At 46.6% G+C, this 144,179-nt stretch overlaps 1 protein-coding gene across 5 annotated transcripts; it reads left to right on the top strand.

Annotated features, from left to right (window-relative positions):
* The first annotated feature begins 71,752 nt into the window (after positions 1 to 71,752).
* LOC129187506 (poly(rC)-binding protein 3) lies at positions 71,753 to 131,886 on the top strand. Of its 5 annotated transcripts, none has more exons than XM_054786930.1 (14): positions 71,753 to 72,027; positions 100,606 to 100,755; positions 104,940 to 105,097; positions 109,073 to 109,096; positions 109,178 to 109,210; positions 109,761 to 109,877; positions 111,147 to 111,278; positions 112,690 to 112,818; positions 114,717 to 114,791; positions 116,909 to 116,950; positions 120,730 to 120,805; positions 123,694 to 123,746; positions 124,846 to 125,015; positions 129,040 to 131,886. In XM_054786930.1, the coding sequence occupies exons 3-14, from the start codon at positions 105,023 to 105,025 to the stop codon at positions 129,074 to 129,076; spliced, it is 963 nt and encodes a 320-aa protein (XP_054642905.1). In that variant the 5' UTR covers positions 71,753 to 72,027; positions 100,606 to 100,755; positions 104,940 to 105,022; the 3' UTR covers positions 129,077 to 131,886. The 5 variants fall into 5 exon arrangements, with proteins under 5 accessions (XP_054642905.1, XP_054642904.1, XP_054642903.1 ...); XM_054786929.1 differs by having other exon boundaries at positions 120,727 to 120,805; XM_054786928.1 differs by lacking the exon at positions 129,040 to 131,886 and adding an exon at positions 125,750 to 126,598.
* The last annotated feature ends 12,293 nt before the right edge of the window (positions 131,887 to 144,179 follow it).

Raw genomic sequence — 144,179 nt, 5'->3', positions numbered from 1 at the left:
AGGTGGGCCAAACCCCCCAAACATTCATCGGGGGTCCCGGCAGGACCCAAAGATGGCAAAAAACCCAACTTTTCCGAGGGGTCGATTTTCACCCATTTCGACTGTCGCCAAATCGCATTTTTTCAAGTTGCTGAAACGACACTTTTCCACCCCGGGAGGTGGGCCAAACCCCCCAAACATTCATCGGGGGTCCCGGCAGGACCCAAAGATGGCAAAAAACCCAACTTTTCCGAGGGGTCGATTTTCACCCGTTTCGACAGTGCCGGCACTGTCGCCAAATCGCATTTTTTCAAGTTGCTGAAACGACACTTTTCCGCCCCGGGAGGTGGGCCAAACCCCCCAAACATTCATCGGGGGTCCCGGCAGGACCCAAAGATGGCAAAAAACCCAACTTTTCCGAGGGGTCGATTTTCACCCGTTTCGACAGTGCCGGCACTGTCGCCAAATCGCATTTTTTCAAGTTGCTGAAACGACACTTTTCCGCCCCGGGAGGTGGGCCAAACCCCCCAAACATTCATCGGAGGTCCCGGAAGGACCCAAAGATGGCAAAAAACCCAACTTTTCCGAGGGGTCGATTTTCACCCGTTTCGACAGTGCCGGCACTGTCGCCAAATCACATTTTTTCAAGTTGCTGAAACGACACTTTTCCGCCCCGGGAGGTGGGCCAAACCCCCCAAACATTCATCGGGGGTCCCGGAAGGACCCAAAGATGGCAAAAAACCCAACTTTTCCGAGGGGTCGATTTTCACCCGTTTCGACAGTGCCGGCACTGTCGCCAAATCGCATTTTTTCAAGTTGCTGAAACGACACTTTTCCGCCCCGGGAGGTGGGCCAAACCCCCCAAACATTCATCGGGGGTCCCGGCAGGACCCAAAGATGGCAAAAAACCCAACTTTTCCGAGGGGTCGATTTTCACCTGTTTCGACAGTGCCGGCACTGTCGCCAAATCGCATTTTTTCAAGTTGCTGAAACGACACTTTTCCGCCCCGGGAGGTGGGCCAAACCCCCCAAACATTCATCGGGGGTCCCGGCAGGACCCAAAGATGGCAAAAAACCCAACTTTTCCGAGGGGTCGATTTTCACCCGTTTCGACAGTGCCGGCACTGTCGCCAAATCGCATTTTTTCAAGTTGCTGAAACGACACTTTTCCGCCCCGGGAGGTGGGCCAAACCCCCCAAACATTCATCGGAGGTCCCGGAAGGACCCAAAGATGGCAAAAAACCCAACTTTTCCGAGGGGTCGATTTTCACCCGTTTCGACAGTGCCGGCACTGTCGCCAAATCGCATTTTTTCAAGTTGCTGAAACGACACTTTTCCGCCCCGGGAGGTGGGCCAACCCCCCAAACATTCATCGGGGGTCCCGGCAGGACCTAAAGATGGCAAAAAACCCAACTTTTCCGTTGGGTCGATTTTCACCCGTTTCGACAGTGCCGGCACTGTCGCCAAATCGCATTTTTTCAAGTTGCTGAAACGACACTTTTCCGCCCCGGGAGGTGGGCCAAACCCCCCAAACATTCATCGGGGGTCCCGGCAGGACCCAAAGATGGCAAAAAACCCAACTTTTCCGAGGGGTCGATTTTCACCCATTTCGACTGTCGCCAAATCGCATTTTTTCAAGTTGCTGAAACGACACTTTTCCACCCCGGGAGGTGGGCCAAACCCCCCAAACATTCATCGGGGGTCCCGGCAGGACCCAAAGATGGCAAAAAACCCAACTTTTCCGAGGGGTCGATTTTCACCCGTTTCGACAGTGCCGGCACTGTCGCCAAATCGCATTTTTTCAAGTTGCTGAAACGACACTTTTCCGCCCCGGGAGGTGGGCCAAACCCCCCAAACATTCATCGGGAGTCCCGGCAGGACCCAAAGATGGCAAAAAACCCAACTTTTCCGAGGGGTCGATTTTCACCCGTTTCGACAGTGCCGGCACTGTCGCCAAATCGCATTTTTTCAAGTTGCTGAAACGACACTTTTCCGCCCCGGGAGGTGGGCCAAACCCCCCAAACATTCATCGGAGGTCCCGGAAGGACCCAAAGATGGCAAAAAACCCAACTTTTCCGAGGGGTCGATTTTCACCCGTTTCGACAGTGCCGGCACTGTCGCCAAATCACATTTTTTTCAAGTTGCTGAAACGACACTTTTCCGCCCCGGGAGGTGGGCCAAACCCCCCAAACATTCATCGGGGGTCCCGGAAGGACCCAAAGATGGCAAAAAACCCAACTTTTCCGAGGGGTCGATTTTCACCCGTTTCGACAGTGCCGGCACTGTCGCCAAATCGCATTTTTTCAAGTTGCTGAAACGACACTTTTCCGCCCCGGGAGGTGGGCCAAACCCCCCAAACATTCATCGGAGGTCCCGGAAGGACCCAAAGATGGCAAAAAACCCAACTTTTCCGAGGGGTCGATTTTCACCCGTTTCGACAGTGCCGGCACTGTCGCCAAATCGCATTTTTTCAAGTTGCTGAAACGACACTTTTCCGCCCCGGGAGGTGGGCCAACCCCCCAAACATTCATCGGGGGTCCCGGCAGGACCCAAAGATGGCAAAAAACCCAACTTTTCCGAGGGGTCGATTTTCACCCATTTCGACTGTCGCCAAATCGCATTTTTTCAAGTTGCTGAAACGACACTTTTCCGCCCCGGGAGGTGGGCCAAACCCCCCAAACATTCATCGGGGGTCCCGGCAGGACCCAAAGATGGCAAAAAACCCAACTTTTCCGAGGGGTCGATTTTCACCCGTTTCGACAGTGCCGGCACTGTCGCCAAATCGCATTTTTTCAAGTTGCTGAAACGACACTTTTCCGCCCCGGGAGGTGGGCCAAACCCCCCAAACATTCATCGGGGGTCCCGGCAGGACCCAAAGATGGCAAAAAACCCAACTTTTCCGAGGGGTCGATTTTCACCCATTTCGACTGTCGCCAAATCGCATTTTTTCAAGTTGCTGAAACGACACTTTTCCACCCCGGGAGGTGGGCCAAACCCCCCAAACATTCATCGGGGGTCCCGGCAGGACCCAAAGATGGCAAAAAACCCAACTTTTCCGAGGGGTCGATTTTCACCCGTTTCGACAGTGCCGGCACTGTCGCCAAATCGCATTTTTTCAAGTTGCTGAAACGACACTTTTCCGCCCCGGGAGGTGGGCCAAACCCCCCAAACATTCATCGGGGGTCCCGGCAGGACCCAAAGATGGCAAAAAACCCAACTTTTCCGAGGGGTCGATTTTCACCCGTTTCGACAGTGCCGGCACTGTCGCCAAATCGCATTTTTTCAAGTTGCTGAAACGACACTTTTCCGCCCCGGGAGGTGGGCCAAACCCCCCAAACATTCATCGGAGGTCCCGGAAGGACCCAAAGATGGCAAAAAACCCAACTTTTCCGAGGGGTCGATTTTCACCCGTTTCGACAGTGCCGGCACTGTCGCCAAATCGCATTTTTTCAAGTTGCTGAAACGACACTTTTCCGCCCCGGGAGGTGGGCCAACCCCCCAAACATTCATCGGGGGTCCCGGCAGGACCCAAAGATGGCAAAAAACCCAACTTTTCCGAGGGGTCGATTTTCACCCGTTTCGACAGTGCCGGCACTGTCGCCAAATCGCATTTTTTCAAGTTGCTGAAACGACACTTTTCCGCCCCGGGAGGTGGGCCAAACCCCCCAAACATTCATCGGGGGTCCCGGCAGGACCCAAAGATGGCAAAAAACCCAACTTTTCCGAGGGGTCGATTTTCACCTGTTTCGACAGTGCCGGCACTGTCGCCAAATCGCATTTTTTCAAGTTGCTGAAACGACACTTTTCCGCCCCGGGAGGTGGGCCAAACCCCCCAAACATTCATCGGGGGTCCCGGCAGGACCCAAAGATGGCAAAAAACCCAACTTTTCCGAGGGGTCGATTTTCACCCGTTTCGACAGTGCCGGCACTGTCGCCAAATCGCATTTTTTCAAGTTGCTGAAACGACACTTTTCCGCCCTGTGAGGTGGGCCAAACCCCCCAAACATTCATCGGGAGTCCCGGCAGGACCCAAAGCTGGCAAAAAACCCAACTTTTCCGAGGGGTCGATTTTCACCCGTTTCGACAGTGCCGGCACTGTCGCCAAATCGCATTTTTTCAAGTTGCTGAAACGACACTTTTCCGCCCCGGGAGGTGGGCCAAACACCCCAAACATTCATCGGAGGTCCCGGAAGGACCCAAAGATGGCAAAAAACCCAACTTTTCCGAGGGGTCGATTTTCACCCGTTTCGACAGTGCCGGCACTGTCGCCAAATCGCATTTTTTCAAGTTGCTGAAACGACACTTTTCCGCCCCGGGAGGTGGGCCAACCCCCCAAACATTCATCGGGGGTCCCGGCAGGACCCAAAGATGGCAAAAAACCCAACTTTTCCGAGGGGTCGATTTTCACCCGTTTCGACAGTGCCGGCACTGTCGCCAAATCGCATTTTTTCAAGTTGCTGAAACGACACTTTTCCGCCCCGAGAGGTGGGCCAACCCCCCAAACATTCATCGGGGGTCCCGGCAGGACCCAAAGATGGCAAAAAACCCAACTTTTCCGAGGGGTCGATTTTCACCCGTTTCGACAGTGCCGGCACTGTCGCCAAATCGCATTTTTTCAAGTTGCTGAAACGACACTTTTCCGCCCCGGGAGGTGGGCCAAACCCCCCAAACATTCATCGGGGGTCCCGGCAGGACCCAAAGATGGCAAAAAACCCAACTTTTCCGAGGGGTCGATTTTCACCCGTTTCGACAGTGCCGGCACTGTCGCCAAATCGCATTTTTTCAAGTTGCTGAAACGACACTTTTCCGCCCCGGGAGGTGGGCCAAACCCCCCAAACATTCATCGGGGGTCCCGGCAGGACCCAAAGATGGCAAAAAACCCAACTTTTCCGAGGGGTCGATTTTCACCCGTTTCGACAGTGCCGGCACTGTCGCCAAATCGCATTTTTTCAAGTTGCTGAAACGACACTTTTCCGCCCCGGGAGGTGTGCCAAACCCCCCAAACATTCATCGGAGGTCCCGGAAGGACCCAAAGATGGCAAAAAACCCAACTTTTCCGAGGGGTCGATTTTCACCCGTTTCGACAGTGCCGGCACTGTCGCCAAATCGCATTTTTTCAAGTTGCTGAAACGACACTTTTCCGCCCCGGGAGGTGGGCCAAACCCCCCAAACATTCATCGGAGGTCCCGGAAGGACCCAAAGATGGCAAAAAACCCAACTTTTCCGAGGGGTCGATTTTCACCCGTTTCGACAGTGCCGGCACTGTCGCCAAATCGCATTTTTTCAAGTTGCTGAAACGACACTTTTCCGCCCCGGGAGGTGGGCCAAACCCCCCAAACATTCATCGGGGGTCCCGGCAGGACCCAAAGATGGCAAAAAACCCAACTTTTCCGAGGGGTCGATTTTCACCCGTTTCGACAGTGCCGGCACTGTCGCCAAATCGCATTTTTTCAAGTTGCTGAAACGACACTTTTCCGCCCCGGGAGGTGGGCCAAACCCCCCAAACATTCATCGGAGGTCCCGGAAGGACCCAAAGATGGCAAAAAACCCAACTTTTCCGAGGGGTCGATTTTCACCCGTTTCGACAGTGCCGGCACTGTCGCCAAATCGCATTTTTTCAAGTTGCTGAAACGACACTTTTCCGCCCCGGGAGGTGGGCCAACCCCCCAAACATTCATCGGGGGTCCCGGCAGGACCCAAAGATGGCAAAAAACCCAACTTTTCCGAGGGGTCGATTTTCACCCGTTTCGACAGTGCCGGCACTGTCGCCAAATCGCATTTTTTCAAGTTGCTGAAACGACACTTTTCCGCCCCGGGAGGTGGGCCAAACCCCCCAAACATTCATCGGGGGTCCCGGCAGGACCCAAAGATGGCAAAAAACCCAACTTTTCCGAGGGGTCGATTTTCACCCGTTTCGACAGTGCCGGCACTGTCGCCAAATCGCATTTTTTCAAGTTGCTGAAACGACACTTTTCCGCCCCGGGAGGTGGGCCAAACCCCCCAAACATTCATCGGGGGTCCCGGCAGGACCCAAAGATGGCAAAAAACCCAACTTTTCCGAGGGGTCGATTTTCACCCATTTCGACTGTCGCCAAATCGCATTTTTTCAAGTTGCTGAAACGACACTTTTCCACCCCGGGAGGTGGGCCAAACCCCCCAAACATTCATCGGGGGTCCCGGCAGGACCCAAAGATGGCAAAAAACCCAACTTTTCCGAGGGGTCGATTTTCACCCGTTTCGACAGTGCCGGCACTGTCGCCAAATCGCATTTTTTCAAGTTGCTGAAACGACACTTTTCCGCCCCGGGAGGTGGGCCAAACCCCCCAAACATTCATCGGGAGTCCCGGCAGGACCCAAAGATGGCAAAAAACCCAACTTTTCCGAGGGGTCGATTTTCACCCGTTTCGACAGTGCCGGCACTGTCGCCAAATCGCATTTTTTCAAGTTGCTGAAACGACACTTTTCCGCCCCGGGAGGTGGGCCAAACCCCCCAAACATTCATCGGGGGTCCCGGCAGGACCCAAAGATGGCAAAAAACCCAACTTTTCCGAGGGGTCGATTTTCACCCGTTTCGACAGTGCCGGCACTGTCGCCAAATCGCATTTTTTCAAGTTGCTGAAACGACACTTTTCCGCCCCGGGAGGTGGGCCAAACCCCCCAAACATTCATCGGAGGTCCCGGAAGGACCCAAAGATGGCAAAAAACCCAACTTTTCCGAGGGGTCGATTTTCACCCGTTTCGACAGTGCCGGCACTGTCGCCAAATCACATTTTTTCAAGTTGCTGAAACGACACTTTTCCGCCCCGGGAGGTGGGCCAAACCCCCCAAACATTCATCGGAGGTCCCGGAAGGACCCAAAGATGGCAAAAAACCCAACTTTTCCGAGGGGTCGATTTTCACCCGTTTCGACAGTGCCGGCACTGTCGCCAAATCACATTTTTTCAAGTTGCTGAAACGACACTTTTCCGCCCCGGGAGGTGGGCCAAACCCCCCAAACATTCATCGGGGGTTCCGGCAGGACCCAAAGATGGCAAAAAACCCAACTTTTCCGAGGGGTCGATTTTCACCCGTTTCGACAGTGCCGGCACTGTCGCCAAATCGCATTTTTTCAAGTTGCTGAAACGACACTTTTCCGCCCCGGGAGGTGGGCCAAACCCCCCAAACATTCATCGGAGGTCCCGGAAGGACCCAAAGATGGCAAAAAACCCAACTTTTCCGAGGGGTCGATTTTCACCCGTTTCGACAGTGCCGGCACTGTCGCCAAATCGCATTTTTTCAAGTTGCTGAAACGACACTTTTCCGCCCCGGGAGGTGGGCCAAACCCCCCAAACATTCATCGGGGGTCCCGGCAGGACCCAAAGATGGCAAAAAACCCAACTTTTCCGAGGGGTCGATTTTCACCCATTTCGACTGTCGCCAAATCGCATTTTTTCAAGTTGCTGAAACGACACTTTTCCACCCCGGGAGGTGGGCCAAACCCCCCAAACATTCATCGGGGGTCCCGGCAGGACCCAAAGATGGCAAAAAACCCAACTTTTCCGAGGGGTCGATTTTCACCCGTTTCGACAGTGCCGGCACTGTCGCCAAATCGCATTTTTTCAAGTTGCTGAAACGACACTTTTCCGCCCCGGGAGGTGGGCCAAACCCCCCAAACATTCATCGGGGGTCCCGGCAGGACCCAAAGATGGCAAAAAACCCAACTTTTCCGAGGGGTCGATTTTCACCCGTTTCGACAGTGCCGGCACTGTCGCCAAATCGCATTTTTTCAAGTTGCTGAAACGACACTTTTCCGCCCCGGGAGGTGGGCCAAACCCCCCAAACATTCATCGGAGGTCCCGGAAGGACCCAAAGATGGCAAAAAACCCAACTTTTCCGAGGGGTCGATTTTCACCCGTTTCGACAGTGCCGGCACTGTCGCCAAATCACATTTTTTCAAGTTGCTGAAACGACACTTTTCCGCCCCGGGAGGTGGGCCAAACCCCCCAAACATTCATCGGGGGTCCCGGAAGGACCCAAAGATGGCAAAAAACCCAACTTTTCCGAGGGGTCGATTTTCACCCGTTTCGACAGTGCCGGCACTGTCGCCAAATCGCATTTTTTCAAGTTGCTGAAACGACACTTTTCCGCCCCGGGAGGTGGGCCAAACCCCCCAAACATTCATCGGAGGTCCCGGAAGGACCCAAAGATGGCAAAAAACCCAACTTTTCCGAGGGGTCGATTTTCACCCGTTTCGACAGTGCCGGCACTGTCGCCAAATCGCATTTTTTCAAGTTGCTGAAACGACACTTTTCCGCCCCGGGAGGTGGGCCAACCCCCCAAACATTCATCGGGGGTCCCGGCAGGACCCAAAGATGGCAAAAAACCCAACTTTTCCGAGGGGTCGATTTTCACCCGTTTCGACAGTGCCGGCACTGTCGCCAAATCGCATTTTTTCAAGTTGCTGAAACGACACTTTTCCGCCCCGGGAGGTGGGCCAAACCCCCCAAACATTCATCGGGGGTCCCGGCAGGACCCAAAGATGGCAAAAAACCCAACTTTTCCGAGGGGTCGATTTTCACCTGTTTCGACAGTGCCGGCACTGTCGCCAAATCGCATTTTTTCAAGTTGCTGAAACGACACTTTTCCGCCCCGGGAGGTGGGCCAAACCCCCCAAACATTCATCGGGGGTCCCGGCAGGACCCAAAGATGGCAAAAAACCCAACTTTTCCGAGGGGTCGATTTTCACCCGTTTCGACAGTGCCGGCACTGTCGCCAAATCGCATTTTTTCAAGTTGCTGAAACGACACTTTTCCGCCCCGGGAGGTGGGCCAAACCCCCCAAACATTCATCGGAGGTCCCGGAAGGACCCAAAGATGGCAAAAAACCCAACTTTTCCGAGGGGTCGATTTTCACCCGTTTCGACAGTGCCGGCACTGTCGCCAAATCGCATTTTTTCAAGTTGCTGAAACGACACTTTTCCGCCCCGGGAGGTGGGCCAACCCCCCAAACATTCATCGGGGGTCCCGGCAGGACCTAAAGATGGCAAAAAACCCAACTTTTCCGTTGGGTCGATTTTCACCCGTTTCGACAGTGCCGGCACTGTCGCCAAATCGCATTTTTTCAAGTTGCTGAAACGACACTTTTCCGCCCCGGGAGGTGGGCCAAACCCCCCAAACATTCATCGGGGGTCCCGGCAGGACCCAAAGATGGCAAAAAACCCAACTTTTCCGAGGGGTCGATTTTCACCCATTTCGACTGTCGCCAAATCGCATTTTTTCAAGTTGCTGAAACGACACTTTTCCACCCCGGGAGGTGGGCCAAACCCCCCAAACATTCATCGGGGGTCCCGGCAGGACCCAAAGATGGCAAAAAACCCAACTTTTCCGAGGGGTCGATTTTCACCCGTTTCGACAGTGCCGGCACTGTCGCCAAATCGCATTTTTTCAAGTTGCTGAAACGACACTTTTCCGCCCCGGGAGGTGGGCCAAACCCCCCAAACATTCATCGGGAGTCCCGGCAGGACCCAAAGATGGCAAAAAACCCAACTTTTCCGAGGGGTCGATTTTCACCCGTTTCGACAGTGCCGGCACTGTCGCCAAATCGCATTTTTTCAAGTTGCTGAAACGACACTTTTCCGCCCCGGGAGGTGGGCCAAACCCCCCAAACATTCATCGGAGGTCCCGGAAGGACCCAAAGATGGCAAAAAACCCAACTTTTCCGAGGGGTCGATTTTCACCCGTTTCGACAGTGCCGGCACTGTCGCCAAATCACATTTTTTCAAGTTGCTGAAACGACACTTTTCCGCCCCGGGAGGTGGGCCAAACCCCCCAAACATTCATCGGGGGTCCCGGAAGGACCCAAAGATGGCAAAAAACCCAACTTTTCCGAGGGGTCGATTTTCACCCGTTTCGACAGTGCCGGCACTGTCGCCAAATCGCATTTTTTCAAGTTGCTGAAACGACACTTTTCCGCCCCGGGAGGTGGGCCAAACCCCCCAAACATTCATCGGAGGTCCCGGAAGGACCCAAAGATGGCAAAAAACCCAACTTTTCCGAGGGGTCGATTTTCACCCGTTTCGACAGTGCCGGCACTGTCGCCAAATCGCATTTTTTCAAGTTGCTGAAACGACACTTTTCCGCCCCGGGAGGTGGGCCAACCCCCCAAACATTCATCGGGGGTCCCGGCAGGACCCAAAGATGGCAAAAAACCCAACTTTTCCGAGGGGTCGATTTTCACCCATTTCGACTGTCGCCAAATCGCATTTTTTCAAGTTGCTGAAACGACACTTTTCCGCCCCGGGAGGTGGGCCAAACCCCCCAAACATTCATCGGGGGTCCCGGCAGGACCCAAAGATGGCAAAAAACCCAACTTTTCCGAGGGGTCGATTTTCACCCGTTTCGACAGTGCCGGCACTGTCGCCAAATCGCATTTTTTCAAGTTGCTGAAACGACACTTTTCCGCCCCGGGAGGTGGGCCAAACCCCCCAAACATTCATCGGGGGTCCCGGCAGGACCCAAAGATGGCAAAAAACCCAACTTTTCCGAGGGGTCGATTTTCACCCATTTCGACTGTCGCCAAATCGCATTTTTTCAAGTTGCTGAAACGACACTTTTCCACCCCGGGAGGTGGGCCAAACCCCCCAAACATTCATCGGGGGTCCCGGCAGGACCCAAAGATGGCAAAAAACCCAACTTTTCCGAGGGGTCGATTTTCACCCGTTTCGACAGTGCCGGCACTGTCGCCAAATCGCATTTTTTCAAGTTGCTGAAACGACACTTTTCCGCCCCGGGAGGTGGGCCAAACCCCCCAAACATTCATCGGGGGTCCCGGCAGGACCCAAAGATGGCAAAAAACCCAACTTTTCCGAGGGGTCGATTTTCACCCGTTTCGACAGTGCCGGCACTGTCGCCAAATCGCATTTTTTCAAGTTGCTGAAACGACACTTTTCCGCCCCGGGAGGTGGGCCAAACCCCCCAAACATTCATCGGAGGTCCCGGAAGGACCCAAAGATGGCAAAAAACCCAACTTTTCCGAGGGGTCGATTTTCACCCGTTTCGACAGTGCCGGCACTGTCGCCAAATCGCATTTTTTCAAGTTGCTGAAACGACACTTTTCCGCCCCGGGAGGTGGGCCAACCCCCCAAACATTCATCGGGGGTCCCGGCAGGACCCAAAGATGGCAAAAAACCCAACTTTTCCGAGGGGTCGATTTTCACCCGTTTCGACAGTGCCGGCACTGTCGCCAAATCGCATTTTTTCAAGTTGCTGAAACGACACTTTTCCGCCCCGGGAGGTGGGCCAAACCCCCCAAACATTCATCGGGGGTCCCGGCAGGACCCAAAGATGGCAAAAAACCCAACTTTTCCGAGGGGTCGATTTTCACCTGTTTCGACAGTGCCGGCACTGTCGCCAAATCGCATTTTTTCAAGTTGCTGAAACGACACTTTTCCGCCCCGGGAGGTGGGCCAAACCCCCCAAACATTCATCGGGGGTCCCGGCAGGACCCAAAGATGGCAAAAAACCCAACTTTTCCGAGGGGTCGATTTTCACCCGTTTCGACAGTGCCGGCACTGTCGCCAAATCGCATTTTTTCAAGTTGCTGAAACGACACTTTTCCGCCCTGTGAGGTGGGCCAAACCCCCCAAACATTCATCGGGAGTCCCGGCAGGACCCAAAGCTGGCAAAAAACCCAACTTTTCCGAGGGGTCGATTTTCACCCGTTTCGACAGTGCCGGCACTGTCGCCAAATCGCATTTTTTCAAGTTGCTGAAACGACACTTTTCCGCCCCGGGAGGTGGGCCAAACACCCCAAACATTCATCGGAGGTCCCGGAAGGACCCAAAGATGGCAAAAAACCCAACTTTTCCGAGGGGTCGATTTTCACCCGTTTCGACAGTGCCGGCACTGTCGCCAAATCGCATTTTTTCAAGTTGCTGAAACGACACTTTTCCGCCCCGGGAGGTGGGCCAACCCCCCAAACATTCATCGGGGGTCCCGGCAGGACCCAAAGATGGCAAAAAACCCAACTTTTCCGAGGGGTCGATTTTCACCCGTTTCGACAGTGCCGGCACTGTCGCCAAATCGCATTTTTTCAAGTTGCTGAAACGACACTTTTCCGCCCCGAGAGGTGGGCCAACCCCCCAAACATTCATCGGGGGTCCCGGCAGGACCCAAAGATGGCAAAAAACCCAACTTTTCCGAGGGGTCGATTTTCACCCGTTTCGACAGTGCCGGCACTGTCGCCAAATCGCATTTTTTCAAGTTGCTGAAACGACACTTTTCCGCCCCGGGAGGTGGGCCAAACCCCCCAAACATTCATCGGGGGTCCCGGCAGGACCCAAAGATGGCAAAAAACCCAACTTTTCCGAGGGGTCGATTTTCACCCGTTTCGACAGTGCCGGCACTGTCGCCAAATCGCATTTTTTCAAGTTGCTGAAACGACACTTTTCCGCCCCGGGAGGTGGGCCAAACCCCCCAAACATTCATCGGGGGTCCCGGCAGGACCCAAAGATGGTAAAAAACCCAACTTTTCCGAGGGGTCGATTTTCACCCATTTCGACTGTCGCCAAATCGCATTTTTTCAAGTTGCTGAAACGACACTTTTCCACCCCGGGAGGTGGGCCAAACCCCCCAAACATTCATCGGGGGTCCCGGCAGGACCCAAAGATGGCAAAAAACCCAACTTTTCCGAGGGGTCGATTTTCACCCGTTTCGACAGTGCCGGCACTGTCGCCAAATCGCATTTTTTCAAGTTGCTGAAACGACACTTTTCCGCCCCGGGAGGTGGGCCAAACCCCCCAAACATTCATCGGGGGTCCCGGCAGGACCCAAAGATGGCAAAAAACCCAACTTTTCCGAGGGGTCGATTTTCACCCGTTTCGACAGTGCCGGCACTGTCGCCAAATCGCATTTTTTCAAGTTGCTGAAACGACACTTTTCCGCCCCGGGAGGTGGGCCAAACCCCCCAAACATTCATCGGAGGTCCCGGAAGGACCCAAAGATGGCAAAAAACCCAACTTTTCCGAGGGGTCGATTTTCACCCGTTTCGACAGTGCCGGCACTGTCGCCAAATCACATTTTTTCAAGTTGCTGAAACGACACTTTTCCGCCCCGGGAGGTGGGCCAAACCCCCCAAACATTCATCGGGGGTCCCGGAAGGACCCAAAGATGGCAAAAAACCCAACTTTTCCGAGGGGTCGATTTTCACCCGTTTCGACAGTGCCGGCACTGTCGCCAAATCGCATTTTTTCAAGTTGCTGAAACGACACTTTTCCGCCCCGGGAGGTGGGCCAAACCCCCCAAACATTCATCGGAGGTCCCGGAAGGACCCAAAGATGGCAAAAAACCCAACTTTTCCGAGGGGTCGATTTTCACCCGTTTCGACAGTGCCGGCACTGTCGCCAAATCGCATTTTTTCAAGTTGCTGAAACGACACTTTTCCGCCCCGGGAGGTGGGCCAACCCCCCAAACATTCATCGGGGGTCCCGGCAGGACCCAAAGATGGCAAAAAACCCAACTTTTCCGAGGGGTCGATTTTCACCCATTTCGACTGTCGCCAAATCGCATTTTTTCAAGTTGCTGAAACGACACTTTTCCGCCCCGGGAGGTGGGCCAAACCCCCCAAACATTCATCGGGGGTCCCGGCAGGACCCAAAGATGGCAAAAAACCCAACTTTTCCGAGGGGTCGATTTTCACCCGTTTCGACAGTGCCGGCACTGTCGCCAAATCGCATTTTTTCAAGTTGCTGAAACGACACTTTTCCGCCCCGGGAGGTGGGCCAAACCCCCCAAACATTCATCGGGGGTCCCGGCAGGACCCAAAGATGGCAAAAAACCCAACTTTTCCGAGGGGTCGATTTTCACCCATTTCGACTGTCGCCAAATCGCATTTTTTCAAGTTGCTGAAACGACACTTTTCCGCCCCGGGAGGTGGGCCAAACCCCCCAAACATTCATCGGGGGTCCCGGCAGGACCCAAAGATGGCAAAAAACCCAACTTTTCCGAGGGGTCGATTTTCACCTGTTTCGACAGTGCCGGCACTGTCGCCAAATCGCATTTTTTCAAGTTGCTGAAACGACACTTTTCCGCCCCGGGAGGTGGGCCAAACCCCCCAAACATTCATCGGGGGTCCCGGCAGGACCCAAAGATGGCAAAAAACCCAACTTTTCCGAGGGGTCGATTTTCACCCGTTTCGACAGTGCCGGCACTGTCGCCAAATCGCATTTTTTCAAGTTGCTGAAACGACACTTTTCCGCCCTGTGAGGTGGGCCAAACCCCCCAAACATTCATCGGGAGTCCCGGCAGGACCCAAAGCTGGCAAAAAACCCAACTTTTCCGAGGGGTCGATTTTCACCCGTTTCGACAGTGCCGGCACTGTCGCCAAATCGCATTTTTTCAAGTTGCTGAAACGACACTTTTCCGCCCCGGGAGGTGGGCCAAACACCCCAAACATTCATCGGAGGTCCCGGAAGGACCCAAAGATGGCAAAAAACCCAACTTTTCCGAGGGGTCGATTTTCACCCGTTTCGACAGTGCCGGCACTGTCGCCAAATCGCATTTTTTCAAGTTGCTGAAACGACACTTTTCCGCCCCGGGAGGTGGGCCAACCCCCCAAACATTCATCGGGGGTCCCGGCAGGACCCAAAGATGGCAAAAAACCCAACTTTTCCGAGGGGTCGATTTTCACCCGTTTCGACAGTGCCGGCACTGTCGCCAAATCGCATTTTTTCAAGTTGCTGAAACGACACTTTTCCGCCCCGAGAGGTGGGCCAACCCCCCAAACATTCATCGGGGGTCCCGGCAGGACCCAAAGATGGCAAAAAACCCAACTTTTCCGAGGGGTCGATTTTCACCCGTTTCAACAGTGCCGGCACTGTCGCCAAATCGCATTTTTTCAAGTTGCTGAAACGACACTTTTCCGCCCCGGGAGGTGGGCCAAACCCCCCAAACATTCATCGGGGGTCCCGGCAGGACCCAAAGATGGCAAAAAACCCAACTTTTCCGAGGGGTCGATTTTCACCCGTTTCGACAGTGCCGGCACTGTCGCCAAATCGCATTTTTTCAAGTTGCTGAAACGACACTTTTCCGCCCCGGGAGGTGGGCCAAACCCCCCAAACATTCATCGGGGGTCCCGGCAGGACCCAAAGATGGCAAAAAACCCAACTTTTCCGAGGGGTCGATTTTCACCCATTTCGACTGTCGCCAAATCGCATTTTTTCAAGTTGCTGAAACGACACTTTTCCACCCCGGGAGGTGGGCCAAACCCCCCAAACATTCATCGGGGGTCCCGGCAGGACCCAAAGATGGCAAAAAACCCAACTTTTCCGAGGGGTCGATTTTCACCCGTTTCGACAGTGCCGGCACTGTCGCCAAATCGCATTTTTTCAAGTTGCTGAAACGACACTTTTCCGCCCCGGGAGGTGGGCCAAACCCCCCAAACATTCATCGGGGGTCCCGGCAGGACCCAAAGATGGCAAAAAACCCAACTTTTCCGAGGGGTCGATTTTCACCCGTTTCGACAGTGCCGGCACTGTCGCCAAATCGCATTTTTTCAAGTTGCTGAAACGACACTTTTCCGCCCCGGGAGGTGGGCCAAACCCCCCAAACATTCATCGGGGGTCCCGGCAGGACCCAAAGATGGCAAAAAACCCAACCTTTCCGAGGGGTCGATTTTCACCCGTTTCGACAGTGCCGGCACTGTCGCCAAATCGCATTTTTTCAAGTTGCTGAAACGACACTTTTCCGCCCCGGGAGGTGGGCCAAACCCCCCAAACATTCATCGGGGGTCCCGGCAGGACCCAAAGATGGCAAAAAACCCAACTTTTCCGAGGGGTCGATTTTCACCCGTTTCGACAGTGCCGGCACTGTCGCCAAATCGCATTTTTTCAAGTTGCTGAAACGACACTTTTCCGCCTCGGGAGGTGGGCCAAACCCCCCAAACATTCATCGGGGGTCCCGGCAGGACCCAAAGATGGCAAAAAACCCAACTTTTCCGAGGGGTCGATTTTCACCCGTTTCGACAGTGCCGGCACTGTCGCCAAATCGCATTTTTTCAAGTTGCTGAAACGACACTTTTCCGCCCCGGGAGGTGGGCCAAACACCCCAAACATTCATCGGGGGTCCCGGCAGGACCCAAAGACGGCAAAAAACCCAACTTTTCCGAGGGGTCGATTTTCACCCGTTTCGACAGTGGCAGCACTGTCGCCAAATCGCATTTTTTCAAGTTGCTGAAACGACACTTTTCCGCCCCGGGAGGTGGGCCAAACCCCCCAAACATTCATCGGGGGTCCCGGCAGGACCCAAAGATGGCAAAAAACCCAACTTTTCCGAGGGGTCGATTTTCACCCGTTTCGACAGTGCCGGCACTGTCGCCAAATCGCATTTTTTCAAGTTGCTGAAACGACACTTTTCCGCCCCGGGAGGTGGGCCAAACCCCCCAAACATTCATCGGGGGTCCCGGCAGGACCCAAAGATGGCAAAAAACCCAACTTTTCCGAGGGGTCGATTTTCACCCGTTTCGACAGTGCCGGCACTGTCGCCAAATCGCATTTTTTCAAGTTGCTGAAACGACACTTTTCCGCCCCGGGAGGTGGGCCAAACCCCCCAAACATTCATCGGAGGTCCCGGCAGGACCCAAAGATGGCAAAAAACCCAACTTTTCCGAGGGGTCGATTTTCACCCGTTTCGACAGTGCCGGCACTGTCGCCAAATCGCATTTTTTCAAGTTGCTGAAACGACACTTTTCCGCCCCGGGAGGTGGGCCAAACCCCCCAAACATTCATCGGAGGTCCCGGAAGGACCCAAAGATGGCAAAAAACCCAACTTTTCCGAGGGGTCGATTTTCACCCGTTTCGACAGTGCCGGCACTGTCGCCAAATCGCATTTTTTCAAGTTGCTGAAACGACACTTTTCCGCCCCGGGAGGTGGGCCAAACCCCCCAAACATTCATCGGGGGTCCCGGCAGGACCCAAAGATGGCAAAAAACCCAACTTTTCCGAGGGGTCGATTTTCACCCGTTTCGACAGTGCCGGCACTGTCGCCAAATCGCATTTTTTCAAGTTGCTGAAACGACACTTTTCCGCCCCGGGAGGTGGGCCAAACCCCCCAAACATTCATCGGAGGTCCCGGCAGGACCCAAAGATGGCAAAAAACCCAACTTTTCCGAGGGGTCGATTTTCACCCGTTTCGACAGTGCCGGCACTGTCGCCAAATCGCATTTTTTCAAGTTGCTGAAACGACACTTTTCCGCCCCGGGAGGTGGGCCAAACCCCCCAAACATTCATCGGAGGTCCCGGAAGGACCCAAAGATGGCAAAAAACCCAACTTTTCCGAGGGGTCGATTTTCACCCGTTTCGACAGTGCCGGCACTGTCGCCAAATCGCATTTTTTCAAGTTGCTGAAACGACACTTTTCCGCCCCGGGAGGTGGGCCAAACCCCCCAAACATTCATCGGGGGTCCCGGCAGGACCCAAAGATGGCAAAAAACCCAACTTTTCCGAGGGGTCGATTTTCACCCGTTTCGACAGTGCCGGCACTGTCGCCAAATCGCATTTTTTCAAGTTGCTGAAACGACACTTTTCCGCCCCGGGAGGTGGGCCAAACCCCCCAAACATTCATCGGGGGTCCCGGCAGGACCCAAAGATGGCAAAAAACCCAACTTTTCCGAGGGGTCGATTTTCACCCGTTTCGACAGTGCCGGCATTGTCGCCAAATCGCATTTTTTCAAGTTGCTGAAACGACACTTTTCCGCCCCGGGAGGTGGGCCAACCCCCCAAACATTCATCGGGGGTCCCGGCAGGACCCAAAGATGGCAAAAAACCCAACTTTTCCGAGGGGTCGATTTTCACCCGTTTCGACAGTGCCGGCACTGTCGCCAAATCGCATTTTTTCAAGTTGCTGAAACGACACTTTTCCGCCCCGGGAGGTGGGCCAAACCCCCCAAACATTCATCGGGGGTCCCGGCAGGACCCAAAGATGGCAAAAAACCCAACTTTTCCGAGGGGTCGATTTTCACCCGTTTCGACAGTGCCGGCACTGTCGCCAAATCGCATTTTTTCAAGTTGCTGAAACGACACTTTTCCGCCCCGGGAGGTGGGCCAAACCCCCCAAACATTCATCGGGGGTCCCGGCAGGACCCAAAGATGGCAAAAAACCCAACTTTTCCGAGGGGTCGATTTTCACCCATTTCGACTGTCGCCAAATCGCATTTTTTCAAGTTGCTGAAACGACACTTTTCCACCCCGGGAGGTGGGCCAAACCCCCCAAACATTCATCGGGGGTCCCGGCAGGACCCAAAGATGGCAAAAAACCCAACTTTTCCGAGGGGTCGATTTTCACCCGTTTCGACAGTGCCGGCACTGTCGCGAAATCGCATTTTTTCAAGTTGCTGAAACGACACTTTTCCGCCCCGGGAGGTGGGCCAAACCCCCCAAACATTCATCGGGAGTCCCGGCAGGACCCAAAGATGGCAAAAAACCCAACTTTTCCGAGGGGTCGATTTTCACCCGTTTCGACAGTGCCGGCACTGTCGCCAAATCGCATTTTTTCAAGTTGCTGAAACGACACTTTTCCGCCCCGGGAGGTGGGCCAACCCCCCAAACATTCATCGGGGGTCCCGGCAGGACCCAAAGATGGCAAAAAACCCAACTTTTCCGAGGGGTCGATTTTCACCCATTTCGACTGTCGCCAAATCGCATTTTTTCAAGTTGCTGAAACGACACTTTTCCACCCCGGGAGGTGGGCCAAACCCCCCAAACATTCATCGGGGGTCCCGGCAGGACCCAAAGATGGCAAAAAACCCAACTTTTCCGAGGGGTCGATTTTCACCCGTTTCGACAGTGCCGGCACTGTCGCCAAATCGCATTTTTTCAAGTTGCTGAAACGACACTTTTCCGCCCCGGGAGGTGGGCCAAACCCCCCAAACATTCATCGGGGGTCCCGGCAGGACCCAAAGATGGCAAAAAACCCAACTTTTCCGAGGGGTCGATTTTCACCCGTTTCGACAGTGCCGGCACTGTCGCCAAATCGCATTTTTTCAAGTTGCTGAAACGACACTTTTCCGCCCCGGGAGGTGGGCCAAACCCCCCAAACATTCATCGGGGGTCCCGGCAGGACCCAAAGATGGCAAAAAACCCAACCTTTCCGAGGGGTCGATTTTCACCCGTTTCGACAGTGCCGGCACTGTCGCCAAATCGCATTTTTTCAAGTTGCTGAAACGACACTTTTCCGCCCCGGGAGGTGGGCCAAACCCCCCAAACATTCATCGGGGGTCCCGGCAGGACCCAAAGATGGCAAAAAACCCAACTTTTCCGAGGGGTCGATTTTCACCCGTTTCGACAGTGCCGGCACTGTCGCCAAATCGCATTTTTTCAAGTTGCTGAAACGACACTTTTCCGCCTCGGGAGGTGGGCCAAACCCCCCAAACATTCATCGGGGGTCCCGGCAGGACCCAAAGATGGCAAAAAACCCAACTTTTCCGAGGGGTCGATTTTCACCCGTTTCGACAGTGCCGGCACTGTCGCCAAATCGCATTTTTTCAAGTTGCTGAAACGACACTTTTCCGCCCCGGGAGGTGGGCCAAACACCCCAAACATTCATCGGGGGTCCCGGCAGGACCCAAAGACGGCAAAAAACCCAACTTTTCCGAGGGGTCGATTTTCACCCGTTTCGACAGTGGCAGCACTGTCGCCAAATCGCATTTTTTCAAGTTGCTGAAACGACACTTTTCCGCCCCGGGAGGTGGGCCAAACCCCCCAAACATTCATCGGGGGTCCCGGCAGGACCCAAAGATGGCAAAAAACCCAACTTTTCCGAGGGGTCGATTTTCACCCGTTTCGACAGTGCCGGCACTGTCGCCAAATCGCATTTTTTCAAGTTGCTGAAACGACACTTTTCCGCCCCGGGAGGTGGGCCAAACCCCCCAAACATTCATCGGGGGTCCCGGCAGGACCCAAAGATGGCAAAAAACCCAACTTTTCCGAGGGGTCGATTTTCACCCGTTTCGACAGTGCCGGCACTGTCGCCAAATCGCATTTTTTCAAGTTGCTGAAACGACACTTTTCCGCCCCGGGAGGTGGGCCAAACCCCCCAAACATTCATCGGAGGTCCCGGCAGGACCCAAAGATGGCAAAAAACCCAACTTTTCCGAGGGGTCGATTTTCACCCGTTTCGACAGTGCCGGCACTGTCGCCAAATCGCATTTTTTCAAGTTGCTGAAACGACACTTTTCCGCCCCGGGAGGTGGGCCAAACCCCCCAAACATTCATCGGAGGTCCCGGAAGGACCCAAAGATGGCAAAAAACCCAACTTTTCCGAGGGGTCGATTTTCACCCGTTTCGACAGTGCCGGCACTGTCGCCAAATCGCATTTTTTCAAGTTGCTGAAACGACACTTTTCCGCCCCGGGAGGTGGGCCAAACCCCCCAAACATTCATCGGGGGTCCCGGCAGGACCCAAAGATGGCAAAAAACCCAACTTTTCCGAGGGGTCGATTTTCACCCGTTTCGACAGTGCCGGCACTGTCGCCAAATCGCATTTTTTCAAGTTGCTGAAACGACACTTTTCCGCCCCGGGAGGTGGGCCAAACCCCCCAAACATTCATCGGAGGGTCCCGGCAGGACCCAAAGATGGCAAAAAACCCAACTTTTCCGAGGGGTCGATTTTCACCCGTTTCGACAGTGCCGGCACTGTCGCCAAATCGCATTTTTTCAAGTTGCTGAAACGACACTTTTCCGCCCCGGGAGGTGGGCCAAACCCCCCAAACATTCATCGGAGGTCCCGGAAGGACCCAAAGATGGCAAAAAACCCAACTTTTCCGAGGGGTCGATTTTCACCCGTTTCGACAGTGCCGGCACTGTCGCCAAATCGCATTTTTTCAAGTTGCTGAAACGACACTTTTCCGCCCCGGGAGGTGGGCCAAACCCCCCAAACATTCATCGGGGGTCCCGGCAGGACCCAAAGATGGCAAAAAACCCAACTTTTCCGAGGGGTCGATTTTCACCCGTTTCGACAGTGCCGGCACTGTCGCCAAATCGCATTTTTTCAAGTTGCTGAAACGACACTTTTCCGCCCCGGGAGGTGGGCCAAACCCCCCAAACATTCATCGGGGGTCCCGGCAGGACCCAAAGATGGCAAAAAACCCAACTTTTCCGAGGGGTCGATTTTCACCCGTTTCGACAGTGCCGGCATTGTCGCCAAATCGCATTTTTTCAAGTTGCTGAAACGACACTTTTCCGCCCCGGGAGGTGGGCCAACCCCCCAAACATTCATCGGGGGTCCCGGCAGGACCCAAAGATGGCAAAAAACCCAACTTTTCCGAGGGGTCGATTTTCACCCGTTTCGACAGTGCCGGCACTGTCGCCAAATCGCATTTTTTCAAGTTGCTGAAACGACACTTTTCCGCCCCGGGAGGTGGGCCAAACCCCCCAAACATTCATCGGGGGTCCCGGCAGGACCCAAAGATGGCAAAAAACCCAACTTTTCCGAGGGGTCGATTTTCACCCGTTTCGACAGTGCCGGCACTGTCGCCAAATCGCATTTTTTCAAGTTGCTGAAACGACACTTTTCCGCCCCGGGAGGTGGGCCAAACCCCCCAAACATTCATCGGGGGTCCCGGCAGGACCCAAAGATGGCAAAAAACCCAACTTTTCCGAGGGGTCGATTTTCACCCATTTCGACTGTCGCCAAATCGCATTTTTTCAAGTTGCTGAAACGACACTTTTCCACCCCGGGAGGTGGGCCAAACCCCCCAAACATTCATCGGGGGTCCCGGCAGGACCCAAAGATGGCAAAAAACCCAACTTTTCCGAGGGGTCGATTTTCACCCGTTTCGACAGTGCCGGCACTGTCGCGAAATCGCATTTTTTCAAGTTGCTGAAACGACACTTTTCCGCCCCGGGAGGTGGGCCAAACCCCCCAAACATTCATCGGGAGTCCCGGCAGGACCCAAAGATGGCAAAAAACCCAACTTTTCCGAGGGGTCGATTTTCACCCGTTTCGACAGTGCCGGCACTGTCGCCAAATCGCATTTTTTCAAGTTGCTGAAACGACACTTTTCCGCCCCGGGAGGTGGGCCAAACCCCCCCAAACATTCATCGGGGGTCCCGGCAGGACCCAAAGATGGCAAAAAACCCAACTTTTCCGAGGGGTCGATTTTCACCCGTTTCGACAGTGCCGGCACTGTCGCCAAATCGCATTTTTTCAAGTTGCTGAAACGACACTTTTCCGCCCCGGGAGGTGGGCCAAACCCCCCAAACATTCATCGGAGGTCCCGGAAGGACCCAAAGATGGCAAAAAACCCAACTTTTCCGAGGGGTCGATTTTCACCCGTTTCGACAGTGCCGGCACTGTCGCCAAATCGCATTTTTTCAAGTTGCTGAAACGACACTTTTCCGCCCCGGGAGGTGGGCCAAACCCCCCCAAACATTCATCGGGGGTCCCGGCAGGACCCAAAGATGGCAAAAAACCCAACTTTTCCGAGGGGTCGATTTTCACCCGTTTCGACAGTGCCGGCACTGTCGCCAAATCGCATTTTTTCAAGTTGCTGAAACGACACTTTTCCGCCCCGGGAGGTGGGCCAAACCCCCCAAACATTCATCGGAGGTCCCGGAAGGACCCAAAGATGGCAAAAAACCCAACTTTTCCGAGGGGTCGATTTTCACCCGTTTCGACAGTGCCGGCACTGTCGCCAAATCGCATTTTTTCAAGTTGCTGAAACGACACTTTTCCGCCCCGGGAGGTGGGCCAAACCCCCCAAACATTCATCGGAGGTCCCGGAAGGACCCAAAGATGGCAAAAAACCCAACTTTTCCGAGGGGTCGATTTTCACCCGTTTCGACAGTGCCGGCACTGTCGCCAAATCGCATTTTTTCAAGTTGCTGAAACGACACTTTTCCGCCCCGGGAGGTGGGCCAAACCCCCCAAACATTCATCGGGGGTCCCGGCAGGACCCAAAGATGGCAAAAAACCCAACTTTTCCGAGGGGTCGATTTTCACCCGTTTCGACAGTGCCGGCACTGTCGCCAAATCGCATTTTTTCAAGTTGCTGAAACGACACTTTTCCGCCCCGGGAGGTGGGCCAAACCCCCCAAACATTCATCGGAGGTCCCGGAAGGACCCAAAGATGGCAAAAAACCCAACTTTTCCGAGGGGTCGATTTTCACCCGTTTCGACAGTGCCGGCACTGTCGCCAAATCGCATTTTTTCAAGTTGCTGAAACGACACTTTTCCGCCCCGGGAGGTGGGCCAACCCCCAAACATTCATCGGAGGTTCCCGGAAGGACCCAAAGATGGCAAAAAACCCAACTTTTCCGAGGGGTCGATTTTCACCCGTTTCGACAGTGCCGCACTGTCGCCAAATCGCATTTTTTCAAGTTGCTGAAACGACACTTTTCGCCCCGGGAGGTGGGCCAAACCCCCAAACATTCATCGGGGGTCCGGCAGGACCCAAAGATGGCAAAAAACCCAACTTTTCCGAGGGGGTCGATTTTCACCCGTTTCGACAGTGCCGGCACTGTCGCCAAATCGCATTTTTTCAAGTTGCTGAAACGACACTTTTCCGCCCCGGGAGGTGGGCCAAACCCCCCAACATTCATCGGGGGGTCCCGGCAGGACCCAAAGATGGCAAAAAACCCAACTTTTCCGAGGGGGTCGATTTCACCCGTTTCGACAGTGCCGGCACTGTCGCCAAATCGCATTTTTTCAAGTTGCTGAAACGACACTTTTCCGCCCCGGGAGGTGGGCCAAACCCCCAAACATTCATCGGGGGTCCCGGCAGGACCCAAAGATGGCAAAAAACCCAACTTTTCCGAGGGGTCGATTTTCACCCGTTTCGGACAGTGCCGGCACTGTCGCCAAATCGCATTTTTTCAAGTTGCTGAAACGACACTTTTCCGCCCCGGGAGGTGGGCCAACCCCCCAAACATTCATCGGGGGTCCCGGCAGGACCCAAAGATGGCAAAAAACCCAACTTTTCCGAGGGGTCGATTTTCACCCGTTTCGACAGTGCCGGCACTGTCGCCAAATCGCATTTTTTTCAAGTTGCTGAAACGACACTTTTCCGCCCCGGGAGGTGGGCCAAACCCCCCAAACATTCATCGGGGGTCCCGGCAGGACCCAAAGATGGCAAAAAACCCAACTTTTCCGAGGGGTCGATTTTCACCCGTTTCGACAGTGCCGGCACTGTCGCCAAATCGCATTTTTTCAAGTTGCTGAAACGACACTTTTCCGCCCCGGGAGGTGGGCCAAACCCCCCAAACATTCATCGGGGGTCCCGGCAGGACCCAAAGATGGCAAAAAACCCAACTTTTCCGAGGGGTCGATTTTCACCCGTTTCGACAGTGCCGGCATTGTCGCCAAATCGCATTTTTTCAAGTTGCTGAAACGACACTTTTCCGCCCCGGAGGTGGGCCAAACCCCCCAAACATTCATCGGAGGTCCCGGAAGGACCCAAAGATGGCAAAAAACCCAACTTTTCCGAGGGGTCGATTTTCACCCGTTTCGACAGTGCCGGCACTGTCGCCAAATCGCATTTTTTCAAGTTGCTGAAACGACACTTTTCCGCCCCGGGAGGTGGGCCAAACCCCCCAAACATTCATCGGAGGTCCCGGAAGGACCCAAAGATGGCAAAAAACCCAACTTTTCCGAGGGGTCGATTTTCACCCGTTTCGACAGTGCCGGCACTGTCGCCAAATCGCATTTTTTCAAGTTGCTGAAACGACACTTTTCCGCCCCGGGAGGTGGGCCAAACCCCCCAAACATTCATCGGGGGTCCCGGCAGGACCCAAAGATGGCAAAAAACCCAACTTTTCCGAGGGGGTCGATTTTCACCCGTTTCGACAGTGCCGGCACTGTCGCCAAATCGCATTTTTTCAAGTTGCTGAAACGACACTTTTCCGCCCCGGGAGGTGGGCCAAACCCCCCAAACATTCATCGGGAGGTCCCGGCAGGACCCAAAGATGGCAAAAAACCCAACTTTTCCGAGGGGTCGATTTTCACACCGTTTCGACAGTGCCGGCACTGTCGCCAAATCGCATTTTTTCAAGTTGCTGAAACGACACTTTTCCGCCCCGGGAGGTGGGCCAAACCCCCCAAACATTCATCGGGGGTCCCGGCAGGACCCAAAGATGGCAAAAAACCCAACTTTTCCGAGGGGGTCGATTTTCACCCGTTTCGACAGTTGCCGGCACTGTCGCCAAATCGCATTTTTTCAAGTTGCTGAAACGACACTTTTCCGCCCCGGGAGGTGGGCCAACCCCCCAAACATTCATCGGGGGTCCCGGCAGGACCCAAAGATGGCAAAAAACCCAACTTTTCCGAGGGGTCGATTTTCACCCGTTTCGACAGTGCCGGCACTGTCGCCAAATCGCATTTTTTCAAGTTGCTGAAACGACACTTTTCCGCCCCGGGAGGTGGGCCAAACCCCCCAAACATTCATCGGGGGTCCCGGCAGGACCCAAAGATGGCAAAAAACCAACTTTTCCGAGGGGTCGATTTTCACCCGTTTCGACAGTGCCGGCACTGTCGCCAAATCGCATTTTTTCAAGTTGCTGAAACGACACTTTTCCGCCCCGGGAGGTGGGCCAAACCCCCCAAACATTCATCGGGGGTCCCGGCAGGACCCAAAGATGGCAAAAAACCCAACTTTTCCGAGGGGTCGATTTTCACCCGTTTCGACAGTGCCGGCACTGTCGCCAAATCGCATTTTTTCAAGTTGCTGAAACGACACTTTTCCGCCCCGGGAGGTGGGCCAAACCCCCCAAACATTCATCGGAGGTCCCGGAAGGACCCAAAGATGGCAAAAAACCCAACTTTTCCGAGGGGGTCGATTTTCACCCGTTTCGACAGTGCCGGCACTGTCGCCAAATCGCATTTTTTCAAGTTGCTGAAACGACACTTTTCCACCCCGGGAGGTGGGCCAAACCCCCCAAACATTCATCGGGGGTCCCGGCAGGACCCAAAGATGGCAAAAAACCCCAACTTTTCCGACGGGGTCGATTTTCACCCGTTTCGACAGTGCCGGCACTGTCGCGAAATCGCATTTTTTCAAGTTGCTTGAAACGACACTTTTCCGCCCCGGGAGGTGGGCCAAACCCCCAAACATTCATCGGGAGTCCCGGCAGGACCCAAAGATGGCAAAAACCCAACTTTTCCGAGGGGTCGATTTTCACCCGTTTCGACAGTGCCGGCACTGTCGCCAAATCGCATTTTTTCAAGTTGCTGAAACGACACTTTTCCGCCCCGGGAGGTGGGCCAAACCCCCCAAACATTCATCGGGGGTCCCGCGCAGGACCCAAAGATGGCAAAAAACCCAACTTTTCCGAGGGGTCGATTTTCACCCGTTTCGACAGTTGCCGGCACTGTCGCCAAATCGCATTTTTTCAAGTTGCTGAAACGACACTTTTCCGCCCCGGGAGGTGGGCCAAACCCCCCAAACATTCATCGGGGGTCCCGGCAGGACCCAAAGATGGCAAAAAACCCAACTTTTCCGAGGGGTCGATTTTCACCCGTTTCGACAGTGCCGGCACTGTCGCCAAATCGCATTTTTTCAAGTTGCTGAAACGACACTTTTCCGCCCCGGGAGGTGGGCCAAAACCCCCAAACATTCATCGGGGGTCCCGGCAGGACCCAAAGATGGCAAAAAACCCAACTTTTCCGAGGGGTCGATTTTCACCCGTTTCGACAGTGCCGGCACTGTCGCCAAATCGCATTTTTTCAAGTTGCTGAAACGACACTTTTCCGCCCCGGGAGGTGGGCCAACCCCCAAACATTCATCGGGGGTCCCGGCAGGACCCAAAGATGGCAAAAAACCCAACTTTTCCGAGGGGTCGATTTTCACCCGTTTCGACAGTGCCGGCACTGTCGCCAAATCGCATTTTTTCAAGTTGCTGAAACGACACTTTTCCGCCCCGGGAGGTGGGCCAAACCCCCAAACATTCATCGGGGGTCCCGGCAGGACCCAAAGATGGCAAAAAACCCAACTTTTCCGAGGGGTCGATTTTCACCCGTTTCGACAGTGCCGGCACTGTCGCCAAATCGCATTTTTTCAAGTTGCTGAAACGACACTTTTCCGCCCCGGGAGGTGGGCCAAACCCCCCAAACATTCATCGGGGGTCCCGGCAGGACCCAAAGATGGCAAAAAACCCAACTTTTCCGAGGGGTCGATTTTCACCCGTTTCGACAGTGCCGGCACTGTCGCCAAATCGCATTTTTTCAAGTTGCTGAAACGACACTTTTCCGCCCCGGGAGGTGGGCCAAACCCCCCAAACATTCATCGGAGGTCCCGGAAGGACCCAAAGATGGCAAAAAACCCAACTTTTCCGAGGGGTCGATTTTCACCCGTTTCGACAGTGCCGGCACTGTCGCCAAATCGCATTTTTTCAAGTTGCTGAAACGACACTTTTCCGCCCCGGGAGGTGGGCCAAACCCCCCAAACATTCATCGGAGGTCCCGGAAGGACCCAAAGATGGCAAAAAACCCAACTTTTCCGAGGGGTCGATTTTCACCCGTTTCGACAGTGCCGGCACTGTCGCCAAATCGCATTTTTTCAAGTTGCTGAAACGACACTTTTCCGCCCCGGGAGGTGGGCCAAACCCCCCAAACATTCATCAGGGGTCCCGGCAGGACCCAAAGATGGCAAAAAACCCAACTTTTCCGAGGGGTCGATTTTCACCCGTTTCGACAGTGCCGGCACTGTCGCCAAATCGCATTTTTTCAAGTTGCTGAAACGACACTTTTCCGCCCCGGGAGGTGGGCCAAACCCCCCAAACATTCATCGGAGGTCCCGGAAGGACCCAAAGATGGCAAAAAACCCAACTTTTCCGAGGGGTCGATTTTCACCCGTTTCGACAGTGCCGGCACTGTCGCCAAATCGCATTTTTTCAAGTTGCTGAAACGACACTTTTCCGCCCCGGGAGGTGGGCCAAACCCCCCAAACATTCATCGGGGGTCCCGGCAGGACCCAAAGATGGCAAAAAACCCAACTTTTCCGAGGGGTCGATTTTCACCCGTTTCGACAGTGCCGGCACTGTCGCGAAATCGCATTTTTTCAAGTTGCTGAAACGACACTTTTCCGCCCCGGGAGGTGGGCCAAACCCCCCAAACATTCATCGGGAGTCCCGGCAGGACCCAAAGATGGCAAAAAACCCAACTTTTCCGAGGGGTCGATTTTCACCCGTTTCGACAGTGCCGGCACTGTCGCCAAATCGCATTTTTTCACTGTCGCCAAATCGCATTTTTTCAAGTTGCTGAAACGACACTTTTCCACCCCGGGAGGTGGGCCAAACCCCCCAAACATTCATCGGGGGTCCCGGCAGGACCCAAAGATGGCAAAAAACCCAACTTTTCCGAGGGGTCGATTTTCACCCGTTTCGACAGTGCCGGCACTGTCGCGAAATCGCATTTTTTCAAGTTGCTGAAACGACACTTTTCCGCCCCGGGAGGTGGGCCAAACCCCCCAAACATTCATCGGGAGTCCCGGCAGGACCCAAAGATGGCAAAAAACCCAACTTTTCCGAGGGGTCGATTTTCACCCGTTTCGACAGTGCCGGCACTGTCGCCAAATCGCATTTTTTCAAGTTGCTGAAACGACACTTTTCCGCCCCGGGAGGTGGGCCAAACCCCCCAAACATTCATCGGGGGTCCCGGCAGGACCCAAAGATGGCAAAAAACCCAACTTTTCCGAGGGGTCGATTTTCACCCGTTTCGACAGTGCCGGCACTGTCGCCAAATCGCATTTTTTCAAGTTGCTGAAACGACACTTTTCCGCCCCGGGAGGTGGGCCAAACCCCCCAAACATTCATCGGGGGTCCCGGCAGGACCCAAAGATGGCAAAAAACCCAACTTTTCCGAGGGGTCGATTTTCACCCGTTTCGACAGTGCCGGCACTGTCGCCAAATCGCATTTTTTCAAGTTGCTGAAACGACACTTTTCCGCCCCGGGAGGTGGGCCAAACCCCCCAAACATTCATCGGGGGTCCCGGCAGGACCCAAAGATGGCAAAAAACCCAACTTTTCCGAGGGGTCGATTTTCACCCGTTTCGACAGTGCCGGCACTGTCGCCAAATCGCATTTTTTCAAGTTGCTGAAACGACACTTTTCCGCCCCGGGAGGTGGGCCAACCCCCCAAACATTCATCGGGGGTCCCGGCAGGACCCAAAGATGGCAAAAAACCCAACTTTTCCGAGGGGTCGATTTTCACCCGTTTCGACAGTGCCGGCACTGTCGCCAAATCGCATTTTTTCAAGTTGCTGAAACGACACTTTTCCGCCCCGGGAGGTGGGCCAAACCCCCCAAACATTCATCGGGGGTCCCGGCAGGACCCAAAGATGGCAAAAAACCCAACTTTTCCGAGGGGTCGATTTTCACCCGTTTCGACAGTGCCGGCACTGTCGCCAAATCGCATTTTTTCAAGTTGCTGAAACGACACTTTTCCGCCCCGGGAGGTGGGCCAAACCCCCCAAACATTCATCGGGGGTCCCGGCAGGACCCAAAGATGGCAAAAAACCCAACTTTTCCGAGGGGTCGATTTTCACCCGTTTCGACAGTGCCGGCACTGTCGCCAAATCGCATTTTTTCAAGTTGCTGAAACGACACTTTTCCGCCCCGGGAGGTGGGCCAAACCCCCCAAACATTCATCGGAGGTCCCGGAAGGACCCAAAGATGGCAAAAAACCCAACTTTTCCGAGGGGTCGATTTTCACCCGTTTCGACAGTGCCGGCACTGTCGCCAAATCGCATTTTTTCAAGTTGCTGAAACGACACTTTTCCACCCCGGGAGGTGGGCCAAACCCCCCAAACATTCATCGGGGGTCCCGGCAGGACCCAAAGATGGCAAAAAACCCAACTTTTCCGAGGGGTCGATTTTCACCCGTTTCGACAGTGCCGGCACTGTCGCGAAATCGCATTTTTTCAAGTTGCTGAAACGACACTTTTCCGCCCCGGGAGGTGGGCCAAACCCCCCAAACATTCATCGGGAGTCCCGGCAGGACCCAAAGATGGCAAAAAACCCAACTTTTCCGAGGGGTCGATTTTCACCCGTTTCGACAGTGCCGGCACTGTCGCCAAATCGCATTTTTTCAAGTTGCTGAAACGACACTTTTCCGCCCCGGGAGGTGGGCCAAACCCCCCAAACATTCATCGGGGGTCCCGGCAGGACCCAAAGATGGCAAAAAACCCAACTTTTCCGAGGGGTCGATTTTCACCCGTTTCGACAGTGCCGGCACTGTCGCCAAATCGCATTTTTTCAAGTTGCTGAAACGACACTTTTCCGCCCCGGGAGGTGGGCCAAACCCCCCAAACATTCATCGGGGGTCCCGGCAGGACCCAAAGATGGCAAAAAACCCAACTTTTCCGAGGGGTCGATTTTCACCCGTTTCGACAGTGCCGGCACTGTCGCCAAATCGCATTTTTTCAAGTTGCTGAAACGACACTTTTCCGCCCCGGGAGGTGGGCCAAACCCCCCAAACATTCATCGGGGGTCCCGGCAGGACCCAAAGATGGCAAAAAACCCAACTTTTCCGAGGGGTCGATTTTCACCCGTTTCGACAGTGCCGGCACTGTCGCCAAATCGCATTTTTTCAAGTTGCTGAAACGACACTTTTCCGCCCCGGGAGGTGGGCCAACCCCCCAAACATTCATCGGGGGTCCCGGCAGGACCCAAAGATGGCAAAAAACCCAACTTTTCCGAGGGGTCGATTTTCACCCATTTCGACTGTCGCCAAATCGCATTTTTTCAAGTTGCTGAAACGACACTTTTCCGCCCCGGGAGGTGGGCCAAACCCCCCAAACATTCATCGGGAGTCCCGGCAGGACCCAAAGATGGCAAAAAACCCAACTTTTCCGAGGGGTCGATTTTCACCCGTTTCGACAGTGCCGGCACTGTCGCCAAATCGCATTTTTTCAAGTTGCTGAAACGACACTTTTCCGCCCCGGGAGGTGGGCCAAACCCCCCAAACATTCATCGGAGGTCCCGGAAGGACCCAAAGATGGCAAAAAACCCAACTTTTCCGAGGGGTCGATTTTCACCCGTTTCGACAGTGCCGGCACTGTCGCCAAATCGCATTTTTTCAAGTTGCTGAAACGACACTTTTCCGCCCCGGGAGGTGGGCCAAACCCCCCAAACATTCATCGGAGGTCCCGGAAGGACCCAAAGATGGCAAAAAACCCAACTTTTCCGAGGGGTCGATTTTCACCCGTTTCGACAGTGCCGGCACTGTCGCCAAATCGCATTTTTTCAAGTTGCTGAAACGACACTTTTCCGCCCCGGGAGGTGGGCCAAACCCCCCAAACATTCATCGGAGGTCCCGGAAGGACCCAAAGATGGCAAAAAACCCAACTTTTCCGAGGGGTCGATTTTCACCCGTTTCGACAGTGCCGGCACTGTCGCCAAATCGCATTTTTTCAAGTTGCTGAAACGACACTTTTCCGCCCCGGGAGGTGGGCCAAACCCCCCCAAACATTCATCGGGGGTCCCGGCAGGACCCAAAGATGGCAAAAAACCCAACTTTTCCGAGGGGTCGATTTTCACCCGTTTCGACAGTGCCGGCACTGTCGCCAAATCGCATTTTTTCAAGTTGCTGAAACGACACTTTTCCGCCCCGGGAGGTGGGCCAAACCCCCCAAACATTCATCGGAGGTCCCGGAAGGACCCAAAGATGGCAAAAAACCCAACTTTTCCGAGGGGTCGATTTTCACCCGTTTCGACAGTGCCGGCACTGTCGCCAAATCGCATTTTTTCAAGTTGCTGAAACGACACTTTTCCGCCCCGGGAGGTGGGCCAAACCCCCCAAACATTCATCGGAGGTCCCGGAAGGACCCAAAGATGGCAAAAAACCCAACTTTTCCGAGGGGTCGATTTTCACCCGTTTCGACAGTGCCGGCACTGTCGCCAAATCGCATTTTTTCAAGTTGCTGAAACGACACTTTTCCGCCCCGGGAGGTGGGCCAAACCCCCCAAACATTCATCGGAGGTCCCGGAAGGACCCAAAGATGGCAAAAAACCCAACTTTTCCGAGGGGTCGATTTTCACCCGTTTCGACAGTGCCGGCACTGTCGCCAAATCGCATTTTTTCAAGTTGCTGAAACGACACTTTTCCGCCCCGGGAGGTGGGCCAAACCCCCCAAACATTCATCGGGGGTCCCGGCAGGACCCAAAGATGGCAAAAAACCCAACTTTTCCGAGGGGTCGATTTTCACCCGTTTCGACAGTGCCGGCACTGTCGCGAAATCGCATTTTTTCAAGTTGCTGAAACGACACTTTTCCGCCCCGGGAGGTGGGCCAAACCCCCCAAACATTCATCGGGAGTCCCGGCAGGACCCAAAGATGGCAAAAAACCCAACTTTTCCGAGGGGTCGATTTTCACCCGTTTCGACAGTGCCGGCACTGTCGCCAAATCGCATTTTTTCACTGTCGCCAAATCGCATTTTTTCAAGTTGCTGAAACGACACTTTTCCACCCCGGGAGGTGGGCCAAACCCCCCAAACATTCATCGGGGGTCCCGGCAGGACCCAAAGATGGCAAAAAACCCAACTTTTCCGAGGGGTCGATTTTCACCCGTTTCGACAGTGCCGGCACTGTCGCGAAATCGCATTTTTTCAAGTTGCTGAAACGACACTTTTCCGCCCCGGGAGGTGGGCCAAACCCCCCAAACATTCATCGGGAGTCCCGGCAGGACCCAAAGATGGCAAAAAACCCAACTTTTCCGAGGGGTCGATTTTCACCCGTTTCGACAGTGCCGGCACTGTCGCCAAATCGCATTTTTTCAAGTTGCTGAAACGACACTTTTCCGCCCCGGGAGGTGGGCCAAACCCCCCAAACATTCATCGGGGGTCCCGGCAGGACCCAAAGATGGCAAAAAACCCAACTTTTCCGAGGGGTCGATTTTCACCCGTTTCGACAGTGCCGGCACTGTCGCCAAATCGCATTTTTTCAAGTTGCTGAAACGACACTTTTCCGCCCCGGGAGGTGGGCCAAACCCCCCAAACATTCATCGGGGGTCCCGGCAGGACCCAAAGATGGCAAAAAACCCAACTTTTCCGAGGGGTCGATTTTCACCCGTTTCGACAGTGCCGGCACTGTCGCCAAATCGCATTTTTTCAAGTTGCTGAAACGACACTTTTCCGCCCCGGGAGGTGGGCCAAACCCCCCAAACATTCATCGGGGGTCCCGGCAGGACCCAAAGATGGCAAAAAACCCAACTTTTCCGAGGGGTCGATTTTCACCCGTTTCGACAGTGCCGGCACTGTCGCCAAATCGCATTTTTTCAAGTTGCTGAAACGACACTTTTCCGCCCCGGGAGGTGGGCCAACCCCCCAAACATTCATCGGGGGTCCCGGCAGGACCCAAAGATGGCAAAAAACCCAACTTTTCCGAGGGGTCGATTTTCACCCGTTTCGACAGTGCCGGCACTGTCGCCAAATCGCATTTTTTCAAGTTGCTGAAACGACACTTTTCCGCCCCGGGAGGTGGGCCAAACCCCCCAAACATTCATCGGGGGTCCCGGCAGGACCCAAAGATGGCAAAAAACCCAACTTTTCCGAGGGGTCGATTTTCACCCGTTTCGACAGTGCCGGCACTGTCGCCAAATCGCATTTTTTCAAGTTGCTGAAACGACACTTTTCCGCCCCGGGAGGTGGGCCAAACCCCCCAAACATTCATCGGGGGTCCCGGCAGGACCCAAAGATGGCAAAAAACCCAACTTTTCCGAGGGGTCGATTTTCACCCGTTTCGACAGTGCCGGCACTGTCGCCAAATCGCATTTTTTCAAGTTGCTGAAACGACACTTTTCCGCCCCGGGAGGTGGGCCAAACCCCCCAAACATTCATCGGAGGTCCCGGAAGGACCCAAAGATGGCAAAAAACCCAACTTTTCCGAGGGGTCGATTTTCACCCGTTTCGACAGTGCCGGCACTGTCGCCAAATCGCATTTTTTCAAGTTGCTGAAACGACACTTTTCCGCCCCGGGAGGTGGGCCAAACCCCCCAAACATTCATCGGAGGTCCCGGAAGGACCCAAAGATGGCAAAAAACCCAACTTTTCCGAGGGGTCGATTTTCACCCGTTTCGACAGTGCCGGCACTGTCGCCAAATCGCATTTTTTCAAGTTGCTGAAACGACACTTTTCCGCCCCGGGAGGTGGGCCAAACCCCCCAAACATTCATCGGAGGTCCCGGAAGGACCCAAAGATGGCAAAAAACCCAACTTTTCCGAGGGGTCGATTTTCACCCGTTTCGACAGTGCCGGCACTGTCGCCAAATCGCATTTTTTCAAGTTGCTGAAACGACACTTTTCCGCCCCGGGAGGTGGGCCAAACCCCCCAAACATTCATCAGGGGTCCCGGCAGGACCCAAAGATGGCAAAAAACCCAACTTTTCCGAGGGGTCGATTTTCACCCGTTTCGACAGTGCCGGCACTGTCGCCAAATCGCATTTTTTCAAGTTGCTGAAACGACACTTTTCCACCCCGGGAGGTGGGCCAAACCCCCCAAACATTCATCGGGGGTCCCGGCAGGACCCAAAGATGGCAAAAAACCCAACTTTTCCGAGGGGTCGATTTTCACCCGTTTCGACAGTGCCGGCACTGTCGCGAAATCGCATTTTTTCAAGTTGCTGAAACGACACTTTTCCGCCCCGGGAGGTGGGCCAAACCCCCCAAACATTCATCGGGAGTCCCGGCAGGACCCAAAGATGGCAAAAAACCCAACTTTTCCGAGGGGTCGATTTTCACCCGTTTCGACAGTGCCGGCACTGTCGCCAAATCGCATTTTTTCAAGTTGCTGAAACGACACTTTTCCGCCCCGGGAGGTGGGCCAAACCCCCCCAAACATTCATCGGGGGTCCCGGCAGGACCCAAAGATGGCAAAAAACCCAACTTTTCCGAGGGGTCGATTTTCACCCGTTTCGACAGTGCCGGCACTGTCGCCAAATCGCATTTTTTCACTGTCGCCAAATCGCATTTTTTCAAGTTGCTGAAACGACACTTTTCCACCCCGGGAGGTGGGCCAAACCCCCCAAACATTCATCGGGGGTCCCGGCAGGACCCAAAGATGGCAAAAAACCCAACTTTTCCGAGGGGTCGATTTTCACCCGTTTCGACAGTGCCGGCACTGTCGCGAAATCGCATTTTTTCAAGTTGCTGAAACGACACTTTTCCGCCCCGGGAGGTGGGCCAAACCCCCCAAACATTCATCGGGAGTCCCGGCAGGACCCAAAGATGGCAAAAAACCCAACTTTTCCGAGGGGTCGATTTTCACCCGTTTCGACAGTGCCGGCACTGTCGCCAAATCGCATTTTTTCAAGTTGCTGAAACGACACTTTTCCGCCCCGGGAGGTGGGCCAAACCCCCCAAACATTCATCGGGGGTCCCGGCAGGACCCAAAGATGGCAAAAAACCCAACTTTTCCGAGGGGTCGATTTTCACCCGTTTCGACAGTGCCGGCACTGTCGCCAAATCGCATTTTTTCAAGTTGCTGAAACGACACTTTTCCGCCCCGGGAGGTGGGCCAAACCCCCCAAACATTCATCGGGGGTCCCGGCAGGACCCAAAGATGGCAAAAAACCCAACTTTTCCGAGGGGTCGATTTTCACCCATTTCGACTGTCGCCAAATCGCATTTTTTCAAGTTGCTGAAACGACACTTTTCCACCCCGGGAGGTGGGCCAAACCCCCCAAACATTCATCGGGGGTCCCGGCAGGACCCAAAGATGGCAAAAAACCCAACTTTTCCGAGGGGTCGATTTTCACCCGTTTCGACAGTGCCGGCACTGTCGCGAAATCGCATTTTTTCAAGTTGCTGAAACGACACTTTTCCGCCCCGGGAGGTGGGCCAAACCCCCCAAACATTCATCGGGAGTCCCGGCAGGACCCAAAGATGGCAAAAAACCCAACTTTTCCGAGGGGTCGATTTTCACCCGTTTCGACAGTGCCGGCACTGTCGCCAAATCGCATTTTTTCAAGTTGCTGAAACGACACTTTTCCGCCCCGGGAGGTGGGCCAAACCCCCCCAAACATTCATCGGGGGTCCCGGCAGGACCCAAAGATGGCAAAAAACCCAACTTTTCCGAGGGGTCGATTTTCACCCGTTTCGACAGTGCCGGCCCACCTCCCACTGTCGCCAAATCGCATTTTTTCAAGTTGCTGAAACGACACTTTTCCGCCCCGGGAGGTGGGCCAAACCCCCCAAACATTCATCGGAGGTCCCGGAAGGACCCAAAGATGGCAAAAAACCCAACTTTTCCGAGGGGTCGATTTTCACCCGTTTCGACAGTGCCGGCACTGTCGCCAAATCGCATTTTTTCAAGTTGCTGAAACGACACTTTTCCGCCCCGGGAGGTGGGCCAAACCCCCCCAAACATTCATCGGGGGTCCCGGCAGGACCCAAAGATGGCAAAAAACCCAACTTTTCCGAGGGGTCGATTTTCACCCGTTTCGACAGTGCCGGCACTGTCGCCAAATCGCATTTTTTCAAGTTGCTGAAACGACACTTTTCCGCCCCGGGAGGTGGGCCAAACCCCCCAAACATTCATCGGAGGTCCCGGAAGGACCCAAAGATGGCAAAAAACCCAACTTTTCCGAGGGGTCGATTTTCACCCGTTTCGACAGTGCCGGCACTGTCGCCAAATCGCATTTTTTCAAGTTGCTGAAACGACACTTTTCCGCCCCGGGAGGTGGGCCAAACCCCCCAAACATTCATCGGAGGTCCCGGAAGGACCCAAAGATGGCAAAAAACCCAACTTTTCCGAGGGGTCGATTTTCACCCGTTTCGACAGTGCCGGCACTGTCGCCAAATCGCATTTTTTCAAGTTGCTGAAACGACACTTTTCCGCCCCGGGAGGTGGGCCAAACCCCCCAAACATTCATCAGGGGTCCCGGCAGGACCCAAAGATGGCAAAAAACCCAACTTTTCCGAGGGGTCGATTTTCACCCGTTTCGACAGTGCCGGCACTGTCGCCAAATCGCATTTTTTCAAGTTGCTGAAACGACACTTTTCCGCCCCGGGAGGTGGGCCAAACCCCCCCAAACATTCATCGGGGGTCCCGGCAGGACCCAAAGATGGCAAAAAACCCAAATTTTCCGAGGGGTCGATTTTCACCCATTTCGACTGTCGCCAAATCGCATTTTTTCAAGTTGCTGAAACGACACTTTTCCACCCCGGGAGGTGGGCCAAACCCCCCAAACATTCATCGGGGGTCCCGGCAGGACCCAAAGATGGCAAAAAACCCAACTTTTCCGAGGGGTCGATTTTCACCCGTTTCGACAGTGCCGGCACTGTCGCGAAATCGCATTTTTTCAAGTTGCTGAAACGACACTTTTCCGCCCCGGGAGGTGGGCCAAACCCCCCAAACATTCATCGGGAGTCCCGGCAGGACCCAAAGATGGCAAAAAACCCAACTTTTCCGAGGGGTCGATTTTCACCCGTTTCGACAGTGCCGGCACTGTCGCCAAATCGCATTTTTTCAAGTTGCTGAAACGACACTTTTCCGCCCCGGGAGGTGGGCCAAACCCCCCAAACATTCATCGGGGGTCCCGGCAGGACCCAAAGATGGCAAAAAACCCAACTTTTCCGAGGGGTCGATTTTCACCCGTTTCGACAGTGCCGGCACTGTCGCCAAATCGCATTTTTTCAAGTTGCTGAAACGACACTTTTCCGCCCCGGGAGGTGGGCCAACCCCCCAAACATTCATCGGGGGTCCCGGCAGGACCCAAAGATGGCAAAAAACCCAACTTTTCCGAGGGGTCGATTTTCACCCGTTTCGACAGTGCCGGCACTGTCGCCAAATCGCATTTTTTCAAGTTGCTGAAACGACACTTTTCCGCCCCGGGAGGTGGGCCAAACCCCCCAAACATTCATCGGGGGTCCCGGCAGGACCCAAAGATGGCAAAAAACCCAACTTTTCCGAGGGGTCGATTTTCACCCGTTTCGACAGTGCCGGCACTGTCGCCAAATCGCATTTTTTCAAGTTGCTGAAACGACACTTTTCCGCCCCGGGAGGTGGGCCAAACCCCCCAAACATTCATCGGGGGTCCCGGCAGGACCCAAAGATGGCAAAAAACCCAACTTTTCCGAGGGGTCGATTTTCACCCGTTTCGACAGTGCCGGCACTGTCGCCAAATCGCATTTTTTCAAGTTGCTGAAACGACACTTTTCCGCCCCGGGAGGTGGGCCAAACCCCCCAAACATTCATCGGGGGTCCCGGCAGGACCCAAAGATGGCAAAAAACCCAACTTTTCCGAGGGGTCGATTTTCACCCGTTTCGACAGTGCCGGCACTGTCGCGAAATCGCATTTTTTAAGTTGCTGAAACGACACTTTTCCGCCCCGGGAGGTGGGCCAAACCCCCCAAACATTCATCGGGAGTCCCGGCAGGACCCAAAGATGGCAAAAAACCCAACTTTTCCGAGGGGTCGATTTTCACCCGTTTCGACAGTGCCGGCACTGTCGCCAAATCGCATTTTTTCACTGTCGCCAAATCGCATTTTTTCAAGTTGCTGAAACGACACTTTTCCACCCCGGGAGGTGGGCCAAACCCCCCAAACATTCATCGGGGGTCCCGGCAGGACCCAAAGATGGCAAAAAACCCAACTTTTCCGAGGGGTCGATTTTCACCCGTTTCGACAGTGCCGGCACTGTCGCGAAATCGCATTTTTTCAAGTTGCTGAAACGACACTTTTCCGCCCCGGGAGGTGGGCCAAACCCCCCAAAAATTCATCGGGAGTCCCGGCAGGACCCAAAGATGGCAAAAAACCCAACTTTTCCGAGGGGTCGATTTTCACCCGTTTCGACAGTGCCGGCACTGTCGCCAAATCGCATTTTTTCAAGTTGCTGAAACGACACTTTTCCGCCCCGGGAGGTGGGCCAAACCCCCCAAACATTCATCGGGGGTCCCGGCAGGACCCAAAGATGGCAAAAAACCCAACTTTTCCGAGGGGTCGATTTTCACCCGTTTCGACAGTGCCGGCACTGTCGCCAAATCGCATTTTTTCAAGTTGCTGAAACGACACTTTTCCGCCCCGGGAGGTGGGCCAAACCCCCCAAACATTCATCGGGGGTCCCGGCAGGACCCAAAGATGGCAAAAAACCCAACTTTTCCGAGGGGTCGATTTTCACCCGTTTCGACAGTGCCGGCACTGTCGCCAAATCGCATTTTTTCAAGTTGCTGAAACGACACTTTTCTGCCCCGGGAGGTGGGCCAAACCCCCCAAACATTCATCGGGGGTCCCGGCAGGACCCAAAGATGGCAAAAAACCCAACTTTTCCGAGGGGTCGATTTTCACCCGTTTCGACAGTGCCGGCACTGTCGCCAAATCGCATTTTTTCAAGTTGCTGAAACGACACTTTTCCGCCCCGGGAGGTGGGCCAACCCCCCAAACATTCATCGGGGGTCCCGGCAGGACCCAAAGATGGCAAAAAACCCAACTTTTCCGAGGGGTCGATTTTCACCCGTTTCGACAGTGCCGGCACTGTCGCCAAATCGCATTTTTTCAAGTTGCTGAAACGACACTTTTCCGCCCCGGGAGGTGGGCCAAACCCCCCAAACATTCATCGGGGGTCCCGGCAGGACCCAAAGATGGCAAAAAACCCAACTTTTCCGAGGGGTCGATTTTCACCCGTTTCGACAGTGCCGGCACTGTCGCCAAATCGCATTTTTTCAAGTTGCTGAAACGACACTTTTCCGCCCCGGGAGGTGGGCCAAACCCCCCAAACATTCATCGGGGGTCCCGGCAGGACCCAAAGATGGCAAAAAACCCAACTTTTCCGAGGGGTCGATTTTCACCCATTTCGACTGTCGCCAAATCGCATTTTTTCAAGTTGCTGAAACGACACTTTTCCACCCCGGGAGGTGGGCCAAACCCCCCAAACATTCATCGGGGGTCCCGGCAGGACCCAAAGATGGCAAAAAACCCAACTTTTCCGAGGGGTCGATTTTCACCCGTTTCGACAGTGCCGGCACTGTCGCGAAATCGCATTTTTTCAAGTTGCTGAAACGACACTTTTCCGCCCCGGGAGGTGGGCCAAACCCCCCAAACATTCATCGGGAGTCCCGGCAGGACCCAAAGATGGCAAAAAACCCAACTTTTCCGAGGGGTCGATTTTCACCCGTTTCGACAGTGCCGGCACTGTCGCCAAATCGCATTTTTTCAAGTTGCTGAAACGACACTTTTCCGCCCCGGGAGGTGGGCCAAACCCCCCAAACATTCATCGGGAGTCCCGGCAGGACCCAAAGATGGCAAAAAACCCAACTTTTCCGAGGGGTCGATTTTCACCCGTTTCGACAGTGCCGGCACTGTCGCCAAATCGCATTTTTTCAAGTTGCTGAAACGACACTTTTCCGCCCCGGGAGGTGGGCCAAACCCCCCCAAACATTCATCGGGGGTCCCGGCAGGACCCAAAGATGGCAAAAAACCCAACTTTTCCGAGGGGTCGATTTTCACCCGTTTCGACAGTGCCGGCACTGTCGCCAAATCGCATTTTTTCAAGTTGCTGAAACGACACTTTTCCGCCCCGGGAGGTGGGCCAAACCCCCCAAACATTCATCGGAGGTCCCGGAAGGACCCAAAGATGGCAAAAAACCCAACTTTTCCGAGGGGTCGATTTTCACCCGTTTCGACAGTGCCGGCACTGTCGCCAAATCGCATTTTTTCAAGTTGCTGAAACGACACTTTTCCGCCCCGGGAGGTGGGCCAAACCCCCCCAAACATTCATCGGGGGTCCCGGCAGGACCCAAAGATGGCAAAAAACCCAACTTTTCCGAGGGGTCGATTTTCACCCGTTTCGACAGTGCCGGCACTGTCGCCAAATCGCATTTTTTCAAGTTGCTGAAACGACACTTTTCCGCCCCGGGAGGTGGGCCAAACCCCCCAAACATTCATCGGAGGTCCCGGAAGGACCCAAAGATGGCAAAAAACCCAACTTTTCCGAGGGGTCGATTTTCACCCGTTTCGACAGTGCCGGCACTGTCGCCAAATCGCATTTTTTCAAGTTGCTGAAACGACACTTTTCCGCCCCGGGAGGTGGGCCAAACCCCCCAAACATTCATCGGAGGTCCCGGAAGGACCCAAAGATGGCAAAAAACCCAACTTTTCCGAGGGGTCGATTTTCACCCGTTTCGACAGTGCCGGCACTGTCGCCAAATCGCATTTTTTCAAGTTGCTGAAACGACACTTTTCCGCCCCGGGAGGTGGGCCAAACCCCCCAAACATTCATCAGGGGTCCCGGCAGGACCCAAAGATGGCAAAAAACCCAACTTTTCCGAGGGGTCGATTTTCACCCGTTTCGACAGTGCCGGCACTGTCGCCAAATCGCATTTTTTCAAGTTGCTGAAACGACACTTTTCCGCCCCGGGAGGTGGGCCAAACCCCCCCAAACATTCATCGGGGGTCCCGGCAGGACCCAAAGATGGCAAAAAACCCAAATTTTCCGAGGGGTCGATTTTCACCCATTTCGTCTGTCGCCAAATCGCATTTTTTCAAGTTGCTGAAACGACACTTTTCCACCCCGGGAGGTGGGCCAAACCCCCCAAACATTCATCGGGGGTCCCGGCAGGACCCAAAGATGGCAAAAAACCCAACTTTTCCGAGGGGTCGATTTTCACCCGTTTCGACAGTGCCGGCACTGTCGCGAAATCGCATTTTTTCAAGTTGCTGAAACGACACTTTTCCGCCCCGGGAGGTGGGCCAAACCCCCCAAACATTCATCGGGAGTCCCGGCAGGACCCAAAGATGGCAAAAAACCCAACTTTTCCGAGGGGTCGATTTTCACCCGTTTCGACAGTGCCGGCACTGTCGCCAAATCGCATTTTTTCAAGTTGCTGAAACGACACTTTTCCGCCCCGGGAGGTGGGCCAAACCCCCCAAACATTCATCGGGGGTCCCGGCAGGACCCAAAGATGGCAAAAAACCCAACTTTTCCGAGGGGTCGATTTTCACCCGTTTCGACAGTGCCGGCACTGTCGCCAAATCGCATTTTTTCAAGTTGCTGAAACGACACTTTTCCGCCCCGGGAGGTGGGCCAAACCCCCCAAACATTCATCGGGGGTCCCGGCAGGACCCAAAGATGGCAAAAAACCCAACTTTTCCGAGGGGTCGATTTTCACCCGTTTCGACAGTGCCGGCACTGTCGCCAAATCGCATTTTTTCAAGTTGCTGAAACGACACTTTTCCGCCCCGGGAGGTGGGCCAACCCCCCAAACATTCATCGGGGGTCCCGGCAGGACCCAAAGATGGCAAAAAACCCAACTTTTCCGAGGGGTCGATTTTCACCCGTTTCGACAGTGCCGGCACTGTCGCCAAATCGCATTTTTTCAAGTTGCTGAAACGACACTTTTCCGCCCCGGGAGGTGGGCCAAACCCCCCAAACATTCATCGGGGGTCCCGGCAGGACCCAAAGATGGCAAAAAACCCAACTTTTCCGAGGGGTCGATTTTCACCCGTTTCGACAGTGCCGGCACTGTCGCCAAATCGCATTTTTTCAAGTTGCTGAAACGACACTTTTCCGCCCCGGGAGGTGGGCCAAACCCCCCAAACATTCATCGGGGGTCCCGGCAGGACCCAAAGATGGCAAAAAACCCAACTTTTCCGAGGGGTCGATTTTCACCCGTTTCGACAGTGCCGGCACTGTCGCCAAATCGCATTTTTTCAAGTTGCTGAAACGACACTTTTCCGCCCCGGGAGGTGGGCCAAACCCCCCAAACATTCATCGGGGGTCCCGGCAGGACCCAAAGATGGCAAAAAACCCAACTTTTCCGAGGGGTCGATTTTCACCCGTTTCGACAGTGCCGGCACTGTCGCGAAATCGCATTTTTTCAAGTTGCTGAAACGACACTTTTCCGCCCCGGGAGGTGGGCCAAACCCCCCAAACATTCATCGGGAGTCCCGGCAGGACCCAAAGATGGCAAAAAACCCAACTTTTCCGAGGGGTCGATTTTCACCCGTTTCGACAGTGCCGGCACTGTCGCCAAATCGCATTTTTTCACTGTCGCCAAATCGCATTTTTTCAAGTTGCTGAAACGACACTTTTCCACCCCGGGAGGTGGGCCAAACCCCCCAAACATTCATCGGGGGTCCCGGCAGGACCCAAAGATGGCAAAAAACCCAACTTTTCCGAGGGGTCGATTTTCACCCGTTTCGACAGTGCCGGCACTGTCGCCAAATCGCATTTTTTCAAGTTGCTGAAACGACACTTTTCCGCCCCGGGAGGTGGGCCAAACCCCCCAAACATTCATCGGGGGTCCCGGCAGGACCCAAAGATGGCAAAAAACCCAACTTTTCCGAGGGGTCGATTTTCACCCGTTTCGACAGTGCCGGCACTGTCGCCAAATCGCATTTTTTCAAGTTGCTGAAACGACACTTTTCCGCCCCGGGAGGTGGGCCAACCCCCCAAACATTCATCGGGGGTCCCGGCAGGACCCAAAGATGGCAAAAAACCCAACTTTTCCGAGGGGTCGATTTTCACCTGTTTCGACAGTGCCGGCACTGTCGCCAAATCGCATTTTTTCAAGTTGCTGAAACGACACTTTTCCGCCCCGGGAGGTGGGCCAAACCCCCCAAACATTCATCGGGGGTCCCGGCAGGACCCAAAGATGGCAAAAAACCCAACTTTTCCGAGGGGTCGATTTTCACCCGTTTCGACAGTGCCGGCACTGTCGCCAAATCGCATTTTTTCAAGTTGCTGAAACGACACTTTTCCGCCCCGGGAGGTGGGCCAAACCCCCCAAACATTCATCGGGGGTCCCGGCAGGACCCAAAGATGGCAAAAAACCCAACTTTTCCGAGGGGTCGATTTTCACCCATTTCGACTGTCGCCAAATCGCATTTTTTCAAGTTGCTGAAACGACACTTTTCCACCCCGGGAGGTGGGCCAAACCCCCCAAACATTCATCGGGGGTCCCGGCAGGACCCAAAGATGGCAAAAAACCCAACTTTTCCGAGGGGTCGATTTTCACCCGTTTCGACAGTGCCGGCACTGTCGCGAAATCGCATTTTTTCAAGTTGCTGAAACGACACTTTTCCGCCCCGGGAGGTGGGCCAAACCCCCCAAACATTCATCGGGAGTCCCGGCAGGACCCAAAGATGGCAAAAAACCCAACTTTTCCGAGGGGTCGATTTTCACCCGTTTCGACAGTGCCGGCACTGTCGCCAAATCGCATTTTTTCAAGTTGCTGAAACGACACTTTTCCGCCCCGGGAGGTGGGCCAAACCCCCCCAAACATTCATCGGGGGTCCCGGCAGGACCCAAAGATGGCAAAAAACCCAACTTTTCCGAGGGGTCGATTTTCACCCGTTTCGACAGTGCCGGCACTGTCGCCAAATCGCATTTTTTCAAGTTGCTGAAACGACACTTTTCCGCCCCGGGAGGTGGGCCAAACCCCCCAAACATTCATCGGAGGTCCCGGAAGGACCCAAAGATGGCAAAAAACCCAACTTTTCCGAGGGGTCGATTTTCACCCGTTTCGACAGTGCCGGCACTGTCGCCAAATCGCATTTTTTCAAGTTGCTGAAACGACACTTTTCCGCCCCGGGAGGTGGGCCAAACCCCCCCAAACATTCATCGGGGGTCCCGGCAGGACCCAAAGATGGCAAAAAACCCAACTTTTCCGAGGGGTCGATTTTCACCCGTTTCGACAGTGCCGGCACTGTCGCCAAATCGCATTTTTTCAAGTTGCTGAAACGACACTTTTCCGCCCCGGGAGGTGGGCCAAACCCCCCAAACATTCATCGGAGGTCCCGGAAGGACCCAAAGATGGCAAAAAACCCAACTTTTCCGAGGGGTCGATTTTCAGCCGTTTCGACAGTGCCGGCACTGTCGCCAAATCGCATTTTTTCAAGTTGCTGAAACGACACTTTTCCGCCCCGGGAGGTGGGCCAAACCCCCCAAACATTCATCGGAGGTCCCGGAAGGACCCAAAGATGGCAAAAAACCCAACTTTTCCGAGGGGTCGATTTTCACCCGTTTCGACAGTGCCGGCACTGTCGCCAAATCGCATTTTTTCAAGTTGCTGAAACGACACTTTTCCGCCCCGGGAGGTGGGCCAAACCCCCCAAACATTCATCAGGGGTCCCGGCAGGACCCAAAGATGGCAAAAAACCCAACTTTTCCGAGGGGTCGATTTTCACCCGTTTCGACAGTGCCGGCACTGTCGCCAAATCGCATTTTTTCTAGTTGCTGAAACGACACTTTTCCACCCCGGGAGGTGGGCCAAACCCCCCAAACATTCATCGGGGGTCCCGGCAGGACCCAAAGATGGCAAAAAACCCAACTTTTCCGAGGGGTCGATTTTCACCCGTTTCGACAGTGCCGGCACTGTCGCGAAATCGCATTTTTTCAAGTTGCTGAAACGACACTTTTCCGCCCCGGGAGGTGGGCCAAACCCCCCAAACATTCATCGGGAGTCCCGGCAGGACCCAAAGATGGCAAAAAACCCAACTTTTCCGAGGGGTCGATTTTCACCCGTTTCGACAGTGCCGGCACTGACGCCAAATCGCATTTTTTCAAGTTGCTGAAACGACACTTTTCCGCCCCAGGAGGTGGGCCAAACCCCCCAAACATTCATCGGGGGTCCCGGCAGGACCCAAAGATGGCAAAAAACCCAACTTTTCCGAGGGGTCGATTTTCACCCGTTTCGACAGTGCCGGCACTGTCGCCAAATCACATTTTTTCAAGTTGCTGAAACGACACTTTTCCGCCCCGGGAGGTGGGCCAAACCCCCCAAACATTCATCGGAGGTCCCGGAAGGACCCAAAGATGGCAAAAAACCCAACTTTTCCGAGGGGTCGATTTTCACCCGTTTCGACAGTGCCGGCACTGTCGCCAAATCACATTTTTTCAAGTTGCTGAAACGACACTTTTCCGCCCCGGGAGGTGGGCCAAACCCCCCAAACATTCATCGGGGGTCCCGGCAGGACCCAAAGATGGCAAAAAACCCAACTTTTCCGAGGGGTCGATTTTCACCCGTTTCGACAGTGCCGGCACTGTCGCCAAATCGCATTTTTTCAAGTTGCTGAAACGACACTTTTCCGCCCCGGGAGGTGGGCCAAACCCCCCAAACATTCATCGGGAGTCCCGGCAGGACCCAAAGATGGCAAAAAACCCAACTTTTCCGAGGGGTCGATTTTCACCCGTTTCGACAGTGCCGGCACTGTCGCCAAATCGCATTTTTTCAAGTTGCTGAAACGACACTTTTCCGCCCCGGGAGGTGGGCCAAACCCCCCAAACATTCATCGGGGGTCCCGGCAGGACCCAAAGATGGCAAAAAACCCAACTTTTCCGAGGGGTCGATTTTCACCCGTTTCGACAGTGCCGGCACTGTCGCCAAATCGCATTTTTTCAAGTTGCTGAAACGACACTTTTCCGCCCCGGGAGGTGGGCCAAACCCCCCAAACATTCATCGGAGGTCCCGGAAGGACCCAAAGATGGCAAAAAACCCAACTTTTCCGAGGGGTCGATTTTCACCCGTTTCGACAGTGCCGGCACTGTCGCCAAATCGCATTTTTTCAAGTTGCTGAAACGACACTTTTCCGCCCCGGGAGGTGGGCCAAACCCCCCAAACATTCATCGGGGGTCCCGGCAGGACCCAAAGATGGCAAAAAACCCAACTTTTCCGAGGGGTCGATTTTCACCCGTTTCGACAGTGCCGGCACTGTCGCCAAATCGCATTTTTTCAAGTTGCTGAAACGACACTTTTCCGCCCCGGGAGGTGGGCCAAACCCCCCAAACATTCATCGGAGGTCCCGGAAGGACCCAAAGATGGCAAAAAACCATACTTTTCCGAGGGGTCGATTTTCACCCGTTTCGACAGTGTCGCCAAATCACATTTTTTCAAGTTGCTGAAACGACACTTTTCCGCCCCGGGAGGTGGGCCAAACCCCCCAAACATTCATCGGGGGTCCCGGCAGGACCCAAAGATGGCAAAAAACCCAACTTTTCCAAGGCGTCGATTTTCACCCGTTTCGACAGTGCCGGCACTGTCGCCAAATCGCATTTTTTCAAGTTGCTGAAACGACACTTTTCCGCCCCGTGAGGTGGGCCAAACCCCCCAAACATTCATCGGGAGTCCCGGCAGGACCCAAAGCTGGCAAAAAACCCAACTTTTCCGAGGGGTCGATTTTCACCCGTTTCGACAGTGACACTGTCGCCAAATCGCATTTTTTCAAGTTGCTGAAACGACACTTTTCCGCCCCGGGAGGTGGGCCAAACACCCCAAACATTCATCGGGGTTCCCGGCAGGACCCAAAGATGGCAAAAAACCCAACTTTTCCGAGGGGTCGATTTTCACCTGTTTCGACAGTGGCAGCACTGTCGCCAAATCGCATTTTTTCAAGTTGCTGAAACGACACTTTTCCGCCCCGGGAGGTGGGCCAAACCCCCCAAACATTCATCGGGGGTCCCGGCAGGACCCAAAGATGGCAAAAAACCCAACATTTCCGAGGGGTCGATTTTCACCCATTTCGACTGTCGCCAAATCGCATTTTTTCAAGTTGCTGAAACGACACTTTTCCACCCCGGGAGGTGGGCCAAACCCCCCAAACATTCATCGGGGGTCCCGGCAGGACCCAAAGATGGCAAAAAACCCAACTTTTCCGAGGGGTCGATTTTCACCCGTTTCGACAGTGCCGGCACTGTCGCCAAATCGCATTTTTTCAAGTTGCTGAAACGACACTTTTCCGCCCCGGGAGGTGGGCCAAACCCCCCAAACATTCATCGGGAGTCCCGGCAGGACCCAAAGATGGCAAAAAACCCAACTTTTCCGAGGGGTCGATTTTCACCCGTTTCGACAGTGCCGGCACTGTCGCCAAATCGCATTTTTTCAAGTTGCTGAAACGACACTTTTCCGCCCCGGGAGGTGGGCCAAACCCCCCAAACATTCATCGGGGGTCCCGGCAGGACCCAAAGATGGCAAAAAACCCAACTTTTCCGAGGGGTCGATTTTCACCCGTTTCGACAGTGCCGGCACTGTCGCCAAATCGCATTTTTTCAAGTTGCTGAAACGACACTTTTCCGCCCCGGGAGGTGGGCCAAACCCCCCAAACATTCATCGGAGGTCCCGGAAGGACCCAAAGCTGGCAAAAAACCCAACTTTTCCGAGGGGTCGATTTTCACCCGTTTCGACAGTGCCGGCACTGTCGCCAAATCGCATTTTTTCAAGTTGCTGAAACGACACTTTTCCGCCCTGGGAGGTTGGCAAAACACCCCAAACATTCATCGGGGGTCCCGGCAGGACCCAAAGATGGCAAAAAACCCAACTTTTCCGAGGGGTCGATTTTCACCCGTTTCGACAGTGCCGGCACTGTCGCCAAATCGCATTTTTTTCAAGTTGCTGAAACGACACTTTTCCGCCCCGAGAGGTGGGCCAAACCCCCCAAACATTCATCGGGGGTCCCGGCAGGACCCAAAGATGGCAAAAAACCCAACTTTTCCGAGGGGTCGATTTTCACCCGTTTCGACAGTGCCGCTGGCACTGTCGCCAAATCGCATTTTTTCAAGTTGCTGAAACGACACTTTTCCGCCCCGGGAGGTGGGCCAAACCCCCCAAACATTCATCGGGGGTCCCGGCAGGACCCAAAGATGGCAAAAAACCCAACTTTTCCGAGGGGTCGATTTTCACCCCTTTCGACAGTGCCGGCACTGTCGCCAAATCGCATTTTTTCAAGTTGCTGAAACGACACTTTTCCGCCCCGGGAGGTGGGCCAAACCCCCCAAACATTCATCGGGAGTCCCGGCAGGACCCAAAGATGGCAAAAAACCCAACTTTTCCGAGGGGTCGATTTTCACCCGTTTCGACAGTGCCGGCACTGTCGCCAAATCGCATTTTTTCAAGTTGCTGAAACGACACTTTTCCGCCCCGGGAGGTGGGCCAAACCCCCCAAACATTCATCGGGGGTCCCGGCAGGACCCAAAGATGGCAAAAAACCCAACTTTTCCGAGGGGTCGATTTTCACCCGTTTCGACAGTGCCGGCACTGTCGCCAAATCGCATTTTTTCAAGTTGCTGAAACGACACTTTTCCGCCCCGGGAGGTGGGCCAAACCCCCCAAACATTCATCGGGAGTCCCGGCAGGACCCAAAGATGGCAAAAAACCCAACTTTTCCGAGGGGTCGATTTTCACCCGTTTCGACAGTGCCGGCACTGTCGCCAAATCGCATTTTTTCAAGTTGCTGAAACGACACTTTTCCGCCCCGGGAGGTGGGCCAAACCCCCCAAACATTCATCGGGGGTCCCGGCAGGACCCAAAGATGGCAAAAAACCCAACTTTTCCGAGGGGTCGATTTTCACCCGTTTCGACAGTGCCGGCACTGTCGCCAAATCGCATTTTTTCAAGTTGCTGAAACGACACTTTTCCGCCCCGGGAGGTGGGCCAAACCCCCCAAACATTCATCGGGGGTCCCGGCAGGACCCAAAGATGGCAAAAAACCCAACTTTTCCGAGGGGTCGATTTTCACCCGTTTCGACAGTGCCGGCACTGTCGCCAAATCGCATTTTTTCAAGTTGCTGAAACGACACTTTTCCGCCCCGGGAGGTGGGCCAAACCCCCCAAACATTCATCGGAGGTCCCGGAAGGACCCAAAGATGGCAAAAAACCCAACTTTTCCGAGGGGTCGATTTTCACCCGTTTCGACAGTGCCGGCACTGTCGCCAAATCGCATTTTTTCAAGTTGCTGAAACGACACTTTTCCGCCCCGGGAGGTGGGCCAACCCCCCAAACATTCATCGGGGGTCCCGGCAGGACCCAAAGATGGCAAAAAACCCAACTTTTCCGAGGGGTCGATTTTCACCCGTTTCGACAGTGCCGGCACTGTCGCCAAATCGCATTTTTTCAAGTTGCTGAAACGAAACTTTTCCGCCCCGGGAGGTGGGCCAAACCCCCCAAACATTCATCGGGGGTCCCGGCAGGACCCAAAGATGGCAAAAAACCCAACTTTTCCGAGGGGTCGATTTTCACCCGTTTCGACAGTGCCGGCACTGTCGCCAAATCGCATTTTTTCAAGTTGCTGAAACGACACTTTTCCGCCCCGGGAGGTGGGCCAAACCCCCCAAACATTCATCGGGGGTCCCGGCAGGACCCAAAGATGGCAAAAAACCCAACTTTTCCGAGGGGTCGATTTTCACCCATTTCGACTGTCGCCAAATCGCATTTTTTCAAGTTGCTGAAACGACACTTTTCCACCCCGGGAGGTGGGCCAAACCCCCCAAACATTCATCGGGGGTCCCGGCAGGACCCAAAGATGGCAAAAAACCCAACTTTTCCGAGGGGTCGATTTTCACCCGTTTCGACAGTGCCGGCACTGTCGCCAAATCGCATTTTTTCAAGTTGCTGAAACGACACTTTTCCGCCCCGGGAGGTGGGCCAAACCCCCCAAACATTCATCGGAGGTCCCGGAAGGACCCAAAGATGGCAAAAAACCCAACTTTTCCGAGGGGTCGATTTTCACCCGTTTCGACAGTGCCGGCACTGTCGCCAAATCACATTTTTTCAAGTTGCTGAAACGACACTTTTCCGCCCCGGGAGGTGGGCCAAACCCCCCAAACATTCATCGGGGGTCCCGGCAGGACCCAAAGATGGCAAAAAACCCAACTTTTCCGAGGGGTCGATTTTCACCCGTTTCGACAGTGCCGGCACTGTCGCCAAATCGCATTTTTTCAAGTTGCTGAAACGACACTTTTCCGCCCCGTGAGGTGGGCCAAACCCCCCAAACATTCATCGGGAGTCCCGGCAGGACCCAAAGCTGGTAAAAAACCCAACTTTTCCGAGGGGTCGATTTTCACCCGTTTCGACAGTGGCGGCACTGTCGCCAAATCGCATTTTTTCAAGTTGCTGAAACGACACTTTTCCGCCCTGGGAGGTGGGCCAAACCCCCCAAACATTCATCGGGGGTCCCGGCAGGACCCAAAGATGGCAAAAAACCCAACTTTTCCGAGGGGTCGATTTTCACCCGTTTCGACAGTGGCGGCACTGTCGCCAAATCGCATTTTTTCAAGTTGCTGAAACGACACTTTTCCGCCCCGGGAGGTGGGCCAACCCCCCAAACATTCATCGGGGGTCCCGGCAGGACCCAAAGATGGCAAAAAACCCAACTTTTCCGAGGGGTCGATTTTCACCCGTTTCGACAGTGCCGGCACTGTCGCCAAATCGCATTTTTTCAAGTTGCTGAAACGACACTTTTCCGCCCCGGGAGGTGGGCCAAACCCCCCAAACATTCATCGGGGGTCCCGGCAGGACCCAAAGATGGCAAAAAACCCAACTTTTCCGAGGGGTCGATTTTCACCCGTTTCGACAGTGCCGGCACTGTCGCCAAATCGCATTTTTTCAAGTTGCTGAAACGACACTTTTCCGCCCCGGGAGGTGGGCCAAACCCCCCAAACATTCATCGGGGGTCCCGGCAGGACCCAAAGATGGCAAAAAACCCAACTTTTCCGAGGGGTCGATTTTCACCCGTTTCGACAGTGCCGGCACTGTCGCCAAATCGCATTTTTTTCAAGTTGCTGAAACGACACTTTTCCGCCCCGAGAGGTGGGCCAAACCCCCCAAACATTCATCGGGGGTCCCGGCAGGACCCAAAGATGGCAAAAAACCCAACTTTTCCGAGGGGTCGATTTTCACCCGTTTCGACAGTGCCGGCACTGTCGCCAAATCGCATTTTTTCAAGTTGCTGAAACGACACTTTTCCGCCCCGGGAGGTGGGCCAAACCCCCCAAACATTCATCGGGGGTCCCGGCAGGACCCAAAGATGGCAAAAAACCCAACTTTTCCGAGGGGTCGATTTTCACCCGTTTCGACAGTGCCGGCACTGTCGCCAAATCGCATTTTTTCAAGTTGCTGAAACGACACTTTTCCGCCCCGGGAGGTGGGCCAAACCCCCCAAACATTCATCGGGGGTCCCGGCAGGACCCAAAGATGGCAAAAAACCCAACTTTTCCGAGGGGTCGATTTTCACCCGTTTCGACAGTGCCGGCACTGTCGCCAAATCGCATTTTTTCAAGTTGCTGAAACGACACTTTTCCGCCCCGGGAGGTGGGCCAAACCCCCCAAACATTCATCGGGGGTCCCGGCAGGACCCAAAGATGGCAAAAAACCCAACTTTTCCGAGGGGTCGATTTTCACCCGTTTCGACAGTGCCGGCACTGTCGCCAAATCGCATTTTTTCAAGTTGCTGAAACGACACTTTTCCGCCACGGGAGGTGGGCCAAACCCCCCAAACATTCATCGGGGGTCCCGGCAGGACCCAAAGATGGCAAAAAACCCAACTTTTCCGAGGGGTCGATTTTCACCCGTTTCGACAGTGCCGGCACTGTCGCCAAATCGCATTTTTTCAAGTTGCTGAAACGACACTTTTCCGCCCCGGGAGGTGGGCCAAACCCCCCAAACATTCATCGGGGGTCCCGGCAGGACCCAAAGATGGCAAAAAACCCAACTTTTCCGAGGGGTCGATTTTCACCCGTTTCGACAGTGCCGGCACTGTCGCCAAATCGCATTTTTTCAAGTTGCTGAAACGACACTTTTCCGCCCCGGGAGGTGGGCCAAACCCCCCAAACATTCATCGGGGGTCCCGGCAGGACCCAAAGATGGCAAAAAACCCAACTTTTCCGAGGGGTCGATTTTCACCCGTTTCGACAGTGCCGGCACTGTCGCCAAATCGCATTTTTTCAAGTTGCTGAAACGACACTTTTCCGCCCCGGGAGGTGGGCCAAACCCCCCAAACATTCATCGGGGGTCCCGGCAGGACCCAAAGATGGCAAAAAACCCAACTTTTCCGAGGGGTCGATTTTCACCCGTTTCGACAGTGCCGGCACTGTCGCCAAATCGCATTTTTTCAAGTTGCTGAAACGACACTTTTCCGCCCCGGGAGGTGGGCCAAACCCCCCAAACATTCATCGGGAGTCCCGGCAGGACCCAAAGATGGCAAAAAACCCAACTTTTCCGAGGGGTCGATTTTCACCCGTTTCGACAGTGCCGGCACTGTCGCCAAATCGCATTTTTTCAAGTTGCTGAAACGACACTTTTCCGCCCCGGGAGGTGGGCCAAACCCCCCAAACATTCATCGGGGGTCCCGGCAGGACCCAAAGATGGCAAAAAACCCAACTTTTCCGAGGGGTCGATTTTCACCCGTTTCGACAGTGCCGGCACTGTCGCCAAATCGCATTTTTTCAAGTTGCTGAAACGACACTTTTCCGCCCCGGGAGGTGGGCCAAACCCCCCAAACATTCATCGGGGGTCCCGGCAGGACCCAAAGATGGCAAAAAACCCAACTTTTCCGAGGGGTCGATTTTCACCCGTTTCGACAGTGCCGGCACTGTCGCCAAATCGCATTTTTTCAAGTTGCTGAAACGACACTTTTCCGCCCCGGGAGGTGGGCCAAACCCCCCAAACATTCATCGGGAGTCCCGGCAGGACCCAAAGATGGCAAAAAACCCAACTTTTCCGAGGGGTCGATTTTCACCCGTTTCGACAGTGCCGGCACTGTCGCCAAATCGCATTTTTTCAAGTTGCTGAAACGACACTTTTCCGCCCCGGGAGGTGGGCCAAACCCCCCAAACATTCATCGGGAGTCCCGGCAGGACCCAAAGATGGCAAAAAACCCAACTTTTCCGAGGGGTCGATTTTCACCCGTTTCGACAGTGCCGGCACTGTCGCCAAATCGCATTTTTTTCAAGTTGCTGAAACGACACTTTTCCGCCCCGAGAGGTGGGCCAAACCCCCCAAACATTCATCGGGGGTCCCGGCAGGACCCAAAGATGGCAAAAAACCCAACTTTTCCGAGGGGTCGATTTTCACCCGTTTCGACAGTGCCGGCACTGTCGCCAAATCGCATTTTTTCAAGTTGCTGAAACGACACTTTTCCGCCCCGGGAGGTGGGCCAAACCCCCCAAACATTCATCGGGGGTCCCGGCAGGACCCAAAGATGGCAAAAAACCCAACTTTTCCGAGGGGTCGATTTTCACCCGTTTCGACAGTGCCGGCACTGTCGCCAAATCGCATTTTTTCAAGTTGCTGAAACGACACTTTTCCGCCCCGGGAGGTGGGCCAAACCCCCCAAACATTCATCGGGAGTCCCGGCAGGACCCAAAGATGGCAAAAAACCCAACTTTTCCGAGGGGTCGATTTTCACCCGTTTCGACAGTGCCGGCACTGTCGCCAAATCGCATTTTTTCAAGTTGCTGAAACGACACTTTTCCGCCCCGGGAGGTGGGCCAAACCCCCCAAACATTCATCGGGGGTCCCGGCAGGACCCAAAGATGGCAAAAAACCCAACTTTTCCGAGGGGTCGATTTTCACCCGTTTCGACAGTGCCGGCACTGTCGCCAAATCGCATTTTTTCAAGTTGCTGAAACGACACTTTTCCGCCCCGGGAGGTGGGCCAAACCCCCCAAACATTCATCGGGGGTCCCGGCAGGACCCAAAGATGGCAAAAAACCCAACTTTTCCGAGGGGTCGATTTTCACCCGTTTCGACAGTGCCGGCACTGTCGCCAAATCGCATTTTTTCAAGTTGCTGAAACGACACTTTTCCGCCCCGGGAGGTGGGCCAAACCCCCCAAACATTCATCGGGGGTCCCGGCAGGACCCAAAGATGGCAAAAAACCCAACTTTTCCGAGGGGTCGATTTTCACCCGTTTCGACAGTGCCGGCACTGTCGCCAAATCGCATTTTTTCAAGTTGCTGAAACGACACTTTTCCGCCCCGGGAGGTGGGCCAAACCCCCCAAACATTCATCGGGGGTCCCGGCAGGACCCAAAGATGGCAAAAAACCCAACTTTTCCGAGGGGTCGATTTTCACCCGTTTCGACAGTGCCGGCACTGTCGCCAAATCGCATTTTTTCAAGTTGCTGAAACGACACTTTTCCGCCCCGGGAGGTGGGCCAAACCCCCCAAACATTCATCGGGAGTCCCGGCAGGACCCAAAGATGGCAAAAAACCCAACTTTTCCGAGGGGTCGATTTTCACCCGTTTCGACAGTGCCGGCACTGTCGCCAAATCGCATTTTTTCAAGTTGCTGAAACGACACTTTTCCGCCCCGGGAGGTGGGCCAAACCCCCCAAACATTCATCGGGGGTCCCGGCAGGACCCAAAGATGGCAAAAAACCCAACTTTTCCGAGGGGTCGATTTTCACCCGTTTCGACAGTGCCGGCACTGTCGCCAAATCGCATTTTTTCAAGTTGCTGAAACGACACTTTTCCGCCCCGGGAGGTGGGCCAAACCCCCCAAACATTCATCGGGGGTCCCGGCAGGACCCAAAGATGGCAAAAAACCCAACTTTTCCGAGGGGTCGATTTTCACCCGTTTCGACAGTGCCGGCACTGTCGCCTAATCGCATTTTTTCAAGTTGCTGAAACGACACTTTTCCGCCCCGGGAGGTGGGCCAAACCCCCCAAACATTCATCGGAGGTCCCGGAAGGACCCAAAGATGGCAAAAAAACATACTTTTCCGAGGGGTCGATTTTCACCCGTTTCGACAGTGCCGGCACTGTCGCCAAATCGCATTTTTTCAAGTTGCTGAAACGACACTTTTCCGCCCCGGGAGGTGGGCCAAACCCCCCAAACATTCATCGGGGGTCCCGGCAGGACCCAAAGATGGCAAAAAACCCAACTTTTCCGAGGGGTCGATTTTCACCCGTTTCGACAGTGCCGGCACTGTCGCCAAATCGCATTTTTTCAAGTTGCTGAAACGACACTTTTCCGCCCCGGGAGGTGGGCCAAACCCCCCAAACATTCATCGGGGGTCCCGGCAGGACCCAAAGATGGCAAAAAACCCAACTTTTCCGAGGGGTCGATTTTCACCCGTTTCGACAGTGCCGGCACTGTCGCCAAATCGCATTTTTTCAAGTTGCTGAAACGACACTTTTCCGCCCCGGGAGGTGGGCCAAACCCCCCAAACATTCATCGGGGGTCCCGGCAGGACCCAAAGATGGCAAAAAACCCAACTTTTCCGAGGGGTCGATTTTCACCCGTTTCGACAGTGCCGGCACTGTCGCCAAATCGCATTTTTTCAAGTTGCTGAAACGACACTTTTCCGCCCCGGGAGGTGGGCCAAACCCCCCAAACATTCATCGGGGGTCCCGGCAGGACCCAAAGATGGCAAAAAACCCAACTTTTCCGAGGGGTCGATTTTCACCCGTTTCGACAGTGCCGGCACTGTCGCCAAATCGCATTTTTTCAAGTTGCTGAAACGACACTTTTCCGCCCCGGGAGGTGGGCCAAACCCCCCAAACATTCATCGGGGGTCCCGGCAGGACCCAAAGATGGCAAAAAACCCAACTTTTCCGAGGGGTCGATTTTCACCCGTTTCGACAGTGCCGGCACTGTCGCCAAATCGCATTTTTTCAAGTTGCTGAAACGACACTTTTCCGCCCCGGGAGGTGGGCCAAACCCCCCAAACATTCATCGGGAGTCCCGGCAGGACCCAAAGATGGCAAAAAACCCAACTTTTCCGAGGGGTCGATTTTCACCCGTTTCGACAGTGCCGGCACTGTCGCCAAATCGCATTTTTTCAAGTTGCTGAAACGACACTTTTCCGCCCCGGGAGGTGGGCCAAACCCCCCAAACATTCATCGGGGGTCCCGGCAGGACCCAAAGATGGCAAAAAACCCAACTTTTCCGAGGGGTCGATTTTCACCCGTTTCGACAGTGCCGGCACTGTCGCCAAATCGCATTTTTTCAAGTTGCTGAAACGACACTTTTCCGCCCCGGGAGGTGGGCCAAACCCCCCAAACATTCATCGGGGGTCCCGGCAGGACCCAAAGATGGCAAAAAACCCAACTTTTCCGAGGGGTCGATTTTCACCCGTTTCGACAGTGCCGGCACTGTCGCCAAATCGCATTTTTTCAAGTTGCTGAAACGACACTTTTCCGCCCCGGGAGGTGGGCCAAACCCCCCAAACATTCATCGGGAGTCCCGGCAGGACCCAAAGATGGCAAAAAACCCAACTTTTCCGAGGGGTCGATTTTCACCCGTTTCGACAGTGCCGGCACTGTCGCCAAATCGCATTTTTTCAAGTTGCTGAAACGACACTTTTCCGCCCCGGGAGGTGGGCCAAACCCCCCAAACATTCATCGGGGGTCCCGGCAGGACCCAAAGATGGCAAAAAACCCAACTTTTCCGAGGGGTCGATTTTCACCCGTTTCGACAGTGCCGGCACTGTCGCCAAATCGCATTTTTTCAAGTTGCTGAAACGACACTTTTCCGCCCCGGGAGGTGGGCCAAACCCCCCAAACATTCATCGGAGGTCCCGGAAGGACCCAAAGATGGCAAAAAAACATACTTTTCCGAGGGGTCGATTTTCACCCATTTCGACAGTGCCGGCACTGTCGCCAAATCACATTTTTTCAAGTTGCTGAAACGACACTTTTCCGCCCCGGGAGGTGGGCCAAACCCCCCAAACATTCATCGGGGGTCCCGGCAGGACCCAAAGATGGCAAAAAACCCAACTTTTCCGAGGGGTCGATTTTCACCCGTTTCGACAGTGCCGGCACTGTCGCCAAATCGCATTTTTTCAAGTTGCTGAAACGACACTTTTCCGCCCCGTGAGGTGGGCCAAACCCCCCAAACATTCATCGGGAGTCCCGGCAGGACCCAAAGCTGGCAAAAAACCCAACTTTTCCGAGGGGTCGATTTTCACCCGTTTCGACAGTGACACTGTCGCCAAATCGCATTTTTTCAAGTTGCTGAAACGACACTTTTCCGCCCCGGGAGGTGGGCCAAACCCCCCAAACATTCATCGGGGGTCCCGGCAGGACCCAAAGATGGCAAAAAACCCAACTTTTCCGAGGGGTCGATTTTCACCCGTTTCGACAGTGCCGGCACTGTCGCCAAATCGCATTTTTTCAAGTTGCTGAAACGACACTTTTCCGCCCCGGGAGGTGGGCCAAACCCCCCAAACATTCATCGGGGGTCCCGGCAGGACCCAAAGATGGCAAAAAACCCAACTTTTCCGAGGGGTCGATTTTCACCCATTTCGACTGTCGCCAAATCGCATTTTTTCAAGTTGCTGAAACGACACTTTTCCACCCCGGGAGGTGGGCCAAACCCCCAAACATTCATCGGGGGTCCCGGCAGGACCCAAAGATGGCAAAAAACCCAACTTTTCCGAGGGGTCGATTTTCACCCGTTTCGACAGTGCCGGCACTGTCGCCAAATCGCATTTTTTCAAGTTGCTGAAACGACACTTTTCCGCCCCGGGAGGTGGGCCAAACCCCCCAAACATTCATCGGGAGTCCCGGCAGGACCCAAAGATGGCAAAAAACCCAACTTTTCCGAGGGGTCGATTTTCACCCGTTTCGACAGTGCCGGCACTGTCGCCAAATCGCATTTTTTCAAGTTGCTGAAACGACACTTTTCCGCCCCGGGAGGTGGGCCAAACCCCCCAAACATTCATCGGAGGTCCCGGAAGGACCCAAAGATGGCAAAAAACCCAACTTTTCCGAGGGGTCGATTTTCACCCGTTTCGACAGTGCCGGCACTGTCGCCAAATCACATTTTTTCAAGTTGCTGAAACGACACTTTTCCGCCCCGGGAGGTGGGCCAACCCCCCAAACATTCATCGGGGGTCCCGGCAGGACCCAAAGATGGCAAAAAACCCAACTTTTCCGAGGGGTCGATTTTCACCCGTTTCGACAGTGCCGGCACTGTCGCCAAATCGCATTTTTTCAAGTTGCTGAAACGACACTTTTCCGCCCCGGGAGGTGGGCCAAACCCCCCAAACATTCATCGGGGGTCCCGGCAGGACCCAAAGATGGCAAAAAACCCAACTTTTCCGAGGGGTCGATTTTCACCTGTTTCGACAGTGCCGGCACTGTCGCCAAATCACATTTTTTCAAGTTGCTGAAACGACACTTTTCCGCCCCGGGAGGTGGGCCAAACCCCCCAAACATTCATCGGGGGTCCCGGCAGGACCCAAAGATGGCAAAAAACCCAACTTTTCCGAGGGGTCGATTTTCACCCGTTTCGACAGTGCCGGCACTGTCGCCAAATCGCATTTTTTCAAGTTGCTGAAACGACACTTTTCCGCCCTGTGAGGTGGGCCAAACCGCCCAAACATTCATCGGGAGTCCCGGCAGGACCCAAAGCTGGCAAAAAACCCAACTTTTCCGAGGGGTCGATTTTCACCCGTTTCGACAGTGCCGGCACTGTCGCCAAATCGCATTTTTTCAAGTTGCTGAAACGACACTTTTCCGCCCCGGGAGGTGGGCCAAACACCCCAAACATTCATCGGAGGTCCCGGAAGGACCCAAAGATGGCAAAAAACCCAACTTTTCCGAGGGGTCGATTTTCACCCGTTTCGACAGTGCCGGCACTGTCGCCAAATCGCATTTTTTCAAGTTGCTGAAACGACACTTTTCCGCCCCGGGAGGTGGGCCAACCCCCCAAACATTCATCGGGGGTCCCGGCAGGACCCAAAGATGGCAAAAAACCCAACTTTTCCGAGGGGTCGATTTTCACCCGTTTCGACAGTGCCGGCACTGTCGCCAAATCGCATTTTTTCAAGTTGCTGAAACGACACTTTTCCGCCCCGAGAGGTGGGCCAACCCCCCAAACATTCATCGGGGGTCCCGGCAGGACCCAAAGATGGCAAAAAACCCAACTTTTCCGAGGGGTCGATTTTCACCCGTTTCGACAGTGCCGGCACTGTCGCCAAATCGCATTTTTTCAAGTTGCTGAAACGACACTTTTCCGCCCCGGGAGGTGGGCCAAACCCCCCAAACATTCATCGGGGGTCCCGGCAGGACCCAAAGATGGCAAAAAACCCAACTTTTCCGAGGGGTCGATTTTCACCCGTTTCGACAGTGCCGGCACTGTCGCCAAATCGCATTTTTTCAAGTTGCTGAAACGACACTTTTCCGCCCCGGGAGGTGGGCCAAACCCCCCAAACATTCATCGGGGGTCCCGGCAGGACCCAAAGATGGCAAAAAACCCAACTTTTCCGAGGGGTCGATTTTCACCCGTTTCGACAGTGCCGGCACTGTCGCCAAATCGCATTTTTTCAAGTTGCTGAAACGACACTTTTCCGCCCCGGGAGGTGGGCCAAACCCCCCAAACATTCATCGGAGGTCCCGGAAGGACCCAAAGATGGCAAAAAACCCAACTTTTCCGAGGGGTCGATTTTCACCCGTTTCGACAGTGCCGGCACTGTCGCCAAATCGCATTTTTTCAAGTTGCTGAAACGACACTTTTCCGCCCCGGGAGGTGGGCCAAACCCCCCAAACATTCATCGGGGGTCCCGGCATCACCCAAAGATGGCAAAAAACCCAACTTTTCCGAGGGGTCGATTTTCACCCGTTTCGACAGTGCCGGCACTGTCGCCAAATCGCATTTTTTCAAGTTGCTGAAACGACACTTTTCCGCCCCGGGAGGTGGGCCAAACCCCCCAAACATTCATCGGGGGTCCCGGCAGGACCCAAAGATGGCAAAAAACCCAACTTTTCCGAGGGGTCGATTTTCACCCGTTTCGACAGTGGCAGCACTGTCGCCAAATCGCATTTTTTCAAGTTGCTGAAACGACACTTTTCCGCCCCGGGAGGTGGGCCAAACCCCCCAAACATTCATCGGAGGTCCCGGCAGGACCCAAAGATGGCAAAAAACCCAACTTTTCCGAGGGGTCGATTTTCACCCGTTTCGACAGTGCCGGCACTGTCGCCAAATCGCATTTTTTCAAGTTGCTGAAACGACACTTTTCCGCCCCGGGAGGTGGGCCAAACCCCCCAAACATTCATCGGAGGTCCCGGAAGGACCCAAAGATGGCAAAAAACCCAACTTTTCCGAGGGGTCGATTTTCACCCGTTTCGACAGTGGCAGCACTGTCGCCAAATCGCATTTTTTCAAGTTGCTGAAACGACACTTTTCCGCCCCGGGAGGTGGGCCAAACCCCCCAAACATTCATCGGGGGTCCCGGCAGGACCCAAAGATGGCAAAAAACCCAACTTTTCCGAGGGGTCGATTTTCACCCGTTTCGACAGTGCCGGCACTGTCGCCAAATCGCATTTTTTCAAGTTGCTGAAACGACACTTTTCCGCCCCGGGAGGTGGGCCAAACCCCCCAAACATTCATCGGAGGTCCCGGAAGGACCCAAAGATGGCAAAAAACCCAACTTTTCCGAGGGGTCGATTTTCACCCGTTTCGACAGTGCCGGCACTGTCGCCAAATCGCATTTTTTCAAGTTGCTGAAACGACACTTTTCCGCCCCGGGAGGTGGGCCAAACCCCCCAAACATTCATCGGGGGTCCCGGCAGGACCCAAAGATGGCAAAAAACCCAACTTTTCCGAGGGGTCGATTTTCACCCGTTTCGACAGTGCCGGCACTGTCGCCAAATCGCATTTTTTCAAGTTGCTGAAACGACACTTTTCCGCCCCGGGAGGTGGGCCAAACCCCCCAAACATTCATCGGGGGTCCCGGCAGGACCCAAAGATGGCAAAAAACCCAACTTTTCCGAGGGGTCGATTTTCACCCGTTTCGACAGTGCCGGCACTGTCGCCAAATCGCATTTTTTCAAGTTGCTGAAACGACACTTTTCCGCCCCGGGAGGTGTGCCAAACCCCCCAAACATTCATCGGAGGTCCCGGAAGGACCCAAAGATGGCAAAAAACCCAACTTTTCCGAGGGGTCGATTTTCACCCGTTTCGACAGTGCCGGCACTGTCGCCAAATCGCATTTTTTCAAGTTGCTGAAACGACACTTTTCCGCCCCGGGAGGTGGGCCAAACCCCCCAAACATTCATCGGAGGTCCCGGAAGGACCCAAAGATGGCAAAAAACCCAACTTTTCCGAGGGGTCGATTTTCACCCGTTTCGACAGTGCCGGCACTGTCGCCAAATCGCATTTTTTCAAGTTGCTGAAACGACACTTTTCCGCCCCGGGAGGTGGGCCAACCCCCCAAACATTCATCGGGGGTCCCGGCAGGACCCAAAGATGGCAAAAAACCCAACTTTTCCGAGGGGTCGATTTTCACCCGTTTCGACAGTGCCGGCACTGTCGCCAAATCGCATTTTTTCAAGTTGCTGAAACGACACTTTTCCGCCCCGGGAGGTGGGCCAAACCCCCCAAACATTCATCGGGGGTCCCGGCAGGACCCAAAGATGGCAAAAAACCCAACTTTTCCGAGGGGTCGATTTTCACCCGTTTCGACAGTGCCGGCACTGTCGCCAAATCGCATTTTTTCAAGTTGCTGAAACGACACTTTTCCGCCCCGGGAGGTGGGCCAAACCCCCCAAACATTCATCGGAGGTCCCGGAAGGACCCAAAGATGGCAAAAAACCCAACTTTTCCGAGGGGTCGATTTTCACCCGTTTCGACAGTGCCGGCACTGTCGCCAAATCGCATTTTTTCAAGTTGCTGAAACGACACTTTTCCGCCCCGGGAGGTGGGCCAAACCCCCCAAACATTCATCGGGGGTCCCGGCAGGACCCAAAGATGGCAAAAAACCCAACTTTTCCGAGGGGTCGATTTTCACCCGTTTCGACAGTGCCAAATCGCATTTTTTCAAGTTGCTGAAACGACACTTTTCCGCCCCGGGAGGTGGGCCAAATCCCCCAAACATTCATCGGGGGTCCCGGCAGGACCCAAAGATGGCAAAAAACCCAGCTTTTCCGAGGGGTCGATTTTCACCCGTTTCGACAGTGCTGGCACTGTCGCCAAATCGCATTTTTTCAAGTTGCTGAAACGACACTTTTCCGCCCCGGGAGATGGGCCAAACCCCCCAAACATTCATCGGGGGTCCCGGCAGGACCCAAAGATGGCAAAAAACCCAACTTTTCCGAGGGGTTGATTTTCACCCGTTTCGACAGTGCCGGCACTGTCGCCAAATCGCATTTTTTCAAGTTGCTGAAACGACACTTTTCCGCCCCGGGAGGTGGGCCAAACCCCCCAAACATTCATCGGGGGTCCCGGCAGGACCCAAAGATGGCAAAAAACCCAACTTTTCCGAGGGGTCGATTTTCACCCGTTTCGACAGTGCCGGCACTGTCGCCAAATCGCATTTTTTCAAGTTGCTGAAACGACACTTTTCCGCCCCGGGAGGTGGGCCAAACCCCCCAAACATTCATCGGGAGTCCCGGCAGGACCCAAAGATGGCAAAAAACCCAACTTTTCCGAGGGGTCGATTTTCACCCGTTTCGACTGTCGCCAAATCGCATTTTTTCAAATTGCTGAAACGACACTTTTCCGCCCCGGGAGGTGGGCCAAACCCCCCAAACATTCATCGGGGGTCCCGGCAGGACCCAAAGATGGCAAAAAACCCAACTTTTCCGAGGGGTCGATTTTCACCCGTTTCGACAGTGGCGGCACTGTCGCCAAATCGCATTTTTTCAAGTTGCTGAAACGACACTTTTCCGCCCCGGGAGGTGGGCCAAACCCACCAAACATTCATCGGGGGTCCCGGCAGGACCCAAAGATGGCAAAAAACCCAACTTTTCCGAGGGGTCGATTTTCACCCGTTTCGACAGTGCCGGCACTGTCGCCAAATCGCATTTTTTCAAGTTGCTGAAACGACACTTTTCCGCCCCGGGAGGTGGGCCAAACCCCCCAAACATTCATCGGAGGTCCCGGAAGGACCCAAAGATGGCAAAAAACCCAACTTTTCCGAGGGGTCGATTTTCACCCGTTTCGACAGTGCCGGCACTGTCGCCAAATCGCATTTTTTCAAGTTGCTGAAACGACACTTTTCCGCCCCGGGAGGTGGGCCAAACCCCCCAAACATTCATCGGGGGTCCCGGCAGGACCCAAAGATGGCAAAAAACCCAACTTTTCCGAGGGGTCGATTTTCACCCGTTTCGACAGTGCCGGCACTGTCGCCAAATCGCATTTTTTCAAGTTGCTGAAACGACACTTCTCCGCCCCGGGAGGTGGGCCAAACCCCCCAAACATTCATCGGGGGTCCCGGCAGGACCCAAAGATGGCAAAAAACCCAACTTTTCCGAGGGGTCGATTTTCACCTGTTTCGACAGTGCCGGCACTGTCGCCAAATCGCATTTTTTCAAGTTGCTGAAACGACACTTTTCCGCCCCGGGAGGTGGGCCAAACCCCCCAAACATTCATCGGGGGTCCCGGCAGGACCCAAAGATGGCAAAAAACCCAACTTTTCCGAGGGGTCGATTTTCACCCGTTTCGACAGTGCCGGCACTGTCGCCAAATCGCATTTTTTCAAGTTGCTGAAACGACACTTTTCCGCCCCGGGAGGTGGGCCAAACCCCCCAAACATTCATCGGAGGTCCCGGCAGGACCCAAAGATGGCAAAAAACCCAACTTTTCCGAGGGGTCGATTTTCACCCGTTTCGACAGTGCCGGCACTGTCGCCAAATCGCATTTTTTCAAGTTGCTGAAACGACACTTTTCCGCCCCGGGAGGTGGGCCAAACCCCCCAAACATTCATCGGGGGTCCCGGCAGGACCCAAAGATGGCAAAAAACCCAACTTTTCCGAGGGGTCGATTTTCACCCGTTTCGACAGTGCCAAATCGCATTTTTTCAAGTTGCTGAAACGACACTTTTCCGCCCCGGGAGGTGGGCCAAACCCCCCAAACATTCATCGGGAGTCCCGGCAGGACCCAAAGATGGCAAAAAACCCAACTTTTCCGAGGGGTCGATTTTCACCCGTTTCGACAGTGCCGGCACTGTCGCCAAATCGCATTTTTTCAAGTTGCTGAAACGACACTTTTCCGCCCCGGGAGATGGGCCAAACCCCCCAAACATTCATCGGGGGTCCCGGCAGGACCCAAAGATGGCAAAAAACCCAACTTTTCCGAGGGGTTGATTTTCACCCGTTTCGACAGTGCCGGCACTGTCGCCAAATCGCATTTTTTCAAGTTGCTGAAACGACACTTTTCCGCCCCGGGAGGTGGGCCAAACCCCCCAAACATTCATCGGGGGTCCCGGCAGGACCCAAAGATGGCAAAAAACCCAGCTTTTCCGAGGGGTCGATTTTCACCCGTTTCGACAGTGCCGGCACTGTCGCCAAATCGCATTTTTTCAAGTTGCTGAAACGACACTTTTCCGCCCCGGGAGGTGGGCCAAACCCCCCAAACATTCATCGGGGGTCCCGGCAGGACCCAAAGATGGCAAAAAACCCAACTTTTCCGAGGGGTCGATTTTCACCCGTTTCGACTGTCGCCAAATCGCATTTTTTCAAATTGCTGAAACGACACTTTTCCGCCCCGGGAGGTGGGCCAAACCCCCCAAACATTCATCGGGGGTCCCGGCAGGACCCAAACATGGCAAAAAACCCAACTTTTCCGAGGGGTCGATTTTCACCCGTTTCGACAGTGGCGGCACTGTCGCCAAATCGCATTTTTTCAAGTTGCTGAAACGACACTTTTCCGCCCCGGGAGGTGGGCCAAACCCCCCAAACATTCATCGGGGGTCCCGGCAGGACCCAAAGATGGCAAAAAACCCAACTTTTCCGAGGGGTCGATTTTCACCCGTTTCGACAGTGCCGGCACTGTCGCCAAATCGCATTTTTTCAAGTTGCTGAAACGACACTTTTCCGCCCCGGGAGGTGGGCCAAACCCCCCAAACATTCATCGGGGGTCCCGGCAGGACCCAAAGATGGCAAAAAACCCAACTTTTCCGAGGGGTCGATTTTCACCCGTTTCGACTGTCGCCAAATCGCATTTTTTCAAATTGCTGAAACGACACTTTTCCGCCCCGGGAGGTGGGCCAAACCCCCCAAACATTCATCGGGGGTCCCGGCAGGACCCAAAGATGGCAAAAAACCCAACTTTTCCGAGGGGTCGATTTTCACCCGTTTCGACAGTGGCGGCACTGTCGCCAAATCGCATTTTTTCAAGTTGCTGAAACGACACTTTTCCGCCCCGGGAGGTGGGCCAAACCCCCCAAACATTCATCGGGGGTCCCGGCAGGACCCAAAGATGGCAAAAAACCCAACTTTTCCGAGGGGTCGATTTTCACCCGTTTCGACAGTGCCGGCACTGTCGCCAAATCGCATTTTTTCAAGTTGCTGAAACGACACTTTTCCGCCCCGGGAGATGGGCCAAACCCCCCAAACATTCATCGGGGGTCCCGGCAGGACCCAAAGATGGCAAAAAACCCAACTTTTCCGAGGGGTTGATTTTCACCCGTTTCGACAGTGAAAAACTGTCGCCAAATCGCATTTTTTCAAGTTGCTGAAACGACACTTTTCCGCCCCGGGAGGTGGGCCAAACCCCCCAAACATTCATCGGAGGTCCCGGCAGGACCCAAAGATGGCAAAAAACCCAACTTTTCCGAGGGGTCGATTTTCACCCGTTTCGACAGTGCCGGCACTGTCGCCAAATCGCATTTTTTCAAGTTGCTGAAACGACACTTTTCCGCCCCGGGAGGTGGGCCAAACCCCCCAAACATTCATCGGGGGTCCCGGCAGGACCCAAAGATGGCAAAAAACCCAACTTTTCCGAGGGGTCGATTTTCACCCGTTTCGACAGTGCCGGCACTGTCGCCAAATCGCATTTTTTCAAGTTGCTGAAACGACACTTTTCCGCCCCGGGAGGTGGGCCAAACCCCCCAAACATTCATCGGAGGTCCCGGAAGGACCCAAAGATGGCAAAAAACCCAACTTTTCCGAGAGGTCGATTTTCACCCGTTTCGACAGTGCCGGCACTGTCGCCAAATCGCATTTTTTCAAGTTGCTGAAACGACACTTTTCCGCCCCGGGAGGTGGGCCAAACCCCCCAAACATTCATCGGGGGTCCCGGCAGGACCCAAAGATGGCAAAAAACCCAACTTTTCCGAGGGGTCGATTTTCACCCGTTTCGACAGTGTCGCCAAATCGCATTTTTTCAAGTTGCTGAAACTACACTTTTCCGCCCCGGGAGGTGGGCCAAACCCCCCAAACATTCATCGGGGGTCCCGGCAGGACCCAAAGATGGCAAAAAACCCAACTTTTCCGAGGGGTCGATTTTCACCCGTTTCGACAGTGCCGGCACTGTCGCCAAATCGCATTATTTCAAGTTGCTGAAACGACACTTTTCCGCCCCGGGAGGTGGGCCAAACCCCCCAAACATTCATCGGGGGTCCCGGCAGGACCCAAAGATGGCAAAAAACCCAACTTTTCCGAGGGGTCGATTTTCACTTGTTTCGACAGTGCCGGCACTGTCGCCAAATCGCATTTTTTCAAGTTGCTGAAACGACACTTTTCCGCCCCGGGAGGTGGGCCAAACCCCCCAAACATTCATCGGGGGTCCCGGCAGGACCCAAAGATGGCAAAAAACCCAGCTTTTCCGAGGGGTCGATTTTCACCCGTTTCGACAGTGCCGGCACTGTCGCCAAATCGCATTTTTTCAAGTTGCTGAAACGACACTTTTCCGCCCCGGGAGGTGGGCCAAACCCCCCAAACATTCATTGGGGGTCCCGGCAGGACCCAAAGATGGCAAAAAACCCAGCTTTTCCGAGGGGTCGATTTTCACCCGTTTCGACAGTGCCGGCACTGTCGCCAAATCCAATTTTTTCAAGTTGCTGAAACGACACTTTTCCGCCCCGGGAGGTGGGCCAAACCCCCCAAACATTCATCGGGGGTCCCGACAGGACCCAAAGATGGCAAAAAACCCAGCTTTTACGAGGGGTCGATTTTCACCCGTTTCGACAGTGCCGGCACTGTCGCCAAATCGCATTTTTTCAAGTTGCTGAAACGACACTTTTCCGCCCCGGGAGGTGGGCCAAACCCCCCAAACATTCATCGGGGGTCCCGGCAGGACCCAAAGATGGCAAAAAACCCAGCTTTTCCGAGGGGTCGATTTTCACCCGTTTCGACAGTGCCGGCACTGTCGCCAAATCGCATTTTTTCAAGTTGCTGAAACGACACTTTTCCGCCCCGGGAGGTGGGCCAAACCCCCCAAACATTCATTGGGGGTCCCGGCAGGACCCAAAGATGGCAAAAAACCCAGCTTTTCCGAGGGGTCGATTTTCACCCGTTTCGACAGTGCCGGCACTGTCGCCAAATCCAATTTTTTCAAGTTGCTGAAACGACACTTTTCCGCCCCGGGAGGTGGGCCAAACCCCCCAAACATTCATCGGGGGTCCCGACAGGACCCAAAGATGGCAAAAAACCCAGCTTTTACGAGGGGTCGATTTTCACCCGTTTCGACAGTGCCGGCACTGTCGCCAAATCGCATTTTTTCAAGTTGCTGAAACGACACTTTTCCGCCCCGGGAGGTGGGCCAAACCCCCCAAACATTCATCGGGGGTCCCGGCAGGACCCAAAGATGGCAAAAAACCCAACTTTTCCGAGGGGTCGATTTTCACCCGTTTCGACAGTGTCGCCAAATCGCATTTTTTCAAGTTGCTGAAACTACACTTTTCCGCCCCGGGAGGTGGGCCAAACCCCCCAAACATTCATCGGGGGTCCCGGCAGGACCCAAAGATGGCAAAAAACCCAACTTTTCCGAGGGGTCGATTTTCACCCGTTTCGACAGTGCCGGCACTGTCGCCAAATCGCATTATTTCAAGTTGCTGAAACGACACTTTTCCGCCCCGGGAGGTGGGCCAAACCCCCCAAACATTCATCGGGGGTCCCGGCAGGACCCAAAGATGGCAAAAAACCCAACTTTTCCGAGGGGTCGATTTTCACTTGTTTCGACAGTGCCGGCACTGTCGCCAAATCGCATTTTTTCAAGTTGCTGAAACGACACTTTTCCGCCCCGGGAGGTGGGCCAAACCCCCCAAACATTCATCGGGGGTCCCGGCAGGACCCAAAGATGGCAAAAAACCCAGCTTTTCCGAGGGGTCGATTTTCACCCGTTTCGACAGTGCCGGCACTGTCGCCAAATCGCATTTTTTCAAGTTGCTGAAACGACACTTTTCCGCCCCGGGAGGTGGGCCAAACCCCCCAAACATTCATTGGGGGTCCCGGCAGGACCCAAAGATGGCAAAAAACCCAGCTTTTCCGAGGGGTCGATTTTCACCCGTTTCGACAGTGCCGGCACTGTCGCCAAATCCAATTTTTTCAAGTTGCTGAAACGACACTTTTCCGCCCCGGGAGGTGGGCCAAACCCCCCAAACATTCATCGGGGGTCCCGACAGGACCCAAAGATGGCAAAAAACCCAGCTTTTACGAGGGGTCGATTTTCACCCGTTTCGACAGTGCCGGCACTGTCGCCAAATCGCATTTTTTCAAGTTGCTGAAACGACACTTTTCCGCCCCGGGAGGTGGGCCAAACCCCCCAAACATTCATCGGGGGTCCCGGCAGGACCCAAAGATGGCAAAAAACCCAGCTTTTCCGAGGGGTCGATTTTCACCCGTTTCGACAGTGCCGGCACTGTCGCCAAATCGCATTTTTTCAAGTTGCTGAAACGACACTTTTCCGCCCCGGGAGGTGGGCCAAACCCCCCAAACATTCATTGGGGGTCCCGGCAGGACCCAAAGATGGCAAAAAACCCAGCTTTTCCGAGGGGTCGATTTTCACCCGTTTCGACAGTGCCGGCACTGTCGCCAAATCCAATTTTTTCAAGTTGCTGAAACGACACTTTTCCGCCCCGGGAGGTGGGCCAAACCCCCCAAACATTCATCGGGGGTCCCGACAGGACCCAAAGATGGCAAAAAACCCAGCTTTTACGAGGGGTCGATTTTCACCCGTTTCGACAGTGCCGGCACTGTCGCCAAATCGCATTTTTTCAAGTTGCTGAAACGACACTTTTCCGCCCCGGGAGGTGGGCCAAACCCCCCAAACATTCATCGGGGGTCCCGGCAGGACCCAAAGATGGCAAAAAACCCAGCTTTTCCGAGGGGTCGATTTTCACCCGTTTCGACAGTGCCGGCACTGTCGCCAAATCCAATTTTTTCAAGTTGCTGAAACGACACTTTTCCGCCCCGGGAGGTGGGCCAAACCCCCCAAACATTCATCGGGGGTCCCGGCAGGACCCAAAGATGGCAAAAAACCCAACTTTTCCGAGGGGTCGATTTTCACCCGTTTCGACAGTGCCGGCACTGTCGCCAAATCGCATTTTTTCAAGTTGCTGAAACGACACTTTTCCGCCCCGGGAGGTGGGCCAAACCCCCCAAACATTCATCGGGGGTCCCGGCAGGACCCAAAGATGGCAAAAAACCCAACTTTTCCGAGGGGTCGATTTTCACCCGTTTCGACAGTGCCGGCACTGTCGCCAAATCGCATTTTTTCAAGTTGCTGAAACGACACTTTTCCGCCCCGGGAGGTGGGCCAAACCCCCCAAACATTCATCGGGGGTCCCGGCAGGACCCAAAGATGGCAAAAAACCCAACTTTTCCGAGGGGTCGATTTTCACCCGTTTCGACAGTGCCGGCACTGTCACCAAATCGCATTTTTTCAATTTGCTGAAACGACACTTTTCCGCCCCGGGAGGTGGGCCAAACCCCCCAAACATTCATCGGGGGTCCCGTCAAGACTCAAAGATGTCCAAAAACCCAACTTTCCAAGGGGTCGATTTTCGCCCGTTTTTCAGTTTTTGTCGCGAAATGGCATTTTTTTTAAGTTGCTGAAACGACACTTTTCCGGCCCGGTAAATGGGCCAAACCCCCCAAACATTCATCGGGGGTCCCGGCAGGACTCAAAGATGGCAAAAAACCCAACTTTTCCGAGAGGTCGATTTTCGCTCGTTTTTTCAGGTCTGCGGCTGTCCCGAAATCGCATTTTTTTCAAGTTGGAATGTACAGAAAATACATTTATCACATGGTTCAAAAGACACATTCTTTTTTTAATAATGAGCAATGCTCAGCATTGTTAAACATTGTGTTGTAAATTTGTGTGCATACTTGTCTATTAATATTTTGTAACATTGCTTTAACCCGGTCGTGTCAACATTTCATTCACTGTGTGCCGCATAGTGAAAAATTACAGGTTTCGGGGGCCACTTTTACATTCTGTCACCCTAACCCATGTAGATATGCCAAAGTGTTTATTATATTTAAAGAACAAAACAGCCCGTATCTCAGATTTTTGTTTTTGGTGACAAAAAGTATTATTAATTAATGAATTTTTTCTCCTTACATCACACTTTTTTCCAGTTTTTCTGTATTTTTACAACTATTTCAACTTTCTCCTTGTATATTTTTTCTCATAATGTTATTACTTTATTCTCATCATATTTTGGACTTTATTGTTGTAATGTTACAACTTTTACAACCTAATTTTCCAAAATTGTACAACTTTATTCTTTGTTTTGCTTGTTTCTCATTTTAATGACTTTTTTCCTTCCTGTATTTCAAATGTATGTTTATTTTTCTTAATTTTGTGACATAACCCTCTTCATATTTCACTTTTATTCTGTTAAAATTAGAGGTCTTTTTTCATTTTTGTTGCTTTATTAAATGTCGTCTCTAAAAATTGTATTTTTAGATTGTGCCGAGAGCCAATAAAAATACTATTTTGTTGCATGCAACTTTTGCCATGAGCCGAACATGGCCTCCGGGCTGCTCTTTGGACACCCCTGCTTTAATCATAGTAAATTGTTTTCATTTTTTTTCACTTTTTCCATTCTGCAGTGTTATTGTGCTGATTCAGGTGGTGCTGATTCTTAATACTTTAAAATGACAAGGGGGGGCCATCAAGCAAATGCTTCCCCTGCCCTTCAGAAAGGAAACTGTTCATGTGTCCATCCATATTGTCATTATTCCAACTGGATTTGAGCGATTGCACTTATTGGCCAGGGCAAGGCACCCACTGCCATTGGCTGTGTGTGTGTGTGTGTGTGTGTGGGTGTGTGTGTGTGTGTGTGTGTGTGTGTGTGTGTGTGGGGGGGGGGGGGGGGGGGGGGCTTCTCTTCGCCTCCTCCCATTGGCTGCCTGGAAGTGAGTGGGAGGGGAGCTCAACCCATCCTCCCCCCCCCCGTGGCAAATGTAAAGAATCTTTCTCCGCTTGTGATGTGAGTGACTCTGGCTTTTGGTGTGTGCCTCTGAGCTCTGAGCACGTGTGAGTGTTAGAGGGAGAAAGAGATAAAGAGAGAGAGAAAAGGAAGGCGAAGCAACTAGCATTTCTTTCCCCCCTCCCCATCTCCCTGGTCCTTGTCACTCCATCCTTCCTCCCCTCTCCTGGACCACCCGCAAGACCCGCTTTGAGCCGGGACCGACGACCCCTACTGCCCAGACCGCCCCGGGACCCTTTGACTCTCCTGACTTCTGTCCCACCAACCGCCACCTTTAAAGAAGGTAAGATTCCAGTTCATTTCTCAAAGTACTTCCACTTTTAATCAGCCATGCGAGTATTTGAAACTGTTGGTGAATCACCTTGTTGTCTTTGCTGGCTGGCCTGCACTTTTTTTCCTGTATGCACATGTCAACTTCTCCCTCCAGCACTTATGTTGCCTTCATATAAGATGCCAAGAAAGCCTCTTCTTCTTTTTTCTAATATTTACGCTCTTGTTGTATAATCTCTATTCCGTCTTATCTCATCATGTCTTGCAATCTCGTAGCTTCTGGGCAAAGGGGTTACAATGTGCTGAGGAAATTAATCTTCATGCAATGGAGTCTTCAGTTTTCAAGGCTGCCTGGAGCATAGGTTGACAAAGGCAACATGCTGTGTTGTTGTTGCAAAAGGAATGCACCTCTAATTGATTTGTTAAGCTTCAGTGGTAGTTGGTGAAGGTTATTTATAGATGCTGATGGGCCAGACGCCCATGCTTCACGTGGTCACTTCCTCAAACGACGGGCTCAGAACAGAAGACTGAAGATCACATGACAAAGTGTAATGACTTTACAAGACATTGACCTGCTTGATTGAATCACGGAAGAGAACTCAGCACGGCCCATAAAGCATTCCTGGCAATTGCATAGGGGAAAAACTGCTTAGTCTTCCATCCGTGCATCCTGTACTGTACCAGGAAATGTGGAGTGAGTGTGTGTGTATGTGTGTGTGTGTGTGTGAGACAGAGATCCCGCCAAAGTGGTTGAGACATCAATACTGCCTGCCTGCACAGTTTTTAAGTCAGTCTATTAGAGAGGTAGACCCAGGGCCGCCCCTGTCTACATGCAGAATACTTGTTGTGAAAAGGACCCCACGATACCTGAGGGGGCCCATTTTGCGCAAGAGGGCAAATTCTCGTCAAATGATGTGAGGCAAAATTCACCTGTCAGTCCTTGGTGGTGTAATGGTACAGCTGCTGCCTTTTAAGGTAGAGGGCACGGTACTGAACCCAACCTTGCACCTTTTTTATTGTTCATTTATTTTGCACAAAATAATTATTCATTGAAAAATTGGTTTCCAATGTGTTTGTACTCCTAAAAATGTTATATATTTTTTGCTTAAATTAAGCCTTCTGAAGCATGCAAATGGCTAAATGAACTAAAATACAAATACAAGGCATTTAGAAGACTCATTCAAAAATATAGTGATGATATGTAGTATTCTAAACTGGTCACTAGGTGTCAGTAATGTTACTTTGATGGACAATAGCCACCGCAGGAAATACTGTCAACAAGAAGGAACTCTCCCAACGTGTGAGTCTATGTCATGTTCTTATGTTCTTACATTCTTTTATGTAATGTAAAGGTGACAATAGGAGTGTTATTTTATGTCTAGAGGGCTCTAAAAATATAAAAACATACATATTCAGAAGGTTGTAAACAGTCTATGCTCTGTTTTCTATGAAAATACTCCATTTATAAATATTCACTTATCGTGGTGAGGTCTGGAACCAATTAACCGTGATAAACGAGAGATCACTGTAATGTTACTGTCCTTCCCATATTTTCCAGGTCAGACACCAAAAATTCATTATTATTGGATAATGCGGTAGTCTACTGGGGTCTTCCAAATAGTCAGCTAGCTAATTCTGCAGGGCAAACCCTTTGACGAAGAAGTTGGCAAAAAAAAAGAAAGATCTAGATTACGGTGCAAAACCATGCAGCACCAGAAGTCGCATTAATGGTAAGAAGTACCCGTAGGGGTGTAACGATCCGTTTTAATAACGATTCGATTTGTACGGCCCGATGGCAGCAGGGTTTTTTTTTTAGCAAGAATACACAAATGACAGAAGTGTTACAGCGCACATGTGTGTTTTGACCGGGACACGCCACGCTGGATGATGATGTCACTAAGCGTCACTGCTACTGGACCGTAAACTACCGTCTAAAGGCGTACAAAACGTCCTTACTTTGGATACTGTCCCCATAAATGTCACTTAAAAAGAGTTTCAAATGAGGACAGATGAGTTCAATATCAATACTGAATGAAGTGAATCAACTGTACTCCCAACTCCAATGAACACCACATACTCGGAAGACAATTACGTCAGACAAGCAGACTAAATCAATTATCGTTTAACATCTTTATCATTAAAAATGCTAAAAAAAAAAAGCACACAGCCATATAAAGCCAGACAAATCCAATGCTTTATTTTCTATTATCAATTCAATCGATGGATTGCCTTTTTTTAAACAATGTTAGATCAATATATGTTGTGAACATGTAGTTGGATAAGAGGAATATAATACAATATGATACATCGATGTACTGGATGAATCGTTCCACCCCTAAGTACCCGGTAATTCATTGCCTCCGCCTAGCGCAGCGCAAAGTGCAAGCGCAGCACGGAGGTTATGTTTTTGCCTGTGTTTATCTGTTTGTTTGTTTGTGTTCAAAATATTTGGAAAGGTTCTGACTGGATTTGGATAAACATTTTCAGGAATTGGCAGAAATGGGATATGGAAGAACTGATGAAATCAGATCAACCGTCTGGATCCAGAAATTTTTTAAGGATTCTTTAACATTGCGGAGTAGGACCATTTTCGGCATTTGTACATATAATTCCAAAAAATCAGAGCACTTAAAAAAAATACAGTTCAAGTTTCCAACAGGTTATACAAAATATCAAAGACTGATACAAAAATTATTTATTTTGATGTGAATCACAATATGGGGGAAACTATGGCGCTTGGTGGAGGTCTGCGCTCGTCGAGTGCTTCTCTAGTTTATTATTGGTTAGCTTCATTATAACAATGTCATGAAAAAGAATTAATTCTGAGATTTATTTTATTCTAAAATTATTGGTCTTGCTTAAAAATACACACATTTGTTTGCATCTGAAGTTAAAAATATGATATGACTCTCAGAGAAATACATTTTAAAATATTTGGCTTTAATGGCTCTCTTAGCCAAAAAGGTTCCCGACCCCTGCTCTATTCAATTTAACAAATACAATGAATACATTTTGAATAGTTTTATTTTTTTCAATAAGACCAGTGTGACAAGATTTAGTCACCGAAAAAGAGTGCTGACAGTCTTGAGGACTGAGCTAGCGCACAGAAATGTAATCCACACCTTCGTTGTTTGTTCTTAAACCTGACTGGACTTTAATAGATGCATTCTTTGGGGCAGATTGTGTGGGAAAATTTGTTGTGTTGCTGTAAATGACGTAACGATTACGTTAGTTGAATACTTTGAACGGGGGACACATTTTATTCAGCACGCTCACTGAAAATTGGGGATGTCCCGATCCACATTTTTTGGATTCCGATCCAATCCGATCCGATTTTTTAATAGTCTTGCGATGTGATCTGGTATTGATCGTTTTTGTTTCTTTGTTTGTTTGTTTTTTAATAATAATAAGCTTTTGTTACAAACATGAATTTGTGGAATTGAATATGGTTATGAAAACAGCTCTTCAAAGCCTTACAAATAATGCAACCAAAGTATTGCTGAATTTACTTTTTCATTACACAGCATGACCAAAAATATTGTTTGGCTTTTCTAACAAACCTCTGTGAGGAAGGTCCCTAATCCAATAAAAGTGCATCCAATAAAAGGTAAAATTGGAAAAAAATGGGTGTGCAAAATACTTTTAGAGCGGGACTGATCATTTGAAATGTCTATAGATCAATTTGTGGTGTGATTTAGAATATATGACTTTTTTTTTTTAACACATCTCTCTTAGGGTCCTGTGAAATCCGTTTTATTTTTTCCCAAATTCCTTTTTTTCCCATTTTATTTTTTTCAAGTCCAGTTTTTTACCTTTCCCACTTATTTCACCAGCATAGAGTGTGTGCTGTTAGGGGTAGTGAATAAAACGTCCATTAATTACATGCAAAAATTCTTACATTTATTGATGCAATACATCATTAGCACATTTTGTCCAGTAATTGAGAAATGGATGTAGCTTAGCTAACTCTAATGGGATGTCAGCCTCAGCACAAATTGCTACAAAATCTTCAACAAACTCTAATGCCTGTGCTTGTGATTAAGGAATTTCGGGACATCCCTCCTGAAAATCTCAAGTATTTTCAACTCATCAGACTAAAGTCAGAGTCAAATCCCTAGTCAATGATGTCAAATTCCAAGTCCGGTTGCAAGTCTTTGATGATATTGTCAAGTTGAGCCCAAAGTCATCAAAATTGTGACTCGAATCTGTGCATGTTCTTTGCTTGCATGCGTTCTCCGCGGTTTCTCCCGCAGTAAAGGCTGAGTGTGTGCAAACCTATTACCTGCAGTAATTTAACACGGTGAAGGCGAAGGTGGAAGAGGAAGCTGCGCAAGAAAGAATAGGTGGAGCATGGAATTGAGCTTCGTCATTCCCTGCTGCTTTCATTGCATCATGGTGGGTTCGTGAAGGGTGGTCATTAATATGTCAGGCCCTTGACCCCAGTGTGAGTGCTATTTTTACACTTGCTAATACATGGGCTGGGTGGAAACGACACTGGTGGTGAGAAAATATTGTAGGTCTCGAGTTAAGTGTGCTGTTGTGATAAAACAACAATGCTCATAGATTTTCTTATGAGGTTAGATTAGTGACTGAATAAGATATACAGTATGACAAGCAAATGATCAAATAGCTGTAACTTCAGCCTCAAAGCGGTTGAATCCATTGAATATATTTTACCTCTACCTGAAAAATCTACCTGATTGCATGATATCCTGCACTTTTCTCTGCAACATGTGATATTAATTATTCACAGCTCTGCGTGAGACTGTTTTCCAAAACTATTCCAATCTGCAGTATCCAGCGTGTCTGCAGGTTTAAGGAAAGCAAATCGACAGACATATGAGTCCATAAGTTAAATGTAATAAATTAAATGAAATAATCAAAAAGGCATTAACAGGGGTCTTGAAAAAAAAACTTAGATTTGGTTTCCTTGGGGCAAACACTTTTTCACACCACGGCATACAGTATGTACAGTATGTATAAGTTAATGATAGCTGAGCACAAAATTACTGTTTTAATCTAAGAAAAAAAAAACGTGTGGACCCCCACGTGTGGACCCCCACTCCCCAAGATTTTTTTTTATTTAGTATGACAATTTCCCCACTTTTCGCATCAAATTTTAATTTTGTAGATTTTTTATTGTAAAAGTTCACAAAATTTAGTGATAAATATTTTTTTTTTATTTTAGAAGCATCTTTTCATCATAATACCTAATTATCTTATTTTTATGTAAATGTCAAAAAATAATGCAATCCCTGTTAAAAAAAAAAAAAAAACACACCAATGAGAAAACATGCTATTTAATCTGATACTTTCTTGAAATTGTATACACTGACTCATCCAAACTACATGAATCAAAAGTGATGATTCATGTAAAATAAAAATGAGCACCGTGTGTGTGTGTGTGTGTGTGTGTGTGTGTGTGAGAGAGAGAGACCGTATGTCTGCTGCTTACTTGCTGCTTGAAAACATGTTGTCAGGTTGAAAATGCAAAAAATATTGGAAATCTTGGCTCTTGGCACTCGCTACCACCTCTCAGCGTTTTTACTTGATTAAAAAGCACCCAGGAGTTTGTAAGCATGTGGTAGGTGCGAGCGCACACCCTGACAGCTTAACATACTGATTATTCAAGCCTCTTAGGCTAAGCCACAGCACTCGAGTGATAAACGTCAACTCCTCGTCCCCTCTCTCTCTCTCGCAGGCACTCTCAATTTCTCTCTCGCTCTCCTTTATTCTCCATTTAAAAGAGTGGAAATCCAGTGACAGCTTGCAGAAGGCAAACCTGTTGTCTAGGAAGCAGAAGGGATCAGTGACACAGTGATTCATACAGTGCTGTGGCTTTATTTAGACATAATCCACCCAGCATTGCTTTCAAATTCTTTTATGGAGCCAGAGAACAGTAGCCGGAGCATGTGTTGTCCGACACTGTGACCACAGGGAGTTTAATGCATTAGTAGTACTTCTCTGATACCGCCATGTCCTTCTGAATGGATTAAAGAAATCCATTATTCCAGAATAGTAGGACACTGCCTCCACACCTCTGTTATGTATGCTTTGTGTGCATAAATTTATTATGTCAAATTATGTGAAGTGATGTCCCCAAGTCAAGAAAAGCAGTAATTGCAGCCCATATAGTTCGAACAGCTCTCCATTCGCTCTTATTTGAAGTGCTCTCAGAATGTTGGCGAGGTCTTCAACCACTGAGCCGCACTGAACCAACAGATTGCCCCCAGCAGGGTATAGAGGTAGGAAGTGACAAACGCACCGATATTGCTGACCTGTAAATTCAGCAGTGTCATTTGGTAGAGCACAGACCTCCACCAAAATGAACACCTTCTGAGGTACCAACATCCCTCTTGAAATTATATATACAGTAACCCTAAACATTTCCTGTTTAGGGTTTGCTATCGTTTACATATTATCCAATACCGGTGCCAAATTGGTACTTTTGAAACAATTCTGGTCATTAACTGATGCCCGAACGGTACTTAAAAAAATGGAAAACATGCCGAATTTTGTCCAAAAACAATGCCTTTTTATTTGTACGGCATTTTGTGACATGCACGTTAAACAGTTTAGTCATGTAAGTATTTCAGTAACATGAATAGACTGATAACTCAGTGATAAATTCACCAATATGAAATCAAATTAGCAACAAATTCTCATAATTATCACAGCAAAACCAGCAGCAATACAGAACAGAGAATGTGCAAAAAAAAGTTTGCATTTTACAGTACTTTAAGTATCTATATTCCATACAATTCGAGCAGAAATTGATAACTGATACACCATTCTTGCCACATGCTGTGTTGTAATGTTGCAGTTCAGAATTCTCGTAAGTGCATTTTGTAAATGCACCTTGCTCACTGAGAATGAAGAAGTCTTGTTTTGTGTTGCGTGAGCGTAAAGCAGAAACGTGTGCGAGTGTTGAGGTTGGCATTAACTTTAAAGGAAAGCTGCACCTTTTTTGGAATTTTGCTCATCATCCACAATCCTTATATGAGACATGACTACATATGTCTTCCTCTTTTCTGTGCGTTCTAACGATATAAAAACAGATAGAGACAGCTCATCACTGCACTGCATGGGACACAGATATGCTGTCTACAAAGACTGCTATTAAGACACCTCCAAAAACCTCCAGCAAGGTTTTATGGTTTTATATAGATAATGTACTGTAACAGGTACATTCAATACTTACCGTATTTTGGCTCTTTTAAGCATTACTGGAACTTCCTTCCTGGGTGCACTGATTTCACATCGCAACATAGAAACAAACACCTACACCTAGCGTTAACTTTTCCAAACTCAAAAATAAAAAAACACAGCTGCAGTAGCGGCATCTCCAACATGTAGCGTTACCATTTGGTAGTGGTCTGAGGCACTTGGAGCGCGGCGCTGACACGCTGCGGGTGAGTGTGTGGTAAAGCTAGTCACTAGCCGGCCAGTAGCTAATGGGTGTGGTGTGGCAAGGTATCAGTACACCAGTAACGTATTTCGGTCGGCGTAACAATGTTAATAATAATAATAATAACAATGTCGCTGTCGCTTGGTTAATATGAACGTCACGTTATATGTAAATGGAGCGTTGTTGCCGCTTTTTGGATTTTTTTTCAGAAGTGTTTCCCATTACGTGCATTCTTAGCTAGGATTTGTTTTTTTTTAACATCTGTTTTTATATCTTTACAATGCACTGAACAGAAACATATGATCATGTCTCACATAAGGATTGTGGATGATGGACAAAATCCCCCCCCCAAAAAATTCCAAAATTCCAGTTTTCCTTAAAAAGAGCATGAGACTCTGTGTGTCTCTGTGGGGACGTTGCATTACTTACAAGACATTATTTGCTCAATATCACCTTCAACCTCTTTTGCAGGTGGTTGAGTCTGCATTCATTTAGTACCCACATGAGGCACAGATTCCCACTTTGCGGCATCATCGGATCATCAGCGAATTCAGCGATTGTTAAGAAAATATTACAAACAGTTGGAATCATACAGAAAATACATTTATAGCACAGTTCTATGGAAAAATATTAATATTAGGCTGTGCCTCACCTGCCTCTCCTGACCGCACGTCACTGGTGCACTTTGTGCGCAATGAGAAACATCTCCCAGGTCACTAGTGGGAGATGATAAATGCAGCACTAAATGGTGTCACATTAACCTATAACATGTATGAAATGTCGTGCATGTAATGCACTTGTGCATGGGTATAAACAACATATGGTACATAAAAACAAGTAACCTTGGTAGATAGAAATGAATATATGCACACCAGTTGATATTATACTGCGTTTTCTAACTGATTGACGACAGCTCTAAACTTTAGGCCATTGTGACTTCTTGGGCAGATGCAATTGGGCATGAGTCCTTTATCCACATGCTGCCAACACAAATTTAACAGCATGCGCAATTAAGTGCAATATTGTGTTTCTGCACGAAGATACACGTTTACCAATACTGTATTACTATAATACTATAATAACTATAATAACTATGGAATGGGTTTTATTTAAATCTGTTTTATACAGAGGGTGCCTCATTTAGCTACAGCATATGAGATCCATTACAATATTCTTCTATTGTAAGACGGTCAAAAGAAACACCAGTCATAGGTTAATTGGGCCAGTGTGTATAATACTAGCTTGGGTGCTGTGGAATTACAATGCAGTCAATGCAGACATTTACATGCATCTTCTGAATGCCTTATAGCTGTGTTTTGGTTTGTTTAGCCATTTTTATGTCTTTATGTTTATTTAGGCAAAAAATATGTAAAATCTTTTTAAATGTGCACCTTTTTTTTTTTTTTTTACTAATAATGGGCAGCATTATTTAATATATTTTTGAAAAACCAGAATAAAGTGAAGCCATGAAATGCCATGAAATGATGGATCCTTTAAATCATCTTTACAGGTATGTGTGTGTGGTTTATTTGTTCATACATCACACACAGACCGCTCTTATTTATTCAGTAAAAAATAACCCACCATGACACCAAAGTGGCAGACCTTTGATAAAGAAGATGAGAATATAATAAACCATGATTACACTGTATCAGGATTACATTTATAAAAGAAAGTCAGCGTCTGTTCCAATGGTCCAATTTTGCATCTGTGGACATGGTGGACAATAAAGTACATACAATACAAATGGTTGCAAAATATTACCCTCATAAAACCCTCATAAATAAAGACACAGTGAACTAGTGGTTAGCATGTTGGCCACACAGTCACGAGATCTTGGTATGAATCTCCGTTGGGCATCTCTGTGTGGAGTTTGCATGTTTATTCCTGAGCGTGCGTGGGTTTTCTCCGGGTACTCCGGCTTCCTCCCACATCCCAAGAACACGCATGTTAGGTTAATTGGAGACTCTAAATTGTCCATAGGTATAAATGCAAGTGAATGGTTGTTTGCCTAGACCGTATGTGTCCTATGATTGGCTGGCGACCAGTCCAGGGTGTACCCCGCCTCTTGCCCAAGGTTAGCTGGAATAATGAGGACTATGTACTGTACTATAGTTTATTAATCTTGCAAGGTTTAATTCAGGGATGGGAATCCCTCTTTCAACTGGTCTTCCTTTATTGTCTAGTTGTCGATAAGAGAAAGTGTGCTTCCTGTTGATGAGACATCCTCCTCTGAAGTAAATTATATATACTGTATGTATATTCATTTTTTAGCAGCTCCCAAAGCATTCAAATAGCCTTGCCAAGTCAGCAAGAGTGCAGCCGTGTGTGCTTAAGCAGATGTAACAAAGGTGGTGTGTACTTCAAGGGAAAATGCTTTCTCTTCTAGCTACTTCTGGTGTGAAGTCAGCGATGGAGAGCTTAAAATCCCATTAGCCTGTTCCCTCCCCCCCCCCATGTGCACCGCCAAATACATTAATCACGAAGAATTTCAAAAACACCGCTCTGCGGTTCGTTTCAGGAATTGTGCACTACGAAGAGCAATGACTGAACGACTGGATGCATAATATTAGAAACGTGAGGATAAATGATTTGGCCACCTTTGATGTTGTATGTTCTTCTCTACCTGCAGTCTTTTTTTTTCTAAGGAAAGGACAGATGTTTTTTAGCCAGCCATCATTCTACATTATTAATTTACGAGGCTGAAAGTGTGTCAGAGCAGATACTGAAATATTGTGCTGTACATGAAGTGCAATACTGGGTTTTTTTTTTACCCCCTGTACTCCCCACTGGCATGCAGCCTTAGCGGAAGTATGACTTTATTCAAGCTATTTTTATACGAGTACAATTTTAAAGAAACGTCACCAAAAAATAACAAAATGAAAGCACTCAATCAAGCATTTTTGTCATACCAGTAAACAACTATAAAATACGAGCAAAATGAAGTGATTATCACCTCAGTGAGTTTTCTGAACCCCTGCCAATGCCGATCTTGGCTGTGATGTCACATCAAGAAACAAACCGCAGCCATGGACGCACAACAAAGCGAAGAAAGAGAAATCACAATAATACACACTAATAACATTCACTGAGATTGTGTCGTGATGAGTATGACATAGCACACATTAAAAAACTGGCCTCAACACGTACGTTGTTTGACGGGCGGTGATTGACACTGACAGACCTATGCAGCTCTATGTGAGCAGCGATCACAGCTTAGCTAGCCTCGAAAGTTGGCATGAAAACCCATATTATTCTAAGAATCGTACGATATATTTAATAAAAAAAAATGTGGATTTACTTACTGATACTGACCGATCGACTGCAAGATACAAGACGACTGACAAGTCGCTGTTTAGCCTTAAAATGTGGCTGAAATTTGGCTTCTAAGATTTGTCGAATATATCTTGTAGAAAAAAAATGTGGATTTGCTTACTGACACTGTGGCACGCTTTTTCGCATTCAGTCCCAAACTTTCCTTTCCTCAAAACGACTGTCCTCGAAATGTGCCGAACACAATACCTAAGAGAACGCTGTCTTTTGGAAATGTGAACATGCTTACTCCGTCTGCTCAAGTGTTTGACCAAAAGCCTGCCAGACAACGAGCAGGCATCATATAAAAAAAATTATATAACAACAAAATATGCACCACAACAACATGTAAACGATGTATTCCATGGGTAGTTCCAGGTGGGAGGGTTTCTCGAAGTGATATCACTTCCTCCTTCTCCAGTCTCGGGAAAGAGACTGGTTTTAGTGAGGAAATGTCTAAAAAAGGGTATATATGTCAACATCTGCGCACACATTAACACAATTTTTGAGAAAATAAGTAACGTTAAAATAAGTGAGTCATGTTTTGCTGAGAGGAGCACTTTAGATTCCTTATACATTTGTGTTAATATAATTTTCACAGTATTTTTTTCCAAATACTCCATACAGTATTTGCACATTATCTTTTCTTCCAAAGGAAACTGTTAAAGTGGAAAGATGACTTCAGCAGCACGGTATATCATGCACTAAGATGAAACTTGATCCTTCGACTAAATCCTTCTTGACATCCTTCCTGTAAGATGAAACTGTATGATGTCATAGTTTCTGCAGCAATTTGACACACACAGGCGTCCTTGTAACAGCACTTCTTTGGGACTTTGCTTGCCTGATGGGGTTAAACTGTTTTGTGGGTGTCATGCCAGTTCTCCAGGAACCCTGGGGATACCCAGGGGATAAATAATGGATGCATGGAAGCTAGGCACAAATCCCTATATGTCACTAATATCCGTGCAAGTGTGTGCGTGTGTGTGTGTGTGAGAGAGAGAGCGTCCGTAATGTAAAACGGAAACATCCACAAGTAGGAGGTTCTTAATTTTTCCCCTTCTTTGGGATTAAGGGGTTCAAAACCGTGGGACATCAAAGTGTGTTGTCTCTGTACTGAAGGTGTCAAATGCTGCTTAGTCAAACAGGATATATTTGGCTTCCCCTGAGACACATACAGAGCACACACACACACACACACACACACACACACACACACACACACACACACACACACACAATTATTTGTTTTCCTCCTTGATCCTAAGCACACCACATTCTGGGTGATTTTTTCTATAGGTAGGTCGTGTTGTCGTTTTCTCTATCCAGCTATATTGGTTTAAACACAAGACCCTTTTTCACCAGCAGCACAATATGGTCAGAAAGGGCCAATACTGAAATAAAAATGAGATGTCAGTTTATATCTGTATTGGATTTTCTATCATGATAATGATATCGGCACAGAAGCGATGACGTCGTGCTCCACAGAGCAACGAGCTTGCTGGCTCAGAATGTCCTCGGTTTGGAATTACTATATACATATTATATCATATACATATTATATACAAGTTTAGCCTTTGAATTGTAAATTTGCAATTTTGGTTATGCAATGTGGAATTAAAAAAAAAACATTTTAAATGTAAAAATTCGATTAACTTAATTTTAAAAATTACATTTAAAATGTTTTTACTTGTAGTGTTACCGGCCTTGTTATTTCTGAATTTATCTTTTAGTCTTTTTTGTAGATTCTAGGAGGGTAAGAGGAGGACATGTTATTCTAGTTGACTATTGGTCATGGTTTTTTGAATTACTTTTTTGAGGCAAAATGTTTAAAATAAATATGGCATGTTTTCTATATTTTACATCACATATTGCAGTATTGGTGCTATTTTGCACAAACAGTGCTTATTTGTTAAATACGTCAAGTAAAAGAAGCATAACGTGTTCATTCATTACACGAGATGTGACCTTGAGGGAAGAGCTGCTGCCTGTATCGGTATTGGAAATGAAGCGCTGGACAATATCAGATATCGGTAACAAAGCCAATATTGAGCATCTCTAATCCACACCATATATTTATAAAATGACACATCCTTTGATGAGGAATTGTTTATAAGTATAGCTGTCCATCGATTAAAATATTTAATCACAATTAATCAAATTTTGTCCATAGTTAACTCATAATTGCACTTAATCGCAGATACAAATAAGTTGTATCTAATATAAGTAGGGACGTAAATCTCTGTGGTAAACCATTTGTTACGCAACTACAATAAATACATCAGATTTTATTTAAAGGGATATCAATTTTGGAAATATGGGCCAATATTTTATTTGAAAAATAATAAATTTAGTAAACCCCCAGTTGCATGTTTAATGCTAGCAGAGTTTTCTCCCACTTTGTTTGACGGTCCTTGAACCTAACTTTGTCCAACACTGTACAGATAGACTACTATACTGTATTTTTCCCCATTTTCTTTCACATCATATTTGGTCCCAAATGTTGATATTATGTGGGAATCCATAAAGGTAAGATTTGTTGACCTTATTAAGTGCTAATGTGCATATTTGTTCGGTACACAACCTCTCTGAAAAACAAGTCCAGGCTCGTACTGGTGGATGGTGGGTCTGTATTTAAGAATGTTACAATCCCCGTATTTTAGCGATGCAAAAATCTGTCACTGCGTGTGTGGTCAATTAGGACAGTCTGTGGGGACGTCCTTAAAAATGCAATTTTTTCATATGATATCCGGTGCATTTTCATTCATAAACACCGTTGTTAGGTAGATTACTTCTTCCTCTTCAGTTTCACATTGCATTTAAACTGAGTGTTGGACCACATCGAGTCATAAGAGTGCTTCGAAAGTTAAGTCCAACATTAAACCTTTCAAACTCATGGATTGTAGCTTCAGGATAAGATAAAAAGGTATACAGGATATAGATTCATTTTAGTATCTATCGACAGATGAAATTTCATTGAAATGTGATGGTGCAAATTATGTTAATTTTGGCCCGGAATTACTGCGTGCATGCAATTTGTAGTGTGGCGTGGAAACAAATACAGCGTGCCGCTGCACTGCGAGTGCAAAGCCTACATGAAAATTCTGACACTTGATTTTCTTCCCTGGACTTTTTCCTTATCATATGTAAATGGCTACTTCGTTGACTTTTAAAACAAAATGTCACAATCTAAGTGATAAGTGATATATTTTGTAGTATGAATGTACTTGCCCAGGTCCGTGGGTCGATCACAGCTTTTGCCTTGACTCAGTGTTTCCTGATACTGTATAAGATTTGCTGTAACTTCTTTAATACTTGAGGTAGAGAAGTGAATTAGGTATCAAATTAAAGTTCAAGTCATGTTTTATCAGATTTTACATGTTTCAAAATTTTGTAACATTCCTACTCTATTCATTCTTTGCCTGTAATAGTTTTACACAATTCAAAATAAGATACTGTAAATTAGATCGCTGTGACTGATGTGTTAATGACTAACTAGTGCACTGCTAATGCTCTTTAGCCATGGTCACACTGACATAAGCCCCCAAAAAGCTGTGCTCGGCTATGCCCAGGACACTTATGAGCTCACCTATCATCAGGGATAAATGGGGGAAGATGTTAAAAGTTGCCTGTGCTCATATTAGCCCTTGCTTTGGAGGGCTGCAAAACCACACAGTGAAAGTGTTGCTTGCAAATTTATGTCATGTAAGGACATGTCTTTCATATCAGTAAAAGGACAAGTGTGATTCGTCTTCATGGTGGAAAGCATCCTCATCCTCCCCAAAACAATACTAGGAAATCAAACATTTTGATAATTAACCGACAGCAGCAATTTCAAATAGGTTTAGATTGATATTTGATTACAAGATAGCAACGTAGCTAGCATATTGGACCTCCTTACGTTGATTAACTATGGAGCCAGCATTTTCAGAGACAACATGACCTTAGGATCTTGATATTTTTAACAACAAGGTATGTATGTAATGTTAGTTTTATATGTTCTTGTATTTAACCAACTATTTCCTCTTTTTCAAAAAAATCTTATTTTTTAAACATTTGTGGTCTTATCTTTTATATTTATTTGACTTGCTGATCCCCAGCTGGCACTGCTGCTGTCAAAAAAACAAAAGAAAAACCATTGCTGACTTTTCCTCTCTATGGAAGGACGGCAGTGACCAGCACCTTCCAGCTCAGAATAAACAAATTGGCAAAATGCAAACATATTTGACATATTTATTTAAACATTTATTACAATATTTAAAATATATACATTTTTAAGAATTCAATATTACTATGATGTTCTGTTTTTTTTATTTTTTTCCTAATGTTACGCAAACACGCAATTCATAAAACATTGTGCAATGTGCTTTCATTTTAATGGACTTTTGAGAGCTAATTGTTACTCCAACAGGGCGGACATTTTCAAATATTATTTGGTCAGTGATCATTCACGCATCCAGTTAGATAATGAAGTGTCATCTTGACTAATATTTGTAATGCTCCTGGGGGGGAAATCTGTCACTTAAGCGTCTGAATGCTCCATCACACTGACTAATCGCAAGTTAATGACATGTTTGTCTGTGTTTTGCCAAATTGTTTAGTACACTCACACTCACACAGCATATACTGTAAATGAGCCTTAAAACAGATAAGCACGCAGGTTTTTTTTTCCTCTCAAAGTTTACCCAAAGCATCTCAAGTGGCGGGCATGTTTTTAAATAAGTCTTATTTAGTTGATGCTCGCAATGATGACACTGAGGAAATTTGTTGAGAGGCTGTTGGTCGTGACCTCCCTGCAAAAAAGCTAGTTGATAGCATGCCTATGGCCAGTCGTACTTCGGTCGTGCTTGTGCCCACTTCACATTTAAAATCCAAAATGTTTGGTTCGTGTGAGGACTCTCATCTGTGCTCAAGTTGCACATGCATGCGCAAAACTTAGCTGAGTCGCTTTTCGCCAGTTCTTAATCATAACTGACACAATTCATTAGAGAAATAAATAGAAATATTCCAAATAATCTAAAAGTGAAAACCCATAGCACGCTCGCTCACTAGAAAGTTCATACACTCCTGATCAAAATCTTGAGACCAGTTGAAAAATTGCTAGAATTTGTATTTTGCACATTTGGATCTTAATGAAGTTTTAAGTGGAGCTACAATATGCAAAAGCAAGAAGGGGGTGTGCTCACAAGTAATTAATGACAGCTGTCTTTCACAATAGATAATCAGAATGGCTCCAAAAAAATTAACTAAAATACAAAAAAATAAAATGTAAAAATAAAAAAAATAATAATAAAAAAACGACTCAAAATAAAACTAAATCTACAAAGTCAAAGAAATCGTAGCAATACACCAGTATAGACGTGATGGCTCAAGCAAATAGGCCGAAGCACGAATGTTTGGTGTAGACACCAGTGGGGCCAGGACAGGCAGAGGAAATCACACCGAATTCTAGCACAGCACAAATGGCCTCATGTGACTGTGGCCGAAATTAAAGGGTGAAATTTGCCTATTTCATTTGCATTTTCTCAGTCTTGCGATTGTATGCACACAACATAAGCATCGTACACTTCAGAAACCCAGTCTAGTGCCTGCTAGTAGCTGTGATGAGCAGGCAGAAAAAAAGCAAGCCTCTCTGGACATAAATATGTCCAGCATCATGATATATAACTGGCAATTCCATCTACGGTTGAAGCCTTGCCAATTGCCTTTCACACCCCCTCTCCTCAACCTATGCATATGTGCAATACACACCAGTGCAAGCATGGTCCGGTGTAGATGCAAAAACGTAGTGAAGGGGTCATGGAAAGGATATCTATGTTAAATATAGGATGATGTAAATTTAACCATAAATTGTAATGCCTTTGTGCAGTTGCACTTGCTTCTGGATGGCCTCAAGGTCTTTTCAGATCATACTGAATGTCCTTTCATCGCATTTTTTTGCTTTGTTAGGAAAATAAAACTCCCATTCATGTCACTTTGAATCAGCTTTTACATTTCAAGATGTGTTGAAGTGAATTGCTTTACATGACTTGTGACTAGGGGTAGGAATCTCTGGCCACCTCACGATTGGATGCGATCTTTTTTTGTGATCAATAGTTTGTCTTTTTTTGGGGGGGATACTTTTTTCTAAATATAATTTCTTTTTACTCACTGTGCACTATTAAAAAAAAGGATATTTGTAATGATCCACAATTAAAATAAACATGAAACAGATTCACTTATTCCATTATCTTTTAATAATTGGAAGGTTACATCTACCAACATATTTCCCATTGCACAGAACAAGCAGGAAAAGTCAAGTGCGCTAGTAGCAGCATGTATAAAATGAACAAACCTCAGCATATTCTGACCAACATAAAAAATCTGCCATTATTCACAAATAAATAAAAACTTCTGAATTCAAAGTAAAATCCTGAGCATAGAATCTCTGACAAAATAATACTTTTGCTGCCAAAAACAGTTTTCATACAAAATCTAGATTTCTGTACCAGCGGCTCTCATACAACAATAATGCTCGCAGGCGTCAGTAAATTATGAATAACCAAAAAAACTAGGCTGCCCTTATTCACAATTGCAGTGTCAGTGAAATAACGTTGCAATGGGACGTTGTATCTGGATTCCAAAGTGCGCAACAAAGCACAAAAGCCCTACTTCTCAATAACCGAATATGGCCGCAAATCCTTCGCAATAAAAGTTGTGATTGACTTTGTGATTCGTGTCGCCTTTTCCGAGTTGGGTGGAAAATAAGTTATCACCTGCTCGATGGTTCTCTGTTTGGCAGCAAATTCAGATGGCTGTTTGTCCTCCTCGTTCATGTGGAAACGTGCTATGTGGTTTCTCATATTTGTCGTGTTACCAAAATATTTTACGCTTGTATGACAAAGCTTGCATAATGTATGGCTCTTGTTCATCTCATTTTTACCTTCAACTGCGTGAAAGCCAAAGTGCTTCCAGACGCTCGCTTTAAAATCCAGCGGATGCGGGTCGGAGTTTACGCTCAGCCATTTTGGTAGCGTCTTACACTTAGATGCACCACCATAAACTTTTCGTGCGGCACTTCCGCTTTCCGTCTTTTTTGTTCCATTTATTTGTCAATGTTTGCCTCGCGATGCATCTAAGAATCGATTATTCCCCAACCCCTATGCTTTCAAACTAGGTTCATCTAAAGGTTTTAATCGGATTAATCACGATGTTGGTTAATTTCGATTAATCACAACTATTATAATTAATAAAGACATGTTCCGAACACCGTTGGACAATGTATTGATAACAAGACTGAGTCACCAAGGGGTGGGATTCTTTGTTGGGCACTCGATTCTGCAGAATGATAAATGGGCAAACAGACTAGTTTTTTTTAGGTGCAGTGTGCCAGTGTACAAAAACAGACATATTTTGGAGAATCATTTTTGTTGAAAAGTGAATCTTATGAAAACTGGGACATATAAAAATGGAGGTAGCACTGTATGTACTTATATAACAGATGCCAGCCAGTGCGGCTGTGCAAGCGTACTTTGGTAAGTCTCACTCCTTGACTCTTAAAGGAAAACTTACCTTTTTTTGGAATTTTTCCCATCACCCGCAATCCTTATGCGAGACATGAACACACACGTCTCTTTTCTGTGTGTTGTAAAGATATAAAAACAGGTAAAAAGAGGCAGCTATGAAAGGACGTATCGGGACGCACCTGTTCCGCCCATAGAGCCCTCTTAAAAAAACTCCAAAAACCGCCAATAACGCTCCATGTACATAATGTGACCTGCATATTAACCAAACTTAACATTGTTACGCCGAAGAACTGTGTTTCTGGCGTAGTGACACCTCTCCACACCTCACCGACTAGCTACTAGCCGGCTAGCTTCACCACACGCTCGCCCACAATACCTAATGCCATTATCGAAAGGTAACGCTACATATTGGAGCTGCTGCCACTGCTTCTTAGTTTTTGAATTTGGAAGAGTTAATGCTTGGTGTAGCATTCATTTCTGGGTTGCTATGTGAAATCAAAGATACGGCAAAATACTGTAAGTACATGTGATTATGAATGTGCCTGTTTTTACATGGTCAAACTAGCAAACTTAATGTTCTGACCGTCACATGTACCCAGTACCTCCTCATGGCACTCATCACAATCCCTTTCAAGGACATTTTTGCAGCATTAGACTGCATCAAGTTAGCTGCCTGATTCTTACTACAAACTTCCCCCTGCGTTTGGTACTTTGGTACTTGCTTGTGTGATTTTGGCTACATCCACACTGCATGGCATGATGCCCTTTTCTGATTTTTTTGATAAAACTGTATTTTTTACGTGGTTGTTCACTTTACAAAAAAAATGTGACTTGTCAATGTGAACGCTAAGCGTCTAGGAAGTTATGCGCATGTGCGCAAGCATGACATCACACTCTTCTGCAGTGTGTTTATGGAAGTAAACATTGCCTCAATTTGTGCTCTCCTTGGCGTGTTTGCGGCACTTTAAAGGATTTTGTGCAAAGGGAGTCAACATTTTCTTTAGTAAGAATAAATAGGGCAGGACGTTTGGCTATGCCATTTTATGGAGAACTTTCTACGACGTCTGTTCTGAGGTGCGTGTGGGTGAATGTTGGAGTCAGGAGTGGTGGGTGATGTGAGCCGCTTCACTGACACTTTTTTCAAACAATTTTCGGACGACAAGAATAGCTTTTGCCTCCATCGGCGAGTACCTGTATCCAAGTCTCGCAGAGCAAAACACACCTTTCGACGATGTAGGTTGGATATGTGAGATCTCACCTTTCAGACTGCAGTAGCTTTGAATTTATATCTACATACGAACAAGGTCTGAGCCACATTTGAAAAAAATCGGAATTGTACTGAATTGTACTTTACACTGACATGAAAAAATTAGATACAGGACAGATGTGAGCAAAGAATTTTGAATTGACCTTCAGTGTGTATGTTTGATTCTGAACTTGCGTGTTCAAATTGAATTTATTAGGCTTTTTTTCAAGTTCTTCTGAGTTGACTTGGGAAGCAGTTTTGACAAAAAAAAAAAACCCTAAAAAGGCAGCAGAGAAGAAAGCTGCTGCACATAAAATACAGCATGACTAATACCTCGTCATAAATGACAAGACGCAGTCTTTTTCCACAGACTGAGTGACTTCCCTCTGAATGACTTCAAAGCAAAGTCTGTGCCACAACCCGGACTTGAGTGATCTGTTGTATACAGACTTATGATTCTAGCAAAGCAGCATTTCCCCAGCATGATGAGTCCAGCTAAGCCCTGTGAGTGGCCTTTGTGTGTGAAAATGACCACTGAACTGCTGTGTGTCTTTTTTTCTCTGAGCATTCCTAGATAAGCATTTCTTGAACATTGCATTTTTGCCGAGTACAAGCATGAAACGAGTACAGCTCGTCATTATCAGTAATCGTGATGTAGGAAAATCTTCATTGGGTAACTACTTATGTATTCACTCTTCACGCTCTGTCACACACAGCGACCGCCCCTCCCTAGACAGACTCGCTACAGCCTGAGAGAGGAGCCATTAAGGATGAGTGAGTGCACCACTATCTGTGTCTGTATCTGTATCTGTTCACCCCTCTAAATTATTATAATTTCCCTGGTTGCCATCACTGGATGTTTGCATGAATCACCAACTTCACACAGATCATTAAAAAATAATTAAATAATAAAGTCGTAGAGATCACTTACACCCATACACGATACACATATAGCTGAAAAATAAACAACAATAAATATAGCAATTTCTGATCAATCCTTGTCAATTTCAAAATAATGTACCGGTTCAAGCCCCGCCCATTCCAAGTACAGATAATTTAGATGCGTGAACAGATACAGATGGTGTACTCGCTCATCCCTTGTAGCAGATATACAGTTGCACTTTATTTCTGATATAAATGTTGCATTTGTATTATTTTTAGGTTGAAAAACAACAACTAAAATAGCAGGTAAACCTACTGTTAATTCAACCTGAAGAGATGTTGATGTACTTTATTTTGATATTTATGTTGTATGATTTATATGTTGAAAAACAAAAGCAGAAGTAACAGATAAACCTACTGTTCAAATGTCGGTTGCACTTACTGTACTTTTATTGAAAATGTATTGAATATTGAACAGAAAAGGTGAACCTCCTCTTCATTCAACCTGAAGTGTTGGTTGTACTTTATTCAAATAAAATGTGAATGCATTTGCCATTAATTTTTTTTTATATCCACAATTAATTTATACCTGAGTCCCTTACAAAAAACAACTGGAATCTAGGAAACTTCAGCTGCCCTGTCCAGTATCCAGGTATTTATTTCACAGTCACACTGGTTGAATCTTTGGCCAAAAAGTCACTGAATCGATTTAAAGTTACTGAATCGTTTCGGATGGCATCAGATCGTTCTAAATGAATCATTGTTGTCCTTGAATGGTATCGGCAACCATGAATCATGATAGGAATCGAATCATTATTAAAATGAATAATTTCACCCCTAATCCATAATGTTCCGTGTGTGTGTTTGAATGAAGGGGTGAGGTCGGTGCTCTAATATGAGGTGAAGATAATGCCAGGATATTTAATGATAGAGGATAAGAGCTAAGCTAAGAAGAATTATCATTAGTCTTTTTATCATTAAATATTAAAACTGTCAGGAGAGCACAGCAGGGCCCTTTTCCATTGACTTTCATGCTGCATGCTAATCGACTCTTTTTTTTTTTTTTTTACCTCGAGGGACCGTCAACACTAAACCCGTCCTTTGGTGCAGCACAAAAACTGAAGATCAGATTACTGCGGTGTCTGAGGATCTATCTTAATGTTTGGTGCGTCCACATATAGATGATTGACTTAATTCCACCCTGCCATCCTTTTGGAGGAATAAAGCCAGCACTTTGTATTGAAACATTAGTCAACCTTACAATTATATGCATTGTAATCATAAAATATTGTAGTCATATTAAGATCAAATAATTACTATAAAAGCAGATCGAGAGAGAAGGAGCGAGAGGATATTCCGATGTAATATGCTGCATGTGGTGGTGTAGTTCAGGTAAAACACCAACAGAGGGCAGCAACCTCCTGCTGCAAAAACGAAGTCTGGACAACCGTGGTGTGTGCGTGTGTGTTGAGAGAATTGTACAGCCGTGTGTCGCTGCAAATAAAAGGGGCAAACAGAGGCTAGATGGCGGTATAGGGAACTCTAATCCAAACCTCAATGATCTGTTTCACAAGATGCACCACATGTATCTAGTCAGACTCGGTCACAAATGACATTTGTACATGTTTTTCCACACGGTGCACGTGGAGGAGTCGCACATGGAGAAGCGGCAGTGAAGAAGCACAGTTGAAGAACAGCTCTTGTAAGATAAAGCCATAAGTATTCTGGCACTAACAAATTAAGAGGTGTCAAATAAGAGGGCTTTATGACTGTTTGCTAAGTTTACTGTGAAAGATAAATCAAATGTGTGTGACAAGTATTCCTCACATGAAGAAAATGATAAGTTCACTGTTTAGGTCACATTTAAAGTTACAAGTTTAAACGGTTTAAACAAAGTGTGTGTTTGAAATAACAAGAATGTATAAGTTGTTTAACCTTAAGTGTTTAAGCATGCAAAGGGGTTATATATTGTGTGCCTGAAGTGTAAAAGGCTTGTCAGAGTTGAGCTGCATTTTGTTTCCACATTTTGTTTTCTATTCTAACGATTTTCAAAAGGTGAAATAAGTATAGTAAGCATTAAGCTAAATGTCAAAGACAAGCAAGCCAACAGTTCAGGTCAGGGGAAGTGCAGACAAAAGCCATCCTGATGATAGTGCAGAGAGTGTGCAACAGCCAAGAAAAAGTCAAAGAAACAAACTCTATAAACGGGGAAAAGTAAAGTAATGGAGAAATTAAAGTAGTTCAAGAAAAATTCAACTACATTTATCACAAATAGAAAATTCTAGCCAAATGTGCAAAGAAAGACGAATTACGGCAACTTTCAGCCCCAGGTAAAGGTATACGTCAAAAAGTGGATCTGTGTGTAGAAATTTCAAATTTCATTGTAGCCTGCAGGGTCTCAAGTCTACTGGCTGTAGAACATTTGGAAGAAGAAAATCCCGATTGGCCGGACGCAGGTTCTATTTTTGAATCCACCTCTTCCAAATCAAGTTCTGCTGCTTCCTTATTGAAAAGTGGTTCAGAAGGGTCAAGTAGATCTTCTGTAAAACGACAAGAAGTTGCTGCTGAATCGAACAATAAGCAGTGTTCTGACTGCCATTCCAGACCTGTCAGCGCAAAGGCTTGACAGCAGCTGTCTCAGGACATTTCTTTATGAGGTTATGACAATATTCGGGTGAGAGGTGGGGTACACCATGCACTGGTCAGCAGTCAATCGCAGGGCACATATAGACAAACAACCATTCACACTCACATTCATACCTATGGACAATTTAGGGTAAAACTCTACGCACGCACAGGGAGAACATGCAAACTCTACACAGAGATGCCCAACAGAGATTCGAACCCAGATCTTCCCGATCTCCTGACTGTGTGGCCAACATGCTAACCATTAGGCCACCGTGCGGCCATTATTCTTTTGTTTTTAATAAATTTTAAATAACATATTTTTCCAATCAATGGTTTTGCTTATTAATTATTAATCGTCACATATAGTTCAGTCCAGTGCTTGGCGAATTAGTTTTGGGCTCGCTGGAACAATGAGTATCTGTTAAGTTTGCAAATATGACAAAAGTGGCAGAAAACCAGACGAAATGCAAGGGTCAATGACATTGTCCTTCTTGAAGATTATTTGACAACATGCAGTGAACGGAGACCAGCCAAGATCACTGACGTTTTTCCACGGTCAGATAGTAGAGTCAGAAAGGTCAGATTGCTTGTTAGCACCACTTCATTTGATAAAAAGGGAAAACCTGTTACTAAAAGAGTGATTCTGGATGTACCTGCACAAAAGGTGGTTGCTCTGATAGAAGCAGAGTGAGGTGAAATAAGCAAAATAGTTGTTTTATTGCAACAACCAGAATTTTAACAAGAATCCCACATATAGTTATGTGATTTGGTGGGAGTGTAATTGTTGCATTTATATAGCTATGTTTCATTAAGAGTTGTAATTTAAGTTTGCTAAATTCTTGGTTTTATTTTGAAGTTTAAAGATGCTATTATTTTGAAGGATTATTTTGAATTTAGTGGAAGTTTTTTTTCCCTGCTACCCTAATGTTTTTGCAATTCACTAAGAGAAGAAAAGATGGACTTTTGAGCTACCTTTTTTGCTGTCTAATTCCTTTTATTATGCCAATGAGGTAAACAAGTTTATGTTTGGTGTATTTTTATATTATGTCATTTTGTTATGCTGACATGCTGTGCATGTTGAATTTATTTATTTGTTTTGCTAATACTGTCATATGTATTCTACTTAGTTTTCACGGTAGATTTGGAGAACAAGCTTTGAATAAACACGTTGCAGGAAAGCCACTTGTGTCTGTAAATGCTTGGAATGAGTTAAACACCGGACAAATGATTCTTTGCTCATGCCGTTTATTCATGCTTTGCTGAAATGCCCGACACTTCAACAAAAATGGAAATGCATTTAACAGCAGGCAGTCAGAAAAGCCATCAATTCAACTGTCATTTCTCACAGATGACCCAATAGGTGGCCAAGATTGCCTTGTACCGGAACTCGTTTGTCTAAAGACAACCAAAAATACTTGCATATTATTTTTTTTAAATGACAACACCAAGTAATTTCAACATCCAGTCATTTGAATCAAACTGCTATCGATACGCAGTCAGAATGAATAAAATATGTAATCCAGGGTTCATCAACTACATTTGCCAAGGAACAGGATTTTTCTCAGACACTGTGAGGCCCAGCTGTATATACAGTATATACACTCCTGATCAAAAATTTAACATCACTGAAAAATGGCAAGAATTAACATTTTGCCTTATAGGATCTTACAGGAGGTCTTACAGGAGGTTCTAAGTAGACCTTCAAAATGCAAAAAGAAGAAATGGGAGTGAGCCAAAAAATGTTTTGAGTAAGCAATTTATTGCAAACAACCATTAAAGTGAAATAGGCTGTTCATCACCTATCAACTTCTCCATGAATCACCACCTTACCGTGGGGTTTGTGTGCCCGAGTGATCCTAGGAGCTATGTTGTCTGGGGCTATATGCCCCTAGTAGGGTCTCCCAAGGCAAACAGGTCATAGGTGATGGGCCAGACCAAGAGTGATTCAGAAGACCTTTATGAACAAACACATGAGGAGGGAACACACCTCGCCCGGACGTGGGATACCGGGGCCTCACTCTGAAGCCAGGCCTGGGGGAGGGACTCGCAGGCGAGCGCCTGGTGGTTGGGCTCTCACCGTGGGGCCCGGCTGGGCTCAGACCGAACAAGCCACAAGCCCCCCTGTAGACACACCACCTGCGGGGGCAAGCATAAGGGTCCGGTGCATCGTGCTTTGGGTGGCGGTCGAGGGCGGGCGCCTTGGCGACCTGGTCTTCGGCGGCCAAATCTGGTTCTCGGGACATGGAATGTCACTTCTCTGGCGGGGAAGGAGCCTAAACTTGTGAGTGAGGTTGAGACATTCCGACTAGATATAGTCGGACTCACCTCGACCCACAGTTTGGGTTCTGGATCCAAACTCCTCTAGAGGGGCTGGACCTTGTTCTACTCTGGAGTTGCTGCAGGGGAGAGGTGTCGAGCTGGTGTGGGCTTATTAATAGACCCCGGCTCAGTGTCTCTGTCTTGGAGTCATCCCCGGTTAACGAGAGGTTCATTTCCCTACGCCTTCAGGTTGGGGAAAGGTTCTGCCTGTTTGTGTGTCGAACGGCAGTTCAGACTACCCAGCCTTCTTGGAGTCCATCAGAGGTGTGCTGGAGAGCACCCCAACTGGTGACTCTGTCGTTTTGCTGGGATACTTCAACGCCCATGTGGGCAATGACAGTGTGACCTGGAGGGGCGTGACTGGGAGCCTCCCCGATCTGAACCCGTGCGGTGTGATGCTGTTGGACTTCTGTGTGAACCAGAGTTTGTCCATCACAAATACCATGTCCGAACATAAGGATGTCCACAAGTGCACATGGCACCAGGACACCGTAGGCCGCAGGTCTATGATCGATCTATGATCCCTGGCCTTGACTGAGGATATAGTCAGACGGTGGAAGGAATACTTTGAGGCCCTTCTCAATCCCACTGACATACCTTCCACAGAGGAAGCAGAGTCCATCACCGTGGCTGAGGTATCTGGGGTAGTCAAAACGCTCACCAGTGGCAAAGCTCCGGGAGTGGACAAGTTTCGCCCTGAATTCCTCAAGGCTCTGGATGTTGAGGGACTGTCTTGGCTGACATGTGTCTTCAACATTGCGTGGAAGTCGGGAACAGTACCTCTGGATTGGCAGACTGGGGTGGTGGTCCCCCTTTTCAAAAAGGGTGACCGAAGGGTGTGTTCCAACTACAGGAGGATCACACTCCTCAGCCTCCCTGGGAAAGTCTATTCTAGGGTGCTGGAGAGAAGGGTATGACCGTTAATCGAGCCTCAGCTACAGGAGGTGCAATGTGGTTTTCGTCCTGGTCGCGGAACACTGGACCAGCTCTACACCCTTGCAAGGGTACTGGAGAGTACTTGGGAGTTTGCCCAACGGGTCTACATGTGCTTTGTGGACTTGGAAAAGGCATTTGACCGTGTCCCTCGCGGTGTCCTGCGGGGGGTGCTGCGGGAGTATGGGATTGGTGGCACGCTACTACGTGCCATTCAGTCCTTGTACAACCGGAGCAGGAGCCTGGTTTGCATTGCCAGTAGTAAGTCAAGCCTGTTTCCGGTGAACGTTGGCCTCCGCCAAGGCTGCCCTTTGTCACCGATTCTGTTCATAATTTTCATGGACAGAATTTCTAGGCGCAGCCAAGGTGTCGCGGGAGTCCAGTTCGGGGGCCTTAGGATGTTGTCTCTGCTATTTGTAGACGATGTGGTCCTGATGGCCTCATCGGGCTGTGACCGGCAGCGTTTGCTGGGTTTGCATCTGAGTGTGAAGCTTCTGGGATGAGACTCAGCACCTCCAAATCTGAGGCCATGGTTCTCAGTTGGAAAAGGGTGGATTTCTCCCTCCGAGTTGGGAGTGAGGTCCTGCCCCAGGTGGAGGAGTTCAAGTATCTCGGGGTCTTGTTCACGAGTGAGGGAAAGTTGGAGCATGAGGTCGATAGGCGGATTGGCGCAGCATATGCAGTAATGCGGTCGCTGTACAGGACCGTCGTGGTGAAGAGAGAGCTGAGCCGGAAGGCAAAGCTCTCAATTTACCGATCGCTCTATGTTCCCACCCTCGCCTATGGTCATGAGCTGGGGTCGAGACTGAAAGAACGAGATCGGGTCCATTTTTACAAATTCTAATCCAAAACAAATTTCACATATTTAATATCCCAGGACTTTATCCTGAATTCAGTAACCAATCATTTTATTGTGGGGGCTGGATAAAAAGTTCTGAGGGGCTGGATGTGGCTCGTGGGCCGCCAATTGATGATCCTTGATGTAATCAATCTAGATTTTCTTCTTACGCCCACTGTTGTTGTTCCTAACATTCTGTACTGCACATCACACTGTATTCCATAACTACAATTCTACTACTATGATAATAAGAAATTATAACTAAATCAATCACAAGCATACAATTTTCTAAATAATTTGAAGAAAGAATAGTCAAACTTATGCATGTCTGGATCGAGTTCTGGAGGCTGTGAGCAGAGCAGCTAAGCAAGAGCCACTGGGGTCAAGTGGGTGGAAGGAATATTGAGGTGACTATCCGTGTGGATAGCCCCTAGAAGAAAAGGACCTTTTGCGTATGAGTGGGTGTATTGATGTACAGAGTTGGGGAGAGGTTATAAAGGCCTTCAAAAGTAAAGAGCAGAATACCAATATTAATGCGTAACGTGACTATAAACAAATATGTTCGTGAACAGCAATGGACAGGGTTCTTGAGGCGATACAAGCAGCAAAATTTGAACATGTATGAGGGATTTTTAAATTGGAGCTAATTTTAGTTAACTGAAATTGGTTGGTTTCCTTGCATAGACAAGACTTTTCCAACAACTACAACTCTCCTTACACACTGAGTTACTTGTCATTTCTCATTGTTCTGAGTATTGGTTGAACACATCACTGTAGATGGGCAAACTATGCACATAGGATTGGTCAGTGACGCCCAAAGGTGCAAGTTTTACAGTATCTAGTCCAGCTTTAGAGTATAATATATACTGTAATTACATACTGCGTGAATACCGTATGTGATTTTATACTTTATCCTTGTCGGAGGACTTTGAGTACATGTAACATTATTTTATATTATCTGCCTGTTTTTATTACTTTTTTTTTTCTTACTGGTTGTGTGAGTAGGTACTTTTTGTGTTGTGCCTGTTTTTTTCCGTATATGAGATGCACAATTTGACAAGTATGCGGGGCTCAACAGAACACCGGCGTAGAGTATGGTGGTGCCTCAATGTAGCGTCATAGTCCAGACTTTATTAGTTTATTATTTATTTGTGTCAAAAATAGACATTTTTATGGGTGTATCAATTACTCGGGTTTATTTATTCGTGGGTGATATCGGAACGTAAAATTTGCAAATATCAGGGATCTACTGTATATTGATTATAATCACAGAAGGGGAAGTTCAATTTACACTCTGCTCTATATATTGTGTTGCTCACCACACAAACAGAACCAGACCACACACACAGGCGTGTAAGGAGAAATGTCAAAGTGAAATGGAAAATTAATAGTCAAGTCCCTTTGATGCTTTTGCTGGGGCCAATGTGTGTTTTTGTCATCATTTTGACATAAGAATTCCGAGTTTTCCTAGCAAGAAAAAAATGGAGTCTCAGTTTGCTCTTCATATTTCAATCCTACAGACTTCAGCATGGGCTGGCAATGGACTTGAATGGAAGTCGAAAAGCTGATGAACTGATCTATGCGTAAGTGAGAGTGTCGCTGTTGCTTCATATCCCGCCTCACTCTGCTGTCCTTTATGACCTGGGAAAACATCACCCGCAGCAAACCTGGTGAGTAATGACAGTGGTTTCATCTGATGCCCTCATGTCGACAGCCAGTGGCCTTGATACGTGTCAGAGGATTTTCACACTCTTGAGTTGTATGCCTTGTTTTAAAGGAAAGGCAATTACATGCCTGAGGTGTCTCTTTCCATGTCTCTACCTGTCTTAGGTTAAATCCACATGTACACAGATGTTTTCTAAAAATCACATTGTCCTACCTACTGGGTCAAAAAGAAGTCCGCACACACAGCTTAAAAAAAAGTGTACAGTTAAAAGTCACTGCATTTACTGTATTGTCAGTAGACGAAGTTTAATGGGAGATTAACTGTAGGCTTATTTATGTTACAAGTGTAATATAAATGAAGGCTTTATATTAGTCTTGTATCCTCAAGCCCCAAAGATGCTATATACTGTGTACAACAATATGTAAAACATATAAAACTCTAATACATACATGATAGTTATGCAGGTTACCTTGATTCTGCTGAGGTTTTATTTTAGATTTATCAAATTTTTTTAATCACAAATTACAAATTCAGAGCAATTTATGCTTGTGGTTTCGTCATTAAGATATTCCGAAACATGAAAAGTGCTAATAACACCAAAACACATGTGAATTTTGTTATTTTTGCAGTGCAAAATAACATTGAAAAGCATATTTCCAGTGTTATATGTACAGTACGCTCAAATGTTGACTTACAGTATTTACCCATTTTTCACCACTGAAAAACAATCCTCTTAAAGACTGGAGAAGGAAGAAGTGATGTCACTTCAAGAACCCTCCCTCTTGGAACTATTCATGGGATACATTGTTTTCATATTGTTGTGGTACATTTTTTGTTGATTTTCTGTTGATTTTATATACTTTTTTCATATTATGTCCACTCGTTGTGTGGCAGGCTTTTTCTCGTACAATCGAGCAGACAGACACATTTCCAAAAGACACCATTCACCACGTCAGAGTCTTTGGTTATGATGGGCATATTTCGAGGACAGATACTGTGCCTCTGATAAAGGTTTAGGACTGTATACGTATTACTGGAGGCTGCCTCTACCATCAGCTGTCCCAACTATCTTTCCGTGACCCAGACCAGGAAAACACAAGCACTGATGCAGATGGAAATAAACAAAAATTCAAAAACCCAGAAGACGTTCAGCCATGGAAATGTGTGCCAAGGTGGCAGTAATTAAATCCATATTTTTTCTCATAGATATATTATATGAAGCTTAAAATATCTGACTTTCATGCCAAACTTCAAGGCTAGCTAAACAGGGACTGCTGTTCACTCATCTTGTATCTTGCAGTCTCTGCATAGATTTTTTTGTGTCAAGCAACATATCTGTTGGCCCATTTTTTATGTGTGTTATATCAGATGCTCAATGAGCTGCTTTGTCAAATGTGGAGGCAATAATACTTGTATAACGACATCACAACAGAATGGCAGTGAATGTTGTCATTGTGTTATTGTTGTGAATATTTGTCTTTTTTTTCATTTTGTTGTGCGTCCATGGCCGTGTTTTGATGAGTCTAGTTGCTGAAAAGTGTACTTGGCGTGATGTCACCATGTTATTGATGTATTTGTATTTGATGGAGTGAAATACATATTTCCTCCCTAAGTAACTGACTGACAAGTGAGTGAGTACTTGATGGACAGAGTAACAATGCCAAAGTACTGTGAGTCTGTCAGTTATAGGTTCCCAACCAGGCCAAGTGAGTGGAACTAACTGGTTTACATTTTGCTTTTGGGCCAAATGAGAGCATGTGTTGTGCTCACAGTAGCTACTTGCAAATTGCTGGAAGCAGAAAATATGATGTCAGCATGTGGCGCTACAGAGATCATCAAAACCTTCCTTTCTGTACCCCAGCAGCAATTTTTCCTTATAAATTAAAATTGCTCGTCGCTCAAAGACCATTTAGAAAGTGTAGAAAGTGTACTGCAGGTGGAGGCTGCTATCCCAATACAAATTGCAGGTATTAAGGAAATTGTGTAAAATATCGGTGACAATCAAGTGTACTCAATGTTCTCTTTGCAACAATAAAAGTACAGAGTGTACACTGGTGATTTCAATTACAGGGGGCAAAAAAGCTCCAAGAGCCGTTTTGTGCCAAATCTTCTAAAGCATCTGCTCTGCACAAAATATTCTAAAGTGCACAGCATTATAAGGCTCATCAGCATGGGTGCCAAGAGAATGGGACTGTAAAGGCCATTGATTCTCTTTAGGCTTTCTTCCCGGTTCTTTGGACCTTGTTGCTAGAGAAGTAGTCAATGATCACACCATTTAAAAGGCTTTCAAATTGTATTAAAAAAATAAGAGTGTTATATTTAAGTACAGCGCTGGACTCTTCATTGACAAGGGAGCTAGGACAAAGAGAGCCCTGAATGAAAGTACATATACAGCAGTTGCCGTGCCCCTGTAGAAAGTGAAAGTTAAGTTTGTGTGAGGGACACTGGCTCGAACTGGTTCTAACTATGCTGATAGCGTGTCTGTTTACTATATTCGCCTTGCAGTACATTTTGGGTAGGTTATCTGTGAGTGTTGTGTTCTAGTTGTGCTGTGTGAGTATGTGTGTGGCCAGAAGGCCTTCTATGAGAAGCTGTTGAACTGAAAATGCACCTAGCTAAAAGACTGAATCTAAAGGTGTAATAATAAGGTACAATTGTAACAGTACAATGGTAAAATTGTCATGTGCACTAGAATTGTAATCTAATTTACATTCATTTAATTTGAATTATTTACATTAGTAAGTTTTTTCTTACGTCGGTTTGTAAGAAACCAAACACATGAAGGATTCATGATTCAAGGGTTGGCATGTAACATTCTTGGAAGCGCCTGCCAGCTGAGCCTAATTAGCATGTGACGCACCACTTTATGGCATTCCTATTTTTCTTATGAATTATTAAAAACTAATTCTACAAACTCCTCATCTGAATTTTTCTGGAACCAAGGAAGAACCTATTAAATACAGCATCAAAGAGAAATCTATTTGTGCTAATAAGAGCAAGCTGGTTGTGACTTTATTAATGGATTGGTGAATTAAACTCACTCTTAAACAATTTCCAATGTCCCTGAGTGCTGTTTGTGCATATAATACTAGCAGTCTGACATTACAGCTGTGTGGACTCAACACAAATATAAACACAACACTTTCATCTTTCATGAGCTAAAATGTTTCTATGTACACAAAAGGCCTATTTCTCTCAAATATTGCTCACACATCTGTCTAGTCCAAGGGCGCTCACACTTTTTCAGCCCGCAAGCTACTTTTAAAATGACCAAGTCCCAAAGATTTACCTCCTACTATAAATATAGAAAATATATATTTACTGTCTTGATAAATATGAGTATTTACGTACATTGTACATGTATATCGGGGGCACACACTTTTTCAGCATTCAAGTCGAAATGATCCCTCTCTTACTACAAAACATATAACATATATATAAAATCTAACCGGTAAACTATTATACTAAATACTAATGATTATTATTTCACATTCAGTTTCAAAGTTTCCAGGTAGCTAAAGTAGCTGATATCATTCACAAATAAGTCAATCCAATATGGCAATAAAGATAATTACACATAATTCATCAATAGTTGTGTACATAACCCGAGTATCCGTAAAATCTCAATCTCTGTCAAAATAGCTACGTAGCATTCAATAGACACACACTTCACGTATTACGCCCTGTTAGCATTTGCTATGAGACATTACCGACCTACAGGAAGTGAAAATGATTATGCAAAAGACAATGCAACTGAAGTCAAGGCAACATATTAAAAAGGTTTCAGCAACGGGCACATTTTCCAATTCATCATGAAATAACAGTTCAAGAAACGTAAGTGTAGAAAAACATGCATTTCTATAGTTAATTTTACTAATTTATATGTTTCCAAAACATTGAAGAAACAAGGTTATGGTTTGATTAGACCCACATAAAAAATTTGCAGTATATTTATGAGACGCGTGGCATCACTCACTTACACATCATTCACGATTCGTTGGTGTACTATTTTTCAAACTTTGGGAAAAACTATTACAATCCAGAAACTTAAAAGACTGACATGGACTACAATATTGACGTATGGCCACAGTGAAACTCAAGATAAATAACTAACACAAATAATACACATACCAAAGATGTGTTGAGTATCATTATGCATATGTGTCTATTGCAATGTGTGTTTAACAGGTGCCTGTCTGACAGGAGTACCATCATATTCCTTCTTCTTTTGAGGATTCCAGCAGCATCATTCGGTCATACCTCCTCCTGACATGGAGTCTACCAAAGTCCAGTCGGAAGGTGGCCTCAATGTCACCCTTACCATCCGTCTCCTCATGCATGGAAAAGTAAGCAAACACTGTGCATGATACTTTCTTTAAGGAAGGGATAACATGTTCAGCGTATATTCCTTCATTCCTATCTATCCATATGCAGCATATCCATCCATACATTTTCAAAACCACTTGTCCCCGTTAGGGTCACAGGAGAGCTCCACACAGGTGTTTCACTGGCTGACATGCCAACCACTCGGCCACCATGTGGTTCTATGCAGCGCATGAGAAATGTCTTTCCCTCTTGCTGATACAGCCAAGTCTGTAATAACTTTGTCTATGATTGATGTTAAGTGGGTCTGGAGGGACTATTCATTAACACACGATGTCATCTTCTTGGCTTGGCTTGGCACTAACAGAATTGTTACAAGCAAAAGGACCCTTTCATTGGGACTACAAGAAAAGTTTCAGTCAAAAAAGGATTCATGATACCTTATTTGAGAGATTACCGCAGTTAAATTTGATTAGTCTACAATGCAATAGGGGCGCAACGGTAGGGCTACAGGTAACACATGGTACGGTCTGTACCTTGGTATTTGGGCTGCAGTTTCAGTCCGGTTTCAGTACGACAGTACAGCAGTGTGCCGTTGCGTCCCAACATTACAATAATTGTGAACATTCCATTGTCAATGCTTTCTGCTAGCTTTCACAACCGGTCATATGGGTTTCTACGGCCGGTCTACATGCAAAAAAATGGAAAGCGCACATGGGACATGCTGACTTTTGAGCCATAGACTGGCCGTAGACCAGCTGCAGAGGTTCTTTGTCATGTCAAACAAACTCTACAGGATGTTATGTTTTTTCAGGTTGAAAGACAAACTAACACACTTTGTACGTCTTCGTACGTCGTCCATACGGTCAATGTGTTTCTTTCGTACGTTTTGCTGGTGTCAGGTTTGGGCAAAATCTAAATTTTTTTGTACGTCGGACTTGCATAATCCTGTGTTTCGTGCACCACACGTGCACTCCACATACGTAATTAGTATGGCCAACACATGTTTAGATATTTGGTACATCCTCCACACATGTCAAGATCTTACTCCTTCATGGTCACCACAACTATGTTTTCCACGAAAAAAAAACCCCGCAGTGATTTGGGGAACGCCAAAAATCGCACGACGAAAAAATCGTACGTCCAGTTGTGACTTAGGCTTTAGTTTTAAACTTGATTGATGCAATGTTTTGGGCTACTGAGTTTTCTGGATTCAAATGTTTTATGCGTCCCTAAAAGCTCTTCCTAGCACCTATATTATTGTTTGTGCGCGTCCTGTATGCACCTTCCATGCTGAGATGTTGTGTTAAGCCTTAGCATTCCCTTCTACCTTTGTTTGTTTGCTACATTGTATTTTTGTGCTGTGCCGCTCTGAGTGAGCTCATCTATTTGTTTATCAAAGACTCTATTGACTGCACTTGCTATCATGTCTTGAGGTAACACTGCACCAATTAATAGCAAAACGTAACACACCTACCATTCCATCAATAACATCAGCTGTCTGCTGCATTTATATGGTACTTTGGCCCAAAGGTAGCAAATTAGTTTCTGTGACAACCATCCACACATTCATATCGTAGTGAGCTATAATATCAGATGTTAGTGAACCACTGGGACCAATTTACAATGTTGGGTGTCCAACCCAAGGACACAATCTGTGACCAGCAGACTTCTCATTATGTAATAAACAATCCTCTGTCTGTGTCTCATGATACAAGATATTGTTTTGGACAAAAGGTACTTAATGCTTACATTTTTCAGCCAAATTCACCGTGGTTTTACATTTGAGGCTTTGCACAGGAACGTGTAAGGATGCTCATAAATATTCTGTAAAAAACAAAAAATCAATGACAGGACTCAACAGTAACTGATTATACAAAGTAATTCAGGTGTGGTGTTACTTCTTCTGGATGGTGGCGTGCAAATTTTCATTGTTAACGTCCACCGCCACCTCTTGATTACAGGAAACAGGCCTTCTGGCCTGTTGAGGTATCATCCATTTAATCAGGTTCTTCTCTTCGCGACTGCCTTTGCACAAGTCCTGGATTTAGTAGTCTAAATCACATCCATTGTCCAATTCATTTGAGATATCGGTTCCTTCTCTTCTTTATCTTTCTTGAGCGCTGACATTTAATCTTCTAACTTACTTGGCATAGTAGAGTGTTTTTCTCCTTCAGCTCCTTCATGGCAGTCTGGATTTTGGTGATGTCTGAATTCTTTTGCCCCTCAGCTGATAGATGTTTTGGTTTGGTGTCTCCTTCTGTTGTTCATCTCCTTGATCTGATCTGAAATCTCTTTGGTCATCTCTTTTATTATCTAATTTCTTTGGTCTAGATTATCGCTCTAATTAAGTCTGTCATCATCTCCCTCCATGATTGGTATGTCTTGTTCATCATTAGGAAGGTGCTAAATCATTTTCTTGCTAACCTTATCCAATGTCTGGTACATCTGTGTCTCTGGACGCTTCCTCCGGACTGGGAGGTTGTTTCGTATTATCCCTGCGAGGCATTACACTGCTAAGCAATTGACTCACAATTGACTCAGATTGTTGTACTTTCTAGTGTGGTTTGGGTTTAGGCTTAGTTTGTTTTTTGATCCACCCATCCATCCATCTATCTTTCCATTATAGTGTGTCCTGTTCAAGGTCACAGGGCGCTCAAGCCAATCCCAGCAGATCGCCAGTCAATCACAAGGCTGACATGTGGAGGCAGACATAGATTGACAGTCATATTCACACCGACAAACATTTTAGAGTGTGCATTTCTCCAAACAAACATGTTTTTTTGACTGCTGGAGGATGATGGAGTACATGAAGACAACCAGAACCAACACGAGACAGCATGCAAACTCTCAATGATCTTAAAATGCAAAACTACAACATGAAAATGCACTGGCCCTGTTGATAGAATACCATAGAGACAAATATTTTCCCCTTGGATGTGCCCCAAATGATCTCTACTCCATTGCACAGCTGCTCTGATCATTTGAATGAACCCCGATGCATGACATGTCCAACGTGCCTCCCGCGTTTTAGTGTAATGACCCACATTTGTCCTCTACTATGGCCTGATTTCTCCCATTATAGCTCATTCGAAGTTCCATTGCCTCACCACTCTCTGTAACAACAAATCTACTAGCACGACGGACTAAATTAGTTTTATTGCCGATACCTTGCGTGTCTTCAAATGATAGTTCCTCTTCTTTTAGCTCTGAGCTTTGGTATCAGCGCTATTGCCAAGAACAATAACAACAACGGTGCTCACTATGTTTTGTGTGCCCCTTTCCTCAAACCCGTTTCAACAACAATTTTTAGGATGCTATTTTTTCAACAGGAATATGTAATTTGTGTCATTTTTATATTTGATTTCTCTTTATTTATGAACTAAATAACATTCTAGGATAGAATCATTATAGAAAGATTTAATATGAAACGTTCGCCGAACCTGCAGAGATCTTCACAAGGATATTTAATTCTGTGTATATTTTGAAATTGTTAGTTGAAGGGGAAATGGAAATTCCATGGTTGTATTCCATTGTTCCATTATTGATGTGTAGTAATGATCAACACCGTAAAAAAATAAGCAAGTGTAACTTTCATACTCAGTAACATTCAAAAATACATGCTTAAAGTGTAAAGGGTGGCCGTGTGACTTTAAAACGTCTGGTGAATACTGTATGAATATTAATATCTACTCCAGGAACATAGTGACCTGGAATTTTAAAGTCATAGTAACCCTTACAGTGACGCAGGAAAGGACTTGTGTTGACACACAGCCAGAGCTGCTTCTTTGTCTCTTCCCCACTGTGCCACAGTGACCTCATGAAGTGTTATTACATGCATAAGGAGAGTGGTCCTCAACATCCCTGTGTGACCACTTCCTTGTATTGGGCCTTCCTCAGTCAGAGAGAAAAATAATACTGTATAATAAATTATACAGTGGAGTCTGCGAGTAAACACTTGATGATTGTTTTCTATATTTTTGTTTTTTTTTTTGTAGGAAGTGGGTAGTATAATTGGAAAGGTATGTGATTTTATTTTACATCACTCACACAAACCCTTTAACAAGTCCATAATTTTAATGTTTCTTTTTCTTCCCCCCCAGAAAGGGGAAACAGTGAAAAAGATGCGGGAAGAGGTAGGTTTCATTTGCATAATTAGTAATGGTTATGTATACCATTTAGTCATGGACATGTTACTTATTGCTTTATGTGGAATACCTTTCTGGATAACCCTTCAAAATGGAATCACAATTGGTGACTAGTCGTGTTTATTAATACATTGCCCTTCTATGATGTAATCACCAGTTGACTGTGTAGTTCTTTGCAAACTAACACAGTTACAACACAAGCGTCTGTTTTTTTTATTGAGTACAGCTGCAAAATAACACTTCATAGGGCCAAAGAAAGTTGCAAGTGCTAGCACTTTGATAAAGAGGGTGAGAAAAACTACTAAGTCTCAAGCAAAACACAAAGGTGCTGTTTGTGTGTCTCTACCTTGCCATCCTTCATCGCTACTCACTGACACTAAGAGTATTCAGTAAAGGTAAAAGTTGTTAAAAGTGCATTTATCCATTTCATTCAAATGGAATAATTGGATTTACATTTTATTGTGGTTGAGATTCAGTAGACTCACATCAGCTACACATATTCCATGAACACTATCTACTGGATATGCTGCTTTTTCAGAGTGGAGCACGAATCAATATCTCAGAGGGCAACTGCCCAGAGAGGATTGTCACCATTACCGGACCAACAGACACGATCTTCAAGGCTTTTGCCATGATTGCCTACAAATTTGAGGAGGTATGTGTCTGTATGTATTCCAAAGTAACTGAACACAACTTGATGAATCAGAGAAGAAATTCATTTTGTCTTGGCTAAATGCAGTGACAGAGCGACATGTTTTTTTGTTGTTTTTTTTTCACAAAGTAAAGATTTTAGGCACACAAGCTTTTAGTCGTCAAATAAGTTGATTTGCGTAGTATATCACTGATGCAGTTACATAGACAATGCATGCAATTAGTGTTACTTTAGTTTGATAGTGTGTTTGACGTATGTATGTACTTATTATATTTAAGCCGTACTCTGTCAACATCAGGGGTCTCAGCTTTGTAATATACAGTAGATGACAAAGCGGATTTGTTTTGTTTGTTTCTCATAACATTGCGACTTTTAAAAAAGAAGGTCTTTTTTCTTTCATATTTAAACTCTGCTACTAAAATGCCATTATTTTGCCATTATTTTTCCTCATAGTTTTATTTTCATAAAATTGTGACTTTTTTGTTTTTAGAATTCAAATTTTTTCTCTTCAAGTTTTCACCTTATTCTTTAAAAATGACCACTATTTTTTTCAATTTCTGCTATTTTTTTTATTTTATTTTCCAGCTATTTGAAGTTTTTTTGGGGAAATTTTCTTTCTCATAATTAGGACTTTATTCTCATAACATTTTCCACCTTATTATTGTAACATTCTAACTTTTTCTGCAACCTAATTTTCCAAAAATGACAGTATTATATTTCAACTTCATACTGCTAAAATGACATCATTTTTCTTCTCATAATATTATGGTGTTATTCTTGTAAAATATGACTTTTTCTTTTTAGATTACAACTCTTTTCTCTATTTTGACTTTAGTATTGTAAAATTACTGTTGATTTTTCCATTTTTGCTGTTGTTGTTGGGTTTTTTTTGTTGTCTTGTTAAATTATATTCTTAGAATGTGCCGCAGGGCCAGTAAAAACAGTCGCAGGCCACACTTTGGACACGCCTGGTCTAAAAGTATGAACTCAAATCCCAGTTTGTTACTGTAAATGTACCCACTGACTCATTCGTACTTCCTTAATGCATGTTTGAAACAAACCATCCCATACTATACAAAACTAATATTCAAAAAATATTATCATAATTGTGCTGGGCATTTTTCCCATTCCCTAATGCCAATTACTTAAACATGTTTGCTCGGTTTAAGTTGTTGATTATGAACTGAGTCATACTGATAGTTATTAATAAATTCACTTCATTAATTCTTTAGGCCATCTATTTCTCCAGCAATTTATGGTCTTGTTTTCTAGGATATCATCAATTCCATGAGCAACAGCCCAGCAACCAGCAAGCCTCCAGTTACCTTAAGGCTTGTGGTGCCAGCCAGCCAGTGTGGCTCCCTCATAGGAAAAGGTGGTTCCAAAATAAAAGAAATGAGGGAGGTACGATGCGCCTATTAATTCGTAATAGTTAGATGCTTCATGTGATGATTGATGACAAGATCGCGTGTTCTAGCCGCACTTGCTGTACATTGTATGTGTTTTCCTGAATGCTTTTGTTATCCAATCATGACATACAGTTATAGAAATGGATGGATTTTGCTTTTAATTAAAATGTGTCGTCATTGAATTGTGCAGTAGGTATGAATGTAATTACATTGTCGAACAGACAGACATTTACGAGAGTTAGTCTCATTAACATTATGTTGCCATATGTGGCGAAAACTGTTGTCACCCAACGATCCACAGAATAGTTGTTTTAGCCTGTGGCAATATTCACCAGTACACAAACCAAGAGTGACGAACAATGTCGTCTTCCTTATGTAATCTACAGTGCCACTGTCTGCCACTGGATATGCCTCTCTTGTTCCAAAGGCAGAATCTTAAACCTTTGGGTGCATACTTTTAGGCAAAGTAGCAGCAAAGTAAAAGTACAATGCCAATGTACATAGGATAAAACATCTGCAAAGACAATTCAGATAAGGCATTTTCATTTCTGCAACATTTTTGCTTTACTTTCAGTGTTTGGATTTCAATACGGCAACATACACGCTCAGTATCTTTGTACAATCATGGCAGATGGCATGATTGTACAAATCTGCCATTGTACAATGGCAGATTAATGCGAATATCGGTGCATGGCATTGAAATGATTTGCTCCAATTGTGTGAGTGTGCATGGTGTGTTGCAAAAAGACATGAAATAGCTTATCTTCAGCGTCAGATGTAATGAATGTAACAGTTGCAAAATAACACTTCTAACATGTCTATCTGCGTACTTATATCAAGTGTGTCTGCACAAATACATTCTTGGATGTTATTCCATGGAGGTGTAGCGTATGAACATTAATTTGATGGAAACAACACAATCACCGCCCTGTCCAGTTTTTGCCAGTAGCCAGCAGTTGACGTGGGTGGCTCACATTTGCTACTTTTACATGTAGATTTGCTACATCTGCCAGAACACGGGTGTATTTCTAGAAATATTTGTTTTAAACGGGTGAAGGTGTGTGTTCTTGTAGTCTAGTGTTAATGACAAGAGCATTGTGGGTGTAACTTTATGACTTTGCATCACGGGTTTGATCTACAGCTTCCTTAGATCTTATTTTCTTGCAACAGACCAGGTGTTGTAATCTTGGCGGTATATTTAGCGTGTTTATTGAATAATTGGGCACTTACACAGTTGGAGCATTTAGATGCATTTAGATTCAATGCAATGTCCTACACCTACCTAAAAAGAAGAAAAAAAGTCCTCGTGAGCTTAACTCTGCAGCCTGTTTGCATGGAATGCTTCAGTGCAACTGAATTGTTTGTCAACATTATAAAGCCCCTTAAATACCATCTCCCCTTTTCAGTCCACAGGGGCACAGGTTCAAGTAGCAGGGGACATGCTCCCCAACTCAACAGAGCGTGCAGTGACAATCTCTGGAACCCCAGAAGCCATCATACAGTGTGTCAAACAGATCTGTGTCATCATGCTGGAGGTATACTGCCATACCTGTCCCTTCTTGTACCTTCTGCATAACCTATAGAGTTGATTATGGTTTTCTGGGGCAACTGTTTTTCCTATTCCAGGGCAAACAAAAGTGACCGGTGTGTTCCATAGGGCACTACATCAGAAACAGACAAACAGTCATAGCCTTAAAAGGTCCAATGAGGTGCTTATTTTTCCAGGGTAAAGAGTCTCTAGGGTGAAAATGCCATTAAAGCTGTGTTCTACTTGGTTCAGCTGACCTAATTCTCGTGTTTTTTCTCTATTGTGGCCTAGGACAGACATGTGTTATGATAGTATAAGCAAAAAAAAAAATGGACAGTCCAGCCCAAACATGCCATGTTGTTGTTGCCACTTTCATTTCTGTACTTGTAGTTGTCCACTTGTTTTGTTTGTGTTTTAGGTGTTTCAGTGAACATAAAAATGTACTGATGTAAATAGTGCTTCTCAACTAGTGGGGTGTGCCGCAGAGTGTACTGTGAAGTGTCAGGGGGGCCGTGAGAGGCATGGGGGACTTTCTGCAGCAAAGCTTGACATACAGTGCAAACAAACAGAGAGTCATGAAACGGTTTCACAAACAAAATTAACAGCACAACACTTCCACAGCATGTTAACACATAATATAAATTAACTACTATGACTATGTGGGCAATAAATAACTAAGTGTTAACAACAAACATGTAAGCTCAAACAGTATTCACAAAGTGCCCGGAAGGCATGCTGGGCAGTCCACTGACAGCTGCCTCCGCCTACCCAGCATGCCTTGCAGTCACACTGTAAATAGCTGTTCAGAATTATGTGCTTGTCGTTAACGTTAGTTGGGGTTTATTACCCTCCCTGCAGCAGTCGTAAATGTGTTTGTGTTTCAACTACATGTTAAGTGATAATTATGCCCTTCCTGGTCTGTCATATTGTGATGTCAAGCTCATGACAAAGAATAACTCAGAACTACTGAAAAAGACACACAACGCTAAACAGAAGTTGGGCCGTAAGGTCTGATCTAGCTGAAGAAACACTGCAATTGAACAGCGAAAGTAGAATAACAAATGTTCTTTCTATTCTGCTACATCCAGTAATGTATTTTTGTGAGCCCGGTCTTGATATTCCATGCAAGGCACATGAACTACACAAGATATCGGATTAAGCCCTCCCCTATCGTTAACAGCTTTGTTGCTGTGTACAGCATGAATCAGTAGATCAAGTCATTACGATAGATTGGCAAACTAAAAGTCCCATGATGCCTGGGTCCCTGCTGTTACTGGGAAAAAACACAGGCCCAATCTCAATACGAATGCATGAGGATCATCTACTGACTCTCGTATCTCTGTGTTGGTTTCACATTATGCCGTAATGAACAAAAATAAAGTATGAGTATGCTTGCGATTTTATAAGAAATAGTTAAAAGTAAAGCTGTATTTTATGTTCTGGATTTTCATGAACACCTACATTGCGCGGATTGCGCGCCAATGGCCCCAAAAGGGTGGAAGAATGTCGAGGAAGTGGAATTAGGGTTACAGTATTTCCATAAGAGCCATTCCCTACATTGTTTTAAATTAAACATCAAATAAAAAAAGAAAATAATCATGAATTTACAGAATAGGTTGTTTTTTTTTCCTTCAATCCATTCCACTTTGGACCCACCACAAAGGAAACAACCTGTTAAAAGATAGAAACACTTACATTAAAGACTCATGTAAGTAAAACGATCTTGACCACTTTTGCAGAATGTTTACATTTATAAACTTAGCTGAACAGAAAAACAAGAAATAGTGAGCCAGGGTTTGTTCAAAGGTAACAAATCCACCAAAAGACACTACTGTTTCCTGTTTTCTATAGAGTTTACTTTGTGGACTGATTTTGTCTTTTCTTTTTTGTGTCTGTCTCTCTTAGTCTCCGCCTAAAGGTGCCACGATCCCTTATCGCCCAAAGCCTGCTTCCACACCTGTCATTTTTTCGGGTGGTCAGGTAAGTTCAGCTTGATGAAATGCATTGTTTTTTTGCCCAGAGTCTAGAGTCTAAATGCACTACCAGTTAATTGGGTGGATTGCAACCATATTATTTCTTTAGAAAAACATACTGTAGCAGTTTTGCAATTTATCCATCACATATACTCATATTTGAGGCACGTCCACCATGTTTGTGACTGCCTGGCAACCTTGCTTTTACCTTTTTCAGGTGCAGTGACATTCATGTTACCAGAAAAATGTCCGTTTGACATTTGATACAATTCAGTCAGAATGACAGAAGTTTAACTGTGTGGAGATGTTGCTTTGCATTGCCACAGTAACCTAGTTGTGGATGGTTGAGGTGGATTTGTTGTTACACTCGGGTGTATTTAGTGATTTGGGTGCCCAAGGCAAACCTAGTAATTGAGGCCCCTCTCGACCCTTCGACCACAGAGCAGCTTTTGATACTATATCCCACACTGTCCTCCTGGATCACTGGGTTCTCTGGCACAGCTCTACAATGGTACCATTCTTACATGTCCGACCTTTCGCAATGTATTCAAGGTCACATTGTAACATCTTCATGCTACCCAATCATTCACGGTGTCCCCCAAGGTTCAGTCCTCGGTCCCCGACTTTTTATAATTTATCTCCCTCCCCTCGATAATATTTTTCATTATCTTGGCATTTGTTTTCACTGTTATGCTGGTGATACTCAGATCTATCTCGCAACCAAGCCCTCCTCAACATCACCCCCTACTGCCCTTTTTGACCGTCTCCTGGCCATCACAAACTGGATGTCCTTGAATATGCTCAAACTCAATAAAGATTAAAGTGAAGCTCTCCAAGACCCATTCCCTCAATTTTAAAATCGATGGTTGTTTAGTTCCTACCGTTTCACAAGTCATCCTTGGAGCCTCGGAGTCATCCTTGACAGCACACTTTTACTTCAATCCCACGTTAATAATATTTCACGCACAGCCTTCTTCCATCTTACATCTCTCAACAACTCCGACCCTCTCTCTCCCAGCACTCAGAAATTCTCATGAATCCCTTAGTCACCTCTCGCCTTGATTATTGTAATACTCTTCTTATGGGTCTTCCACCGAAACTCACCCATCAACTTCAGCTTATTTAAAACTGCGCTGCCAGAATTATTTCCAACACTAAATACTTTGACCACATCATACCCATTCTTTCCAACCTCCGTTGGCTTCCTGTCTGACAACGCATTCAATATAAACTCCTCTTCATAACCTTCAAAGCACTCCATAACCAGGTGCCCCCATACTCGCTTGACTTGATCTCCCCCCACATACCATCCAGCTCACTACGTTCATCATTCGCTGTCCTTCTCGCCACTCCTCGTTTTAAGAAGATCACTTTTGCTGCTCTGGCTTTCAGCTGCTCAGCTCCCAGACTCTGGAACGCTCTTTCACTACACATCCGTCTGCTGGACTCAGTGTCAGTGTTTTTGAATCACAACTTAAAACTCACCTGTTCAAAACTGCTTGCTCCTCTCGACCGTGGATTTTTAGTATTGAGTGTCTGCCTGTTCCTCCTTTGTATTATTATTATTTTTATTTGGATGTTTTATTGTGATTATGTATTGCATGTAAGGTGACCTTTGGTGTTTTGAAAGGCGCCAGTAAATAAAATGTATTATTATTATTAATTATTATTATTATTATTATTATTATTATTATTATTATTATTATTCGCTCCACTGGGGTAACTCCGCGCCAAAGAAGTTTAGTTACCGTCTTTCGGATCCAATCTGCACATGTGTAGTAACATGGAATGTTCATTGCATGAGAGGGGAGGGTCAGCGGTCAAACCGCTTATGAAAGATTACGAATTTTGACATAGTTTTAAGCACATTAATTCAGACTAAAACAGTAGTATGTACTTTCAAGCAAAGAAAAAAATCTATCAGGTTTTATGAGACCTTTGGGGGCCCCAGGAAATCTCGGGGCCCCAGGCAATTGTCTGTGTTTGCCTAATGATATAGTGGTTGTGATTTAATAATAATATCCCTAACATTTTAAACAGTGTACATACCTGTCCAGATTTACTTGTATACCCCGTTTTCCCTGCTTCATTTACTAATGATACCTATTTTCATTGTCCCCACAGGCCTACACAATTCAGGGACAGTATGCCATTCCGCACCCGGATGTGAGTTTTTATTCTCTTAATAGAATACATTTGTTTAATTATCCGGTATATGAAGAATGTGGGAATCAAAAACAATTGATAGTAGTGTTGCGTCTGTGACAGTGTTGAAAGTCAGTTGAAATAAGCCATTTCACAGCTACAAGATAACAACGGCAATCATATTAAAGCCAAGTAGGTGTAGTCCATCCTTTTTAATTTCCAGTGTACCATATAGGGTCCCATTAATAAGCTGCCATCATCTATCCTTGTCTTAAGGGAACTACCTTTTGTCATGTTGATTAATTCAAAGTTTGGCAGTGATGGATGCGGTAGGAGGTAGTGGTTGGAGTCACTCAAGAACAGACTTGACATTCTCTGAAAAGTCTGTAAAAAGGAAATCAGAATCTAAAGCACACACCTTCCCCAATTTCTGATGGAAATGAATGCTGAAGCTTCCAACAATAACCTGAGACCAGCCACGTTAACTGGAGCTGTTCAAAACAAAAATGTCTGCCAAACTGACCGACAAGTGCCAATTCAAATTGGTAACAGAGTCATACGGGTAATAGGTTTTACAATTCATTAACATGAACATGAGGATAATTAGTCTCTGCTATAAATGTGAAAAATCAAATCAGTGACAGTTTGATTTGAATACGTTTGGAGTTTATTAGACACCCACTCCAGGATTTCGCGGAGTTCACTCGATTGAAACCAATTCCTTCACATTATGTGCAACCTCAGAGCGTTGTCCAATCATCGCAATTTCCCCACAAATTTTGGCCAACTGGTCAAGGCTTAGGTCAACTGTCTCACCAACGAAACGTGTCCCTGCTCCACGCTTTCACTTGTTTACAGTACACTGACATGAGATGACAGCATGTGATAACATCTCTCATTTACCAACAGAAGTCACCAAAGGTGAGGACTCAAGTCACACCACTTGGACTCGAGTCAGACGTCACAATTTTGATGAGTTTCAACTTGACAATTTCATCAAAGACTTGCAATTGCACTTGGACTGTGACTTAAGACTTGCCTTGGACTTCAGTCTGATGACTTCAAAATACTTGAGATTTTCAGTGAAAATGTTGAGTAAAATGTGTCCCCGTTCAAAGTATTCAACTAACGTGACCGTTATTATGTAATTTCCAGCACGACAACATATTTACGCTTTGAATCTGCCTCATTGAATGCCTTTGTTAATGTCCAGTCAGGTTTAAGAACAAACAACGAATGTTTCTGTGCACTGACTAGACCCTGAATGCTATGCCTTTTTCTGTGACTAAGTCTTGTCACACTGGTCTTATTTTATTTAAAAAGTTAAACAACTCATAATGCATACATTATAGATTGCTAAAATGGCATTTTATTTGGGAGACGCTAAACATTTCTTGTGACTTTTAACGACTCGAAAATTTGAAGCCCATGACGTCGGACTTGACTCGAGCTGTCTTGCACATCTTTCAATGAGTGTTGAAATTAAAGGCATGAGTCTTACTTGAGATTTGCAAAACACTGCCTTGATCCCGCCTCTGAAAATCACAGTTAGAGACCGTGCTTAACGGTTCTCCACTGTTGTTCACAAAAGTCAGTGTAAACGATGTGCAATGATGACTGACAAGCACTTTTCAACTGCAAAAACACACAAGGAGAATTATTGCAACTTGTGGAGCTGTGAGCATTGAATCCAACTTTCACCACCTCTGGTGGGATTTGTTTTACAAACTATGCACACATTTGTGTGAAGTTGTCATGTCTGTTAAAAAAATGATATAAAGAAAAATGCCTCAGATTAAATTTGAGTTTATGTGATATTAGTCTGGGTATTAGTAAGTATTTTCAATGCCATCAGATGGAACATACGAGAGGTAACTAAGATGCAGGTAAACACTTTGAGTCTAGAGATAGTCTATGAAATAGGAATATAGAGTGGAACCTCTGTTTTTGTTATTAACCCATTCCAAAAGGTCAGACAAAAACCAAAACATAAAAAACACAAATCATATTTTCGCATAAGAAATCCAATGTAAATCCAATTCATCCGTTTCAAACACCCACCAATATCAGCACAAAACACATTTAAAAGAGAATAATTATAGTTTTACATACAGAAAACAAAGCAAAATACATATAAATGACAAATTATATGGACAAATGAACAACATGACTTTCACCTTTTATTGAAGACTAACAAACTAAATACTGTGTCTCCATTAAACCATTCCCCCAGCAACCTGTGTTAACTAAGGAACCTTTCCATTGCAATCCTTTAGCAACAGAAGCTACCTTCGTACTGTGCTACTTGTTTCTTGAATTCAACAGCCTTTATCACATTCTTTACCAAAGTTCTGGCACTTGCAACTTTTTTTGCAGCTGTCCTAAATTTAAACAAGCACAGATTCCTCTAACACGCAATGAGATTGAACGCCACATCAGTGCACAGTGCTTGAAAGGAGGAAGGAAGGAGACAGATACAGGGTTGTTCATTTTTCTCTTTGTGTTCTGGGAATTAATAAACCACACACAGACATAATTAAGATGATGGAAGGAGTCCCTAGCCGGAATCTGTCTATAGTGTCCCAACTCTACAGTAAAAGGACCACTGTCCATTATTCACAGAGAGTTAACAATGCGTGGATGCTTTGTTTGGGCATTCAACTAGTTTGTTATACTCACTGTTTGGCTGTACGGCAATAATTTTTCTACAAAAACTGGTCCTACGAAAACCGATGTTCCACTCTGTATGTGCTTAGTGCATATAGTATCTCAGAAAGGTGAGTAAGCCTAACAATTTTATTTCAGTCTTTTCAAGGGTGAATATTATAGAAATGAAGCTTGGATATACTCTAGAGTGATTTCCAACCACTGTCCTGCAGCACATTAGTGAGTCATGAGAGATCAGCCATTACGAGTGGCGCAGGAAATTATCCAAACAGACTTAATTGGTCGGACAATTATTTATTTATGACAGATCATGTATTTTTTCATCTAGCTATGACAATGAACTTAAAGTGACAGGCAAAACCATTAAATGCTTTTTCCACCATATAGGGTAAGTTACATAATTAACATAATCATTATTTCGGTATATATATATATATATGTACATATATACATGTGCAATATATATTTTGTGACATTTTTGTTTGGTTGTGTGCATGAGATTTTGCTTGTTTGGACGTCTTCAGCATTAATGATGCTTAAATTTGCTGTGAGGTCCTTTCGTTTTTTTTTTTTTTTTCTCATGTGAAGGCTGAAAAAACATTTAGTCTTAATGTTGCTTTAGGATTACAGGTGCACAGGTGTACAGCATGTTGTGACTGAATAAAGCCCGTTCTGCTATATTTGTTGTAGTGATGGTCGTGTGCCGTGCTGGTTAGATTCTTTTCTCAGTGTTTTTGTTGTTTAATATTTGTTAGTTAATTATTTATTCAACACATTTTTCTGTTATAATTACACAAAGGGAAAATCACAACAATTTATTGCAACTTCCATTTCCTCACGCAATAAACACCTAAAAAACACTGCAACTTCCTTGGCATTTTGGGGAAAATCAGGCATTTAAGACCGCAACAATCTTAATAAAGGCCCGCGAAATCCTGGGAGGACTGGTTTAAAGCTCCATGCCACAAATCCCCCTTCTCCTTTCTCTATCCTTTTCTTGTTCTTTTCCCTCCACCATCCTGAGTTAAGTCCACCTCTCCTCACTGTTTCGTACATCTCTACTTTTGGTTTACTACATTTCTTTGTGTAACAGTAACCTGTTAGTTGTACTTTCCCTCCTAACCCTTCAGCAGCTGACCAAGCTCCACCAGCTGGCTATGCAGCAAACCCCCTTTACCCCTCTCGGACAGACCACCCCTGCTTTCCCTGGTACGTACCCACAAAACCCTGTAGACATGTCCTTCCGTCGTCATCCTGCGATACATTTTTATTCTTTCCCTTCTCTTACCTTTCACCTTATATCATTTATTATTTCAGCATGAATTAATCTCTTAGGCTTCTGCTCTATTTTATTTTTTATGTTGAGGTTTCCTTGGGCTGGAAAGCAAAATGGACGCCTACAGAACATATTCTTAATGTAAATTAATTTGTGTCCTCGACAACATTTTGGGTATTTCACTTCCCAGTTATGATCAAAGTATAATCACATACAATACCTGGCAGGCCTGAGTTTAAGTATAATGCATAAACTTTTGCATGTATCAAATGGCGTGTATCAAAAAATATATTCCTCTGGGAAAAAATATTGAAATATATGACATAAAACGGTAAATATTTGTTGCATTACCAAACCTTTGTGATTGCTACTCAGCTGCCTGTGATAAAAACTAAAAGTGCGCAGTGACAGATGACCACATCATGTCCTAATCAGTTCCGCAAATATGCGCAAAGTATAGGATTCCTTATTTATCAATCAAATATTTTTGGCGTTACCGCAAAGACAACCTGTTTACAACATTCCAAATACAGTTTTTAACATTATTAGAGCCCTCTAGACGTGAAATAACACCCCTATATATCTTTACACTCGTATTACCCGATATAGTACACATGTTAAGATAAAATAAGACAATGTAAACTCACGTTAGCATTGAGAGAGTTCCTCGTTTTTGTTCCCTTCCGGTGTCTGTACAGTACTTCCTGGTGGCTATTGTTTCATCAATGTAACATAACTGACACCTAGTGACCAGTGTAGAATACTATATCACGTCACACCTTCGAATGCGTCTTCTGAATACACTAATCCCTCGCTACATCGTGCTTCGAATATTGAGGCTTCTCTATCACGTTTTTTAAAAAAATATTAATTAATAAATCACGCCGTTTTGTGGTTGAATATGGCTTATTATTAGCCAAAAATATAGATATTTTAGAAAACTGCCTCAATTAAGCATTTTCAAGCATAAAAATGGTTAATGAACTAAAATACAAAAATAAGGCATTCAGCATTGAGTGTCAAAGACGCTGTGATGACATGTAGTGGCCACTAGGTGTCAGCAATGTTACTGAAATGTTCAGTGAGACACACAAGCACCAGACTTGATTGCGGAACAACAGGCTTTTATTGCAGGTTTCAATAATCTCACAACAGGCACACTAATACCTAACATGAGCTACTGTTGCGGGCGTAACCCACGGCAAGCTAAAACTCGACGTCACTTCCGGTCCGCCTCCCACTCAGCTCAGTAAAGGTGATAGTAGATTTGTTATTTCATGTCTAGAGGGCTCTAATCAATTTAAAACCCGTAGTAAAAAGGCCGTAAACAGGTTTTCTATTTACTACGAAAATATTCCATTATAAATAAGGAATCCTACTTTGCCGAAATTCACATATCACCATCAGGTCTGGAACCAAGTAACTGCAATAAACGGGGAATTACTGTATTTTTATTTTACTTCATTTAGCCATTTTTATGCTTGAAAATGTTTTATTTAGGTCCAAAATATGTCAAATCTGCCTAAATATGCGTATTTTATGACTAATAATAGGTCGTAGTCCACCACCAAATAGCAGTGTTTTATTAATTAATGTATTTTTGAAAAATCAGGATCGACTGAAGCCGCAAAATTTGAAGCGCGAGGTGGTGAGTGATGCCTGTGTAATGGAATTATGTACCATACCAGTTATTCAGTCAAGCTGCTTTACACATACAGTGACTGGCCAAACCTATCACCATCTGCATAATCCATTGTGCAATACAAACAGGCAAAATGTGAACATGATCCACATAAAATGTGACATCTGTGCAGATTATTTTACAGTATGATTTTTACAGATAATATGTAAATGTCAGAGAAAGCCAAATATCCCAAAGTTTTTGTGAGTAGTGTATAAATGGACATTAAAATCAAAGCAGCAACAATATTACCAGCAGCTTCATTAAAAAGGTCCCTATCTTATTTGGGTGTTGTGGTACTAATGGTTGAAAATGACATCTGCATTTGTGTGTGTACTTTTATTTGTTGATAAGGCTGAAGTTAATTGTTTACATTTTTTTTATTTTTAAACAATTATTTCCTTAGAATACAGATCTTTTTGAGGAAACAATGGAGTGAAATTGTTTGGATTGTTTGGAGATTGTTGAATTGGATATGCATGTAAAATGTAACAGTAAAACCACACGGTACATATGTCCTTTCTAGGACAATGTACATCGCTTCGGTCCTTTTCGGGTTAACTCCATGTGGCGTCCCGATATACACATGCAAGTTGATGCAGCATTCCCTGAAGGGATGTGGCCCAATTATGATAGGAGTTTGGCCCAGGATTTTAAACAAGGGGAACACACCCAGCAGAGTTGTATCAAACTGACCTAATTATTGCAAGCAATTTTCTCTCTTCTTGCAATTATCAGCGATGAAATAATTTGGAGGTCTGCTAGCGTTGCAACCTAACAGTTTTGCACAAGTATAAACACACAAAGCAACATGTTCATTAGCGGCAATTTTTATTTTCCAACATTGTTTGAAGTGTTAAGATTGTTTCACACAAACTTATTTCACTTCATTCAGACTTTTAGGAAACAGAAGCACAGTGATGAAAGTTGACACGATAACCTACATCATACAGCTGGAAACCGTTGGCATGCCTCGCCATTGTATCTACAGTCCATGTGCAAACAGAAGAAGACCGTGTGACCTCCCTCATTCTTCAGGATACTTATTATTCTCCTACAGCTGTGAAATTATTGTTCAAAATCTGAACAGGAAGCTGACGTTTTCAGCTGTGTTTTTCATTCTTTTTTTGACCAATTCAGGTTTGGATGCCAGTCCACCAGCCAGCACTCATGAGCTCACCATTCCTAATGATGTGAGAAAGGTTTATGTAATCTCTGCTGATGTTTTTATCATGGTACCTTTACAGTATATACCACCGCAGCCAGTTTGGATTAAAAGGTCAATATGGGATTGAAGTGTAAACTTCCTGTTTTAAGAATTTGGCATTTACTTTGTAAGAATTAAGAATTACAGCCATAACCAAGGTCCAATAAAACCATAACCATTTGTTGAATGTGAATGGAAATATTTTGCAAGCAGTTATGGGGTGCCGTATGTTTCAGTCCTTCCCGCTTACTTCACGTCCGCATTCACAGCACTGAAGGTGCGGGCGGGTCTGTGCGTGCTGAGAGGCATTGGGTATTTACATATTTTCAAAACATTTATTTTAAGATTTAACATTTAGTGTAACAACTAATTTAGAATTTATATGTAACATGTACATTTATATGTAATATTTTACATTTTACCGCTTCTCCTTATTGGGGGGGGTCATGCTGGAGCCTATCCCAGCTGACTTTGGGCGACAGGCGGGGTACACCCTGGACTGGTCGCCAGCCAATCGCAGGGCACATATAGACAAACAACCATTCACACTCACATTCATACCTATGGACAATTTAGATTTAGATGTAGATTTAGATTTACCATTTAATTTCTATCGTAAATGTGATAAAAGTGCTAACTATTCAGAATACATCAGCTAAAGAAAGTGGAACTAAATTTTTACATTTGATACCCCATTAAGCAGCAACTGCAGTGCAGACGAGACAAAACATTTTTAGGGGGAATTGGAAATTGATGATGTCCAAGGGCCCAGATTACAGATTTCCATCCAAACACTGAAAAGTGTGCTGAGAATTACAAACAGTTACAATTGTGTCAACGACCTGACACTTCAATCATTTTGCAATTGATTTACTTCAAATCTTTTGTGAGGCTGTACAAAGGCAAAAATGATAAAAATCTGTCATTGTCCAAATTTTTCGGGACCTAACTGTACCTATTTGCATGTCAGTGTATCCTCTTGAAAAATATCGTTTAAAAAAAATCCATATAGCCTGTATTCATTATCAAATGTACCACATTTCAAAGGAATTTCATTGACAGTGTCTTGTTTGCATATTTTCCAGCTAATAGGCTGCATCATTGGACGTCAAGGAACCAAGATCAATGAGATCCGACAGATGTCTGGTGCGCAGATCAAAATCGCAAACGCCATGGAAGGCTCGTCTGAGCGTCAGATCACCATCACAGGGACGCCTGCTAACATCAGTCTGGCCCAATATCTCATCAATGCCAGGTAACATCACTGAGTCCTGAGTGTACAACAACACTATGCTTTTAGTTTAGCTCTGGTAATTTAAGAGGTAATTAACCTTAACACATACTCATGATAAAAATTTACGAGTACTGCAAATTTTAGTTGGCTAATCACCTGTTCTGCTCTTGGAGTATCCCCTTTTCCTCTTTCCTCCTGTGTATAGATGTTAAAATGCATTATGTTTTAACAAGCGCTTCCTTTCTATTAAAGTGGCCCATAGGAGTGGTGCCAACTGCAGTAAAGTACAGAAAATTGTCTGGAGTGTTTGGAAACGTGGACGGTGAATACAGGAATCACCAACTAATCAATACCTCCTTACAAAGTCTGCGGACACAATGTTGGAAGAATCTGTGATATATCACAGTGATCAATAATAACAACACGAATGGCTGGATATAAGCATTTTAAATAGAGCTCCATGAAAAGCTTTATTTGGTATTTATTTTTTATTTACCATCATTCATCCTTGTGAAAATAAACCAAATGTATGCAATGGAATGAAAAACAAACAAATACTGAAACACACTAAATTCCACCAGAGGCTATCTGCACCTCAAAGTAAAACGTTATCACAGTAAAAAAAAAAAAAAAAAAGACATAATGCATAATAATAAAAAACGGACTTTATGTGTTTATGTGACTTCTGAGGGCGAGTTCAGAGAACACGCCCTCAGAAACTAATGGCTATTGCTTTCCCGTGACTCCAATGGCAGGTTCAGGGACGTGGCTGTCATGTGGAATGACCCTTCAGCAATGACAACATCCTGAAGTCCCCTTCAAAACTGGCTTTGTTTTTAGACACAAGCATCAACAAACATCGGTGTATTATCACATGGAATTAGACTTACTTACGTTTGCATTTAAACTTGTGAAAGAGTTGTATTAACAATCTGCAAGTTTGACATATTAAGAAAATATGTGATCTTGTTTTATGTTATCGGTATAAAGATATAACATGGCAGGATTGAGCAAGATAACAAAAGATAATTAAAAAAAAATTAAAAATCAAGCAAGAAAGGGACTGATTCATCATTGTGTAAAATGTTGACCCTGCTGATTTTGGATCTCAAAAACTACAAAAAAAAAAGTGGTTGCAGTCCCTCCAGACATCCTCGATTGATAAACTAAATGAAATTAATCTTGGTTGTTGAAGTTAAAAGTTAATTCATTTTTTTTCAGTCAAACCACAGTTGGGCGATACAACAAATTCTACTATCTAGCCGATACTAACTAAATCCAGTATGGCCAGTATCACCAATACCAATACATTTTCCTTTGAAAACACATCAGATCTAAACTGGGGGAAAAATGATCTTGAATATCTTTCCTGATAATACGTGGGTGATGTATTAGTAACAAAATGATGCCACATAATTTGATAGAAATGAAAATGATCACCCTATAGGGGGGGAAAATCAAAGACACCCCAAAAATGAAAGTGAAAAAATGATGCAGCACACTGGTCCATTTTGCTAAAATGTCATTGTAGCAACTCAAAATGATTCTCAGTAGTTTGTGTGGCCCCCACGTGCTTGTACGCATGCCTGACAACGTCGGGGCATGCTCCTAATGAGACTACGGATGGTGTCCTGGGGGATCTCCTCCCAGATCTGGACAAGGGCATCACTGCGGTACCTGGACGCATGAAGGAGATTCCAGGAGACAGGTAGTTACTCCAGGAGAGCTGGACAGGGCCGTAGAAGGCCCTTCAATCCTCAGCAGGATCGGTATCTGCTCCTTTGTGCAAGGAGGAACAGGATGAGCACTGCCAGAGCCCTACAAAATGACCTCCAGCAGGCCACTGGTGTGAATGTTTCTGACCAAACAATCAGAAACAGGCTCCATGAGGGTGGCCTGAGGGCCCGACGTCCTGTAGTGGGCCCTGTGCTCACTGCCCAGCACCGTAGAGCTCGATTGGCATTTGCCATAGACCACCAGAATTGGCAACTGCACCACTGGTGCCCTGTGCTCTTCACTGATGAGAACAAGTTCAACCTGAGCACATGTGACAGACGTGAAAGGGTCTGGAGATGCCGTGGAGAACGTTATGCTGCCTGCAACATCATTCAGCATGACCGGTTTGGTGGTGGGTCAGTGATGGTCTGGGGAGGCATATCCCTGGAAGGAGTACAGACCTCTACAGGTTAGATAATGGTACCCTGACTGCTATTAGGTATCGGGATGAAATCCTTGGACCCATTGTCAGAACCTACGCTGGTGCAGTGGGACCTGGGTTCCTCCTGGTCCACGACAATGCCCGACCTCATGTGGCTAGTGTATGCAGGTAGTTCCTGGAGGATGAAGGAATTGATACCATTGACTGGCCCCCACGTTCACCTGACCTAAACCCAATAGAACACCTCTGGGACATTATGTTTAGGTCCATCCGGCGCCGCCAGGTTGCTCCTCAGACTGTCCAGGAGCTCATTGATGCCCTGGTCCAGATCTGGGAGGAGATCCCCCAGGACACCATCCGTAGTCTCATTAGGAGCATGCCCCGACGTTGTCAGGCATGCGTACAAGCACAGTTTTCCTCAATTTTTTTTGAGCAGTATATATATATATATACAGATGAATACGTAAGTATGAATATGTAATACAGTAATCCCTCGCACTTCGCAATTTGAATTTTGGGGCTTCACTCTATCACAGTTTTTCAAGTCAACCATTGCTGATTTGTAGTTGAATACGACCTCTTATTAGTCAAAAAATATACATTGAAAGAAGCAAATTTATCATTATTTTTTCCAAATTTTAATTATGCATTTTCAAGAATAAAAATGGCTAACTCAACTAAATTAAGGCGTTCTGAAGACGCATTCAAAGATATTGTGATGCTATGTAGTAAAGTGTTCACTTGTTTAACGCGGGGGATAGGTTCCCAAAATAGCCCGCAAAAAGTGAAATCCGCGAAGTAGCCAACTGTATTTGTTTACAATTATTATACATGTTTTAAGGCTGTAAAACCCCTCACAATACACTTTATATACTTTTCTCAGGCAGGCATTAACATTTTCTCACATTTTAAACACTCTCAAAGTTCAAATTTCATTTGAATTTTAATGATCAATCAAATGACCAGGTTGGACACAAGAAATTATTAAGTGACATGTATTCAGTCCACTGATCGTGCCTCATCCTGGCGCCGTTTGGCTGTAACGTTTTTGCATCCTTTTCAAAACATATTGCTCCAGCCATCATGCTCTTTCTTGTCCTACTCCTTCAACCTAGATTCATTTAGCCAGTTAGCTTCTTCTTCTTCTATTGTTTATTGGCGGTTAGCAAGCAGCTCACACAGTTACAGCAGCTAGTTTGCTAGCGACTATTGACCACAACAAGAAACGGCACAAAGGAGATTGATTGACAGTGGTCTACAGCCAATCAAAACGTGGAACACAATGGGCGGGTTCTCCCTTAGCCAATAAGGACTGTTGTGGCTCTATATTTAGCCGGCCGTTGTCTACTGTGGGTTCATAATATGCTCATCCAGGCACATAAACACATACTGAGACAAGTGGAGCTGTACACGTCTTCAACACGGGGATGCAACACCCTCTACTGGTAGCAGTAGTAAATACAATAACAGAAACATACAAAAGAGCAACTATAAATCGCTCTAATACACCACAAGGACGCCGAACACAAGGCGCTGTTAAAAAAAATATACAAAATTGCACTTAAAAACAGCGAAACATGTCTACTATATTGAGTAATACGAGTGTAAAGGTGATTATAGGAGTGTTATTTCATGTCTAGAGGGCTCTAATATTGTTAAAAACAGGTTTTTTATGCTCTAACTATGAAAAAATTGGGTACATTGTGAGTGTCGCTGTGTTAAAAAAAAAAGGAGTTAGAAAAATAAATAAAAAATTCAAGCACAAAAGCAGCTACTACAGTGTAACTTTCTCTTCCTGTGTTCAAGTTCTTCTTTCACAGTTGCGTTGTGTTGTTTATCTCTTCCTGCCCTCCCCTGCTCCTCCCCAATCTCCTTGTACCGTTCTAGGCTTACATCCGAAGTCACTGGAATGGCCACACTCTAATTTCTACCCATCTTCCCTCTCTGCATCACATGCCCCTTGAGCAAATGCCATTGCACCATGTTTGTTTATTACTCCATACTGGACACGTCATATTTAAGTGATGCCAACTTTTGCTGTAGATTAGAGATTATTCACACCTGTCCGAAATCATTTTGTTTGTCTTGAATTTTACTTTATTTCTGTGACTCGAGTACCTTTCATGCTGCACAACCTTATTTCACCTCAAGTTTCCATCCATTGTTGTATTTGTCTTTTGCGTCACTGGATAATTATAACAACATTATGTTTTATTCAGAATTTTCCATACTGAATTTGCAATTTAGTCAAGTTTTACTGTTTGCCCACGTATTCCACTGAATTACCCGCATGCAACCTACTGCATTATGGTGCAATGCATCGACACAATCTGTGAACACTGTATTTGTAGCCAGGATATCAAACACCAGTTGTGAAATGACCTCAACAGAACATGGTATCCGCATCCACTCAAATGCACAAATATCACTCCTGATCAGAATTTTAAGACCAATTGAAAAGTTGCAACAATTTACATTTTGCACTGTTGGGTCTTAAAGGTCATCCCAAAAAGGATGATTTTTTAAACACATCCTGGGGACATATAGAGAACCTCCCCCCATGTATGTGAAAAGGTTTGAAAATGTTGTACGCCGCGGGGAACTTGAGCCATTTAATTTCAGAGTTGGGGTTTTTCATCAACTCGATGTAGAGCTGTGACATCATAGAAGGAGGCGCTGCTGCTGTTGCTTTGTGACAAGGGCTGGGCATTTTGCGTTTTCTCGCATCATTCAAATGTTTTTATTCCGATTCTTAATTTCGATACCCACTTCGCTGACGGGAAGAAACAGTCTCCAACCCCAACGAAGAAGTAGCCGGAAAGCACCAATGAAGAAGAAGTGGCTAAAAAGTTTGGCTTAACTTCATAAAATCCAATTAGGAGGTTCTAAGTAATATCTTATTGTCTTATTGTCACCTGTTTTATAAGCAGAGCATCAAAATTGAAACAGGAGCATGAGACAAAGAAATGGGCAGTTGGCAATTGATTAAAAACTGCATAATGCACAAGCGCAAAATGCAAATACTTGTAATTTTACACCGAGATTAAAATTTTGATCAGCAGTATACTGTATATGCAGTATAGACAGACATGTCAACGCATCCCAACTCATTTTGTCCACCTAACAACACAAACATTGAATCATGTTACTACTGCTACAATCTCTAAGAAATGAAAGGGTCAACCAGTATATACAGTACCATGGAACCTTGATTAGCGTACGACCCAGTTAGCGTGTTTTTCAGTTATCGTTGAATATTTATGCCAAAACGTTCTGGTAAGCGTACAATATGGCACGCGTCTTGTTGTATTGCGTCCTTGTTAGCATACTTATCTTGTGAACAAAACGGCAACCAGGAAGTCAGCTACGTCGCCCATCTGTGATGTCATCAATGGTTGACTCTCAAAAATGTTAACACAAAACACGTTTTTTTTGTTGTACATGCATAAAAATAAATGACGATTAAAAGGGATAAATGAACATTTAAAGGAAAACTGAAGGGACGACCACAAAGGGAGTACTGTCTATCTGTACTTTAGTGAGTTGGTGAAAAATACAAACTATATGAAAGTAACAAACACTGCCTTAAGAGTGTAGCGCATACTTTTATTTGATCATTGCTCCTCAGAAAATAATCAATTCTTCATTACTAAATTATATTAAAAACATGATTAGAAGAGAAAAGAAGGAGCCTAGTTTCTCCACTGCGGCTTTGGCTCAGGTAATTTGTAGGTTAAGCTATAGCAGCAGCATGTTTTAAGAAACATCTATTGCAAATTGCTAATTCCTTCTTTTCTAAATACAGTGGAGCCTCAATTTCCAAACGCTGCAGTTTTCATATGTTTCAGTTTCCGGCAAAAGGTTTTGCCATAATTTGACCTTGGTTATCGTACACTGGTTCAGTTACAGTATTCGGCAAACGCAAATGAGAATGTTCCAAAAACGTACTACTAGTTTTCCGCCGTATCATTCCATGTCCCAACAAAGAAAACCCACCTTGAAATGGTTTTCTGCATGTATGACTATAATTGTTCTATATTAAAAGTGTTCAGTGCTTCGGTTTTCGTACTTTTCCGTTTTAGACGGACCTGAGGTTCCACTGTATGTTCCATTCAGCTGTTCTTCATATGCGAAAAAAATGCAACCCTCCAATCACCAGTCGGTTTAAGCTACCATCACAGATTAAATGACCGGGAATGTTACACGCGTGGTTAAATGTCAGTTTAATGAAGTGATAAATGTCTCTCAAAAAGGAGGAGTGTGAGTGAAAAATATCTTTGATTGACAGATCAATTGGTGTTTATTATTAGTGCTCGGGAGGCAGGTAGACAACTGCAGAAGGAGCTATGATAGCATCATTCATGGCCATCCCCATCCCCAAACTGCCATATTTACAATGTTCAAGTGAACCTGTAAAATACATGCAAGTCGTCTTGATACTTGATCAATTTGCAAAGCTCTCAGTTGCCTTTTTGACTGTCATATTATTCGCTTATGAATTATGTCCAACACATTATGGTGCGCTGCTTATGTCACATTACTGACACATTTATCACGTACATGATATGCTATTGTACTGGAGCAACATTTCAATAAACTCTGGCACTAAGGAAACATTGTTTGACAAAATGTGTGATATGATCCTGTTTTTTTTCCCTTTTGTGAAGGTCTATTTTGTTGAGGTTGATATTGAATTTTTTTCTAAACAGAAAATAAATGTTTTTTTTCGCTTGACTCACGCATTTGTCGTCTTTTATTATCTTCTTGCAAGTTTTGACTATACAAAATCATTAAAGGTTGGTTTCTTATCGTTTACTGTACAGTCGTCCCTCGCGATATCGTGATTTTTCCAAAATGTATTCATGAATAAGTGATCTCCGTTTTGTGGTAGACTATGTCGTATTATTAGTAAAAAAAATATTGAAATACAAAGGTATGTAGTATTCTGGCCACTAGGCGTCTGTACTGTTCTATTATTGAGACATAACATTAGATTACCGTCACACTGGATGTAGTCAGCCATGGCATGTCCAGCATAATAGAGTGAAAAGAAGTTCCCCTCCCATTCTGTGTGGAAATGGTAAGTTTATGGCTTCTTTGTCCTTCTTCCCCGCTCAATTTTAAACCCTTTCTTAAGTTTAGAATACAGCAAATAAACTAACTAACTAGACTAACTAGTTAGCTCGCTAGCTTGCCAATGCTTAAAGCCATGGTCGTCGCTTGGGTCCTTGCAGTCATCCCGTAGCCTGTGCATTACAGTTGAGCAATGCGGTGTAAACAAAGAAGAATAGGAGTGTAAAGGTGACTACAAGGGTGTTATTTCATGTCTACAGGACTCTAATAATGGTAAAGATTGTATTTAGAAAGTCATACACAGGTTTTCTATGCTCTAATCATGAAAATGTTCTATTTATATATATTGAATCCAACGTCTTTTGCTCGTATAGCGTGTTTCTACTTTCAAGGTACTCAAAGACACTTACCACATGTACCTACTGATGGCGCAGCATCAAATGCATTAGGGGGTTCAGCATCTTGCCCAAGAATACTTCAACATGGTCACAGGAGGACGGAGACGACCACCCTACCACCTGAGCCATGAGGATGTGTCGAGGAAAGGGCACGTGGTAATTTTTCATGGACCCAACATCAGCTTCATTAATTAAAACTGTAAAAGCATTAATCGGGACTTGATATCAGGCTCGCCCTTTTCTTTCCCTGCCTGCTCTGGAACACTCCCTACCTTTCTTCTTTTAAGTCTTCAGGATATGTTATTCTCGTTTAAAAAATAACAAATGAGTTATCACATTAACGACTACCATATATTTTCTTTCCAGATTAAACAGAAATGTATCGGTAAACATTACATTAATATTTATTGACATGAACTTACAAATTTGATATGTGAGAAATGCCATGCAATGAAGTCCTTGTCGTCCAACAAAAAACAGTCTGCCAACTTGAGGAGATTTACCTTTGCTAAACAGAGAAGCAATGACATGCAGGGCCCATATTCACAAAGCTTCCCAGAAAGCTCCTGACGTAGCCTAAAAATTCCTAGCAATGAATCTTAGCTTAAGAGTGGTTACGGAAGTTCCTGAGGGCAACTCTGAGCAAGGAGGGGACAGAAATTTTTATATAAGTGAGGAGGTGTGGTTGACGCCGTGGCTAGGTATGACACAGTCTTCTAAGAGCTGTGATTGTTTTTTACAAAAAGCAAGAAAGCGCTCTGCGCTCCTCAAAATGAATGGACAGTAAAATCAACCGATTGCTTATAACTCGGACAGGATTAAGAAATGTATGATCGTGACATTTATTTTATATCATGATGATGAAACTCAAATTAAATTATGACTCAGCTGCAAAATGTTTGAACGTACCTCATTCACATGCCCATTATATTGATATGCTTGTTGTTATTTTTACTGTCCATGCTGGTAATCTCACGACTTAATGCGTTTGATATTAATAGTGGACGCAGACTCAGCGGTCAGACATTCCTCTGATTGCTCACTCTTGGGCTTCTTAAAAATCCTCTTCACCATATTTTGTAGCCTTAGGAGCACTTTTAAGGCTTAAGGCGCTTTAGGAATAACTTTTATCTTTGAAAAAAATCTTAGAATCTGAGGAATTCTACGATTTTTTGAAGAGAGACGTCACTAAGAGCGACTTTTGGCCTTAGGATGCTTTGTGACTACGGGCTCAGGTTAATACAGCCAAGCTCTTATTTTGAAGCTTGCTTTGCTGGGAACAGAAAGTGTGCATGGTTTTTGCTGTGTGATGTCACGAGGCGGCCAGGCCGAGTTCTGGATTCCAAGATGCAGAGTGAACACACAGCGTATGGTATAAAAAGAATTATTACCAAAAAGAGGCAATAAAACAAAAACGAACACAAAAATACAAGAAGGGTAACAAACAGACTCAGGGCATATGGTACATACATGAAAGAAAAACACAGGGGGAAAAAAAACACGCGTAGAAAAACCAGGGAGCTGTAATACAAAAATGACGCAGAGCTAACCTTAGCGGTAGCAACAATAGCTGCGGGATAAGCGCGCAGGAAACAAGACAAGGATTAGACCAGTTATGAGGCACCGGAGGCGCGTGAATGGCAGTAGGTACACAGGTGAAGGTGAAGGAATAACTGGCGCTGGTCTGCTGTCTAGCGGCAGCTGATAAAGGGTCCCGGTAATTGGCCACAGGTGCGTGAAATCAGCTCAATCAGTGGAGAAGCATGCACTGAAACAAGCAGCAGACTGGCGGCAGCAGAGCGACAGACACAGGACATGACATGTGGCTAGACAAGAGGTACAGTATGTTGCTGCTTCGACCGTCTGGTTTGAGGACGAGTGGTGGGAAACTCATTCCTTTAACTGACTCGAGTTCGTAATAGTCACTCACTCAAGTGAAGTGAGTTCTCGATTCATTCGAATCAGCTTTCGGAAAAACGCATCCGCCGAAACTTGCTTGAATTGAGTAATTGGGTCACTTGAGGTGACACATCACAGACTGCATGCGTAACAAGTTCCATCTGGGCCAGATCGCCAGTTTAGCTAGCAGTAGCAGGGGTGAGTCAATGAACGAGTTTACACAGACTAACACCAGTGAGTCTTGAATCAGTTAAAAACGAGTGAGTTTTGAACGCCTCCTTCAATACTCGCACATCTATTGAGTACCCACACACGACACCTGGATCTTAATGACCCCCACGATGATCACGTTAATCAAATAACAACTTGTATTATTACTTGTTTCTACGCATTCCATTCATATTCATATTCATATTCTTTCCGGTTTGTGTAAAGTGCCAGCCTGAAGTAATTCATATATACTTATGTTATACTGATTTAATCCCTCCAAGTAATGTAGAGACGATGTTTCTCTCACAAAAACCAGACAACACGCCGCCAAGAGGAGTGATGGGCACGCAGACAGTACTGCACCCCTGAGTTAAGTATCATTTTGCTGTTCAAGCCATATTTAAATTAGATAGGAAACAAATACTGTTACACAGTCAAGAGAATAATTTGCATAAATGGGTACAGGTGTATTAATTTAGAACCATAGTTCTCAATCTTTTTCAACCTAGTCGTCATTAACAGTGTTATCATAAACCCTGTCTAGGATCGAAGAGGTGGTGTCTTCGCTGAGTCAATTACAGCAGTAACCTAAGACTCTGTGTATTGAATAATGCTGAATAAGCATGCTCAGACAGCTAATCTTCTAGAGTTCCTCTGACATCTCGATGGAGGAGGGAGGTAAGGACTTTGGTTCCGTTGTTATCCGAAATTATTAAGGCTGTGCCGTTCTACTACCTTGTCTCATTACAGAGATTAATAACTGACATTGTTTACAGTTCAAGGTTATCTGTGAAGTATCACACCTTCTTTCCCAGTGGCATAGTGAATGATGACAAGAGCAGTGCTAATTTGTGCAAGCAAATCATAGGCTGTAAAGTGGAACACACGTTTCCTTTCACAATAAATTCCAGTTTAAGGCTAGGTTATTTGCACGTATAGATGTGTCTTGTGGTCCTTCAGGTTTGAGAGAAGCAGGAGGGGAACAATACCCAAAAAATGTCCACGTTTGGCAGGTATGTTAGTGTCTTTATTCATGCATGAAAGATGCTGTTGTGAACAACTTCTATAGTGGTTTGTACAGATAAATAATACATATTCTAGGTTGTCTATAGTATTTCAAGTCGGTGGGGTGTGGAAAAAATTCAAACACCTGGGAGGCATGACAGAAAATAATTGACAACCATTGCTATAGGGTAAACGCCTGTGCAATGTTGCACCATCTGACCATTCATCGTGTTTACATGAGATGCATGAGGTCTATATACAGCAACTCACTATGCTACAATATTCATACCATTTACCATTAAGAGTAGATTTTAAGTAAATTTATCAACTCTTGTATGACAGTCAAAAATGTTATTTTTATTACTTACTATAAGGAAAAAAATCTATCTCAAAATATGAGCAAATTGGCAAACTAAGACAAACTAAGTGTTTATATTTATTCAACAACCACACACAATTAGTGTTTTGAGGACAAGACATGCAGCAATTAGTATAATGACAACAAGATAGTAAAGTTGTTCAGTGACAATTGAAAAAGTTAGAACGCACCCCATGAACGTGACATACACTTGTGATAAAAAGTCACATTTGGAGTCTGAAGACCAGAAGATAGGCAGATAACTCTAGATAGGTAACTAGCTGCCGCCAATGTAAAGTAGAGCCAGTGACAGCTAGGCAAAGCATGTAAACAAAGATGCAAGATGCATAGTCGGACAGAGATAGGTTTGGTAAGGAAGGAAAACACGCTGGCATCGACTGGGCTAGCCTGTGTCAAGCTCAATACGAGACTTATCATTTTGTTGGCAACCCTACATGACACAGGCGACATGTAGGATTTGCCACCACACGCCGATCGTTTTTTGTGATCGGCTTTGAAAGGCGTTTATCAGCATACGCCAATCATGTGGTTTTTTTACAGAAATCGGTCGATATTGATCGGTGGCCGATCGATCGAAGCATCCCTAGTTGTGTCTCATTGCAACATATGCATATCTAGACTTTTGACAGCTTGCAACTGCAGGGCATTAGCAGCTATTTGTAGCTGTCCATACATCAAGGACATATTTATTCTTCCCTTTGATTCCAGCCAATCCCTGAGGGAAACACCTGTCCCCTTGGAGGCTGGAGAGGATATTGCATGTTGCCTATTAAAGCTTTTCCACTGAAACAATGAAAATTAATGAGAGTCATTTTTAGCTTACAATGAGAACTCGTACACTCACAGTCTATACTGTATTTTCCGGACAATAAGTCGCATCAGTTAAAAAATGCGTCATAAAGAGGAAAAAAAACATATAACTCTAACTATAAACCCGACCCCAACCAGCACGGGCCAGGGCCACCAAAGCACCCCCAACTATATTCATGTATAATTATGTTAGCATGCTAGACAAACAAAGAACAAAAAAGAAATCCATCTGAAAGCTAAATTCAAATGATCTGCCCACCACTCCCCCCACACTACAATGGACTGTTCCATGATGATGAAAGACGGAGCAGCGAGGAATTTATGTGGAACAGTCCAGCAGGTGGCAGTAATGCGCCTTTAAGTTGCTTTGCCAACCGCCATTAAACATCAAGGAGGAAGAAGTTGTGAGTTTGTGAGAAGCTAAGTGTGAAGCTACTTAAAATGAAGCAAATTTACCAGAGAAGGGTCAGAGTAGAGGAAACGGTGAGAGGACGGCAAAAAATATATTGCCTCATTACACAGAGGTCTCAAGATTCTTCACAAAGTCTGTAGAAAAAAATGTCAACGAGCCAGTGCTAACTACCGCGGAATGTGAGCCGAGTTCCAGTCGGCTACCGGATGATGTTGACTTTGGTGCTGTGAGCCCACTGTGTATTATTTTCACTGTTGGCATATATTGTTTAGTAATTGCTGTTGTTACATTGTAATTCATTGTTCATCTTCAACCTTATTACAGTCTTAATACAGCCACACAGTCTCTTTTTCTCTGAAACATACACACATGCACACATCTGGCATTTTGGCATACACTGGTTTAATAGCTGAAACTTTATTCTCTCATTCTGTTCACCCCGTATTAATTTAGTGCAACGTTATATATTGGTTGGGGCCTCTGAGGCTGCCTTTCCTGCTTATTTGTGTCAAAAGAACATATGAAGACGGCCCCTGGATATGTTCACCTTAGGCCCCAAAATGGCTAAGTCTGCAACTGCATAAGAACATACCTGGGAGGCTGAATAGGCTAAATTAACATAACAAGCCAGGGAGGCCAACAAGCAAGTTACCGTGAAGTAACTTCACCAAGCTCCGGATCTCATTCCACATCACTGAATCCATTGAATTCTTCATCCTCTGTGTCATTTGACTCCATTATAACCATTTAGCCATTCTTAAGACTCAATGGTTGCAGTATGCTCCAAAGTCTTTATCTAATAATACAGAGCCAATATTATTGTATTCATCCTGACTGTTACAATAGTAGACAGTCAGGATAAAAGAGAAAAACTACAAGCAGGAATACTATTATGAACATAAGATAAATAAAGAGTCAAGGTCATGTGGGGTTGAGACATCATTTCCCAGAGGTGAGAGAAAGTCAGTGTTTTGCAAGTCTCAAGTCTATAATCTTAATTCTCGAGTCAAGTCTCAAGCAAAGACATGCAAGTGCAAGTCAAGTGTAGAAAACACAAATTCAAAAAAAGGGAGAAAGTTCAAAAACCGTCACGAAAATTATTTGCAAGAGCTGAACGATACAGGAAGCCTGAGATCAAATGCTTGTGAAGTTTCTGAACTGGTCTTTTAACTAATATTTTCGAGAAAAATGTGCCCACCAGAGCCGCAAGAACTTGGGAATTTGAACCGCCGTTGTGCATGACATCCCCAATTTTACGAGACTTAACTCGGTAAGTGTCAGAGCATTAACTTTGTGCATATATTTTGCTTTTTATTTGGCTTTTTGCGACTTTCCGGCAACACTAAAAGCCTCTTAAGGATTATATCACAACCAGCAGCCAGCAGTCAATTTAATGGTGCAATGAAAAACAATGGAAATCAGGACATTTTCAAAACTTTCTAACAAAACCCAGGATGACCAGGGTGAAACTTATACATACAAGTTCAAATACAGTATATCCCTAAACTCCCACTCATGTGTAGTTAAATGTCCCCGAGAAAGTTTCACCTTGAGCAGATGCTTTTTCTAGCCATCAACAAGCTTCTGGCCTAATTCTGGCTGAATATTTGACCACTCTTCCTGGGAGAACTGATGGAGTTTATTTAAATAGACTGGTTTCCTGACACGAATCAGCATAGTCCACAAAAGTGGGTGGAGCGAGGTTTTGGCAAAGCCATTCCAGAAGCTTGATGTTAGCCTGACTTGGCCATTTCAAAACAGTTTTGATGTGTGTTTGGGATCATTGTCCGACTGAAACAGGTTCAAGTTTCAGCCGTTTCGCTGTTGATTTGAAGTGAATTGGAAGAATTTGGAGTTAGTTCTCCTTCTTCATTATTCTGTCCAATTTGTGTAGTGCACCGGTACCACTGGCAGCAAAACAGACACAGAGCATGCTGCTACCACAACCATGCTTGACAGTTGATACAGTGTTCTTATGCTTCAAAGCCTCACCTTGACTATTTGCTATGAATGCGATCAGTTTATTTTCATGCTTCAGGTTCATCCATCAGGTTTCAAGGTATTAGTATGGTTGTGTGATCCGCGCATGCAACAGTCAAAGCTAAACCATAGTTTGCCCGTTTTCTTCCTTCCATACAGATAGTGTTTTTATTACAAATCACAGCATCCAACCCACACAAGTCTAGATTCATTCCAGCACCTAATCAAGCATTTCCCCTCAGCCTCACCTTGTATGTCTACTGCTGTTAAACTCTGTTATGCTCCCCAGGACACTACTGGAATAAATTTAGCTTCCATCAACAGATATCTCCAAATTAAAGTATCTGAAGGAACAGGAGAGAATTGCAGGAAAAAAGGTGCTCTGGTGTTTCCCATTCATGTTAACAGTTTATGTAGACAGCAAAAACGGTGTAAAATATTGTAGTGATGGAACGAGTCAACCCTGAAATTTCTAGCTTGTCTTGTGGCACTTTTGGAAATAGTTGTTAGGCTTTATATGTTTAGTGTTAGCGTTTATTGTTACATTGTGTGTTTTGCTGTTATTTTGTTCATATCGAGAGTGGGGTTAGTGTTCTGTTTAGTGACCACATGTCCGTCTGGACTGTGTATCAAGCTCTCTGAGGTCTGGTGGTTATTGCTAGAAGTTCCTTGAGAAAGCCCAAGTGCCTCTGACCATTTCCTGTGCGACTCAAGAATGCCACCTTGGTGTCAGAAGTGGGATTGCAGAATGGCAGCTACTCTCAACTACTCACACACTTGCAGACGGCGGAGAAAGAAGCTCGCTCAAGGTGGAACGTGGAGCCGAAGAGGGTGGACGCGCCCAACGGAAGGAGTGAATGCCGTGACCAGCGAGCCGAGAAATTCCTGCCACTGGGGGTGCCTCACTGAGGCCAAAGTGGTCCCCGCCATCAACCTGTGGCGGAAGTGTGAACTCACTCTGCTCTTGAATGTTGTTTTTTCTTCTTTTTAGTGTATTTTTTTACTTTTTCTATGTGTCAAACTTCCTTGAGCAAGCCAAAGTGCCTCTCACCATTTCCTGTGCGACTCGATATAGCCTGAAAGTGTTTTTCTCATTGTCTGCCGGTGACTCTATCTTGATATATTTTTGCAAAGTGGAACATTAAGTTTTACAAGAACAAGTCTGAAACAATATGTATAACAGACCTGTACATTTTACTAACTGTGGACCATATCATAACATATCTAATATCTAACTGGCTTTAACAAAAAAGGTATCGGTAATGCAAAAATAATTGAGGAAAAATGAAATACTGTAAATGTCGTACATGTATTATGTGCCTTTTATGCTTTATTAATACAAATGTATAAATTATTATCAACTTTGGATGAATGAGATGTGTTTTCTTGGGGGAAAACACGGATGATTTTCAGAGAAAATTTTTGTTTACAAAAAAATGGCTTGTGAATACCGAATTGCGAATATGGGGGGATCCGAACGAAACTGCTTTCCTCAGAGATGTGTGATTGTGTATTCACTCTTCACGCTCTGTGACTGGCCAGTCACACACAGCGACCGCCCCTCCCTAGACATAAACACAAATGAATAGCAACGTAACAGCTAAGCTATCAGCAGTACACTAAACACGCTGAAATAGCATGCTAACAATATAATGAATTAGTGGCAATGCTGACGACACTAACTTTGCTCAGCCGTTAGTGACCAGCTTGGCAGCTGGATGCTTAAGGCACACAACACATACAATATCTCACGGTATGTCGGTAAGTGTTGTTGCAATGACGAATGGACTAGAGACCTTTTTTTAGTTTGTTGAGAGCTGGAAATACATATATGGTGTTTGAACTGCACTGCTGTTGATGTGTTCAGGTCAGAATAAAGTTATAAAAGAGCGTCAGTCTCTGTGTGGAGCTACACTGTGCCGCTGTCTGTCATCATAACAGAGAGCAGTGGCTTGCAATGATGCATATGTGTTAAATACGCTAGAGAAAATGGCACAGTAGACATATAGCTGAATAATAAACAATAAAAATAGCAACTTCTGATCAATCAATGTCAATTTCAGTCTTAAAATAATGTACCGATTTAAGCCCCACAAATATCTGGTTAAACCACGGCCAATTCCGGCCTATACCCCGCCTGTTCTGAGTACAGATACGGATAGAGATAATTTAAAGGTGTTAACAGATACAGATACAGATAGTGGTGTACTAGCTCATCCCTAATACGCAGTATAAAAAAGGGATGAATGTTCAGATTAAATTGTTTCTTCAACAATCATAGTGGTCACTGTTCTATTTGGAGCTATTGGAGTTATCAGTTACAGGCACAGACCGGTGAAATTTGTTCTCAAATCATGCACAACATAAATAAATGGTGGTTATTAGAAACACTTCACCAGGATGCTAATCACGAAACAAATCTGGAATCTGAAACATGTCATTTCAAATGAAAAGCCTCATACACACTGCCAGTCATGAAGGATGTAAAGGTGAACAAAACGCCTGACGCTGCGAAAATATTTCTGCATAAAATGATTACGATAATACACCAAGTGCTGATGCAAAGCTTGCTTGCGGCCCTCCAACCTTTGGCCCTTTTGTTTGGCGCCTTGAAATTGATTGAAGCGCATTAGTTGCTGACATGTAAAAGCCGCAGGATCTCTTTGGCAGCAAATGTGAGATATTTGTAATGTTCCTGCTACAAACCCAACCTTGGCTCGCTTTTATCCGGCTGTCATAGTTCATTTTTCTGGACAGAATAAGACTAGCCGTGATCCCTGGTATGACCCCTTCTCGGCAGACAAAGAGTGGGATTTTTGTATATGTGTTTTCAGGCGAATCAACCTCAGCAGTAATATCGCAAGGTAGAAATCCTACTTCTGGGTGTATTTGTTTTCACTGGGTCAGGACTTTCTATTCAACTTGTGTATTGTTTTAAGTATTCGTCTCAGTGTGGCCTACAGATAACTGCTGCATTCTGGTTTTGGGGTGATAAAGTCAATAATGGGCTAACAATGATTAGTAGCCTGGTGGGATATGTAAGGAGTGCAACCATCCATTCATCTATTAGGGTTTCAGGTGAGCAAGAGCCTGTACAAGCTGACTTTGGGCAACACCCTGAACTGGTCAATCACAGGGCACATATAAACACTAGGGTTGTCAAAAATTGCTCTGGTGCGTTAATTACACAAAAAAATATAGCGTAATTAATTTAATTAATTTGTTACCGCGGTTAATGTGTTATTTTTGACAGCCCTCGTAATTCACAGGCATCATTTATATGTTTTTCTTGTGACAAACGGTAGCGTGATTTCGCATGCTTTTAATTACTGTGCAGTTGCGCTGCAAATACTTCATTATCAGTTTTAGATTTTACAGATTTCTGCAGGTTCAAGATACGCCACAAGGTAGAAGAAGCCAGTAAGTCTCCTTGCTGATAAGCAGACTGCCTGACTGCAGAGACTAGATTCTTTATGTAAACTTTTTATTGGATAGCTAAATTATCATGGACTGAACATAAAAGGAAATGTGGGAGATACCATTTTATAGAAAAACAATTTTTTTCCCTCTCCATGACAATTGCAACCTCCTGCTTTTAAAGAAGATATATCCGCTTTTTAAATGAGTACAATCTTTTTCTAACACCTGCTTCCACACTCAAACTACCATGAAATGCAAAAGTTAAAGAAATAATAGACTGGCCTGCCATCCTTCGATAGCACTCAGAATTACATAAAGATAAAATATTAAATATTTTTGTCAATGATTATTTGTGGTGCTTCAACTTCTGTATTGTTTGTTCGAATTTTTCACCGTAAGACTTCATTGGCAAATGAACTACCAAGTGCAATGTGATTCTTAGTGCAGAATTCAAGTATTATCACAAGTTCACCCATAGTTTGCATTTGTTGAACAGACAGTATAAAAATAATAATAATAATAATTTTCTGGATTCAATTTTGAATGTTTAAGTATTTCAATAAGTTTCAATTGTTTAAATCATGGGTGTCCAAAGTGCGGCTCGGGGGCCATTTGTGGAACGCGGCACATGCTAATAGAATTTAACAACAACAACAACAAAATAAATATTATTGTAATAAAAAAAATTATATTATGACAAACAAAACTACAAATAAAGTTGTTACTTTTTGGATAATTAGGTTGTGGAAAAAGTTATAATATTATGGGAATAAAGTCAAAATATTATAGGAATAAAGTCAAAATATTATGGGAATAAAGTCATAATATTTTGAGAAGAATATTTACAAAAACAAAGTTAAAAGAAAAATGGGAAAAAGCTGTAATTTTACGAGAATAAAATCAAAATCTTAAAAGAAAAAAGTTTAAATTTTACAAGAATAAACCCGTGATATTATGAGGAAATATAATGTCGGATTAGTGGCATAGAGTTGAAATATTAAAGAAACAAATCGGTTCTTTTTTAAAAGTCTTAATATTATGAGAAACAAGCAAAATAAAACAAAGTTTTAGGAAACACATTTTAAGAAAATTAGGTGGGGGAAAAGTTTATAATGTCATGGGAATAAAGTCAAAATGTTATGGGAATAAAGTCATAATATTACAAGAAGAAAATTAATAAAGATTATGGAAGAGGAATGTTGAAATATTTAAAAAATGTAAAAAAGGATCCGGTAAAAACGGGAAACAAAGACCAATTGCGGAAGTATTTAATTCTTTTTTGATTGGAATCTTTCAAATGGAAATTCAAGAGGCTGTGTAAACATGAGATAGTAGATTCAGTACCTTGCTCAAGGGCACTCCAACAATAGTCTGGAAGCAGACTGGCATCTTTCCAGCACATTAATTTTTGTCTTGAGTAGGACTCAAACCCATATCCTTA

The sequence above is a fragment of the Dunckerocampus dactyliophorus genome, chromosome 9 (genome assembly GCF_027744805.1).
Source record: "Dunckerocampus dactyliophorus isolate RoL2022-P2 chromosome 9, RoL_Ddac_1.1, whole genome shotgun sequence".
NCBI classification, from domain to species: domain Eukaryota; kingdom Metazoa; phylum Chordata; class Actinopteri; order Syngnathiformes; family Syngnathidae; genus Dunckerocampus; species Dunckerocampus dactyliophorus.
The sequence above is the reverse complement of the archived record's forward strand: the minus strand, read 5'-3'. Positions and strand labels throughout refer to the sequence as shown.

What these genes read in the sequence shown, in the direction of transcription:
- LOC129187506 (XM_054786927.1), top strand. Translation starts at nt 105,023, where the DNA reads ATGGAGTCTACCAAAGTCCAGTCGGAAGGTGGCCTCAATGTCACCCTT. An exon ending in TTGCCTACAAATTTGAGGAG is followed by an intron (nt 109,878 to 111,146) that starts GTATGTGTCTGT and finishes CTTGTTTTCTAG; the next exon opens with GATATCATCAATTCCATGAG. An exon ending in ATGCCATTCCGCACCCGGAT is followed by an intron (nt 116,951 to 120,726) that starts GTGAGTTTTTAT and finishes CTAACCCTTCAG; the next exon opens with CAGCTGACCAAGCTCCACCA.